At 45.6% G+C, this 144,179-nt stretch overlaps 1 protein-coding gene across 1 annotated transcript; it reads right to left on the reverse strand.

The window, feature by feature from the left end:
- Positions 1-50,868: 50,868 nt before the first annotated feature.
- On the reverse strand, positions 50,869-113,694 carry LOC146812537 (actin-binding Rho-activating protein-like). Its single transcript, XM_085619562.1, has 2 exons — positions 112,977-113,694; positions 50,869-51,964 (listed from the first exon to the last, which is right to left on the reverse strand). Exons 1-2 carry the CDS (start codon positions 113,418-113,420, stop codon positions 51,515-51,517), a joined length of 894 nt encoding a protein of 297 aa, XP_085475688.1. The 5' UTR covers positions 113,421-113,694; the 3' UTR covers positions 50,869-51,514.
- Positions 113,695-144,179: the final 30,485 nt, after the last annotated feature.

The following is a 144,179-nucleotide window of genomic DNA, read 5'->3' on the forward strand; positions in this document are numbered from 1 at the left end:
GAAAGTTCAAAATGTACAATGCCCATAGGGCAATCCAAAGTTCAAATCCAGGTGGGGGACACAGTGGGACGCGTGTCCCCTAGCTTGCCTGCACAGTCAGACTCCTTCGTCTTCCAGAGGGGGGGGGGCATCATGTGGGGGGGAAGGACCAGGCACCGCAGGGACATGAGGGCGAAGGGTAGGCGTCGTGGGTGCAGGGATGGAGGACTCCACCACAGGGGGTGGGGCAGCGCCAAAGGCGGAGGCCAGGATGTCGCTGCACATCTTAGCAAGGTCCTCCAGCGACTCCCCTGCACCCAAAGGAACCACAGGCCCCAAGGAGGGGGGGGAGCTCAGAGGGATGGGTCGCAGCACCACTGGGGGAGGGTGTGGACAGGGGGGGGGACTCAACCACCCTGACCGGGGACTCCCTTGACCGCTTGCGGGGTGGTGTCACTGTGGGGCTCAGGGACAGAGCGGCCATGAAGGAGTCTTTGCTGGATATGTGGCCAGGAGAGTTGAGGGGAGGGGATTTGGAGGGAGTGGATTTGGTGGAATGCGGACTCCCACTCTGGCTGCGTGTCTTACGTTTGCCCCCCGACCCAATTGGTGTGCCTACTTCACCCTGTGTGTGCGTGCCAGGAGGTGTGCGTTTGACCTTCCCTGCTGGTGTGGTGCCTGTGTCTGTTGTGGTGGGTGCATGCTGACGTCTGGGTGTACGTGGGACAGGCATGGGAGTGGGAAGTGTGGATGGGTCAGGGGTAGGGGGTTGGACGAAGCGCTGCAGGAGACCCACTGCTGCAGTCAGTGTCGAGTCAATGGACCTCAGCAAGTTGCGTTGGTCAGCCTGCGATGAGAAAATGCCCTCCAAGTATGCCTCCATGTAGTTCAGCACTTGGCTGTGGCCATGGAGGACATTAAGCATCGCAGCCTGACCAACCTGCAACTGCCGCTGGATGTCCACAGACTCGGCATTGGCGGCAGCAGTGGAGACAGGGGCAGGGGGTGGGGTGCCTGGCAGGAAGGAGACATGTGGTGACCGGGCATGCTGGGAAGGGACACAAGCAAGTGGGAGGTGGCTGATTGCAATGGAGGGGGCGGGGAGAGATGTTGTGCCGCAGTCAGCTGCCGGTGCAGCCTCCGCCCACTCGGAGAGCTCATCCTCGGACCCGTCAGCTTCATATTCTGTGGTGGCACTGGACAGGTCCTCGGCCTCACTCTCCTCCGCCTCAGTTCCACTCGATGTGCCAGCCAAGATGTCACCGCTGGCACTGGTGCTCGGTCCCTCCGCTCCGTCTGTGCTGATGTCTCCCTCCGTGTCCCCCGACGATGCTGTAGGCAAGGTGAAGAGACAGCAATTAATCATACACCTGTATACATATGTCACATGAGTCCATTCTACATAGGTTACAGTGCATAGCCTGAAAAGAAAGATGAGTAACATCTACAAAACAAGGTACATATGTAGGGCATGCAACACACAGTTGGTTGACCCACCATGCCACTGAAAAACAATGGAGAGCATGACACAATAGCAAATGACATGAAATGGATTTTGACAGAGGAGCCTGGCTCTGGGGACAATCCAGCACTGCATCTGCACCACACAGCGTTGCAGAAAATAGGGATGAGCAGGGACCATATCCATGAACTTGAGGCACATGCTGCATAGGTAATACTGAAAACATGCCCACCATGACTGGCTCACTGCACCTTGAGTGTATGTCCAGACAAACATCACACACTGGCCAGACCTAGCAAGGAGATATCAGGTTTTGACATGTAGGCTTTGCCCGCACCAACCACCCCCTACATGAGACAATTTGTTGAGACACAGGAAGCACTTACATCTCTTAGTCTGGGTGAAATACGCATGGGCTGGATAAATGCAAGATTGGACACAAAATACCCAAGGTGCGCCTGCACAAATAATCATGTACAAAAGTTCATCATCAGATGATTGTAACAAGACACACAGGCACTGGCCACCGTGAGTATGAACAAGGAAAATCAGGTCAGGCTGTACAGTGGACACTTGTACTACATTTTACGTCAATATACATGGTGCCAGGGGACAATGGCACAGAGCACAACCTATGCTGTAGACACTGAGAGTGTCCACATCTTGTGATGACACACATGACACCTAGGAAAATATGCCCCAGGGGACAGTAGTGGCCACACAACTCCATGGTCCTGAATGGGAATGACTGCAACACACGCCACCATCCCTGCACCATGCGTATCGCACACCCATGCACATCATGTCACAGGCCACAACATAGGACATGCGTGCTGTAAGACATGACACTTGAGAGACTAACTCCCATGTCTGGACTCAGCATCAGTGCCAACTGACATGGAACCCACAAGTACTGAACTGGACAGGGCACAGGCAAGGTCCCAAAACCTATAACACACCACCCCCACACATGATGCTACAGGCATTGTTCACGTGGATAAAGTGCCAGCCTAGATAACCTTGTGAAGGAGTGACTACACACAGACCAGGGAACACATTGCAAGGAGGGAAAGGGAGGCAAGAGAGCACCGCTATACTGTGGGTAACCGGATCTGCACAGCACCTTTAAACCCTGGCAGTGTATCCATGCAACTGTGCATGTACAAATGCTGGTGACACACAACAAACACACATGTACCTACCCCCTTCCTGCTGCTGCTTCTCCTGTAAGCGCCTGTCCAAGTTTGGAAAGACCACCACCAGCACACGCTTGTGGATGTGGGTCAGACGGCGCCCCCCGCGGTTCTTATGGGTCTCAGGTGAGTCCCCCAGCAGAACCCGTGCGATCCTCCGCGTCCAGCACCGGATATCATGCCAGCGTTTTCTCACCTGGGCCAGGCGCCGCTTGCGACCCTCCGTCCTCCTCTCGGCACTGACGGCGTTCATCCAGATCTGCTTCTTGGCAGAGGCACCTACCTGTGAGGATGAACAAGTGACACTACATCAATACACCTGGCACATGTCACAGAGACACATATTAGAACAAATTTGCTGTTTACAACAAGGCATAGTATGCATCCAACGCATTGCACCTTTGTCATAGGGACATGATCCTCTGGGGAAGGGCAAAAGCAGTACGTGCCATTGAAAGTACACAGGTGGAATGAGGGCAACGACACAATCAATGATCCAGGCTCACACTGTGCATCACAAGCTACACCAGGATTATGTGCAGCACCTCTAAGCAGTCACATGCCACAGGCCACTGACGCTACCTCAGCAGAGTACACAGACACACACAGGCACAGGACATTCACCTGCCATTGCCAAATGCAGCGACAAACCTCACTCTGCACATGTGCCACTAGACGGGGGGGCTCACAGGTGTGGGGCTGGCTCTGCACATCAGACACACAGCACTGCTCCCTGCTCACATCAGATGGGCAGGGTATATCCATCCCTCATGCAGCCCAGGTGCTACACTCCACATATGCACCCACCCACATGACAGGGGACTTACACACACACCGATGTCCAGGGTACGAACACATCATGTGGACACTCTCAGCACAGGTACACAGAACTAACACACATCTGTGGGTACAGTCACCTGTCACACTGGGCTGACCACATAATCACATGAGGACTGTAGAGGCTACATTCCCAGGAGGATAAGACAGGCAGAATGTGGCATGCACCATGCAGTGATTGTCACAGTAAACACAATGCAAGTGAGGACGGCAGACATGCACCACAGCATGCTCTGGCTGGGAGACATCAGGCATTCCCCCCCCTGAGACCCCCCCCTACAGTACATTGCATGTGTGTCACACCTGGACACAATGCCAGAAGTCACAGTCACAAAAAAGGGACACTGTCTGTGCTAGTAGACTCTGCACTCACCTGATACCCTGGTCGCCCATACAGCAGGGGGTACTGTGGGAGGATCACATCCAGCAATGCCAGGTTCTCCTCCAGGGTGAAAGGCTGTGCCCTCTCCACAGACCTTGACATGGTTCCAGGGAATCAGGAGCAGCAGCTGGGTCGTAGAATCCAAAGATGTGCAGGCAAGTGCTCCCTCATGGGACCTGGCTGCCTTATATCTGCCTTGCTGGCCTGTTTCATGCACAGGAGTACAGAGTGATTGGTCACTCACATTTGCATCCTATGTTTCCTCCAATCCCTTCAAACCTAGCACAGTCAGTGGGTTTTAATTGTTTTTTTTCTTGAGCATGATGTCAACTCCAGAACCACATTGCAACAAAGTATATTCATTCAAACTGACTTCTGCTGTGCACCTGCAGATAAAAATTCATACTTTAAATTTGGTCTCCATGACAACCAGCATGCATGTAGGCCTTTATACTTGTCCCTCATGTGTCCCCTATGTAATTTGGAGTTTCACACACAGGTACGGTGCGTTCCGGGGCCCTAGGGTACCCCAAATGCATAGCAACGGCCCGTACAGGCGTGTGTACGGTCCGTATCACTATGGGTACGCATACGCGAGCACACCCATAGTGATAGTGAGCGTACAGGCGTGTGTACGGTCCGTATCACTATGGGTGTGCTCGCGTATGCGTACCCATACGATGTTTGGTTCCTCTGCAGACATGTCGCATCACCATGGGACACATGACATGTAGCTGGGTACACCTGAATAGATGGTCAGACTTGTTGACAGTCATCTGTGATGGGATAGTGGATTGTGATGATGGCATCAATGTGTGTAACACTGCCCTCGGACACATACGGTTTGCATTGGCTTGACATGGTGTGGGACTTCCACATCAGAGGATCAATGGTGTATGGCAGCCTCTCCGTGAGCAGCAGGGGGTGTTTAGCTGTTAGCCGACACTTGCGTGCCAGTTCCATGGCTATCACGCATTTGTGCTGCAGAAGGGGGGTTCCAGTGTTGGACCCACATAATACTCCACATGACCTGTGTATGTGTACTCCGAGTTGCCTCTGCATTCCCGAATACATGAATAATAAAGGTGTCCCTATGCCTCTGTCCGTCTCCCTGTGTCTCCCTCCCTCTCTCTCCCCCTCTCCCTCCCTCTGTGTGTCACCCTCTGTCACCTCAGCCCAGCTTCCTAGGCACACACTTTTTGCAGATCTTTGAATGGCCCTTGGCTTGTTCATGTGGGTTTGTTTCTGATCTCCAGGAACCCATTGGGTGTAGTGTCTGTGTCTGCGCTGCTGCTGTGGTGGTGTGTGCTGCCACTCTTTCACAGTGTTGGCTGTTCATTAGCTGCTGTCATGTGCAAAAAGTGCCTTCACCCCCATGTATTGATGCAAGGTGTCCGCCATTTGCTGGCAAGTCTTTCCTGTGTGGGGACACACTGTTTGTCTGCCTGTGACCTAGGCCATATGGGCAGAGGGCATTGTTGTCTGCTTCTGAGTTGCACTATGTGATTTTTGGGGCCCACACTCCCGCCATCCGGCTTACCGTGTCTTGTGTTGGTGTTTTCTGTGGCCTGTGACTTGGCATTGTCCAGCTGGGTGCATGGGGCATGGTGGCGCTAGTGGCATGTGCGTGTTCATGGAGTGTGGTTGAGTCATGCGATAGCTTGGGGTGGTTGCGTGCCTGATTGTGACTTTGGTTGTGGATGACGTTCCCCCCATGTGAGGTGAGTTGTTTGTGTACTCACCCGGCTCTCGGAGTCCTTCTACTCCGTCCACTGACACCACCGGCAGTATGGCTATCACCCTCTCCTCCCAGGGATGGTATTGTACGGGTCTGCGGGGCGGCCCTCCTCCAGTTATGTTGGCCTGGTTGTGTTCGTCGGTCATTTTGGCTCGGACCCTCCTCCGCAGATCGTACCACCTGGCTTGGCATTCATGCCTGGTCCTTCTGGTGGACGCAACAGCATTCACAGCATCGACAATCCTCTGCCACATGGCTGTTTTTTCGGAAATGCTGGTCTGTTTGACCAATGTTCCAAAGAGGTGTGGCTCGACTCTGAGGATTTCGTCGACAAGGACCTCCAACGCTTGGCCAGTGAACTTTGGATTCTTGTTAGTGGGCATGGTGAGGGGTGTGGGTGTGGATGGTTGTGGGTTTGTGGGTGTGGTTGTGCAGGTGTCTGTGTGAATGTGATGAGGGGGTGTTTGTGAAGGTGGGTGTGTGAAGGTGTGCAAGTGTAAGGTGTAGTAAAGGTTCAAGTATGGTGCTGTAGGTTGTCTGTGGGGTCTGGCAGCAGTGAGTCTGTTGCAAAGGCTCATAGTTTGTGTCTGTGGGCCCTTTTTATTGGTCCATTGGTGGGTGTGGCTGTGTTTGAACTTTGGGTGGGTGTGTTATAAGGAGTGGTTGTGTTTTGGGCCTCTGTTTGGGATTTTGGCAGTTGCAGGTCAGTGAATGTGTTGTATTTGTGCTTGTTGGACATGTTTTGTGGGTTTGTGCCATTCGAATAGTGTATTCTTGTGTTGTTTTGCTTTGTCCTGGTTGTGTACGTGCGTTTTTAGCGTGTGTATGGTGTGTACTTCGGCAATTTTGTTGTACAGTGCTGTCCTTGTGTCTGGCTTGGTACGACTCGTACATGCGCGATGTTGGGTGAAGGTGCTGGTGTTGGGGCCTGGGGTGCGCTCCGTACTTAGAATGTTGGGGTGGGGGTACGCTCCATACGTACGCGGGTGAGGGTACGGGCCGTACATACACGGTTGGGGTGGGGGTATGGTCCGTACATACACTGTTGGGGTGGGGGTACGCTCCATACGTACGCGGGTGAGGGTACGGGTCATACATACACTGTTGGGGTGGGGGTACGCTCCATAAGTACGCGGGTGAGGGTACGGGTCGTACATACACTGTTGGGGTGGGGGTACGCTCCATACATACGCGGGTGAGGATACGGGCAGTACATACACGGTTGGGGTGGGGGTACGCTCCATACATTCGCGGGTGTGGGTACGGGCCGTACATACACGGTTGGGGTGGGGTACGGTCCGTACATACACTGTTGGGGTGGGCGTACGCTCCATACCTACGCGGGTGAGGGTACGGGTCGTACATACACTGTTGGGGTGGGGGTACGCTCCATACGTACGCGGGTGAAGGTACGGGTCGTACATACACTGTTGGGGTGGGGGTACGCTCCATACATACGCGGGTGTGGGTACGGGCCGTACATACACGTTGGGGTGGGGGTATGGTCCGTACATACACTGTTGGGGTGGGGGTACGCTCCATACGTACGCGGGTGAGGGCACGGGTCATACATACACTGTTGGGGGTACGCTCCATATGTACGCGGGTGGGGGTACGGGCCGTACGTACGGGGGTGTACATACACGGGTGGGGGTACGTCTCGTACATACACGGGTGTATATACACGGGTGTACATACACGAGTGTACATTAAGGGGTGGGGGTACGTCTCGTACATACACGGGTGTACATACACGGGTGTACATACACGGGTGTACATTCAGGGGTGGGGGTACGTCTCGTACATACACGGGTGTACATACACGGGTGGGGATTCGACTCGTACATAGGAGGGCTGGGGGGAGTGTTGGGCGCGTATGCGGGCACATGTCTACATGGTTGCTATGGGAGTTCGGTGCGGACAGTGTTTTTTCCATCCGGTTGTAACATCGGACGCACTGGATGGATCGTACTAGCGCGGTCGGACTTCACTTTTCACATTTGTACGGTAAATCGTCCGAGGATGTGTCGGACACATTTTCCGACCCGAGGACGTGTGGGGAATAATTCCCAATGCGATTCGTATGGACTTTTTCCCATGCGAATCGTACTTGGCAGTTTGTACGGCACTTGTACGATTCGTACGGTAAAAAGACCGGATACGAGTCGTACGTGGATTTTTTTTCCAGGATCGTAATCGGCACCTATATCTTTGGTTTTCGTTATTGAATTTTTCTCGTTTTGATGCGATTTTGTCATTAAAGTTTACTCTATTTTTGGTTGGGATTATTGTTGTGTTGTAATTTAAACTTTGTAACTCTTTCGGTACTTTTAAATGCTTTATACATTTACTCTAAGCTAAGCCTGTTTGATCTGTGCCATAGCTACCAGAGGTTGAGCTCAGGTTTATATTATTGAAGCCTTTGACTGAGTTCAACAAGTTGCTACTAATTACTAATAATTCACTTTCTCACAAGTATGATGACATTTGCGCTCATTCACTACGAGGCACAGAGTTGCTGGTAAACTCTGTACAGGCCTATGTAGCGGTGTCTCTGTGGAAGTAGAGCACTTTGACTAACTAATCCAGCTATCCTTACCAGCCTTTTAGAGGTATTGGCTTGAAAGGGAGAAATCTGATCTCCTTATTGAAAGATTTGAGGGTCCCAGAATGTTGCAATCACGCTACTGCCCTCCTTTTGCAATACCGGTGTTGCAAATGAGTAAGCTGATACCTTGGTAGATAGTCATGAAAATAGGTGTGCATGTCTCAGATAAAAAAAGAATGTCCCCATTCCATTCCAGAACCACTTCTTGAGCAGTTCATGTCTGGGAGAAAATGGCAGTCTCAGCATCCAAAGAAAGTACCTGAGTCCTGTTGGTTCCCTTTTATAACATGGGCCCAGGGATGCAGTGACATTAGTTGTGCAGGTCTTGAGTTGTGAGATGTTCTAGCACTGTGGTCCACACTCTCTTTCCTTCTTCCCTTTCATTCTCAGCTTCTCTGTCCCAAGTGTTCAGCCCCTTTCTCCATTCTCTGCCAAATTGTCTTTCCTCTCTTCATTTTTATGTGTTACTCATATCTCCCTCCCCTTCTGTCTTGCTCGCTTTGTCACAGCCTCTTGTTTCATTCTGTTTCTTGTTCCTTCCTGTTCTCCCATGTGCGCCTTTTATAGGCACAGAACTCGGATGCAACTTGCTGTACACCAATAACTACAATTAATTAATACAATTGTATAATGTAGTCTCCCAGTTGTCTGGCCTCTTGCCATTGATGACAGATGCTTATTATTATTACCCAAGTAAATCTTATTCATTGTATTCACAGAATAATGAAAGTCTGGGTGGAGTCACCCGTATTCACACCTGTCAATTTCAGCATACACACAGATCTCAACAATGAATGAATTTGTCCTTGGGGTCCTGTCCTGATTGTGTATATATATATATATATATATTTGGAGGCACTTGAAAAAAACCTCTAACGGTTTGTGTTTTCCTTAACCAACCTCCCCATATTCAAATTCTATCAGTGTATCATACTGTGGTCCTATAGACTCTTATAGACCGCTCTCGCTAATTAACACTGATGCAAAAATCTTGGCCAAAATCGTACAAATCATTTGCTCTTGCTCCTTCCAGATGGGATCCTCCTTGATCAGGCAGGCTTCATTCCCGGTAGATGAAAGCCTCACAATCTTAGCACACACTTTGCCTTACTGTTTCAGCTAAACCCCGATGAAGAGCCAGTGGCGGCATTATTAGACGCTACAAAGGTTTTTGATTCTTTAGCATGCTTCTCCCTATTCGCCATATTAACTCTTTAAGATTACCGGCAAGTTTTTAAATTAGGTACAGCTATTGTACATAAACCCCACAACAAGATTTAACCTTAACAGTTTGCTCTACGACCCATTTCCCATAGGGAGGGCTCCCATCAGGGGTGCCCACTGCCCCCTCAATTGTATGCCTTGAGATCAAAGCCTTTGGGCTCTGCTATCAGGCAATTGCACAGACACAAAGGCCGTGCCTTTAGACCTAAAAATATCATTGTATCACTTTACGCCGATGAAGTTACGCTCTATTCGTGCAATTCACTCCACAATATTGACCCGGTCTTGAGGGAAAGCATTGTCAGGTATAACAATCAACCGGAGTTAGTAGTCAACCATTTCCCTCTAACACAGGCCACGTGGACGCATGAGCTGGTCTTCTCACAGGCATGGTCTGCAAACTCTGTCAAATATTTAGGTATATGAATTAATAAGTATAAGACCACAGTAATTATGAAGAGTTATGGTTTTGCCATCGTGAAAGTAGGAAACCAAATACAAATATTGAAAACTCCTGATATCCCTAACGGGCAGGATTGTGGTGTTCAAAATGATCATACTTCCCAAATTACTATGCCTCTTTTACAATATTCTTATACCTTTAACTCAGTAGATATGTAGGGTCTCACTGTACTCGATATCTTCACGTATTTCCAACTTCGGGCTCTCTGTAAGGACCGATATCCAACATTCCCCCCAACACAGTAATTTCTCAGTCCCTAACATTATTGTTATCCATGCAATCTCCAAAATGCTTGGTCTATAGACTTTACTCGACGATGCAGACAGAAACCCCGGTGGTGGTACCTGGCGCTACAGCAAAATGGGAGGGTGGTCTGAAGGATCAGATCTCAAGCAAGAGCTGGTTACATTGCTGTACCTTGCCGCCTACGCCTCATACATTTCATATACATCCACCAGACATACCAAGCACTGTAAAAATGGTTTAATAATAAACTGAATGATAATTTCATCTGTGTGAGATGCAAAGTCCAGGACGCCAACTCCATACACCTAGCCTCTTGTGTATAGAGACCGTTGCACGGTATTTCAAGTTCTCTCCAACGTAATTGGTACGATGATTATGACGTCCTCAAGAATAGCATTCCTAATGGTCTAGGATATGGTCTCCCTGGAACGCATACCGTGGCTACATGTGTGCCCCACCAGACGATCGTGAAAGTGATAGTCCCCCCTCACCATAACTTCCTCCCTTCATCCTTGTTATCCTGTATGATTTGTCTCGCTGTGCTCTCTGTCAGTGATCTGGTGGAACTGTACCCATGTTGAATATATTGCATAAATTCAGTAAAAAGAGTTATAAAAAAAAAAAGAATAGCATTCCTAGGTTGTACAGGGGGGATACTTTGGATTGTGTGACCTCTCTCGTCAGTGGCACTGTTATTGGCCAAAAGATGAGTGATTTGTGTGCGGAGTAAAGATGGCACTCCTGTGGTAAAAAACCTGGTTTAATTATCTAATCTGTTCAGTGGTGGCTGGTGACATTTGAAAGTGGTGGTGCATTAAAGTTGGTTATGGCTTATGTGGCAAGCATGCTAAATAGACGAACGTCTGTTCAAGTTCAAGTTCTCCCCCTGAGAAAAAAATGAAAAAGATGGACAAACGGTGCATTCTTAAAGCAAACTTCAACAAAGAATTTAGTGTGAAAGACAGAAGGTTTATAAAGCAACCATCAATGTGTAGTTTCAAAACATTTAAACACATTAAAAACTGCCCCTTATCTTACTGCATTAATATGTTCAACATTTACTGTAGTGTGCAAATTGTACAGCGCAACAACTTCAGGCCTGTTAAAGTGCGTGCTTTCCCACTGTCTTGCACTCCATGTAGTATCGACTTAGGAAGAAAAGGCTCTAACCGGCTTCAGGAAGCACCCACAGCTGCTGGCTGCAACCAGTCATGCAGAAATATGTGCAGACAGGTCTTTAAGTGGGATGAAAAAAGTAAGGGTTCTCTCAAATGGAGTATGTAAAATACATTTCTGTTATTCCTATAGTGTGACACCTGGCCGATATGTTGGTTTCTCTCTGAGCTGTTACAGCATCCAAAATGTATAACACAAGTGACATATAAAACCTGCCAGGACTATTAGCTTTGTTATCTATTTCAGATAAAGGAGTAACAAAAATAATTTTTCGCAAATAATTAACACTGAAAATGTTTAAATTGTGATACTGTTAATTAAATATCATTGAGGCCTTTGGAAGGAGTATCAAGTATTCACTTATGTGTACTTTATGTTAGACATGTATGCCCTTTTCTTCTCCACATCTCATTCATCTGTACATCTTTAACCGCTTCTCTGTCCTCTTCCGCATCCTCTTTTCACTCTCCCGCGAATGCACTTCCTCGCATCTCTCTCACTTTTCCGCCCCCAAACATACACTGCACTCACACACATGTAAGCACTTTATTTTATTTGAATTTTGGCTTGTAAGTATTTTGACACTTGTCACCTTCACACACATTTACACTGAATTTTGATTGCAACTGGAACACTTCATCATTGCTCCATGTGCTCTGCAGAGAGGCCAACCCACATACAGGCACGGTCAGAAGCTTGCACTGCTTTCAGCCTCAGCACCAGAGCTCTCAACCGTGGCCCCTCGTGCACACCTGGCAAAACTCAAAGTATGCACTGTACAAGAGTTATAAGATGCACGGAAAAAACATAGGGGCATATTATCAAGCCAGGCGATAAAATTATCGCCGCTAAAACGGCGATAATGGGCTTGATAATATGCTCTATGGAATTCCAATTGAAGCCCATGTTAGATGTGAAGGACATCTAACCTGAGCTTCAATTGGAATTCCATAGAGCATATTATCAAGCCCATTATCGCCGTTTTAGAGGCAGTTTTCTGACGCTAAGGCGGCGATAATTTTCAAGGCCTGGCTTGATAATATGCGCCATAGAAACACAACATGATGGAAATAGTGAACACTCTTGAAGAACGCAGGATTAAGTAAAACGTGAAATTACAAAAGAACTAAATCGCGGGCATGCATTACCTTAACATTTTTAGCATTCATTGTTCGGAAAATCAATCCGTGTTTTTGGCAATAATGTTAATGGCGTGAAGATAGGGTCCGTTTTAAGGCCATATGACAGAGCCAGCTCTGCAGAATAATGCTCCAAAACACCAAACATGCTACAGCGTGTAACTGCCTTTACATCCAAACATGTCCACAGTGGGGATAAAGCAGTCTATAGTCAGTGCACCGAACAATCTAAATAAAAAAGGACCTTAATAGGCAGGAATTATGCTCCATATTCTAGGTATGCATATTCATAGCATTTAATGTTTTTTGACATTTTTCTGGTATTTCACAATCAGGTCACTACAAGCACATATTTCTCCCTTTCCACTTGACTCAGATATTTGGATCAGCTTTGCAAGGGAACTCAAGCCCTGCTGGTCTTTTGGATCAACTTTGCTTGGAAACGAACACATCAGCTCAACTTCTAAAGAAGGGACCAGCGACCTGCAGCCAGGGCCTGGGGTGTTACAGTGGGGGATGTCAGCGTGACCAGGCGTCTCACTTCAATACGCCTAATACAAGTTTACAACACTTACCAATACAGAGGACCACAAGGCACCAAATCTCACATGCCCACCAATACAGAGGACCACAAGGCACCAAATCTCACAGCGCTCGCACCCACTCCTGTGACGAATGGGAAGATGGGTGGGTATATGCCTGTGAATGAGGGATGTCTGGCCTCACGCAGGTGAAGCTGACACCATCACTAGCCTACAGTGGAGACCACCATAGACTACCATGGCACAGAAGGGCTTTAGAGAGGTAAACTCTGTTGTGTGTCACATTGCAGAAAGTTGATTTACTGCCTGGCTTCTGGCTCATTGTTCAGAGCGAGGCAGGGCAGCATCCTAGACTTAAATACATCAATTTGTTTAGAGATACCATTGTATATCTCAACTAATATTTTTTGCAATAAAAAAGCCCCAGAGATTTAAGGAAGAAACCGCCCCACTGCAACAAGCATTTAGAAATATATTATTCTACAGACCTACAGGCAAACCTACTTATAGACATATGGAGCCCTCTGCAATCCTACCTCCTATTCGTGATGGTCTCACCTGAGAAACCGCACAGTTACGGGAGGAGGAGTAAAGTTATATGCAATTGACACTATGCCATTATCAATTTATATGGTCTGAAGGTGAGCCGTCTTTAAACTTGACAAGGTTCCATAACACACACAGCAGATCCCATGGGTTTGCCTAATAGTGTCTGGTACAAGCATTTTCTGTGACAAAGAGATTGTGTGGCTAACACTGTTTCTCTGCAGGTAATTAATGATGACCTGGGTGGCCTTCATAACTGTATTTTGTCTGTATTTCTTTTTCTCTTGTGAAATAAAGAGAAATTAAATTAAAAAAATAGTAATCCTTCGCTTTGCTGATGATGCAGTGATTTATCCGGTGACGCAAAATGCTGCATTTGGATTGCTGGCTAATTTTGTAAAAATAATACAAAGATATAGATCTCCTAATCAATTCCACCTAAACTAAGATAATGGCGCTCAAACCGTTTCTCCCCTGTGGTTAGCGGGCACATTTTTGAGAGTGTACCAATGATCAACTATTTGGGCATACATTTTAAATACAAATTAAATTGGCGTGACCATATTGGCCAGGGTGCACTCACTCTCAGAAGAACAACTAATACTTTATTGCCTCTTAGAGATAAAATTGGCAACCAATCGTTGTGTGCACACTGCAGATGTATAGACAGAAACAGTCACTGCAGCAGTTTATGGAGCTGACCTCTGGGGCTCTACTAGGGCCAAGCATTCAGTAATCAATAGAAAATCAGCTTTCTCAGGGTGCTTCTAAAGCTTGGGCTTGGAACACAGCTAGTTCCTTTGTATCTGTAAACAGGTGTCAGACCCATATCTGATATCATTACATTATGCTTTGTCATGTACTGTCTCCGTCTGAACAGAAACCGGTACAGAGAGTATATCTAAGAACCTTAATTGAGGTATCCTCATATGGAAAGGTTTTTTGCAACCTATGGACATTACATGTCAAAAGAACCCTAATGGAACTGGACGTTTAAAGGTCTACGGAATGACCCTGTGGCAATCTCCCCTGATGCTGCTGTACAAGTAAAAGAAGCATGTTGGTCCCATAACTATAAGATTATGGCCAAGACTGCACACACACCACAACTGACTGCTAGCTTACTTCTAGTAAAACAATCCTATGGACTTTAGGGCTATTTTATCTACATCTTACTGTAGGCACATCAAACTTTATATCTCAAATTTAAATTTAGTGTTCTTCCCACTAAAGTATACTTGTTAAATTTTATTAGCGATCCAGCGATTAGTGAGTCTTGTGATTATGAAAATGGAGGTCATTGCACGATAATGCACAGTAGGATGGTGGGTCAGAAATAAGGCTTCGGAAGTTTACTTATGCGTTTTAAAATGTTGATTTATAGCATTATGCTGCTACAAAGGGCTATACCGGTTGTTAAAGGCTCTGAACCCATAACGAGGTGAGGGCCTTTAACAGCAGGTATAAACCTAGGCAGAAGAGCTATAAGGCTTTTAGAACATTCCACCCACTAAGGGTACAATGTTCTAAATTGAAAAGGGAGAAACATGAAGACAAACATTGGAATGTTAGAGCGCCGGGCTAATACCAGGCATTATGAACCCAGAGCTCCTCCATTGTCTTCATTGGAGCTCCCAACATTCCAATGTTCTAATATAGCCTTACAGCCCACAGTACCAGGCTGTACCGGCCATTAAGGCCCAGGCTGTTAACAAGGGAGCAGGCCTTAAATGGCCGTTATAGCTCAGCTATGGCAGGCTATAAGGCTATTGGAACATTCCGCCACAAGAGGGCAGAATATTCTAACACATAAAACAAAGGCCTCAGTGAACTCGAGGGGGTTTAAATCCCCTTGGGCTACCTGAGGCCTTTGTTCACAGCAACAATTGTGAACGACAAACATTGGAATGTTGGAGCTCCGGGCTTTTACCAGCCATTAAAGCCTGGAGTACTCCATTGTCTTCTATGGTGCTCCCAACATTCCAATGTTCTAATATTGATTAAAGTCTCTTGGACTAAAAAGCGTGCAGGAAACCCAAGGTTCTCTTCTTGGTCTCTAACAATGTCTTCTTCTTTTCTTCTTTGAGGTAGAGGCATTTCGGGGGCCATCAAAGGGTTCTCAGAAAAACAACCTTAAACCCAGGTAAGTGTTAAGTGAAACAAACAAACAAAAAAACTATAACTAACCCTCCCTTAAACTAAGACTAGTTCGATCTCAGGGAGGTTAGTCAATCATAGGCTTAGGATTCCCTCTTTCCCTTCCCTTATTCAGTGGTTGGGGAAAGTTTGTTGAGCATCTGGCTAAAGACTTTTTCAGGGAGGTTTTCCTGTTTTATGAGGGTCTCAAGTGACTCTCTCAAGATTATGCTCGCCTGCCTTTGAGCTGTCTCACATACATCTCTCAAACCCACTACTGGAGTTTGCCAGTTTAAGTTAGGATTTTATTAAGTTAACACATGTCAGGGCAATATGGTTATGTGTCGTTCCCTGTGTTCCTCTGGACCCGTTGGGTATCAGTTTTGTAAAATATTTTAAAAAATAAAGTGAAAACTGAAACCCAACCCTAACAACTCCTCTCCCATTCCCTTCACCCCCCCCCCCCCCCCACCTCTTCTTTGGCTATGCTCATTTACCCAGGTTTCCATAGCCCTCGAGAACTGTGGCGTGGTCTGAGACCTCTGTTGGTGACATCCGTCAGTCCTACGCCCACATCTCTTCACTCTCTTACCCTCGTCACTGAACTCACCTGCCTCATCAGTGTGGACGGCCTCAATATAATCCCTCGGGTGCTCTGCGATCTAGTCTCCTGTGTCACGCTCAGTGCTTAATTTGGGCCGGTGGTTTCCGGTGGGGGGAACCGGCACTTATTTTTGGGGGCCATCACTTATTTATCTGCATTAGACGGTTTACCGAAAGCAAAAGAGGGAAAAAATTCAAAAAGCGGAAAGACGGAGGAAGAGAAAGACATAAACACCGTCACAAACAGAGAAAGCAGAGACATGCAGAAGTGAGATTAAGGCGAATGTGGTGTCTGTTAGCGAATTAAAGATGAATGAGGTGGATTTAAGAATACAAAGCCATCGAATTCTCTGTGTGCACATTTAATTGTACCAGACACCTGTTTCAGAGCAGAGATATGAGCACAGGCTCCATTTCATTTACAAATTAAGCACTGGTTGCGCTCCTTTCCCAGCTGATGATCCTCCCTAGCGTCTCTGCATTTTCTCCCTGCTTCCTGCCACCCTCTCCTTGCTGCACATGGCAGTCCATTGTCCTCTTTTTCTGACAACCTGCACTAACGCCATAGCTGCCAGTTTTTCAGATTGCTTATGTGTGACATTTCCATAGTTTCAGTGTAATTATGAGTGACATTGAACGACCGATGTGTGACACTTAAGAGTGACACTTTCTCACAAGTGAATCCAAGAATGAGGTGGATGGAAATGGTTAAATATCAGAAATGTTTAATAATGAGAAGCTCTAACAATATCTTGAAATTGCTGCAAAACCCCTCAAATGGAAGGTTAACTCTTACTTTATAATGAACACTAAGATGCTTATTTACAAGTCAGTACGTCACTTTTTCCCATATTAAAAGTGACGCACTGGCGGCGCAAGGGGCTTGTAAATATGCCCTAAATCTCTACACATTTTGCTTTATTTATGTAACAATACAATCTTAAAGCAATGTGCATATTCCCAGTGCTTTCAGTCGCATACTGGGACCTCGTAGCAGTAATACAGAAGTCACAATCCAGCACAGCGCCAACTAGGACAAAGTTCAGTAATTGCAGCAAGCAATTGAAGGTTTTGTAACATTAATGTAAAAGAATGCATTTCCCATCTGTGTTGTTTCGCCGCTTGAGCTGTGTGTTCTTTGGGCAGGCTGGGTAGAATGAGCACAGACTGTAACTGAAGGGGTCAGTTGAAAGATGTGTCTGAGCCAAGATCAGACTGGCCTATGGAGCAGTCGGGCAGTGCCCAAAGGCCTGGTCTGCCAGGTCATTGAGTGCGCTGTTTGTGTGTTTTTTTGGGCTCTTTATGGGCCAGGTTTGTGGTCTGCCAGACCGGTTTTCACTGTTGATTCCTCTATTATTAAAACAAACATTGGCTGCAGTAAGCTGAAATTCAGACTCTCTTCAATTCCTTGCGAAACACTTACAAGTGGAAACCTGCCACAATTTGCAAGCATGGGTCTGGACACTTTTTTAGCTAACTTATTCACTAATAGGGGCACTCTTATCACTTTTATTTTGGTGCCCAGCCTATTCTCTGCCCCAGTCCAAAGCAGAAAGTAAAAAAGTTTCTTGCTTATGGAATAAGAATTTTCAAGTCTATTAAGTGCACGGAGGCTCCGATTATGCTTCTCTATCTTTACTGCACACATTTGACGGCAGCCAATTACAGTCAAGAAAACTTAAACTACATTTCCCATGAACAGTAACCACATCAACATCACATGTTCCAATCACCATGAAGTCAGTCCTTCAAGAGTCGACACCACCATTTTGGATCCTCTATCTTTATAACAGAAGAAACAACATTTTATAACAATAACCATACTGTTTTGAACTACGTCATGTCCAAAAGTCCCACAGGAGGGCTAACCGATCTTGACTATTGATAACTTTAACCTCCATGTGATCCTTGGCAGAACAGGCCCTTTTGAGAGTGGCTAACGCCATGTTGTGAAGGATAGGACCCATCCCTGGTTCATCATCGTCAATCCAAAATATACTCCGGGCCCGCTTTGATTCTATATATGGAAGACATAGGGCCAGGGGGAAAAAGCACAACAATATTGTTTTTAGTAAAGGGGTCCTACCTGCCTACATTTCTTTTCACAGAATAAATCCAACAGAACCAGACCACACTATGTATTTCCGTTAATATATGGCATGTTACTTTGCCATATTTTGTTGATTTAAATTTTTGTATACTTTTTTTCATTCTTGATAAAAAATCCATTATTTAGTATTTATTATAAAACAGATATATATATAATCATTTCTTCCTGACATACACAGAAATGTACATTTTTCAATTATATCATTTTACAAATCCATCTATAAAGTTAAAATGCTCACACCTCAAAACATCACTCCTACATTCGACCTCCTATGTCATACTGTCCGCTAAAATCCCAATCACACCAAAATTCATACACTCATCATACACCAATCCGTAAAAGCAGCAAAACGTCCAAAATACACCAACGGGATCGCTACAATTCTCTCTACCTGATGTAATGGCACCAGACTTAACACATGGACAGTCAACGCCCGTTTTGGTGGTATTTGGAATTATGTTACCACCTTCTTCAAGACTGAATTGTGATTGGATATATGTACAACACAACAGGAGGGCAAAAGGAATCGTTATCTCCTGTATTTCATCAAGAAGTGATACACTATTCCATGTATCGCAGGCGAAGAACAATTATTCAGTCATTCCCGAGGCCTTCTTCATACAGCTGTCGAAAGAGTCCTTCACCAAAGGTTCCACTGTGGTATTACTCCAGCTGGAAGAGGTAGTTATCTCTTGGTATTCTGCTCACATGTACAGCAAGAATGCATGCCTCACTGTGGATAACTACACAATGTTCTCCACCATTATAGGCACATTTTAAACGCCCGTAGTTTTTATTGGGCACATCTGGTTTAAGGCTGTCCCCGACCTAGCTCCTCTAGCAGACTCCTATCTACGCTTCCGTTCACCATCGGCCTCCCATTTGAAAGACTTTTAGGCAGGTAGAACCCCTTTTCTAAAAACCATAATCGTCAACCAGCAGGTGCCCGGAGTAATCCTGCTTCAGGTGCCCTTCTGCTCATTTACAGCAGATGAAGCAGAACAAGCCATAATCTCTGTTCACACAGAATATTTATACTGTAATCCATAAAAGAGGGTGGGCAATCATAACAATGCATTCACATTATGTATTCTTACAGTATGTACAATTACAATTACAATACATATACATACAATGCCAGGGAGGGATAATTCTGGCCTTCGTGTCCTTAATAAAATTGAAAGTTTTTATTGTGTAAGCTAGAATTTGTTTTAATTCCATGTAAAAACCAGAGGCTCCGATTATGCTTGTTTAAAGCTGTGCTACCACCCCTAACACAACATCCACAGTAGGCTTATAATAAAAGGTTTTGAAAGTGGAATCGGAGGACCAATCGACTGCTTTCATGATGTCATCCAGACGGGAACCCAAGGTGAATGACTTAGACGCCATCGCTCCCCTAGCTGAGTGAGCACCAAAAACAGAAGTATCTATACCTGTCTCGATCAAAAGCCAGCTCGTTCATCTGGCCAAGGTGGTCGCTGCCACAAGTTTAAAGGGTTTCTGTAAAGCGATCAACAGTTGGTTTCGAGGGCCCAATCTAAATTCACTGGTACATGCTTTGTAAACTTTGAGGCACTGAACAGCACACAATTTGCGTTATTCATAAAAGCTGGATATGAGACAGATTTGGAATGTGTCTTTCTTCATCTGGAAAGGGAAAAAGAAACACCTGGAGTAAAAACTCTACCAGAAAGATCAAGAGCTCGGACATCCGAAACTCTTTTGCATGAAATTAAGCAGAGCAACATAGTGAGTTTAGCAGAAAGTTGTTTGCGAGAAATACATTTATTATCTAGCTAATTGTCTAGGAAATTGATTACCACATTTACATTCCATAACACTGAGTACAGTGGTTGCAGAGGTTTAGACATTCAAATACCTTACATGAGTTTGCATACCAATGAATGCTCGCTGCCAGGCTTACCGTCAACCAGGAGATGACCCTCAGAAACTGCAGACCTGAAATTATCAATTGATCTGTACTCCAACCCAGAGGTCAGTAAGGAAGACAAGAAATTGATCACTAGGAAACAATCTTCTCCCATGCACCAACCACACCATCATCTCCATGTCGAAGCATATTGTTTGTAGGTCCTAGCAGACCATGTTTGTTTAATGTAGAAAGCAGCATGCTGCGAATGGCATGGCAAACTACATCTTTCCCTGAAACCTTCCATGCCATGTTCGTGAGATGCCCTGACAGGATAAATGGGTGAGGCTGGCCCACTGGGTCAAGCAACAGGCTTTGATGGAAAGTAATCCACAGCGGGAGAGCACACATCATTTCCAGAACCAACAGGAACTAAGGCTGAGCTTTCCAAAATGGAGTAACAAGAAGGATCTCCGCTTTCTGATGTTGTTCAAGAGAGCGAACTCTGGGGATCTTGAGGAACGGAGGGAATGCATCCCCAGGAATGGAGACCAATCCTGGAGAAAGGCATCCGTTGCATGAGCCTCTGGATCTGGGTGCCAGCTGAAGAAAATCGGGATCTGACATTTGAGGCCGAATGCAGACAAATCCACCTTGCATAGACCCCACAGATGATTGAGTGCGTAAAAAATCTTTGGGTGAAGTCTCCAATCGCTGTAATCCCTAAGAGAGCGAGATCGGAATTTATCACCGAAGCGTAGGCCCCCTGTGGAGATTGGGCACATCTCATACCCCAGCCCCATCTGCTGGCATCCGATTCCATATTGATCTCCATGGAAGAGCCGATGAATGCCTTCCCATTCCAACACTCTATGTGGTCGAGTCACAATGTCATCTCCGTGCTGGCCTCGTTCGCCAAGCGGACTTGTTCTGAATATGTCAGACCCTTCCGCAGGTGTTGCATCTTGAGTGTCTAGAGGGCCTTGTAATGAAGAGGGCCCGGTAAGATGACCTTTATTGAGGAGGCAAGAAGTTCTACAGTCCCTGCCACAGATCTTATAGAAATTGTATAGCTCATAGCAGACTTCAACCCCTTCTCTATTGCTTGGATCTTTTGAGGGGGAAGAACTAACTGACACTGAACAGAGCCTATCTGGAAGCTCACATACCGCAGGTGTTTGAGAGTGAAGAAGGATTAACTTATGCTCATGTATGATGGAACTTAGGTCTTGTAAATGTTGGATAGTCCATGTTAGGTGACAAATCAGTCTGACGGTTTTGGGCCATTTGGGATCATTGAGATAAATTATCAGGCAAACTCGTTTTGCATGCAAAGATTCCACCACTTTCCTCATCAGCTTGGTGAAGCACCAGGGGGCTGAGGACAAGTCAACAAGGAGGATCTTGAACTCAAAGCATCCACCCTACCAGATGACTTTTAGGAACCACCTGTGGGAGAGAAAAATGGTAATCAGCAAGTAAGTGTCTTTCAGATCCAAATGGACCATCCAATCGCCCTCTTGAAGAACGTCTCGAAGGAGATAAATCCCTTCCATTTTGAAATGCCTGTATATAATCCAGGCACTTAAGTCCTTCAATTTCAAGACAAAGGGTAAACCCACCACCCTTCTTCTCCACCAAGAAGATGGTACTGAGAAATCAGTGAGGGTCGGAAACGCAAATTGCATCTTATCACAAGAGTACTTGGATTTCTGAGGAGATGAAACTCTGTTAGTTTAGGGAAAAAATACATTTCTTGTGGAGGGCAGAGCTGATGAGGAGTTTTGTAGAATTCTAGCTGGTATCTCTGAACCTACACAAGGATCCACGTGTCCTGCATCAAAAGTTACCAATTGTGGAGAAATAAACAAGTACTGTCTCCCAAAACCACCTCGGAAAGGGGAATAACTCTCACCTGTAGCTCCAGGATCTTGACTGGCTCCTTGCACTTCCATGTGGTGCACTCTACGGAAAGGATTTCTGCCTCCGCTGAATCTAGAGGAGAAGAACGTGCTGCCAGAGGTGGGGCCATACCATCCTCCCTGACCACGGACGAATACTCTTGCAGGGAGACTTGATAGAATCCATGGCCTGACAAGTGCCCCCTGAATTAACCCGGTCCTGCCAAAAGGGGTCTGCGCCTTATCCAGAGTGATATAGGTGGACACAAGCTTGACCAGGTCCTTCACAAACGGCCACCCAAAGAGGAGACCTTGGGCCACTGGACCAGCCTCCGAAGAAGCAAAGTAATTTCATTTAGGGTCAATACTCATCAGAATTGATCGCCTGTGTTCTGTAGAAATCACACAGTTAATGTTCCCTAACTGCCAAATGACCCGTTAGGCCCAACTTACCAGGTCATCTCGGTCTGTGGGGGTAGAGGGGGCCTTTGCTTGATAAGCAACCTCAAGGATCTTTGTCAGGGGGCCAGACATACCTAGCAGTTTGTCCTGATAGTTACATCAAGCTCTGTCTAAACCCTTTTTGGGGTCCCTAGAATACTTTTTCATAAAAGTGACCATCACAGGGGCTCGGTGACTTTGCCTTGGAGATCTTGGACACTCAGCCCGGAAATGAGCTCTGACCTCCTTCTTGAAGCCTTGTCGAATGTGAACTTGAACGTAATCCACCACTTCTTGAAGGGGAATCCAACTAGACGACTAGGATGCACAATGTCACTGGGGTTCACTCAAGCGCTCATTTCTTTTTGCTTGGCATGGGCTCCTCCTCTTGAGTGCTGTCACTGGAATGCACTGTAGCCAAATCTGTGTCCACAAAGGAATCAGTCTTGTTGAGAAGGCCAGACGGAGAGGAAACACCCAATGGAGGGGCGCTGGAGCCATGATCACCCACCAAAGTGCCAGACAGCTTCTTCAAAGCTTTGGAATGAGGCCACCTGGAGGTTTTGGACTTAGCCTTACAGGGATTCTGAGGGGGATCAGCTTTATCCTTTGAAGGAGTGAGTGAAGGGACCCAGCCCTATTGACAGGCGTAGCCTCGTAGTAGATGAGTAAAAGGCCCCATAGTCCTTGCCAGGGCTCTATTCACAAATTGTTGGACTCTTGAATTCATGGGGGCTACGACGTCTTGCTCCAGGGAGCCCCCAGGCTCATCCTGATAGGAGTATTCAGCTTCAAATGGGTCATATTTGGGCTATTGCGCCAATCAATAAATGGAACAATCAATTTTCAATAAACAAAGTGGAAAACACAGTATCAAGCAACCAGGGGAGTGCCCAACCCTAGATAGGTGAATACAAACAAATAAATGAAGTGTCGCCTGTCAACCATACTCTAGGCTAAGCCTAATATAATTTTAATACCCTGAGTAGTCTCTGGTGCAGCAGGGACTCCCTGGGGAGCAATGAGGGCCAAAGTAAGAGTAGGCGCAAAACATGAGCCATTAAACGTGTCGAAAACTCGTAACCCCACTCTTCAGATTTCGCGGTTACTCAGTGCAGGCACACATATGGCACCTAAACATAAAAAGGGACTACACACATCTCAGGGACGGGCGTGTCCCGCTCCTGCTTCACAGAATCAAAGTCATGAACGGGAGGCAGGCTGCATTCCACCCGTAAGGGAAAAAGGTATCTCAAAAAACAAAAATCATGTGTGGTAAGCGTCCCCTCCTGACGGATTTACAGATGCGTTCCACACCTGATAAAGTGCAAGATGGGAAAAGTCCCCGCAGCAGGGTCGCCTAAGTCAATGCTTTACACCAATGAATAATATCTATTATCACAAATAGCACACATAGGATTTGCTAGTAGTGAAAAAGGTGCTTAACTGGCTGCGCAGCAGCAAAGAAAGAGGATCCAAAATGGTGGTATAGACTCTGAAAGGACTGGCTTCATGGTGATTGGAACATGTGATGTTGATGTGGTTACTGTTCATGGGAAATGTAGTTTAAGTTTTCTTGACTGTAATTGGCTGCTGTCAAATATATGGAGTAACGATAGAGAAGCATAATGACGTAGACTCACAGGTAGCATGATCTCTCCTCGCAGTGAAGTGTCAATTATCCAGCCTACGAAATCCAGTTTCTGCAGGCAGAGAAAGACAGTATGGAGTATATAAACCCCCAGGCTCATGTGTGCCCCCCAAAGCACACCTGCAGCAGCACAAGCTCATCTAAACAGTAGAAGAAACCAGAAACTGTTACACCCCTGACAGGAGAAGCTCCAGAGTAGCAAGAGCCCTGAACACACAGAAGGAAGCATAAGACGGGCATGGGCGGGATTATTGTCAAACAGATCAGGCGCTTTCATAAAAAGAATCAAGTCTATCAAAACATGCTTCCAGTGGCTCTGCGAACAGATACCTGGACTCACCAAGATCATTTCTGCTCCTTATTTTGATGGTTCTCTCTGCAATCTGGCTGTTGTCTCCACTGTATTCTACTCAGCATTTGCTTGCCTGCAACTCAACCAATCAAGCATGTGTTTGTAAATTGTAAATCCGGTATTTGTAAAGCACAAACTATTCACCCTTACGGGTCTCAAGGCACTGGGGGCCGTCGTGGAAATTAAGTGAGCTATTGCCCAGAGTCACATGGTGCTGAGCTGATCTGCCCCCAGAGCTGGGGATCGAACCAGGAGCCCTGTACTCTGAAGTCAGCTGCCCTGGCCGCTGCACCACACCACACCTCTCCACTACACCACAACTCTCCACCACACCTCTTGTAGAGCGCGACTACTCACCCGTGAGGGTCTCAAGGCACTGGGGAGGAGCACTCAAAATCACAGGGCTCTCCCTTGGAGGCAGTAAATAACATCCTGTGTCCTCCAGCGCTGCTTGCTCCAAACACTTGCATCGCCAATCAGTCACTTATCACACAATCCCCGTAGCAGCATGGTGCCACTTTTATGGGCAGGTGCAGCATGTTTGAGGGGAAAATATAGGGGCAGATTTACTACCCCCTTCCGCCACCCGTACGTCACTTTTCCCATGTTAAAAATGCCGCAAAAGTGGTGCAAGGGGCTTGTAAATAAGCCCATAATATCTCACTGCTGCGTACTCTTGCTACCGCCTGCACAAATGACCTGCAGCCATTGGGTCCTAAAACAGCAGAAGGCGCCGGATCCACATGAGAATGGACCCCAGGCCCACTGTTTATCTGATTTTTTTCTTTTTTTAAACGTTACTTCCCCTCACCTTAACTCCTGCACAACAATCCAGCCAGTATCACATGTCTGTGCATCTCCTGGAGAGACCGGGCCCCATCAGAGAGCACAATTTTGTTTGCGCGCAGCAGAGAAATAATGTATTAATTCAAAATGCTACGCCAGGATCACTATAGCAACACGTATGCCCACAGGTCAGCTGCAAATTGCCTGGGCAGGCAGAGTGCCACAGCAGTGTATAGCCAGCGCCGCGCACGGGCTGCTTTTATGCCGTGGTGTGCCCCAAGATCTCCAAAGTGCCGAGGAGGGCCATAAAAGCATGACTAATAGATTTAGTGCAGTGATGCGGCCACCAGCACTAAAATGTGTTAGTTTAACACCTGATGCGTGATACTTGGCAGGGCTGTTACACACTCGCACTTTGCTCATACATTTTGCGTTAGAACCGATTTCTCTATGGGGCAGATTTACAAGCCCCTTGCGCCACTTTTGCGTCACTTTTAACATGGGAAAAGTGGCGCAAAAGTGGCGCAAGGGGCTTGTAAATCTGCCCCTATATATTTATGTCCGTCGCAAGCTATACTTTGGCTGAATGTCTTACTCTGAGAAAAACTGTTTTGCACACCAGATTAGGATAGCTGAGGTTTGCTGGCTGCTAAAGATTTCTTGAATATTAATACCATGTTAACTGCATAAAATCCGTTTTTAGAGTAGCATTTTTTATTTTAAGGATATTGTTTTTTTTTTTTTTTTTTTTTTTTTTTTTTTTTTTGTTGAAACCGTTTATTGCAATCTCAAGTATATACAAGTATGGGCCTACAACCTTCCGGCCGGCCGCTAAAGTGACAGAAGCAAATGACATACATACAATAAGGCACCTGACTTTGCAGAGACGATAAAGAGGAGGTATCAACAACGTAGGCCACATGACTCTGAGCCCACAATACGGTTTCGTTTTATACAACACAACAACATAAAACCACACCCGCAAGGCAACCCGCGATCGAAAATGACGACACGTGCTCCTCCAGTGGGGGACCCCAACCATCCAAAGAAATCCAGAGAGGGGAAGGGAAACAGATCCGGGACTGGGAGAACAATGTGCCCGGGGCTGAGGGAGGGGGTCAACTAGGGGGATGGAGCTGGTGAAGTGGGAGGCAACGACGGCGGATCGCAAATACCCCCGCGGTAGGCGTTCCAGGGGCCCCATATCTTCACCCATGCCCCAGGCTTACCCCGCGCCACATACACCACCTTTTCTCGGAACATGCACCAATCCATGTGTTCTTTCCAGGCTGACACCGCCGGGGGCCTCTGGGATCCCCACAGTTGAGCAATGTCACGTTTAGCTATCATATATCCCAGAGTCACCCATCGCGTCTGCGGAACCGAGTAATCGGTCGGTTCCCACACATTCAGCAAGCATCTCCTCGCTTCAGGCAACAGCGCGACATGCGTAACCGCTCGCAGGACCTCATGCACACCACGCCAGAATCGCTCCACCCTCAGACATTCCCACAGAATGTGCAAAAAAGTCGCCAAAGCACCACACCCACGCTTACACAATCCATCCTCGGCATAGCCCATACGCAGAAGCCTTGGCCCCGTCATATACACCCGGTGGAGTATCTTAAGCTGGACGAAGCGAAGGCGAGCCGGGATGGCCACCTCCTTCGGAGAGGCCACCGCGGAAATCCAGTCCTCGTCGTCCAACTCCAGCCCATCAGCAACCCAAGCCTCGCGGAGGCCAGTCAGTAAGCCCGAGCGGTCATTTATCAATTTCTTGTAAATGAGGGAGATCGTACTGTCCGGAACGTGGCCATCTAGCACTCTATCCTCCAGGGGGGAGGACTCCGGGATGGAGGCCACGTCTGGGAAGACGGAACCCAGTGCGTGACGGACCTGCAGGTAGCGAAAGTATTCACTGCCCTGCAGCTGAAACTCCGCCTGCAGCGTCTCGAATGTTTTGAATCCTCCCCTCGTCCAGAGATCTCCCACTGTACTGATGCCTATCATGTCCCACCTCTCGAAGCCCTTCGAGGTCCACAAAGAGCCCAGCCTCTCCGACGCATACAACGGTGACGCACGGGTCAAACGGTCCTTCCATCCCATAGCTGCATTAGCCGCGTGCCATACTCGCACCATGACACGCGTGGGTCCCGTCAAGCGGGAATCGGGCACGCTAGTGTAGAGCGCTCGATTGTAGTCGCCACCGGGCAGGAGCATTTTGTCCATTTCAAATGCCGGGTTTAGGGCGGGCCCATAGAAACCGTGATTAATTGCAGCTAACTGGGAGGCCCAGTAATACCGCTTAATATCCGGGAGGGCAATCCCTCCGTCGTACCACGGGAGCGTCAATTTTGCCAGAGCTATACGCGGCCTCCCGTCCCAAAACAGACGGCGCTGCAAACTTTCCACCTCACGGAAGTAGCGCGCCGGGACCAAGTCCATAGTGTTCTGGAGAGCGTACAGAAAGCGCGGCAATGACATCATCTTGAACAATGCCGCCCGGCCGAGCGGCGAGAGCGGCAAGCGCCGCCAGCGCGCGACGTCCTCCTTCAAGCGCTGGAGGGGGGGAAGCAAATTTCGCTCGTAGCGGGCCACCGGGTCCAGCGTAATATAGACCCCCAGGTATCGAAATCCCTGCGAGGCAATCTGGATCGGACAACCCCGAGGGAGGACAGGAGCCTCCCCGGAAAGCACATAGACACAGGATTTAGCCCAGTTGATGACAAGGCCTGAATTACGGCCGAAGGAGCGCAAAACATCGACCAGGACAATCAGTGACTTGCGAGGGGAGGCTAAGTACAGAAGGATATCGTCAGCGTAGAGGGACACGCGGTCCTCATACTCGGGGGTCCAACGGAGACCACGGATAGAAGGGTGCCACCGCAGCCACTCCGCCAGGGGTTCCAAGGCCAGTGCAAAAAGGAGCGGCGACAGGGGACAACCCTGTCGCGTGCCCCGTCCCAGCCCGAATGGGGCCGAGACTCGACCATTCACCACCACCTGTGCCAATGGGTCCGAGTACAACAATTTGACCCAACTGATGAATCCCGGGCCAAATCCAAATTTCGCCAGCATCGCCCAGATGTAGGGCCATTCGAGCGTGTCGAACGCCATGGTGGCGTCTAAGGACGCCAAGATGGCCGGCTCCCGCACGAACGGAACACGCGCGAGCACCCCGTGCAAGCGCCGCAGATTAAGGGCCGTGTTGCGATGGGGAATAAAGCCGGACTGGTCTTGGTGGACCAAATCGCCCACCACGCCGACCAGCCGGTTGGCGAGCACCTTGGCGAGGATTTTAGGCTCCGCGTTCAAGAGCGAGATAGGCCGATAGGATGTGACCCGGTCTCGCGGTCTCCCCTCCTTGTGGATAACCACGATGGTAGCCAGACGCTGGTCCGGCGGGAGGGAGCCCCGCGAGTGGGCCGCCAGGAACATTGCGCGGAGATGGGGTGCAAGTACATCCGGTCGCAGTTTGTACAACTCGATAGGAATACCGTTCGGGCCCATGGCCTTGCCAGAAGCGACCGAGCGGATGGCGAGGGCAATTTCGTCCGAGGTGGGGGCGGCATCCATCAACTCCCTGTCTTCCATTGAGAGGGAGGGCAGCGCGATGTCACGCAGCAGGGCATGGGAATCCTCCTCCGGGCAGGGAGAAACCGGGGAATATACCTCGCGGAAATAATCCGCGAAGCAAGAGACAATGCCTTCCGGCTCAGTAACACGTACACCATCCATTCTCTCAATCAGCGGGACCACACGACTAGCTCTCTCCTTCTTATCCAACCACGCAATCAACTTGCCAGCCTTATCACCCACATCATACAATCGCCCCTGTTGCTCCCTGCTGAGGCCCCTGGCCGCCTCCGTGACGAGGGACCTATATGCCGCCTGCTTCAGGTGTAGAACGTGCAGCGCAGCGTCAGTCACCCCACTCCCCAGATCACCCTCCAGTTCAGTAATTTCGGCCTCCACCCGGGTCACCTCCTCCTGTGCGCGCCTCCGGGCATGGGAAATGAAGAAGAGGGCCTCCCCTCTAAGCACTGTCTTGAAAGCCTCCCACAGGGAGATGGCCGACGAGACAGACCCCACATTCTCCTCAAAATACCGTTGCAAGGATTTAATCAAGTCCGCACGAATAGTGGGGTCGCGCAGGTACCAGGCATTGATTGGAGCTACCCTGCCCTCCCCCCTCGGGAAGACATCAAAGTGCAACAGGAGTGGGGAATGATCTGAAATACCCCGCGCCAAATGGCGCACCTCCCCCACTCTCCCGGCATAGGCCGCAGGGACAAGGACATGATCAAGCCGCGAAAGGCTACCATGGGCCCCCGAATGGAAGGTGTATTGCAGCTGAGTGGGATGCTTTAGACGCCAACAGTCCACCAATCCCAGTGTGTCCAAAAGGCCAGACAGCCACGCTTGTGCCCGGGGGAGGTCCCTAGGGGGATAGCGATCCATAGTCCCAGAGGCCACCGCATTGAAGTCCCCCCCAACCACCAGAAGCCCCCCCGGAAGGTCAAGCAGGAGGCGTCCCAGGTCCGCAAAGGTGGTGGACTGTAACCCCGGTGGGACGTACACTGAGACAAAGACGACTACTTTGCCCTCCATTCTCCCCACCAAGACAGTGTAGCGTCCCCTCTCATCATGGCGCACCTCGTCTATTTCTAGCGGGAGCGAGGTCTTGACCATAATGCCCACCCCTCGTGAGCCAGATGTGAAGCCCGAGTGGGCCACCAAACGATAGCCACGCCGATTCATGGCACAAAAGGTGTTACCAATGAGGTGCGTCTCCTGCAAAAAGACCACATCAGGCGAAATCCGTTTCAGATATTGCAGGACCACACCCCGCTTAATCCTATCACCCAGTCCGTTAACGTTCCAGGACAACAAAGTCAGGTCCCTACCCCCCATCACATACAGAAGCCATCATTTGTCCCCCGGAGAGCATCTCAAAAACATCAATACAATGAAGGGTTTGCCTTGCGGTAGAAACGAACCACACCCCACCCCAACCCACCCATCCCAACAGAACTCCCCCCACCCTGCACCCCTGCATGAGCCCAAACAGCCCCCCCAAAGTGCAGTGTGCCTGTCGCCCCATAGAAAGAAAACTAACTAGTCCCCCAGAGGAGGAGGGAGATCCCCCAAGAGACCCCACACGACCTCCACAGGAGGGGAACTTACCCTAACAGTCAATGGTGACAATAACACAGTCCCGAGCAAGGCCTACCATTAGTCCCTCAGTCCTGCTCCTGCGGGCCCTCCCCACCAACCGCTCCCCCCCCACCCCCCCGGCCCCGATCTCCGGGCAAAGTGTCCAGCCAGTCCCCGGCCGCTTCGGGACGATCAAAAAAGTGCGTGCGGCCATCCACCTCCACCCTCAGCTTAGCCGGAAAAAGCATCGCATATTTGAGATTCAGGTCGCGCAGGCGACGTTTGACACCGAGAAAGCTCAGTCTCTGCTTTTGGACCGCCGGAGTAAAGTCAGGATAGAAATTTATATCCATATTATCAAGTCTGACCGGCCCTTGTAGCCTGGAAGTCTGCAGGATAGCGTCCCTGTCCCGAAAATTGAAAATCCGGGCGATGAGAGGCCTCGGAGGGGCTCCGGCCTTAGGCCTACCCCCGGGGACCCTGTGGGCACGTTCCACTGCAAAGAATTTACTCAGCCCCCGAGGCTGGAGATGGGTGAGGACCAAATCCTCCACAAACAGATCCGCTGCCTCTGCCTCGCGTCCTTCCGGCACCCCGATAATGCGGACGTTGTTTCTCCGGGCCCGACCCTCGGAATCCTCCAGTCGACGATGCATCAGGGCGCTCGCCTGGCCAAGCCTGCGCACCTCCTGTTGGAGGGCCGCCACGTCAGATGTGAGGCCCGAGGTAGAGTGGGCCAAAGAATCGACCCGGTCATTTGTTTTTGACAGATCGGCTCTCACGAGGCCCACGTCCACGAGGACCGAGTCGATCTTCTGCGCCAGAGTGTCGAAGCGCTGGTCCACCGAGGCCTTCATCTCGGCGATGGCGCCCATGACGTCTCGGAGGGTCAGGTCCGTGGGCAGAGCAGGAGCATCAGTCGGGCCCGTAGGGGACCTACGCAGCGCCTCTGGAGACCCCTTCTGGAGGGTGTAGCGATCCATGTTGTTGGATTGATGGGCCGCGCCACGACGGGTAGACTTCACTTTAGCCCGGTCGCCATCTTGTTTTGTGGCCATGGTCGCGGTCCCCAAATCGAGCCAATCTCCTCAAAAAGGGGGTAGACAATCCCGTTCAAGGGCTCTGGGGGGGGGGCGACCACCGCTCCGCAGGACGGACCGCAGCCGGCGGGCCGGCAGGGCACCCCAACGAGGCCACACCGCCGCACACCACTTCGCGACCCTACCTCGCCTGGCAGCAAGGAGGGCGCAAAAGCGAAAGTGAAAGTGCGGGGTGCGCGAGTCGCCCGGCCTTGCCCGCCGCTGTTATTCACTTTGTCGCCGGATCGCCCCACAACTCCAGTACGGGGGGCCGGTGTGGAGAAGGCCGCAAACCTTAATCGGTGCTCCCGCCGGTGTCCGAAGTCCGAATTGAAAACGGAAAACGGGCGTCACCTCAGTTCGGGTTCACAAACACAGTCCCCTCATCTAGGACAGGATTCGGTCAGGATTTATGCAGGAGGTCGCGGAGGTCCTCGGGAGCCTCGCACCTACGCGGCCATCTTGGGTGCGCGCTAGGCTCCTCCTCCGATATTGTTGAATTTATTTTGGGAAGGTTGTGGGCTTTCTTTTTTTCTTTCCTTTTTTACTATTCCTATTTTTTTTAACTCCATTTTATTCTTATTTAGCTTTTTAATGCATATTGCTAAAAAAAAACCATAAAGACGACTGGCTGACTTAATTTTGTATCGATTGTTTGTTGATTTCACATGCTCATCTCGAGGAAATTAAAGACAAATTTAATTACTTCCATTCATTTTGACAGAACATTGTCCGATTCTGTTCAATATACTTTTTAAAGCTTTTAAATGGTGTCTCCCAATCAATGTTTTCGAGTGTCATCCTCGCATTCTATTGTAGGTATTTTGAATGAAAATTCAAGAGAGAAAACTGCATTTTAATCGCAAAAAAGCATTAATAGACACCTACCACATGTAGTTAGTTACTACACATAATATACAATGCAAAGAATCTCAAAACATATATTGTTTAGACTGGGTTAAGCCAACCCGATGTTAATTTGTCAATTAATGAAGATCTTTTAATAAAGAAAGTCACAAAAATTTAAATTGTATAAAATCTGAACCAAATATCTATTATTGAGAAATCATGGCATACAGTTCGTCAATAATCATGAAAGAAGACTCCACATTAAATATGGGTATAAAGTTGGGGATCTTGTTGCCTGCTCAGAAGCGGTAAGTACAAATATTATATTTATGTAAGCGCTGGAACATCAAACACTGTAACTGAATTTAGAATGAGCTATTCAGTCATACGATCACGGAATATTTAAAGATGCTTTTGATTCTAGAATTTCAATGAAAGAAGTACAGATGCTAATAAATCTTTAGCAAGCATTGGTAAAGCCAATTGGTTTCGCCTTTTGGACCTATTGGTTTTGCCAATGGTTTTTAGCAATGCTGCACAGAATCCCTAAAGCTGTGCAGTATGGCTGAAGAGTAAACAACAAGAAATAAGGCACAATGACACGTCCACCTGCCTCGTTTTGTAGGCTCGCAAAACATGCATGTGCACACCTAAAAAATGACGTGGGCACTTTTATTCTCCTTTTTTTCTTTAAAGTGTTTGTTTCTTTTTTTAAAAGACTTTGAGAAGGCTGTGCGAGGAAGCAGCACAGATGATGCTGCTAGGGGGAAGCAACACAGAGGGCACACATGTGGAAGGAAGCAATACAGGGTGGAAAAAGCAACATGGGGGCAGAAGTAAAATGGAGGACGCGGCTGGGAAAGCAATACATAGGACAGGGAAGCGACACAGGCAAGAGCGGTGCATGGATAGTGGGTGTGAAGAGAAATACACAGGATAGAGAGAGGAATTTGATAGTGTTGGGGGAAGCACACAGGTGAAAAAGCAATGCGAGAAGAAAAAGCACACAGGTGAGCACAATATGGAGAGGGTTGGACGAGATGCACACAAGTGAGAGAACCACACAGAGCAAGGTGGAGGGTGGAAGAGCAGTAGACAAGGGAGATAGCTGGAAAACACATGCACTCTTGTCAAGTGCTGAACAAAAAAGAATAAAGTAGGAGTGAGCAGTGGAAGGACACAAGTAATGCGTCAATGCTCCAGGGGAGGGCCAAACACAAGAGGAAGTAAAACCCACACAAGCTGACAAATAAAAGCAAGCAAATGAGAGTAACAATAAATCTAACCAATGATAAGAAGCAGACAATAGTTATTTTCACCAACAGGCAGCTTGTTCTGTCTGGTAGGTGAGACCTAAAAATTTAACTCACTAGACCAAGATGAGCTTGCTACAAACTTTTATCAGCTCAGTAAAAACATGCTGCTACAATACTAATAGATGTTTTTGCATGGGTAACTCAAACCAAGAAAATGTATTTGTCTTTTCTCGATAATAAATTAAACTGAAATGAATTATGTAGTACTTGATTAAGATTGCGCCTAGGCCATGAATATATGTTTAATGTAATCCTGCACTTTATTAAGGCAAACCCTGACAGCAATATTGCTGCTTTGATTATTGAGAACAGAATAGTGTCCCTCTATGCACTTCACCAGCCCAAGGCTTAGTCTTGGGCCCTTAACTTTTCTCTCGGTACTCCTCTTCTCTGAGCGACTCAATATCCTATTTTGGCTTCTTCTATTACCCTATTGCTGATGAAACTGAAATCTTCTTTGTCCTCTTTAAGATCTCAGCTCCACACTTGAATCCCAAACTCTCTCACTGCTATGACTGAATTGCTCAATGGTCCCTCCCTCATGCTCGGCTCATTGAAAATGTTACTCATCTGTTTACTCACCTCCTCTAACATAACTTCCATTGTTTCTCCCTTGCAGTCCTCGCTCCTTCCCCATTCTGCCATGAATCTTGGAGTGACATTTGCAGGGGCAGCTTCTGCGCTATGGCGGAAGAGCGTCGCCCCACTGCTTTTAAGCGGTGAGAAACATAACATGATAATTACTTAGAGTTATTATCATTTTATGCTTCGTGTCCTGCTGCTTCGCAGCGGGCGGATGGGTGGGGCTGCTCTGCTCTCGGAGCAGGGGAGGAGTGGTTTTCCCACTCCTAAGTGCGCAATGACTGTTTGGTCGGCCCTCTCGGGCCGCTCAAACCAGTCATGCGCACTTTCCCTGTTCTCCATGCAGACTGCATTACAGGCTGCATGGAGAACATGACCACCCCTTCAGCCCCTTGCGAGCGCTGTATCACTGCACTCAGACCAATCACAATGCTGCATTGCAGTGTTCTGATTGGCTTAGGGGAGGGAGCCTGGTTGCCTTCTTCCTGTTCCTGTCAGAGTTGGAGGTAGGAACAGAGACGTGGGACCTGGCCTCAAGGTAAGCTTTTTTATTTTTTTATTCTGATCCCCCCCCCAGCGCAACCCACCCTCCCCCCGGGCATGCCACGCCACCAGGAGCCATGCCGGCCGCCACTGGACATTTGGTACAAAACACTCCTGCATTCCTTCATCTCCACTGCAGCTAAGGCTGATAGAACTCAGCTGCTGAATATCTGATAAACCCACTCCAGCCTCCATTCCGCAGGTTTGAGCCCCTCGTAAGCACAGTTGTCATGAGTGAACGTAACTACTGGAATTCCCTGCTTGTCTTTTCCCCAACAATACATTCTTCCCTTTCACAAAATCTTCAACCCGCGTGCCCTTCCATCTTCCTCAACCTGAGTCCATACCGTGCACTGCTGATAGGCCAGTTGGGTTTCCGCCAACAACAGAACTTGGTTCATGCTTCTTATCCTGGTTTTCAAAAGGACGATCGCCTCCTTCACAGGCGAAAACTCTCCCACCACTCACCTTCCTGAACCTCATATCACTCCACTAACTTTCACCGGATTACTGTTCCGAACAGCCAAGCGTGCAATATCGCTACAGCCCATTTCACCTTGTCTCCCAGTGTCAATGAATGTCCTTGTAAGAGAGTTTTAATTTAGTGGAAAATAATGACAAGGGGCCTGAAAATCAAATTTACCGATTCCTAATTTGTGCGCATACCGATTTGCAAAATAGGAAATGCTAAAGATGATTTATAAAGCTTTTCTTTAGGTAAATAGCTATTTGTTGCGATGCAGTATTTAAAAAAACTGAATTGGTAAATGCAACTTGATATGAATAGTCATTTGTGAATGTCGCACCTGGAGGGAATGAGGACTACTCCCAGTTCAGGAAGTGGATTTCCAGGGACCAGCAGAGCTCAGTCATTGTTTTGCTTCTATGCTAGAACTTTCAATATTGAAGATGCTTAGCCAAAAGCCACAGCAGGAAGGGGAGGAAGAGGAAATGGACATTTAATGATGCAGAGTATTCAGGTGGAAGACTGTGTGGAGAGCATGACAGACTCTTTGGATTTCCCTGTCTGTTCCTGAGTCTACAACAAAAAAGCATTTGCAATGCAATAGGTCTCGCTTTTACGCGAGTTTAAGCTATTGGCATTGTAAATGAAAATGCCTTTTATTTATGTTTTAAAAAACAAAAACAAAAATAAAAGGCATTGTTATTTGCAATGTCAATAGCTCAAACTCGCGTAAATGCGAGACCTATTGCATTGCAAATTCTTGTTAGTTTAGTGAGTAGAAATGCTCCCTTTCAGCCCGCACGGCAAATTAATTAAATAAACAAGCGTGTATGCTAAAGTGAAAGCGGACCGCGTGCAAATAAAAATAAAAATAGTGCTACTAACTTATGAAGGAGACCATGTAACGCCACAAGTAAAAGATCCAGTCCTCATGGGAGCTAACAAATGCCGACAGGGCGGTAACAAGGAGGGACTAACAAGCCTCATTATCAATCGGAAGCCAGCATTTACCAAGGACAATGACACCAGCCAATCAAAAATATGGGCGGAGAGAATGCGAGGCTTCCACAGCCTATTCGACTACTGCATGCCTTGCCAAGCATGCAGCGCATGCGCCTGCCGCTAGGCTCGACCTAAACAAATATAGACCTGGATAAAGGTCAAAATAAATGCTTTTGAAGTGACCAAAAGATCGGTGGAAGAAATACCAACGAGTTAGGACGACCTTCGCTCCCTTACCAAAGAGAAGCTAGCAAACCGAATAAAGGAGGCAGCAGCTTCCAGTGAAGGCAAGAGTAAAGAGCCAACACCAACCCCTTATGGAAGATACAATCGAATCTACCATGCAGCCAGAAGCTCTTGAGGATCTTCTAGTGTAACTTCCGCTAACAGGATTATGATCCCATAACTTATTTTCTGGACTTAACAGGAAGGCCCAGGCCAGTGTGGGGTGCGTGCTTACTTACTTCAAAAGCATAAAGGCTTTCTATCAAGCAGGAATTTTTGCAGAGGAGTGGGGAGACCAATTGGACTTTTTGTTGCTAAATTATAATTGCCCCTTAGAAAACTCTCTGCAAATAGTTTAAAGATCCGCAGTTTCTTTTAACTGAGTCGTTTTACAAACAGGATTTTATTTTATGTTATTTTATCAAGGAAAAACTGAAGATTTACTTTTTCTGAATGTGTTCTATGTTCTATGTTTTTATGTACATTGCCGAGATGAAGAAGTATTCACTGAGGTGCACAATAATGTCTCAGAAAAAGAGGTTTTAGAATCACTGCCGCTCGACCATGGGCTATGAAGAGTACTGTTCAACCAAGTGAGTCAACCATTGACTACTTTTTCTTTTTTTCTCTTTTTACTCTGACGTATATAAAGAGACTAACTCTCTTAGAGGAGACATTTTCCATTTGTATAACACTGCTTTGAACCATCTAACAGCAGACTGTGCCCATATCAAATAATCACGAGTCGCAAGATTAAGTTATCCCTAGAGTGGTATGGACTAGACATCCAACATGGCGGACCCCTTTAGTCCAGTCTCTAGGAGTTTGTAGCGTTTATGTTGTTTCGAGTTCATTCTCCCTTCAGAGGATATTATATAATGCTTGAATTGATATTTACTGGCTATGGGAATGTGTACTTATAACGGGGGCTATTTCTATGTACTGTATGTATTTAGTGTATTTGCACTTTTATGGTCATTTGACCAAAATAAAGTATTTTGATGATGATGATGAAACTTATGTCCCTGCATTGGATATTCAATGTTAGTTGGTTGATATTTTCATAATAAAATAGGTACCAACTTTTATAACTTATGCTTAATCGTTACAAAATAGAAATACCAAATATTTTGGTATGATTTCTATTTAATAAATGAACAGTATTACATTAGTCAAATTAAATTAATACAACATTGTTTGAAAAATACATATCAGCTTTTCATAGTTTCTATAAAATCATTGTGGGAAATGTAGTCTAGAGGGCCATAATAAAAACATTGCTATAGCAAATAGAAATTTGCCTTTCTAGGTTTATACATAAAATATAATAAACATCATTGATGTTGAAATGTACTTTTCCTGTAAAGAAAAATAAATAGTATCAATGTAAGCATTGATACTTTATATAAGTCAATAACATAACAGTTAATCAACGTCTTTCATTGTGTTACTTGCTACAGATCAACTTACTAATATTAACCCCTTTGCCGCGGCAGGAATTCCGCCGCGGCGCTGGGGGGGGGTTTGGGGGCAGCGCGGTGGCGCTGTGCTCGTGACGGAACCGCTCCGTCACGAGCCACGGTTGAGCTGTGCTCATGACGGAGTGGTTCCGTCACGTCTCCGCCCACTGCGCTAATCGCCCGCACAGGCGGAGAATTAGCGCCGCGTGGGCGGAGCGGAGGCCAACGGCCGCAGCATGGCGGAACCACTCCGTCATGAGCACACCGCAACCGTGGCTCATGACGGAGTGGTTCCGTCATGAGGGGGGAAGGGGTTAAACAAACTGAAACTGAGGATGGAGGAAAAACACCAACTCCCACTCAAGTTCAACTGGTAGAAACTGTAAATTACATTCCCACTGACACAGACAAAGCATTCCATCATTCCATCAGTACCTGTTGTGTATAGAGGAGAAAGGCCTGTGAGACCAACTGAGAGGTCTAGGAGGCAAGATATCCGTGAGTCATCGCCTACTTCTGCACAATTTTATGTATTGGAGCAATCTAGGCCGAAATACAACATAAGCAGTACAGAGCAACATCTGAATTATGCAGAAGCATAGGAAGATTAGAGAGAGGCATTAGAGAAGGCAATGAGCTGATGAGAACAGGCTGTGATGGCTTAACTATGGCTGTGAAAGATCTAGCCAATCAAATGGCAGAAGTCTCTGCTCCCACACGCGTCAACAGAGGCACAAGAACACGCGTCTACAACATTTGGATGTTCTTTGGAAAGATTTGGCTACAGTGACATCAACAATGTGTAGGCGAACAACTAACATGCAGGTTGAGTCCCAGTGGTGATGTTGCAAAGAGCCTTGCACAAATAACCAACACTCTTGAAGAAATGCAAATGACTAATGCAGAACAATGGCCCCAAAGGTCTGTGGGGGAAACTGAGGAGGGCTCAAGGGTGAGTGGTATATCCCTTGCTACATCTAGAAACACTACAAGCCAGAGTGTGGAAGGGCAAGGACGGCCCGACGAGCCTTCTCAATAAAGGCCAAACACTGGGCTTCAAAGCGTAGTGGGCGTAGTGAGGCTACGTGAAGCATTATGTAGTGGGGGCAAATCTACGCCCACCCGCACACTTCGCATAGCCCCACTACGCGCCGCCCACCTCTGCCCCTGCTGCTCCTACTTTGCGAAGCGCGAAGTAGGCAGCACTACGCACACTCCGCGGGTGGAGCGGAGCACTGCGCCCACCCTTAGTAAATAGTAACATAAACTTTGACAAGCCTTAAATTTCAATAATGCAGAATTCGTTTATTTCTTGGAAAGAACACATTTACGATGACAAATAAAAATGATGTTGAATATTTTGTCCATTTTCAACAGAATCTGTGAATAAACAAAATATGTTTTGATTAGCATTAACCACATTGTGAGCTAGGGGTTTCTTAATATTTGTATACAATTTATGTCTTTATTTACCTTTAAAATTGTTATTTGTAACATCCTCTTGAGGTGCATGTCCCTTTGAGCTCTTGCAGTGTCTGGTCCGAGAGGAGGCAAGCGAGTGGTGATTTCTTCATGCTAAATTGTGTAGCATAGCTCATATGGCCATAATCTTACAGCACACTGCAGCGTCATTCTCCAGGGCACCCATCGCTTTTATGGAGACATCTAAAGGTTCTCTCTAAAATGCAACTTGTTTGTCTGTGGGCAGCATCGTATCTCCTTTGTCTAGGGATTCCAGACTGTATGGCGTCATAAATCAATACCATGAGGAGTATGCACTCTCACTTGATAATTAACATAATTGGCCTATTAAATGTGAAAAAATAAGTAGACAGGTTAATAAGAATTACCTAACCACCATTTGTCTCGAAATTCTCCTCTGGATAGCTGCTCATACAGTCTGCAGTGTCTAAATATATAGGGCCTTAGTTATGGAGGCCTTACGCCGCCGTTGCAACACTTTTTGTGACGCCGCGGCAGTGTAAAAAATGCGCTACATTGCACCATATTTACAAAGTGACGCATCTAGGCAGATGCATCACTTTGTAAACCCCTGTGCTACATTATACCTGCGTCAGGTGTATTGTATGCAGGGTGGGCGTTCCTCCGTAAAAAAAGCCACTTCTAGGAGTTCACTGCATCAAATCCTTACAAGGACTGACCCAGGCCCTTTTACATGGGACACGCCCATATGTAATGACATATTGCTGGAGTTGCGTCTGTTTTGTGATGAACTCCAGCAATGTGTCATTACTGGGCCACCAGATACTTTAGGATTCCTGACGTATCTGGTCAATCCTTGAGTCATGGAGCGCCATACTGTAAATACAGCAAAACACACAAAATGATGGACGAAATGTTGCACATTGGCAAAACATTCACCCCCAGTCACAGATCTGGGTTTAATCCATCGTTATTTTGCTCACCACGCCACCCCAGTTCAGACATGGCCATATGCAAATCAGTCTTGACCCTGTGCCTCATGGGAACAGTCCAGCCCGAACTGCCAAGCCATGTCTTCCCTGGACCGGAATCAAGCATCCTAGGACCGGTTTTGGGGTTTCACCCCTCTTCAGCCAGGATAGCTTAACTCCAGTGGCATAGTGAGCAAGGAACCCACGTCTGGGCATACCCTTCCCGCATAGGGCGAACAGCAAAACACACAAAATGATGGACAGTATGTTGCACATTGGCATAACATTCACCCCCAGTCACAGATCTGGGTTTAATCCATCGTTATTTTGCCCACCACGCCACCCCAGTTCATGGCATGGTGAGCAACAAAATGATGGATTTAGGCCCAGATCTCTGTACTGGGGTGAATGTATGACATTGTTCTGCATTCTGTCCATCAACTGTTGTTTTTGCATTTGTCACCCGAGTGGGACGGGTATGCTCAGACCTGAGTCCCGTGCTCTCCATGCCACTAGAATCAAGATATCCTGGCTGAAGAGGGGTGAAACCCCGAACCGGTCCTAGGATGCGTGTTTCCAGTCCAGGGAGGACCTGACTTGGCAGTTTGGGCTGGACTGTTCCCATCAGGCACAGGGTCAAGACTGATTTGCATATGGCTGGGTCCAAACTGGAATGGCATGGCGAGCAAAAAAAATATGGATTTAGGCCCAGATCTCTGTACTGGGGTGAATGTATGACATTGTTCTGCATTCTGTCCATCAACTGTTGTTTTTGCATTTGTCACCCCGAGTGGGACGGGTATGCTCAGACGTGAGTCCCGTGCTCTCCATGCCACTGGAATCAAGCTATCCTGGCTGAAGAGGGGTGAAACCGGTCCTAGGATGCTTGTTTCCAGTCCAGGGAGGACCTGGCTTGACAGTTCGGGCTGGACTGTTCCCATGAGGCACAGGGTCAAGACTGATTTGCATATGGCTGGGTCCAAACTGGAATGGCATGGTGAGCAAAAACACAATGGATTTAGGCCCAGATCTCTGTACTGGGGTGAATGTGTGACATTGTTCTGCATTCTGTCCATCAACTGTTGTTTTTGCATACTGTAAATACGGCGCATCCAAGGGGTTGCCAGGAGGACGCAGTGAAAAGTGTTGCATCGCTGTTTTCAAACAGCGATGTGAAACTTTTCATAAGTGTGGTTCATAGGATTCACAAGTGCTCCCAGTTTATTGTGCAACTAGGTCTGTGATCAGAGGTTTTGCAATGCATACTACTTTTATGTTTAAAGAATGGTGGCTCTTGTTGTTATGATACACATACTCCTTGTCGGAGGGTTTAGAAATTCAAATATGTGTACCGTCTACATAACCAAGCACTTGTGGGAAATGTGCTATGGCATAGAATTGAATTTGGGAACTTTCCAACTCTGCAGGGGTGCTAAGTAGAGAAATGCAGGAATAAATTTGAGACAACATTGTGTGGTACTGTAAAAATCTGAACCGTGTAGGTGGCATGGTCCCACCATGCCAAGTTTGGTATCAGCGAACCGCACATGAGCAACGCGGTATGTATGAGTGTTTTCGTCATGTTTCACTGATGAATTCACCGTGTATACGATACTACATATTGTATCCATGGGTTCCATTTTACAGTAGTAGCCATTTTGTGGTAGCCCTCACATAGGCTGCGCACTAAGGCCATGCCTAGGCTTAAAGGACACACACACCCTCTGTGACTTCTCTCTGACCTGTGCAAGCCGACTCCGCTGCCCGAGGTCAATCCTGCCCGGCCGGTTCCTTTCTCGCGGCCTAACGTGATTAGCATCAGGGCTCGACCCATCATAAAGCCCCTGTTCGCACACGATCCCTGACTAAGCTGTTTTCACACCTGGCTCTGTTTCCTACTTTATGGCTTGTTTTACGAGCAAGAGGTGCCCGTTTTATTGGGGTCTGCTGTTATCTGATGAGGGTTCTGAGCCTTGCTGTGTACAATAACTGCATGCTTAATGAACTGAAATGTGGGATTGTCATTATGGCTCTGCTGTTCCTTTGAAACCAAAATATGTGAATGACCACTTGTAAAACAGGGGCGGTGTTGCCCCCAAAGCGTAATTTTGTGTATATAAGTAAAGACTGGTTTTTGGTTCGGGAGCAGTCTCCTGAGAACATACATCGTGTTGTACTTCTCGGATATCTGTGATTGGTCTGCAGCCAATAAAGACGTTCTTTGAATTCACCTAGAAGACTCTGTGTTTCTGTGGGTCTGAAACAGGAAGAATCCGAAGTCTTAGGGTGTGTTCCCCTGCACCGCTGGGTTCTAAAAACCCGGTACTTCAGTTGTCTCTGAAACAATTCCAGAAAACCCTACTTAAAGTACTTTGTGAACTGTCATCAGTAGCAACCACAGTGCATTGGTAAGTATCAGAAGGTAGCAGGTATAAACTACATGATACCTAAATATATATATTACTTCACTTCCAATCCGGTGACAATACTCCGCCGAACAAAACAGGACACAGACCCAAAGTAAGTGCTCAGATTAATTGTTTACTCCTTCTTCGCCATGACGCGTTTCAGCTCGTCAAAGCCTTGTTCACATGACATATATATATAAGTATTGCTGCATTGCACTGGGTAGGCCTGCTTACTACAGGGTCAAATTCATGAATTAAGCTCAAAATACCCTGCTTGGTAAACCAGTATCTGGCATAACACATGACATCCGTTTGTTCAAGCAAAGTCACCATTTGCCTGAAAATCCTTTCTCTCCTCCTTTTCCGCCGTTGATCTACCAAAATGTGTATCTACCTGACTACTGCATAATGTGCAGCCTTTCTGTAAGATTGCAGGGAATTTTGCCATCTTTTTTATATATTTTGTACCTAGCTGCCACCTGTTTCAAATCAATGATAATTTTCACGTGCAAAACACCGTGTTTTTACTAATTCACTAATTGCAAATGATTCGTAAATCAAAATAGCGACTTGCCATTAGGAAATCGCTTTTAGTGATTCGGTAATTTCTATCGCTGAATAAAGAAAAAGATATTTATTCATGTGGTGTGTACTTATAAGAAACACTAATTCAGAGAGCCATCGTAAATTGCAAACAGCATATTTAGTGTACGTTAACCAGTTTGTGACTGGTTGCCGGCTCGCAAACCGTTTGTAAATCAGGCTTTAATGTAGGTAAGCTTTAGTAATCATGTTTGGGCTGCAGCCTGTTTCACTGACAATCATTTATGTTTTGCAGAAAGAAAAGTGAATGTTTATTTTATGTGAACAAGCTTTCCACATAAATGTGTATTTTTCCATTTCAGAAATTCATTGAGATTACAGCAGAATCAATGGTCTCTTGGTCTAGCAAATGTATAATATTTGTTTTTCTCCAGTAGAAATAATGTTCAAGTACTTTATATTACAACTTATAAGGCTATTCTGCTGAAAATTTGGTATGGAATGTACCCTGTTTTGCACTCCACACTGTGCAGGAACGGGGGTGCAATTCCAGGGAGGCACAACATGTTTCCGCTGCATGCACCCCCAGGCCCAGAGGCGTCAGGGGCTGTTTTATTGCCCCCTTAGTTGCCTCACCACCACCCTTTTCATGGCAGGGTCAAAGCCATGGAAAGGGTGGTGGTTTGGTAACTCATAATATGCTCAGCTGTGCCACAGCGGCGCATGTGTGGCCGTAACTAATGAAGGGCGCATTGTCTAGCTTGATGTTGTTTCTGTCTTACCCTGAACCTCTTTTTGCTATGTAATCCCTTCTGTTTGCCACTTGTCTGGTTTTGTATTGTATAGCACATTTTTTGTTCTGAGCGTTTGTCTTAATTGTTTTACTATTTATAAATTGAATAAAATTGATATAATTTTCTAATTCCTTTTTATATGGGTTTTCTATTTTTCTATATCTTTGTTCTCCTTCTTTCTCTTCTTTAACAAATTCAATTTGTTGGTATTATTGATTGTTTGTAAAAATTGTATGTCTATGTAAGTAGTATCCTGAACTGCTGTTAGGATTAAACAGCGGCACCGCCAGCATATTACTATGCCTGACCGCCACTGCCATGGAGTGGGATCCCCTATCACGGCGGAGGCCACGGACCTGTGACGATCCGACCGCCACACTCCTAATGTGCCGCACGATGACACAGTGTGGCGTTGGTCAGTCCGCCGCTGCGAGTGCTCGTAATAAGGACCTTATTGCTCTGCCAATGTCTGCTCTGAGTGATCTTTGAACTTTGCCTTGAAGACAAACCTTTTATGAATCTTCTTGCTATTTCATTTGATTTAATAATTAACTACTTTGCTTCTATGTAATTACATTTTTAAATAAACACATGAGGTGATCATTTATGTTGTGTGCAGTTTATAAACAGCCTTGGAGTATGTCTAAGAGAGAATCAGACAGACCCATTCCCAGTACAGACCCTCTCAATTTGTGTGTCTACATCTATTAGACTTGTCTCAGGGCTTTAGGCACACTGAGGCCTTCAAATTCTCTGTCAAGTTTACCCCCTCGGCTGTGGCTCTCCCCTACACTGACATACATACCTAGCTTCATCTTGTTCTATTCTGTTCTATCTGGCTTCTTTAATTAGTCATGGTGTTGACACCCCTCACACTAGAATTATTAATGTATTCCAATGTATTAATTGGAAGCCATCAAGGCTGTATACAGAGACAACAGTGTCACCTAGGAACCAATGGAGAAGCATGCACAAAGAGCAATGTTACCTGAGAACTATCAAGGGCACTTACAGAGTGAACAATGTTAAGTGGGGTCCCCCTGGGGTGTAAAGAGAGAGAGTAGTATCACCAAGGACATTTATAGAGAGACCAACAGGAGCTCTGAACCACCTGGGAACCTTACTGGGCAAATAATGTTACCTGGGAACATTCAATCATGCATGCAGAGAGAACAGGGTTACTTGGGAACCACCAAGGCACATATAGGGCGAAAAGTGTAACTTGGGATCAAGAAGGTGCAAATACAGAGAGAGAACAATGCTACTTTGGAATCATCAGGGACACATACAGAGAGAATATTGTTATCTGGGAATATTCAGACATGCATATAAAGAGAACAATTGTACCTGGAAACTGCCACGGGTACATAAAGAGGAAATGGTGTTGCCTGGGAACAGCTAGGAGTTCAAACAGAGAGAACAATATAACCTGGGAGCCATGAGGGGCCCTCACAGAGAGAAGAGTTTCACCTGCAATCCACCAGAGTAGCGTGCACAGAGAATATTGTCACCAAGGAACCGGGAGGGCACTTACAGAGAGACAAGAGACAGTGTTATCTGGGAACCAGTGGCGGGTGCTCCACTATGGCAGAGGAGCGTCACCCTCCCCCTGCCAGCAGCCTCAAAAGTTAAAAAATAAAATGATAATAAAACTGGTTTATTATCATATTATTTTTCAAGTTCATTGGACCAGGTCTTGGGGGCGGGGCTATGGGGATGACAGTCATGGAGGAGGAGAGGTTGCACTGGTGTCAGTGCGCATGTGGGTTGCCGTATGTCTTAAGAAGGCCAAACTGACACGCGTGTTGAGCTGTCTCCAACCCAAGCTGCATTGCCAGGTTGGAAACAGCAGGCTCGGGCTCCCAGTCCCTCTAAGAGCGTACATCCAGGCCGCTGAGGCCAATCCTGATGCTTCTCTCATGCATGAAAGCAGCGTCAGGATTGGCCGTAGGGGAATCTGGGAGCCCTGCGTGTGCCACATACCTGTGCCTGGTCCTCCGAACAGGCCTGGCCCTAGCAGACTCAGTTCCAATGCTGTCTGGGGCTCCCAGCCTCGATCTCCTGCATCCTTATTCCTCTTGATCTTTCTTGCATTCTCTCTCAAACTCTCAGTGACTGCTTTCCTCTTGCTCTTACTCTCTCACTCTATGCTCTGCTTTTTGTGCTGCACTATGACAACTTTCCACTCACTCTTAGCTCTCTCACACTCTGCTTTTGTCTTGCTTTATGATCGCTTTCCTCTCACTGTTTCCTCTCACTGTCTGCTCTTGTCTTGCTTTGTGACCACTTTCCTCTCACTTATTGTTCTGCTTTTCTCACCCGATTCGTTTCCTCTCAACCTTGCATACTCACTTCTCTTTAATTCTCAGCCACTCTTGCGGTTTCTTGGTTTTAGTGACATTTACCCTGTTTCTTTGCCTTCTCTTTGCCTTTTTCTTCTTTTTGTGCCTATTTCTGCCAGAAGTAATATGGACCTCCGAGCTCCTACCCCACCAACAACAATAACACAATGACCTCTTTCGATCTATCTCCAACTACAGCGATGGATGACCTCCTACAACAACACCCTGGTCCTGCTCCAGACCACCACTACCACCAGGAACAGGCTGCAACGTGTTGGCATACAGAAGAACTTAGACTCACAAAACGCTATTGCGAACAACTCCAATGAAGAAGGGGACAAAAGCAAGATGATACCGATTATAGTACCAACAAACCAGCCCTCAGGTTTTACCATCAGAATACCATAGCCTCCAAGCAATTAGCACTCACTGAACGCATAGAAAACTATACAAACAGCCCCAAGCAAATATTTGCCAGCATAGAAGATTTCACCTCTCCTGTGGCTGCCGCCACAGCTATTACCCATTCACAAGACCTCTGCACTCATCCCACCAACTTTTTCAGCAACCAGATCACAAGCATCTACAACAACTTCGACCCCCAGCTGGACCCATCCACCTATGCAGCTTCTAGAATTCAACCACAACCACCTGGCCCACCATCACCACATCGGAAACTGCAGCAACCATGCACTCCATCCACTCAGGAGCACAATCAGACTACTGCCCGCACCACATCTTCAATAAAGGTCTGGACCTCATCAGTTTACTGCTAACCCCAATACTGAACAACTCCATCCACACAGCCACTTTACCAGATGCCTGGAAACATGCCATGATACTTCCCCTCCTGTAGAAACCCTCAGTAGACCCAAAGATGCTGGTCAATTACTGGCCGGTCTCCTTGCTGCCCTACCTTGCTAAAGTCCTGGAGATAATCACAAACAAGCGAATAGCCATCCACCTGCTCTACCGCCCCAATAGTGGATACACGCCTAACCACACCACAGAGACCACCCTCATTGTCATCACAGACAACATCTGACTGATCACAGACAGAGAAGCCCCCATCCTACCCAACTTATCAGCTGCTTTCGACACTGCCTCCCACCCTATGCACATTTGACACCTCCACAAAGCCAGCATACAAGGACCAGCAATCCAGAGGATCTGCTCCTTTCTCACCAGCTGTAACAAGTCAGTCATCCTGGCTCCCTACACGTCAACCACCATCAACCTCATCTGAGGAGTACCACAAGGATCATCACTCAGCCCCATGCTGTTCAATCTACATAACACCTTTCCCAAACATTATCTGATCCCATGGAATCAACATCATCTCCTAGGCCAACGTCACCCATCTTATATTCGCCCTCTCTGACAAACAAAACACCCACTATCCGACCAACTTCACCTTCTGCATGTCCAAAGTCACCAGCTGGCTGAAAAGCACCAGTTTCAAACTCAACAAAGACAAAATTAAAATAGTACTCCTCAGAAGAGACACCTCGCTTTAGAAATCCTCCTGGTGGCCAGTAGATCTCGGCCCAACTCTCTGCACAACCAAGACAAGTACCTAGGAATGGGGTAGACAATCAGCTTGCAATGACCAGCCAAGTTGATGCAGTCACCACCTCCTGTTTCCATACCCTCAAGACCCTCAAAACAAAAAAACTTCAAATGACTTCCAATCAACACACGCAGACCATTTCCCAAACCCTCATCACCAGCAAGATGGACTAGGGCAATGCACTCTATACCGGCATCACCACCCCACTGACCAGATCATACAAAAAAGCAGTGCCTCGACTGACACTCGGGCTCCCACCCCGCACTCACATCACCCCGAACCGCAGATACCTGCACTGGGTCGTGGTTCACAAACGTTCACTCTTCAAGCTCCTCACACACACATACAACGTTCCACATAATCAACGCACTTCTACCTCAACCTTAAGATTAGCTTCAACACACCAACCAGAACACAGCACTCAGCCAGCTTCCTCCTCGCACGCATTACATTTTACACAGAGCCGGATGTCGTACCTTCTCATACGACACTCTAAAAGCCTGGAACAACCTCCCCCTACTCATGAAAGCTGCCTCCGTCCTTGAATTCCACAAGAAACTGAGGATATGGCTGTTTCCTTATGCTCCAGACTCTTACAGCTCAGTCCCCGCTTATTAGTGCAAGGATACCCTCCCTAGTGAGTGATGCGCTCTACAAGTGCTCATAACATAACAACAGAAAGAACCGTGTTACCTGAAAACTTCCACAGGTGCGCACAAAAAGAAAAGTTTTACCTGGGAGGCTGGGAGCCATCAAGCGCACCTACAGAGAGCACAGTGTTACCTGAGAACTATCGGTAGTGCATACAGAATGAACAATGTTACCTGGGAACCACCAGAGTAACGAGTGCAGAGAACAGTGTTACATGGGAGCCATCAAGATCACCTGCAGAGAGAAAGCGTTACCTGGAATCCGCCAGAGTAACATGCACAGAGAATGGTGTTACCTGGGACCCATCAAGGGCACTTACAGAGAGCACAGTGTTACCTGGGAGCCATCAAGAGCACCTGCAGAGAGAAAGCGTTACCTGGAATCCGCCAGACTAACATGCACAGAGAACGGTGTTACCTGGGACCCATCAAGGGCACTTATAGAGCGCACAGTGTTACCTGGGAACCATCAAGAGCACCTACAGAGGGAAAGCGTTACCTGGAATCCGCCAGAGTAACATGCACAGAGAACGGTGTTACCTGGGACCCATCAAGGGCACTTACAGAGAGCACAGTGTTACCTGGGAGCCATCAAGAGCACCTGCAGAGAGAAAGCGTTACCTGGAATCCGCCAGAGTAACATGCACAGAGAACGGTGTTACCTGGGACCCATCAAGGGCACTTACAGAGAGCACAGTGTTACCTGGGAGCCATCAAGAGTACCTGCAGAGAGAAAGCGTTACCTGGAATCCGCCAGAGTAACATGCACAGAGAATGGTGTTACCTGGGACCCATCAAGGGCACTTACAGAGAGCACAGTGTTACCTGGGAGCCATCAAGAGCACCTGCAGAGAGAAAGCGTTACCTGGAATCCGCCAAAGTAACATGCACAGAGAATGGTGTTACCTGGGACCCATCAAGGGCACTTACAGAGAGCACAGTGTTACCTGGGAGCCATCAAGAGCACCTGCAGAGAGAAAGCGTTACCTGGAATCCACCAGACTAACATGCACAGCGAACGGTGTTACCTGGGACCCCTCAAGGGCACTTACAGAGAGCACAGTGTTACCTGGGAGCCATCAAGAGCACCTGCAGAGAGAAAGCGTTACCTGGAATCCGCCAGAGTAACATGCACAGAGAACGGTGTTACCTGGGACCCATCAAGTGCACTTACAGAGAGCACAGTGATACCTGGGAGCCATCAAGAGCACCTGCAGAGAGAAAGCGTTACCTGGAATACTCCAGAGTAACATGCACAGAGAACGGTGTTACCTGGGACCCATCAAGGGCACTTACAGAGAGCACAGTGTTACCTGGGAGCCATCAAGAGCACCTGCAGAGAGAAAGCATTACCTGGAATCCACCAGAGTAACATGCACAGAGAACGGTGATACCTGGGACCCATCAAGGGCACTTACAGAGAGCACAGTGTTACCTGGGAACCATCAAGAGCACCTGCAGAGAGAAAGCGTTACCTGGAAGCGTTACCTGGAATCCACCAGAGTAACCTGCACAGAGAACGGTGTTACCTGGGACCCATCAAGGGCACTTATAGAGAGCACAGTGTTACCTGGGAACCATCAAGAGCACCTACAGAGAGAATAAGCTTACCAAGGAACCACCAAAGTAACAAGCACAAAGAACAGTGACACCTACACTTACAGAGAGACAGTGTTACCTGGAGTCCACCAGAGTAGCATGCACAGAGAACAGTGTTACCTGGCAATCACCAAGAGCATATGTAGAGAGAACACTGCTGCCCTGGAATTGTCCAGGGGCCTAGAGAGACAGCAGTGTTACCTGGGAACCAATAGGGACAAAACACAGGGTTGCTGGTGCATTCAGAGACAGCAGTGTTCCATGGGAACCCCCGGGTACCCATACAAAGGGAACAGCTCGAGAATTCAAGAGTACCTGGGCGCCAGCAGAAGCACATGGAGAGGTCAAGCTTACCTGGCAACATCAAAAGCACAGAGATCGAAAGGCCTTACAGTGGGAAATTCACAGCATGTGTCTTACGTGCAGCCTCAGCGCGATAAGCGTCAATCACCTCTGCTAACTCATGTAATGAAGAAAGACATATTTTATCATGTGCATTTATTTTGGGGAAACAAGATGATAACCTTTTATCTTTGCCCAGGCCTGATCACTGTGGCTGTTCCGTGCAAGTGAATTCAGTAAGCAGCAGCGTCCGGGACTTCCAATGTGGGATGGAAGTGCGCTAACTGTGGTATAGTCCAAGCCAAGGTAAAGCCGAATGCTCAGCACTGCCCACATCACCTTGTTCGCTAGGTTGGGACCTGCTTGACTGGTTCTCACATTGTCCTGTATTCAACTCTGTTATGAGGGATTTTGTTAAATTGTTGCTTCTGCGCTCCCTTCCTCCAATCTTAGGCCATTAGTTGCACTCTAGCACCCTCTTTTGGGCATTTGTGGTAACAACGTAAGGCAGGTAGCTGGCAACCTTAATTCAGCCTTCCCTATGGTTGACATGTCCTCACCACTCCCGCCTGCTAGAATACTGGACTGGTAGAAACAGATGCAGTCCAGCAGATGGGGTCCTTCCATTAAGAGGGCTCGTTCATTCCTCTCCTCCACTGCCCTATCAATGGCATGATAGAAGCTTAGTAAGTCCTATACAAACTTTCCAAGATTTAAACCCGCCTTGTTTCTGAGCTCGACAAATGAGTGCCACTGAATACGGCAGCAGTGCGTCTCCCAGGCTACTAAGTCATTTTATCATCCAGCAGAGTGATCAAGATGTGATCGTGCACCCCCTGCCACAGCATCTCCCCCTCAAAGTCCAGCATGCCATGCTTCCGGGCCCGCAGCAGGATGCCCACCACCTTGTCCGAGACCCTTACATAGTGCTCGAAAAGTCTGCCAAAGGTGACCCGACGGAGCCCGTCCCGGCCCTGCACACCCATGTCCCTGATGACGAGGCACAGCTCCTCCATCTCCCTGCGCACGTGCCGGTGCGCCCTCTGGCCTCTCTTTTCGGTAGTGCTGCCCTCTTTAGGCCGGCCGTAGCCCTTGTCCCCTTTCTTCAGGCAGACGGACATGGAGTGCGCATGGTCGAATTCGTCACTGAAGGGGTTCCTTCGCTGGCTCTCCAGGTGCTCCTCAGACCGGCGCTGCCAGGACATCCTCACGTCCGCCATTGTGGTGATCTTCACCTGGGCAACCGGGGAAATGAAGGGCAATGGATTATGGTCACATTCACCACGATGTATCAGACAAGACTATAAACAAAATGGCCACTGACTACTCAATATGGCCGTGAACATGCTCTGTGAGGTCAGTTGTCAAGGGGCTAAAAGTAAATATTTGTGTGGTGGCAGAATCAGACTGGAGACAGGATAACATGATGCTTTCAATTACCCAACACTTAGTATTTTTAAACTACAATTTTTGATGAATAGCTCTTTTTTTAACCACACATTCTTAGATTTTGTTGCGTGATCCTCTGCTGAGAAGCAACAGAGAGCAGATCCTTGAGTAGGAACATCCGGTGACATAGATTGGTTGCCATCCTGTGTAGGGATAGGGGTGAATGTTACCCAACCAGGGAGCATGTGAAGGCATTTGCAGAAAATGCAGGGAAGGTTGCCCAAATGTGGTATTCTTACACCTCTAGCCTTGAAACAAAAATATGTGTGTGTGTATATTATGTATACATATACTGTCGCTGGTGTTGAGGGAGCTCTATACAGGAGCTGCTTTCCACCTAAACTTGAGAACTACCCTGAGTTCTCTGCTTCTTTTTTGATTGATATCTCAAAAACTACTGAACGGATTTAGACCAAATCACAAAAAGCATGCCATCTGGACCAACATCTAGCTTTCTGCCATATTTGGTGTAATTCCGTTCAGCAGTTCGGGCTGTAGTCATATTCAAAAAATGAAAAATCCCCATAGACTTAACATGGGGAAAACGAGTTTTGGGACCCTCCTTTTTTGTAAGTCCCAGATCACCCCTAAACTTGACAAGTGTGGTGCTAACTGAGGTCGTTGACTTGAGTCAAATGTTTCTTTGTTCCGGGAACATTTACCCCGGCCTTCTCAGGGTCTCACTAACTCTCCCGTCAGCATCCTACACACGAATGGACCAGTATGGAGACTACCCTAGTCCTGTCAGAGATTCCACAGGGTAAATTTATATAGATATGATCCCCCACTTCATGCTGAGAAGTCAAATTCAATCAGAATTATATATTGTACACATATTTATTTGACATTATCTCAGATCATAACAGTTGTGAGGCCAGTAAAGTAAAAATTAACAGAGGTGATTATTATAAATGTGGAAAGATAGTAAATGCTTAATATTTTATTAAGAGCTAACAAAAGTCTAGATGCTATTCTTGCCAATTTTCTATAAGTGTAAACTTAATTCTCTTATGCTCTTCTTAGGTCAGTGATGGTGAGTGATGGTGAATCTTCCATACAGCAGTTCTTGGGCAGGGCACTCACCTGACTGGCAGAGTGTGCACTGGAATCTAAAACTTCCTCCTGAGGGTCTAAAACCATGGAATTTTATACATTGTTTCCCCTTTCGAGATGTGAGAATTGTCCTTGTCACTTCCCTCCGCAAAGATTTTCACATAATATCACTGAACATTCCCACTAGCAAGCGTCAATAATGGTGACTCTATTTTCATGTATCATGCGTGAAGCAATGCAGAGCCACAATGAACCCACAAAAACTTTCTTAATATCAATGCAATGGTACACAACTGTTTGATGTTATCATTCCAGGAGTAAGGATCGCAGGTTATTGGTCATAAATGGTGAGAAATGTTCATGTTTATGACAATATTCTCCTCAGTATAATGTTGACATAAAGTAGACTGATGAAGGTGCATGTATTTAAGTGAGTTACGCGGCACCCCTTTGTGGAGCTCACCATGAGGCAGCCTTGGTACCAGTGAAAGCCTGTGCATCAGAATAAGTAAAAAAGGGAAGACAAAATGGATCATAAATAAAAGTGTTTGAAACCCATAACTTATGTTCTGGACTTAACATATATACAGTGCAAAGGCTTTGATGCTGAGTTTGGCGGTCCAACCGACGGACAGCCATTGCGACGGTCGGGAGTACATCAGCAAGCAGGCGGCACCCCAAAGCCGCATTACCAGTAAACCATTGGGCTGGTGGTGTTGCGACGGCGGTGCCACGGCGACGGCATCCTTCAGCTCATAGAGAGCCTGCAGCACATGCCACCGCCATGGCACCACCTCTTGCACGTCGGTGCACTGTGTACCAAGCACCATGTCCTGCATGGCACACAGTGCATGCATGACAGTGCGATATGAGGGAGGCACAGCATGTGCCCCCATGCACACACCCCATGGGCTACAACACCCTCGGGTCCTGTTTGGGCCACCTCCCTGCCTTTTTGACAACCTTTTCATGGCGGGGTCCCACCATCGGGGTAAGGGAGTTCATAATCGCCAAAGCGGTGCAGGCATTGGAATCACCTCCATAGCCTGCTGTTTTCCTGACCGCCACCGCAGGATCCAAGATCCTGGCGGTTGCGGCGGTCTTGTGGCGGTCTGACCGCCCTTCTCGTAATCAGGCAGTCGGACCAACGAGGAGGTGGTGGTTGGACCGCCACCGACAGTACAGCGGTCTCAAGACCGCTGTACTCATAATAAGGCCCTAAGTATGACAAAAGAGAACCACGCTAAAATTAGTGATCATGATTAAATAGTAATGTTGGTATCTGGTGAAGGAGTAAGGTATATCAGATCAAAAGGGGGAGGAAGAAGAAGCTGTGATCAATTCGGCTTCCTTCCTGTAATCTATTATCAATGGGGAATGGATCACTTGTACCTGTGTAACCAGGGTCAGGTATTTCTGCCGTCTTTAAAAACCCTCATTCACTTACATAGGCAATCGGGAGGTATATCTTGATTCTCCGCCTAATTATAAACGTTACAGCATCATCATTGGGTTTCTTTTGGTACGCTATCCTTCACCTGCAGGAAGATCCACTGGTTATAGCAGTAGTGATCAGTGATAAAAAAGTGCTCAAGTGAAGTGAGTTAAAATTACTTGCATTGCCAGAACTATAACTTTATTCAGTTCGGAATGGAGGAAAGTAAAAACAGTGTGGTGCGTAAGAAGACAAGTTACCAGTCTAACGCACCGAGTGGTTCTACAGCACTGAGTGGGTTAGACTGGTAACTTGTCTTCTTACGCCCACTTCTGCCCACTGCACTTACAATTGCATACTTCTAAGCACTCGTGATGAACAATTAACATTTACACCTTATAGGTAATCTTGTATGGATAGCTATGAGGCGTAAATGAAAAACATTACGGCTGTAAATTATTTTGTAAATTGGGCCCAATGAGTTTGTGCTTGGGCAGTATCAACACCTCTGGCACATATCACTACTATCGACAAGCAAGACTTAAATATATACAATGTATATTTGAGCGAGGGATATGGATTGGCGACAGGAAAATCCTGCCCAAAGACTGTCATCGACGCTTGCAGTGGCACCCTGTTGAGATGTGGAATCGCAATAGATCTCCCATTGAATCAATTTGTACTCAGTATTAGATGATGTGAAATTGGGGACATCCTTGACGATTAGGAATCACTAGCATTGGGAGTCTGTCTGTTAAAATGGAGGAGCTATATTGACAAGTTTGTGCAATCTATGTACCCATCTGGTTCCACACATACAAACAAGTGCAATCTGCATTCAAGAAATTGGAGGGTGCTCATGTCATGATGAAGCATTCCAAGCACCTAGGGAGGCTCTGGACAAGGAGAGTCCAATGACCACTTTTCAACCAAGAGCTGATAGGAGACACGAGTCTTTCTTGATTTGTGGCAGTACTGCTATAAAAAGATCTTCATGGCCAAATAGCTCAAGTCACAAAAGCCATTTGTCAGTACTACCTTTGTAGTGCTGGCTCTAGTGGCTCAGTGGACTGGTGCATCCACTTCAGGGATCTGTGTTTCACTTCATGGCTGCAAGTTTGAATCTCAGTGGGTCCACACAGGAAATGGCCTTTAACAACGCAGGCATTACCATGCAATGCCTTTATCGCCCATCGTTTATCATGCATTGCCTTTACAACACAATTTCTTACCAAGCATGCCTTGACCGTACACATGCCTTTACCACACATACCTTTACAATGAAATGGTAAGTATATATCAGGAAAGTGTATACGTGTGTGTGTGTGTGTATATATATATATATGTGTGTGTATATATAGATATATATATATTTCCCCTGGTTTCGGTGTGTTGCCCTCGGGCTGCCAGACTGCTGGCGGTGCTCGTTGTCAGCTTTACCCCGCGTGATGATATTTGTTTCAAACTGAGCAGCGTCCTTTCTCACTCACTGTGCAGCTGTGGTTTCCCAATATTAATCCAACACACAGACTGATAACATCAATGTGTTTCGGTGCTCCCAGGAACCTCCAGACTTTACAGACACCGCAGCCAGACTTGTCCTTGGCATCCCCAGACACGAACACATCAGCCAACACCTACGAAGACTCCACTGAATCCCCGTGGAGAAAAGAGTCACCTTCAAAATCCTCACTCATGCCTACAAATGCCTACACAAAAATGGACCCAAATACCTCAATGACAGAATCAACTTCCACGTACCCAAAAGAAACCTCCGATCTTCCAACCTCGCAGTGGCCGAAACCTTGCGCAACCACAGTGTCAGAGCAGGCGGAAGATCGTTCTCCAACATTGCAGCCAAGACCTAGAACGAGCTACCGGCAGACATCAGACGCGCCTCCTCCCTGAACACCTTCAGGTAGACCCCCGACCCCCCTCAGCGCCTTGAGACCCTCACGGGTGATTAGCGCGCATACAATTCCCCTGATTGATTGATGTATATATATGCTACTGTAGAATAAAAATTTCAGCAAACCTGATCGAGTGGGCTCGTGGATCTGCTTCTTTTCGTATCCCGTGTGGAATATATATATATATATATATATATATATATATATATATATTATCTACTGGCGGTCGCCAGTAGATAGTTATAGTTAGGACCGTGTTTCCATAGGAAATCTCAAAATTCTATTTTGAATAACTGGTGCCGGTTGACGAATCTTCGCGAAATTTTCAAAACTAATGAGGCGCTCCGCTCAGCTCCTACCCTGAAAGTCTCGGGGGGATTCGTCAAGCGGGGGCCGAGAAAAAAGGGGGGTCCCAAAACGCATTTTCCCCATGCATTTTCCCATAGGACCTTTAGTCGAAGGTACAGCCCGAACGGCTGAACAGAATTACTTGAAATTTGGCAGAGAGGTAGTCCTCAGGTCAGGGATGTGCCTTTTGCATATATGGAGTCAATCTGTTCAGTAGTTCCTGAGAAAAGTGCAGTTAAAAGCACATACATATCTATAGCCGCGCACCGTGCGCGCACCGTGCGTGCACCCTTACGTGCGCGAGCGTAATTCTGATTGGTTGTTACATGTCAGTCAACGTTCGAATCGGTCGAAATCAGGAAGTGTCGGCCGCCATTTTGTTTGTTTTCAGTGCGAGAGTGGAAAAGGAAGGTGGCGAACGTGAAAAGGGGGCAGGGTAGAGAGTTCCTGACCCCCTAGCCTTGGTCAGGGGGTCCCTGAAGGACCCCGAAGGCAGAAAAAACATTTAATTTTTTTTTTTTTAAATCGCGGAGGTGCGCGCACGGTGAAAAACCATTAAAAAAATAAATAAATGTAGTACGTAGTTTCTTGAAAAAAATATATATAAAAAAAATTATAATACATACATAACTTAGCATTTTAAAAACCGTACAAATTCACTGAAAAAAACATAGGTTTCACACTTGTTATAGTTAGGAATTAGCATTTAAAAAACCTTGCAAATTCACTTAAAAAACCATAGGTTTCACACATGTTATAGTTAGGTGGATATTTCACTCGTAAAAAACCAATGAAATTCCCCCGTTATAGTTAGTTGAGATAACTATAACTCGCGCGACCGCCACTCTATCACAAGGATGATGTCATCAGTGATGTCATGAGTGATGCCACTGACCATGTCATGAGTGATGTAATATGTGACGTCATGAGCAGAGGATTGCGGGCGCGCGAGTTATAGTTATCTCAACTAACTATAACGGGGGAATTTCATTGGTTTTTTACGAGTGATATATCCACCTAACTATAACATGTGTGAAACCTATGGTTTTTTAAGTGAATATATGTGAATATAAATATATATATATATATATATATACATATACATATATATATATATATAAATATATATATACACATCCATACATATATATATACACATACATATACAACACACACACATATATATATATATATTATATATATATATATATATATATATATATATATATATATATATATATATATATATATATATATATATATATATATATATATATATATATATATATATATATGTGTGTTTATCTTCAACAAAAGACTTCACAAATGTTCTCGGCCCCGAGAAGCAAATGCGTGTCCAGGTTTGGACCTCCATTAAAATGCAAAAGAATACTTGTCCAAAGGATTCGGGACAAAAATACACACACTCCGAACACGTAGTTGCAGAATCAGTTTAATAGAATCAGTTTAATAGAGCAGCAAGCTATATAAATATATATATATATATATATGCTACTAGCGGTTGCCAGTATGTAGTTTTAGCTAGGGCCGAGTTCCCATGGGAAAAGCGTTTTTTGTTTTGCCAATATCTTTGGCACCGTTTCATGAATCCTCATGAAATTGTCAAAAGAAATTTGCCACTCCTTCATAGCCAATAGGTCTCACTTTTGGGACCTTATAAGTATTTAGTTATGCAGCACAATATCCTTGGTGCAACAACATCAACTGTTGCATGAGTAAACACTTATAAGGTCCCAAAGGCGAGACCTATTGGCTATGCTAATGCTTGTTTTCTATTTGATGGAAAGGTTTAGGTCTTCAAACAACACCAGTTAGTGGTGTGCTGCACAAAGGGCCGAGGGCAGCGATGAGGCTAGGACAAGGAGGCTGTGCCCGAGACTTGCCTATTGCTTGTAACATGGAAAGGGTTCAGAATATCTGCATTCATCTGTATTTTATTAATCCCACCAAAACATCAGCATGAAGAATCCCAATAAACATCTGCATCAACTCACATACCTCAACCACACCCCCACCCCACTAATGTTAACACCCAACTGCTATTTATTTCATCTACCCCAAGGACTACCCTGAGTCCACCTTCGGAGCACTTAATAAAAAAACATATTTCGGAGGGGTATTCTTACGTGCCAATCGGCCAACATACATACTGTGAGGTTAAAACAAAATGCACACGGATACATAAGAACATGTGGCGTCAGCAGCAAATAACATTATTTAAATAAAAGCAGCACGCATTTAAAAGTAAATACAAATCATGTGGCATTTAGGGGAGATTTCGACATGCCATCCCTGTGTTCTCAGGTGGCTCTGTGTCACCTCACGGTCAAAATAGTACTTCCGAAACATCAGGAATTGTGGCACAAAAGGGGGAAAAGGAACACCCACATCCTTCCATGAAACTTGCACTTGCATATATACATACATACACACATATACACATACATATACACTTAGAAATATAATTTGTAAAAGAATAAGTGCCAGGGCTCTCGGTAGGTGTCCACTGCAGCTTGCAGCACATATTGCCCCTGCCATGCTGCCAAGGACAGTAACAACACAACTACTAACGATCACGCTCTTACAAGTGTGACAATCAGACTATTACATGCCCCTAAAGCTATAAGAATGACTGGGGCAGCAGATAACAGTCATTTTTAAAGTATATTTAATTAGTAATTAACTGCTGCTGTGGGCATCTGTAAATTATATATATATATCTACATATATATATATATATATACACACACACACACACACAAATACACACGCTTACTAGTGTTGCTCATAACTTATCATAAGCTTCTGTCCTTACATATTACCTGCAGTCGTGTCAATTTCTAGGTGTTCACCACAGCTCCAAAAATATAATTTGCTACTGAAAGCAGAGAGGGGCAGTTTCTTCTCAGCCCAATGTCCTGCATCTCTGCTCTGAAAAAAGAGTCTTCCACAAACAGTTGTGAAGCATCGTCACTACTTTCCTGCAAATAATATATAATTTTTTGTGAGTAATTCTTATATTTATAAATAATGACCGAGTCTATTGCCTCCGCACTGGGAGGGGTGGATGTGGTCTGGTGGGGCCAGTGCCCCAGCTGTAATTGCCCTGCCCCCCAACCCCCTGGTGCCGGACCACCAAGTGAGAGCTTTGGCACGCAAAAACGTACACTATCCTCTCATCCTGGGTAAAGCGATGTTCTTCTTGTTTGCATTATACATTTTATTTTCTCTTGAAATCCCTTAAAAAGTATTTGATTTTTCCAAGATGCCTTTCTCTAGGATTTTCATGTAACATGTTGTTCGAGTATAGTGCGCTGTGAAAGGAGTTGTTTCTAGATGTTTGTGTGAGTTCTCAGTGTGAACTTCTCACAATGCACGTCAGTGGGTCATAAAGGGGTTCAAAATAAATGCTCATCCAATCATTGGCACCTCTACAGAGTGCATAGCGCAATAGTCATTTGTGGTAATTGTAAATGTGATGGTATACAAAAGGGTGTGAATAATGTATGCATCTGTCGAAATATTGACACAGCGAAAGTTAAAAAACAGGCGGTACTTACAGGTGAGTTGATAAGTTGTGCGTGGGGAAGGAGCTGCAAGGACATGTGTGCAGGAGAGAGTGAAGGTGTGTGCCAAAGAGGAGAGAGATCAGATGTGAGTTATGCAAATGTAGGGATTAAGAAAGATATCTGAAGAAAAAAGAGCCAAGTGTCTGATCGAGGGACTGCAGAAGAAAATGTGTGGTGACCGAGACAATCGGAAGACCACTACCACTTCCACATACCTCAGGAAGTTTTAATTCATAGTCTGCTTCAAAAGTTTAAAAGACTATATGTGCTTTTGTTTGTGAGAAGAAATATATTTATTTCTCATATGCACATAATAATCACGATTTTCAGTTGTTGGTGCCCCCACCACTTAGGTGTGGCCCCTTGTTTGCCCTATAAATAATAATCCCCCTTAAAGATGCGACTGACTGTGGCCAAAAAAAGATAGAATTTTCCGTGGCGCACACATTCATAAGAAGATGGCAAAAGTGAAAGCAGGGATGCGTGACCGCGCGACGGCAAACACGCGAGCGGCAAAAGTGAAAGTAATTCAGAGTCCAGATGGCGCCTCAGGCGCTGAAAGCTGACGGCTGCGCGCACTTGTGCGTGTAACAGCAAGTTGGTGGCCGGCTGGCGCTGGGTAGCACTTCCAAAACCAGCTTACTAAATGTCTCGCTTGAGACAACGCATGCGCTTGCTCAGGCGAGACCTAAAAACACACACACACAACAAAATTGGCGCATGAAAGAAAAGGATTCAGGTGTAGAGTGAGACGAAGAGAGAGAGAGGAAGAGGAGACAACAACAGGCAGAAGAATTAGCTCGTCAGCAAAAACAAAACAACTAATGTCAACCACAGGGATGTGGGACGAAGGCCAAAAATACAAACCTCGAGAATCTCCTACTACTAAGGCTTGGATAATAGCCCTGGGGTGAGATAAGCGTTTTAGAAACAGTAAACACGAATATGCGTTGCACATGAGGCATCAGGTGTAATGTGGGTGGTAGTTGTGAGGTGCATGATGACTGTGTATTAAGAGTTATGTGGGTGATGTGGTTTGCAATTGTGAAGATTGTAATTGTGATGTTTTGTTAGTGGATAATTATGTGAGAGGTGTGACGGAGTCTGCAGTTGTGATGATGAATGCAAGCTGTAAGGTGGGTAGATATTTCATATTGCTGCAGCTAGGTATGGTGTGGATGTGTTGGTCGGTATTTATAGGTGCAGGTGTGATGTTAGTGGGGTGGTTCATATGTGAAAGTTGTGATGTTGGTATCATTGCTTGAAGGTGTGATGTGATCATAGTTCATTTGTAAGAGGTATGAAGTGGGTGTGGGTGTTGTAGTTCATATATGAGAGCTGTCTTGGTGTTTGTAGTTGTGATTGGGGTACCGTGTAAATAGTGGGTGAGATTTCCTATAGCTGCCTCGAGAGATGTGATGTGAGTGCTATTGTTTGAAGGTGGGATGTCGTTGGGAGGTGTGAGATAAATGTATTTTAGAAGGTCCCCTGTAGTAGAGAGTGGTGATATGAGCTGATTGGATTATAAGTCTGTTACATTACATTTTATTGTGACAAAGGAGGTTATATGAGTTGACAAGAGGGGATTTTCTCAGTGTTTTTTTCGTGGGTGCCTATGGTGTTGTGTCTGCTGAATTAGTGGATGCTGTGGGTTTTATTGATTAAGTGGTATGATGTAGTATGATGACCTAACATTACCAATGGTAATAGATATGTTCACAGAGTATTCTGCAGGAGGATGTCTTGATATTTTAAGTATAGTTAAGGATCTTACAAGTGGTGTGGCAGGAGTGTGCAGACCAGTGACCTGCTGGGGATACTTTGTGGTATATATAGATGAAGTGGAAATGTATTGTGATACGGCTGTGTTGACGCTGTGGCATGGGATTGGAGCCATGGGCACGAACGTGAGCATGGAAAATGGGCCCATTGTTGGCTAGTAGAAACTCAAATGATTGGGGTGCAGAGGGGCCCTCAAAGCCCTGGGCCCAGGTGCAACTGCACCTACTTCACAATTGAAAAGTTACACCCCTCTGATGGTAGACAGTATGTTGTGGAGTTTGCATATCAGGTGTGTATGTGTTAAGTGAAATGCGAGTGGGAGATGTGGAATATGAGAGGTGGGTGAGATGTGTTTGGTTGAAAGTAGAGTTGAATGTGAAATGTTGTCGATGTACATGGTGTCATTTGGCTTCAGTGGATGAAATGTAGGCGTTATTTGCAGACCATTTTAGATGAATACTAAGCACATCAGGTGTGTTGTATGTAATATAATATGGGTTCTATGAGTCGGAGCTGTAAGTGGGTCCCTGAGAAGGGTAGGTGTCATGTCAGTGACAGCCTGAATTTGGTAGGTGTTTTGTGGCTGCTTCTACAAGGACAGTTTTTCAGTGTGAGTGGTGTGATGTTGGCTGCTGTAAATCAATGGTTTTCTTGCAGGTTATGTGAGCATAGACGAGGCAAAAATAAAACAAGTCTTGTCAAAGCCCATAGGTCTGGCTCTTAAGTGAAAGTACCTAGATGCTTCCATCCATGCATCCAATCACTCATGATAAATGTACTGAGTCACTTATCCTGGCACTTAAGTATCTATTCACCCCATCCCTCCATTGACCCATGTTTGCATTCACTAGCTGGCCCATCAACCTACCCACACACACTCACCGATCAAGAAAGAGGCACTTTCAGTTATCAGCCATAAAAAAAATGGCCTTGATTCCTTCCAGTTTGTGTGAGGTGTGAGACTGTTGTCAAGGTCTGACAAAGAGGAGTGCTCCTGTTTGTGTCTGGCTGCTAGTCTATGATGGGTGTGAGAGTACTGTCAGTAGTATCAGACTGCTACTAAGTAAGGGATGGGTATACTGGTGGAATTGTGTGTGGCTATGACACATCTTTTAGTGTGTGATTGCTACTCTGATGGTTGAGTGAGCGCTGTCTGAAGGACAAGACTGCTAGTATGTGAGGAGTGTAGGGATGCTTCTGCTACTGTGTGGCTGCTACTCTGTGAGAGGTATACGTGTGCTTGCTGCTGGGAATGACAGCTTCCCTGTGAGGGATATCAGAGTGCTCTCAGGGTTTAGAGTGTTTTGCTTCATAGGGGTTTGAACTGTTCCCCCTCAGGGTTTTGTTGCGGCCACAGCTGAAGATGAGCTCTGTACATATTTAATGGTGGATATGTCCTACTCTTGAAGCAACACACATTACTAAGTGGCGTCATCTTCCTCCACTTGTGAGCCTTGACAGTGTGCTTTCTCCAAAGAGGCTGACAATATATTGGGAGTAGGGAGTGTTAATGACCCAGGCTGTTCATTTATTCTCTTTTGAAAACCCTTGTCCAGTGACTATTGGCAGGACACCCCAACCTACCAAGTCTCCCACAAGGATCACTGACTTGGTAGGTTTTAATGTTAAAAGTAAAGCGCGGGTGCCGTGATTATAGCAAATGTAAAGAAATAGATGTTTTTTTCTATTTCTTTACTTTTGGTATAATCGCGGCACCCGCGCTTTACTTATAACATCAAAAGTAAAGCGCGGGTGCTGCGATTATACCAAAAGTAAACAAAACAAGCATTGAAAGCATGCGTCATCGCGATTGCGATCGCTCTGAAAGCGAAAGTGATCGCGATGAGGCACGAGTTTTCAAAGTGCTGCTGAAGGCTAGCGGTTCGCGCGTGCACGGTCGTGAGGAAATATGAATTTTTATGATCGATTGTGTCCCCTATCTTAGACCCCAACGGCTCCATGTACATGCTACAAGTACATGTATGTTCCCTCCACTTCCAGCTATGAAGACGCAAATACATATGCGTCCAACGTTAACATGTCCTCTTTCAGATCCACCATGAATGGATCGAATATTCCGTTCCTAAGTATGCCTTGCCACCGTCTTTATATGGTATACTTTTCACGTTTTTCAGTTCTGGCAAGGTAGGCCCTGAATTCTGCCATCGAGCCTTTTCCTGCTTTCTGCCTCTGAATGCTCCAGCCTGGACCTGCATCTGTATCCATGACTTTTGTCTTACTTCCTGCGCGGCTAACGGTGCCTGGCCCGGCCTGTTGCCTGCCAAGACTGTATTCAGCCTTCAAGTTATCTGCTCCGCTCCTCGAGAAATACATTCCTGTCTAGTAGTTTAGGTAAACATCCTTCCAGCTACAGAGCAAAGGGCCCGGCCTTACTGTCTCCGTGCAAGTAACTCATGGCTCCTGTTGCCATGGTAGGCCCATGCCCCCTCGCATCTCATGTAGACACGTAGACGCTTATACACGCACTAGTAGTCAGTATAGGATAGCCTCTGCCTGAGAGACCTTTCCTTCCAGATAATACAGTTCCTTAAACACAAGATATTAGATACGATTTGGGATTAGGTTGTTCTGACATCCCAGACTTCTGTCTCCTCATGTAGGGCTAAATGTCAAGTCCCCTTCACCCTCCAGTTACACGTCAAACACACGTCATGCTACTGCGCGCACATCTCTGCCAAGTATTTCTGCTGACTTTGCAGGATTCACTTATGGATCCACCCACCTGTGTCAACATCAGAATGACGTTTCTAGTACACGCCCTTATGCACGCCTATTGTAACGCTTTTTTTTCATTACGTATGTGTATTCTTATCTCTCTTCTCAGCTGTTACGCCTTCTGCATATGTCTTCACTGTAATGCATTTACTATAAATATGACAACTTGTCAATAAACTATGGCCTCTATCCCTTCCCGAACCTTAGTGGTGACAGAATACGATTGCCTGGTTCGAACCAATTCCTTTGTAAGGAATAAACCCATTTTAAAACCTCAAATACCACGGATTCTGCCTCTTATTTTTACTGAGCTATTCTTATTGAATTTTACCGCATAAATTAAGTCTAGGTAATTAAATTTACCACAGTCGCGTGAACGCAAGCGCTAGGCCAGCCAGCAGCACTTTGAAAACTCACATACAAAATGTCTCACCGAGCCAGTGCATGCGCTGGGCTCAGCGAGATCTAAAAATAATATATACGCGTGTGTGTGTGTATTGATCTGAAAAAATGCAACTTTAAGTATATATACATACACACACACACACACACACACACATATATATAGATATAGATATATATATACTTAAAGTTTCACTTTTTTTGCTCACAGCCATGGACCTCGCAGTGCCAGAATGCAAAATGCTGTGTTGGTTATACAGTGCTGATTTTCTGGAGATAAAGCACAGAACATGTGATCACTTGATGTTATGTCCTGTCCGACCTCTATAGGAGGTGTGACTGTATTGTTTCTCTGCACTCAGTGCTCTTCAGCCTTCTCTTTGGGGATCAGTGATTTGATAATGTGCTGTGTGTGCGCATCAATGGCAATGTTATGTCCGCCGAATGGCCCTTTCTCTTGCCTGTTACATACAGCCAGTGCCGTCTTTCTGGATGGCAGCTTTCTGCTTCGTAAGTATGGGCCACAAAGTCCCACAATGCAAAACTCAACTATTTAAAACATGAGGACAGGCTGAGATATAAGCAGGCCACTGTATCTATGCAACACTGCATGTGCAGTGTTTTCCATGTGATTAAGAATTTAATGTGCCTCCTACCTAATACATGTTCTGCATAAATTGCAGATTTCAACAAAAATATTATTTTCTTTCTAGCTCAAAAGTTTTTGATTGATGCATTCAGATTGTTACCCTTGCACTAATGCGGCCAATCTGTTTTAAATGTGTTTTAAAATTACAAAATAGCAAAAGAAATACAAGAATAGAATGTGCCACATCATGCAGTATAATGTCAATTCCCATGGATATAACACAAGGGAGTAGCCCGAAATATAAAATGGACCCCACTTTGAACTACAGGCTCCTGAGAAAACATTGAAAAAAGATCGGCAAACGAACTTAGTGAGAAAGCAAGGCTTATAAAGCAGTGGGAACATTTAGTCTTGAAATAATAAACACATTAAAAACTACTCCATATCTTACTGCATTAATATGCTCGACAGTTCCTGTAATGTGCAAATTGTACAGCACAACAACTTTAGGCCTGTTAAAGTGTGAGCTTCCTCAGTATCTTGCACTGCATGAGTAACAACTTTGGGTGAAAATGCTCTAACTAGGCTTAAAACCCACATCTGATGGCTGCAATCTGTCATATAGAAACATGTGCAGACAGGGCTTTACATATGATGAAAAAAGTGGGGGCTCTCTAAAAAAGACCATGTAAAATACATTTCTGTGATTCCAATAGTGTGCCAGCCAACCAGTATTTTGGTTTCTCTCTGCGATGTTATTGCATCCAGATATGTAACACAACAACTGATTTACACCTAAAACCTGCCCGTACTATTGGCTTTGTCAATGGTTGTTAGCTGGTTAAGATAAATAAGGAATAACAATGATTTGTTATAAATTTTTAACATTGGAATTATCTCAATTCTTAAATTGTGAGACAGTGAATTAAATATTATCGAGGCCTGTAGAAGGAGTATTTGCCTTCCGTTATGTGCGCTTTATGTTGAATATGTATGCCCTTTTTCTCTGCACCTCTTGTCCATGTGCACATTTTCAACCTCATTTCTTTCCTCTTCAACACCCTTTTTTCACTCTCCCCCGAATGCACTTCCTCGCATCTCCCTCACTTCACAACTCTCAAACATACACTGCACTCACTCACATTTAAGCACTAAATATTTTGACGTCTGTGTACCCCATTCACACACATTTACACAGAATTTAAATTACAACTGGATTACATGACCATTGTTATCTGTGCTCTGCTGAGAGGTCAACCCACTGACAGGCACTTTGCTTTGCCTTCAGCCTTAGTGCCAGAGCTCTCAATCAAAGCACCTCAAAAACACCTGGAATGACTCAAAGTATGTACTATACAAGAGTAATAAGATGCACAAAAAAATTACACAGCTACGCAAATCATTTGTTGTTGCAGCACTTTTCACTTGGCTTGGCTTAGCAGTTCGGGCTGGACTGTTCCCATGAGGAGCAGGATCAAGACTGATTTGCATATGGCTGGTTCGAAACTGGGGTGGCATAGTGACCAAAAGAACGATGGATTTAACCCAAATCTCTTGACTGTGGGTGAAAGTTTGATTCATTCAGCATTCCATCCATCATTTGTTGTTGCAGCACAAAAAAATTACAGAGGCACATGATGAAATAACTAACACTCTTGGGGAATGCAAGATTAAGTAAAATATGTGAAATAAAATAGGTACTAAATCTCTGACATGCATTACCTTAACATTTTTAACATCCATGATTCGTAAATCTATCCATGTTTTTGGCATTAATGTTAAGGGCATGAAGATAGGGACAGTTTTAACACTATACAGATTGTAACTTTCTTTACCATAAGCACATATTTCTCCCTTTGCGCTTGACTCAGATATTTGGATCAACTTCGCAAGAAACAAAAACCCCTGCTCGTCTTTTGGATCAATTTCGCAGGGGGAAATATATCAGTTCCACTTCTAAAGGGGCCAGTGTGCTGCAGCCAGGGTTTGGGGTGTCACAGTGGAGGAGGTTAGTGTGACAATGGGGTTCACCACAATATACATAACACAAAATTAGCATTATAACGCTTACTGTTAATGAGGACAAGGCTTCAAATCACATGTGCAGGCATCCAGTCCTACCATTTGACGAATGGGAAAGGGTGGGATCTATGCCTGTGAATGACGGACGTCTGGACTCACGCAGGGATGCAGACTCTGATGCCCGAAACTGTGACACTGATAGCATCATTGGCCATCACAGGATACCATCATAGACTACAATGATAATGAAGGGCTATAGAAAGGTATGCACTACGTTGTGCATCATATTGCAGAAAGTGCGTCAAGCGAGGTGGGGGCGGGTCGGCAGCCTAGAACATATAGCCCAGACTTAAAAACATCAATATGTTTAGAGATACGATCATATCTCTAAATAAACTGATCTACTAAAAAAACAATTAGAGGTGTGCCTGTAGTAATTTCAGAGAGGCGCAGCCCCAGAGCTCTGATGGAGAAAATGCCCCTGATGTGTGTTCCCAATCATTTCAAGGAAGTTCTCCAGGAACTGTTCCTTCAAGGAAAGTTTTCTTTCTTTCCTTTCCGTTCCTTTTCTCTTTTCTCCTTTCCATTTTTCTTTTCTGCTTTCCATTTTTCTTTCATTCGTTACAACCTATTTTCTCTCCTCACTTATTTTCTTCCTTTTTTGTTTCCTAATTTGCTTTCCTTTTTTCTGCCTTCTTCCTTACTCTCACTATTCTTTGCCCCTTACATAGATTTCCTTTGCGCCTTTCCTCATTCCTCTTTCTATATGCAGCCATGTCTGATTCCATTACTACCTGTTGCCCCACACCCACAACTGCCTCATGTTATCACCTTTCTGTTATTTATTAGCTTCAGCTTTTGTCTTGTGACCTCTGGAATCACAGTTCAAAGTTCTGGAGAGTCATACAGTTCAAGTTAATCTGTTGAGCTGGCACCGCTGCTCAAGCTGGTGTAAGCTGCTTGACTATGCCCTTGCTATAGGATAAAACAGAGGACTTCAAACTGTGGGGCGTGCCACCCTGGGGGGCGTGGATGGGTTTCCAGGGGGGCGCTGATGCCTCTGAAAGTACACGTAACAATGTTAATTTGCTACATTTCCCGGCTGTCTTCATTTCCATGGGGCGGAGGTCAGTGAGGGTGCTGCTATGGGCATGGCTGGGCAGTGTCTGGAGTCTTATGTCTGGCACGCCAGAGTTTTTCACGGGTCTTTAAAGACCATTTGCATATTTACATACCTTTTGAAACTGGTTACCAAGGCTTGTTTTTTTTTCTAGTTCCAGTACCTCCTGTGCCCCACTCTGCCTATTCCTCACATTTGTGTTTTACAATTACTGCTGTAGTGTGAAAATGCATTTAATGAAAAGGAATATAAAGTAGGGTTGCCAATAGAAAAATGCCAGCCATGTGTTGTTTAAAGAGCCTGCAAAGACCTTGTCTTGACACTAAATAGGGTTATAAATAAAAAAGTATGTATTCATTTGTAATGTGACTTTTCTGTCTTTGTTCTCTTTAATTATCAGTCATGAATCATTCAGGCTGCCCTAGAACACAATTAAAGTGCTTTCTATTTATATTTGCTGTTCGAAGTACGCACAGATAAGTGCTGAAAATACGGTTTAGGTGACTGTTTATTTTTGTACCGTCTGCAACATCAAGATAATGAGCTGACAATCCTAAACATAAGACTGGAAGTTTGTTGCAGGATCAGCACATTATTTCTTTCTTTCACCCTCGATCCCTGATTAATGACATATTAGCAATGGTTTAACTTATATCTGAAACCCTACGCCACCGTCAAAAATGCTCATTTACTTCAAGCGATGGGAATGCACCCTGCATTCAGACAACTCACTCCTCATTCTTACCCTTCACTTTCAAACTCATCCTGCACTCACAGCCCATAGTTATGGATTTTCCGCATTTGCCACATAATCCATCATCTGCTGCATAATTTGCAGATTGAAAAATAACTTGTTTCTAGCTCAAACGGTTCAAAAGTTACTAAAAATGCAGCAACACGTGTTACCTCGCAGTGGAAGGCCCTTTCTAGAGGTTGACTGGTCACCTTTCTGTTGCTTTTGCTCTATGTGGATGTTAATGTGGCACTTATGGGGGAAATAAAGTCCAGGACAGTGTTATAAAATTTAAAAATTGCACCTAATGCAGTAATGCTATTACAAAATATGCAGAATTATGCAGCATAATTCGTCTTTGCTTGCTGCAGAATTTAGTCAACCATGCTGCATAATTTGGCCTTCTCCTGCCGCATAATTCCAGTGGCCCTGTTTATAGTGCTATGAGATCCCCGCCTGTGGCAGAAAGCACTGTGAATATGTAAGTCACAGTATTTACATACTCTATGCTAGGCTGCTGCAAAATGATGCAGTGCTTGAGATAAAACAAGTTCTTACAAAATATACTTTTTAGTAATAAGTAATCAAACTGTATCTAATGCAGACATTTTTGTAAGTTTTTCCACTTTTCCAGATCTCAGCTGATAACACCCTCACATTACATCTCAAAAAGAATAAATCTTTGCCACCATGAAGCTTTAAGCAGAGCCACTACAATTATTCAGCAGAAGAGGACCACCTCATGCAGCAGGTTTGACTAAATTATGCGGCAAGAAAACGTCAATTATGTAGCACAATGCGCCACATTTTGTGGTTAGCATTTCTTCATTATTTTGTCATTTTAATTCAAGGTAACGCTGTCAGGGGAACTATTTCACCTCATTAGTACCAGTTTAACACCCAAATATAGCAGTAAGCAACTACAAGATTACCAGTCAATCTTTGCAAAGGGCCTTCCACTGCTCTGGAACAGTTTGTCTTGCTTTAAGTAACTTTTGTCCCGTTTGAACTAGAATCAAGATCTTTTGTTTAAATCTGCAGATTATGTGGCAAATGCAGTAAACTGATAATTATGTGGAAAACACTGCTGCTGAGGAAACTCCTAATTCCAGTGGCCCTAGCTTTAAGTGACTCAATCAATTAATGGCTGGTAAGAAGGCTGGTTTCTTTTTTAACTTTCTGCACTACCACCACACCCTTCGATTTCAGGCAGAGACACCTCAAAGTCAGTAATAACCATTTGGGCAGTTTTTTTGTAAACGCTGAGTCCATGGGGTGGCAGGTAGAAGGCCAGCAGGGTTGCATTCAGATCCAGAGCCCTAATCCTCTCGATCCTTGGGGCCTCACAGTAATGGTCTAGGAGACAGAAGAAAGGAGCAAGGTTCATAGATATTGTCAAAGAGAAGGCCCAGAATAGGGAGCACTGTATGGGCACTCATTTTTATGTTTACAAATGGCCAGAGACAGCTTCTTCAGAGAGATACCCCAAAGAAGGGGACAATATAAGTGTTTTTTTTTTAAAGGGACATTCATTAGTGATGCTGCTTCTGCTGCCAAGTGTGTAAGTGGCCACTGCTGGTTATCATTAAGGAAGCAGATGCAGCAGGACTGGGGCCCAGGGATTTGAGAGGCCCACTGCATCACAGTTATGACTGTCTACCTTTAAAAAAGCGGCATTGGAGCTTATTTTTCATTCAAGCATTAGTACCAAGGTGAGGATCCGTCAAGGTGGGGAAGAGGTTAAAGATGCAGGGGAGATATCCTGCTATTCAGGACTGCAGTTATCATTAGTGCAGCAGGTGTAGTTGCATTGGGGTCAAAAAGTGTGAGGGGCTCACAACACCCCAATTATGAGGAGCAGTTTGTTTGGGATAATATGTTTTTGTTTGATGCATTTGCTGTTTTATAAGTCTCATATTTAGTGTGGTTCATAAGCTACAGAAAAAGTATTCCTGAAATCATCTCATAAGCCCTGCTCCCTGCACACAGCCATGTCCCTCCAGCTCCCCCAATCCTTGCCATAAAGTTTTGGAGGGGGGCCCGACCTCAAAACATTTTGCTTAGGGGGGGCTCAGAGTAAAAAAGTTTGAAGACCTCTGGGATAAAACATGGCAAGCAGCCACCTGGCAGCTCTTCTTGGGCATTATCAAATTTTTATGTCTATCGCGCTGTTCTTGCTGGGATCAGTAAGGATGTGTGAAGTGCTACTGTGTTTGAGGAGCCAGCTGGTGCTGTTCAGCTCGCTCGTGTGACTCCTTAAAAAGTTTAAAGTGCTGTTGTGCTGAGTGTGTATAGTTGGTGCTCACCTCCCGTGTGTGGGAGCCGGTAAACTGGGCTGAGTGTGGACAGTGGGCACCTGATGATGTGCTGCGCCTGTGTACTCGGTGGCGGCTGTGAAGTGATGCTGTGATGGGGGTGTACAGGGGGTGCTGTACCGACGCTCTGTCAGCTTTCTGGGGTGTCAGTGAAGTCATGTCCACTGAATGTGTTAAGCTGACCCCGTGCTGCTCTCCGGAGATGCCCTGTGTTGTGTTGGCTGTGCAGTTCTGGAGCTCTGCTAGTTGTGTGTAGCTGGCACTGTGCAGCCTCTCTGGGTGGGATACAAGTTACTGACAGATTCTATACACCTGGGACCAGATGTACGAAGCATGGGTCGTTTGTGACCGGCAAAATGCATTTTTCCATGTACAGAAAGCAAAATGTGACTAGGTAACTTGTTACTGAATCGCATTTTGCTTTTGCGATTCGGTATTAGGAAGGGGCGTGCTTAGGGCACCCCTTCCTAATACCAAATAACAGTGGTATGTATGAGTGTTTTGCAACCGGGAATGTTTGTGGTAACCCATTCCTTTTTTAATGTGGGCGCCAACATTTTTAAAGAGCAGGTAGTGAGTGGAAAATGGATTGCATTACAAAAACTAAATATTGCGTTATTTAAAAAGCAACCACAGACATGGTGGTCTGCTGACCCCAGCAGGGCACCATCCCTGTGATCGTAGCCATTTGCAATGGGTCGCAAATTGCGATCTTTCTTATAAATATTGGTGAGGCAGGTCCATTTGCGACCCACTGCAAATCGCTAACAGTGTCAAACACACTGTTGTACATCGCAGTTTGTGATTTCCTAACAGCTAATTGCTAAAATCGCTATTAGGAAATCGCAAGCATGCTATTTCATACATCTGGCACCTGGTGTTTTTATCCTGCCTTCTATGATGGGTGTTTGAAGTGTGTCTCTGCTGGTCGAGTCCACTGGTGCTACACTGCATTCTCTGGTGGTTGTCTGTAAAATGCTGCTGATTGGCTGTACACACGTGATGCTAGTCTGCTTTCTTTGAGGTTACCTTTGATGTGCTGGTAGTGCCCTGACAACGCTCTGCTGCCTTCCCTTCATTACTTTGACTCAACAATGGTTCATTACGTACAATGGGGTAGTTGTGCAATTTCTAAGGGGGTCCGCTACAGGTGCTTAATTTGTGCCTGTGCGTTGAGGGTGGTGTATACTGGCATTCGTTTGCGGTGCTAGGAATTATTTTGCATCAACAGAACCAGATCAACTGAAACAACCATTGGCAAGGCCAATAGGTCAAGCTTGCACTTTGCGTCTCAATGAAAATATTTTCAAAAAGCCTGCTACAGTGAAAATGCAAAAAAAGTTTGCTATATGTAAACAATGCATCTATGAGATAAAGAATTTAAAGTGTGACTAGTCTGTATATTTTTAAGATGTGAAATAGCTCAACGTGAATTGCAAAAGTAATTCTCCTAAATCATACATCGAACAACAATCAGCCCAAGGTGAGAGAGTAATACTTCTCCAGGTAGAACCAAAGTCCACTAGGTACATATTGGAGAATTGATAATAATAGGTCTTGTAGAAAACCCTAAAAAGGAAGATAAGAAATATTGGAAAACAATGACAAAGGAAAACAGCAGGGGTGAAAATGATCCTGCAGGAGTGAGCTAAACAGATCGGAAGTGTGGGGTGTTGGAAGAAAGAGGGATGAGGTGGAATGATGCAAAAAGAACAATTGATGAATGGAATGCAGAAACAATGTCAAACATTCACCCCCCGTACAGAGATCTGGACCTAACTCCATCGTTTTTTTGCTCTCCATGCCATTCCAGTTTAGACCCAGCCATATTAAAAATAAGTCTTGACCCCGCTCCTCATGGGAACAGTCCAGCCCGAACTTCCAGGCCGTCCCTGGACCAGAAACAAGTATCCTGGGGCCGGTTTCAGGGTAACACCCCTCATCAGTCAGGCTAGCTTGACTCCAGTGGCAAAGAGAGCACGGGACCTGTCATCCTTGGTATTTGGCAGCCATGTCATTCGGCAGCACCAGCAGTGGGATCCTCAGAGAGACTTTGGGCCCTGCACTTGCATTTTAACATGGTAAGCACTGTCCTGCAACGTGTCGCTATGGTGTGTGTACGCTACAGGTGGTGTTGAGGTGCTCTTTGAGGGTCGCTGGTGCTCGTTGTAAAAAAGTTTGGGTTTCAGAGGTCGTTCAAGGTCATTTGGGGGATTCAGGAACTGGAATGGAAGAGATTTCTTTTGAAGATGGTTCTTAAGAGTTATGGAAGTGCAGCAGACTGATCAGAAGGCACTCTTAGGAAGAATGCACACCAAGCAAGTGGCCATTTTTGACCCGGTATGTGGCCTACATTCTTGCACAGAGAACTGACCCTGAAGTGTTGCTGGACGAGGGCTTTAGGGGGAAATGGTCCTGCAGGTGCTCAGCTCTGGCAGTAATTAAGAGCAGAAATTGAAACAGATCCCTTCCCAGACCTCTATTTATCCCCTTAACTTTAAAAGTAAAACAAATTCTCTCAACAAGGTGTGCCAGAACACATAAACCATTCAAGTCAGCAATGCAGTATCTGTTATATTTTTTTGCATTTCCCTTCATGTTGCATGATGTATATGTCCCTATTTCCTAGGAGTATTTCATTGTCCCAGAAATGTTTCTGAAGTTTTGTTTCTCATACAACAAATGAGTCTCATATAGTGCATACTGCAAACTTGGCTTCGGGTGTCTGGACGGGGTCAAGGTGTGTATGGGGTGTTTATTACGGGCACAATTGAGAGCCATGCAGGTGAGGCTGAAAGTGGTGCAAGTTATTCACAGTGCTTTCATTGTGCCAAAAAGGTATTTAGACTGCATGTTCATCCTGTTCTTGGCCTCTCTGCAGGGAGTGCAGAGTGATTGTCAAATATGTGCCAATTGTTTTTGCGGTTCCGTGAGAGAGTGTGTGAAGTAGGTATACAGCTATCGAAATATTGACAGTGCCAAAGGAAAATAAAAATAAATCCACTGTGTTAGAGTGAACAAAAGGAGATAGTTAAGTGGAGGAGATGAAATAAAATACACGCAGGAAAGGACAAAAAGAGGGTGAGGGAGACAAAGGAAATTAAGTGTGCTGAAGGAGGGAATTCGAATAGATCGATGTGGAGAAAAAAGGCAACATTGACAAACTCAGAGGGAGAGTGCAGATGAAAGTGATGTGAAATGAGCAATGGTAGTTGTTATTTATCTGACACTGAACAAAACTGAGCACTAACAAGCAATGGTAAGGCAAATAGGTCTTGCTGTTTTAGGTGTATGTGTTTGTTGCTGTGGTGTGATCCATTTGGATGCACTAACAGGAAACACGCATAGAACCACATAAATTCTAGTAAACTGGTTAGTTCTGCCCAGGACAGAGTTTTTAGGCCACTCTCATAATTACAAAGGCCATACCTCTTAAAGGTTTCTGAGTTATGCTTTTTTTGGCCACTGCCATTTTAGAACACCTCTTTACTTGTTTCATTCCACTTAAAACAGTGTGGCCCAGCTTTAGGTGCCTGCCACACAATGCAGGCCAGCACCAATAGTTGCTGCACTCTATTACGTGAGAGGTAGAGAGCAGAAAAGTGCCATATCTACAGAGAAATTGCACTCTCCTCCCCTCTCTCCAGCCGCAATTCAGAATTTTGCTGCCACGCGCAACACAACTTTTGTGCCATAATGCAAAGGTGTCTGCATGAGTCTAGCATAGGTTTTGTACTGGAAGGGTGCCCTTCCAGTACACAATCCTATGCTTAGATTACATTTAAAACGTCCTACTTTGTAAGTGTGCTGTACAGTGCAGCACATGCAAAATGAGAAAAGAAAGGTGAAATGAAAGCGTTTTTCCTTTTAACGTCTGTTTCAAGTGGTGCTAATTTTGGGGACAAACCCCTGTCTACTATCATTAGTAGATAGAGTTTTTGCATCAAACACCATGGCTGGTAGCAGGGGAACTCTTGGGTAGCACAGGAACTCCTGGGTACCACCCAATGGAAGCCCTCTTTACACAGAGTAACGTAAAGCAGTGTATTACGTTAGTTGGTGTTACTTTTTCTTACACACTAACAGAAATGCCAATTTGCATTGGCTGGTAAATCCCCCAAAAGATTTTGCATCGGGTCTGCGTTAAAAAAAGTAACACAAACCCGACGCACAACCTTTCTACCTCTGGGGCCTGTGTGTGATGCAGGTGGCAAATCAACAAACAACAGCATGGTCATCACATCAATATATGGAACAGGAACTGGTGCTCAAGCAAGGCGCTCCACGAGATCACACTATATAAAATTGTAAAAACAAAAACAAGAAAACATTTAAGATGTCCTGAGTTTTCTGGAATGCCATTAAATGATGCTGCATGGTACGACATGTCATCTTTAGACAGGAGGTGGCGCTGTTGATCTTCTGAACAGAGCTAGAAAACCGAGGCAGCACAAAAGAAAGATTGTAGCAGAAAAAGAATGCCTTACCGCAACAAAGCAGCAAATGATGGACTAACCCACACAGGAAAATGATATTATTCCTGCAGCAGGACAGGGTTCGCCAGTTCTGGAATTGGAAACAATGACTCCAGGAACCAATAAATTGGGGGTCAAGGTGTGGCACAGGAAATGGGGTTGGAGTCAGGAAGGGTGAAGTTTAAAAAGCAGAGTCTGACAGTCAATTTATGACTTAAAAAAAATCTGCTGCAATGAAATTGGCAACAAGGATGAATGTGACACAGTAAATCTGTTCTAGTTTACTTATTTGGTTGCTGAGAGGTCACATTTTATAATATCTTACAGGGTTAAGGCACCTGCTTCAGAGATCTTTGTGTATCCAGCAAGTCTGAGGGGATTATAATACCAGTAAGATAACTCTGGCGGTTAATGCAATTCTGGGAAAGTTCTGTGTTTTGTCCAGTCACAGTTTTGACTAATAAAGTATCATTGAGGGTAAATGTTCCTGCTGCAAACCGTGTAACATGCAGATCACAGAACTGTATTTTATGTAGATAGTTAAGTGGGTTACTGCTTTTGACTCTGAGATAATTTTGCTATATATAGGTCATAAGTTGCAATCCTTTAAATATATCACAGTGATTTATTTACCGGCATGCAAACTGCGAGTCATGGGTTTAGATCGTTATTGTTCTTTTCTCAATCTGTTGTTATTCCGAGATTGCAATGAAGGGTTCCTATGGAAAGTAATAAAGTCTTGTTAGTACAGACAACCTCAATCACTGTGTTAAACGTTTTATTTCCAGATTTTGTATTTCTCCCAATGATTCACTCTTAACATATAATGTCTGCAGGAATGGGCAATAGGGGATTCCTACACCTTATAACCCTCCTTGTCTCATGTCACATTTTCTCTACATTGATTTACACACTTCTATGATTTGTTTGTGCCTGTATGTGATGTAAAGCTCCCTGAAACCCTTCTCTGTGATGAGTAGTGCTATAAAAGTATTAAATAAAAAAACTTAGTACATGCCATGTAAATCATTGTTTGTGCAACTACTCATACTCACAGATACATCTGGCATGCTTACGGTGCATGCAAATCCCTTAAACAAGGGTTTGAACAGAGTGAAAATCCTGCTTCCAAGCCTTTGATAAGTGCCTTGAGAAGTGATAAGCGGTGTGCCTTTGTTTCCTTCCATTTCCATAGTGTTTAGGTGTTAGGCTTAGGATGGCTCCCAGTCAGGATGATACTTCACCAAAAGAAGGGCTGATGGCCCTTTACATCAGGCCTTTGTTTTAGGCCCTGCTGGAAGTGAAAAGAAGAAAGCCCCTTCACCAGGGGCGGCTGCTCCATTAGGGCGGAGGAGCATCGCCCCACTGCTTTCTCGCAGTGCGAGAAGCAGAAACATAAAATGGCATTTTAAATACCATTTTATGTTTCTGCTTATCGCACTGCGAGAATTAGAAGGCAGAGTATGCCTGGTTGGGGGTGGGCGGTGAGCGGGTCGGGTCGGAGTGGCTTGCCCACTATTGTGGGCCCTGACTGTTTGGTCGGCCCTCTGGGGTTGGCCAAACCAGTCATGCGCACGATACATTTTCTCTATGTAGGCTGCATGCAGCCTACATAGAGAAAATGGCCTTCCTACAGGCGCCCGGCTGGGCACTGTCTGCACCAATCACAATGCTGCCATTGCAGCGTTGTGATTGGCTTACAGGAGGGGAGGGAGCATGCCTGTTCCTGTTCAGGAGCAGGAAATCACCCATGCAGAACCCGGCCCAGGAGAGGCGGCGCGGAACCCGGTCAGGTAAGTTTGATTTTTTTTTTATTTTAAGCCCGCGCGAACCCCCGCGCGAACCCCCGCGTGCCCCCCCCCACTCACAAGTACTGCGAGCCGCGACTGCCCTTCGCCACCTGCAAGTTGCTGCTCAGAACAAACAGAAAACAGACAACGTACGGGCACTGCTGAGTTGTGTCTTGGTGTCAGAAAATTCCAACAGGCCCAATTCAGCACATTTCCCTTGGTCAGCCCAATCCCAGATCAGGCCTGGAAATAGCTGCTGAACCAGTAACCAACAGGAACCCCCTACTTTCAAGCACTGGATCTCACAATGGTGTAAAGGTGTGTACAGACATGCACACAAGGTTAGATGCCATGTTTAATATTTACTAGGAACAGCAAACGTTTTGCTGACATCTGAACAATTTCATTTTTTATTCTTTATGATCAGGGTCCGCACATGAGCGGACTCTAAACCACACTTTGTAAATTGCAGAAACAGTAACTGTGACCCAATGTACCTGTCCTAGAAATAAAGTAAAAAGGCATAACTTTTACAGGAGTTGCATAACTTCTAAACAAGTTGCATAACAGTGGAACAGAGAGGAGAAATGGGATAAAGAGAGATATATGGCTCAGAGCTGTGGGGGGGGGGGGGGGGGGCTTTCTTTCGAATTTAATTGTGGGGGAAAATAAGTTTTTGATTCTGTGAATCTAATAAAGATGCTAATGATGATAAAGATAAAGAGAGATATATTGAGAACTGGGAACAATGGTCTGGTACAAAGGAGAGGCTCCTCACAGTTATCTGTGGAGAAAGGCATCTGCAGCGAAATGTATAAACATAATAGGTGCAAGGACCCACAGTGAATGAAACTGTGCTACAACGCGTGAGATTGACGCACACTGAGGCTGTGCCCCATCGCAGTCTCTCTGTCCCTTCTGCCTATGCTTAATTTGTAAATATATAAATGAAAGTGTCTTGAGTTTTTCTTAGGCGTCCACTATCACCTCTGCCAAATGCCTGGGTTAATGAATGCCACGGCTGCCTAGTCTTGGTTCCACTTCATGTTTTTTTCTTTCACTGCCCTACACTTCCTGTCTTTTTATCTCATTCTTGCCAGTTCTTCTTCTAATAACATTTCTCTCTCTCTGTGTCACTGTGTCCTGTATTTCTCTTTCTCCTACTTTCTCCCTTTTCTTCATTTCTCTCTCTTGCTTTGGGTTCAAATTGTGATGATGTAAATTCACACTTCCCACAAATGATTGCTGGTGCCATCCATTGTCACCACAAATTAAGGACTGCTCTGGGACACAAGGAAGGCGGGGGTGCAGACACCGCTTTCATGTTCTTAACTGGATGTTACATAGGAACCCACAAAGGGCCCAATTCACAAAGGTAAACTTAGACCTTAAGTATAAGTTTAGACCTTAAGTCTAAGGGCCCAATTCACAAAGGTAAACTTAGACCTGAAGTCTAGGTTTAGAGCTGAATTCTAAGGGCCTGATTTACAAGGGTAACTTAGACTTCAGTTCACAAAGGTAAATTTAAGTCTAAGTTTACCTTTGTGAATTGGGCCCATAGTGAGAAACTGAGGGGGTTGTAGGCGTTACATATTTCAGACTTACAATGACGCCAGTAGGAGCAGCAATGCACCAACAATGGGCGAGCTGCACTCGCCACTGGATTTATGGCATCACTGGGATGAGTGTTTCAAGGCCCAGCTTGAAGGGTTGAGAGCGACCATCACCCGGGCAGATGGTCTAAGGGATGGCAGGGATTCCACTGTCTGTAACCAACTTTTAGGGGGTGGGTGGTGAGGGATCTCTCTGGGTAACTTGGATGCTTTTGCCAAAATCTTTACGAGGAGGCCGTCCAAGAATTTTATTTATTTTATTTATCTCTGTCTGATCTTCTCAGTTTATAGGCCTGCTAATTTCATTCTCTGTAGCTCAACACCTCTGTCCCAATTTAGGGCCTGGTTAGGAGTGGGTCATTGTTTTCTGACCCTGCATAACACCCAGTTTGAGCAGTGGCCGGACTTCCGAGTTTGATTGTATTTAATACATCTGATAATTATCGGCTGCATGAAATAACTCAGCCTTCGAAACTGACGAAATGTAATAAGGGAAAAGCATACAGTATTTACAGTATCAGGCAGATTTGGGTGCATTAAACACCAAAATCCATGTTATTCCCCAGAAACTCGTAATAGGTGCTATTTATTGCACCATATAAATAACCTACCATTGTATTTTTATTTATCAGGTGCGATGAAGAGCACCTATACTTGCAATCAGGACCTTAGTCATAAACACACAACACACTGACACACACACACACACAAATACATACCACTGCCCCAATGCCTCTGATTTTTCTCTTGTGAATGTCGCCCTTTGTGTCACAACACGCTTAGGAAGGTTTGCAATGTGGTGAGATTCGGAGATGCAACCAGAGCTTGATTTGGAAGCAACGGGCATCTAGTGGGGTGTTGGAATTGGGGGTACCCAAGAAAATGTGTTGAATGGAGGAAGTGGCCATAGTCTTTCATGATCTATGCTTGTGTTCATAGACTGTGCCTATACTCAATGTCCTGCATAGAGCTTATTGATTGGAACAGTCAGGGTGCCTTTCTGAGCGTGCTTTGGACAGAAAGACCATCTGCTTCAAGGATACATTTGTTTCTGGTCCTCTGCTGAACCATGGGTTCCATCTTCCAGTTCCCTGCAATCCTAACTATGTGAGTAGAAGGTTTATCGCACTTGGCCATACTTTTTTTAGTGGCTGAGCTGGAAAGCTCAACTCTCATGAGAAGAGTGATACATAGCAAACAAAAAGAGATGATGGACAGAGCTCCGAAACTTTTCAGACACTCACCCCCAGTCACAGATCTGGGTTGAATTCATCATCGTTCTTTAGCTCACTTCGCCACCCCAGTTCAGACACAGTTTCAGCACTCCATCCATCATCTCCTTGTGTTTTCCAAGAGTGATACATAGCCTTTAACGACCACGCTGCAAGCCTAACCTGCTGAAAAAAGAGGCTTCTGGTGGCCATTAGTGCAGAAGATGCTAGTGGGATGAGAGATTATGAGGATCGAGGGCATCCAGGGATGTGAGATGAGATAGTGGATAACTCAGTAGGTTGACCGGGTTATCAGAGATAGGTTGGCTATCATCCGGATGGAGAAATACGTACTATAGAGGTTTTTGGACATAGAGATGGATAACAATTGGATATCGGTTGGAAGCATGTGGTGGAGATATAGGGATGAGAAGATATAAGGTGGAGGGGTGTGGTGGGTGAGGGTGGAGAGACAGAGGAAGTTGGAATAGAGAGTGATGTAAAGCAAATGGTATAATTGGGGGGGATGGATAGACAATGGCCTGCCTGCTTTGGGTTTCTAAAAGCTATCTCCCAGAAAGGGACCAATTTTCAACTAAAACCTGTTCTTTATACTACAGAGCACTGCATTGTCCAAGCAGAAAGTTTTTAGGGTCTTTTGGTGCTAGTCTTTCTAGTTACTTAGAACAAAGGGGTCTTCAAGCTTTTTAAGACAGTAAATGAGTCATTTGAAAAACAATTACTAAAGAGAGTTCCAGGTAGTTGTCTACAACAATTAGAAGGATCTTCCACCCGTAGAGGTGAGTGTGAATGCGGCACAGCTGGTAAACGCATGTCTTTACTGCACAGATTGCCAAGAGCTCTGCAGTGCTGAGTCCCACTACGAAGATAAACTGGAGCCAATCTTTTAAGACATTGAAAGTTACTGCAAGCCATCTTAAACCAGAATGCATCTCCCACAGAGAGGCAATATAATGTGCTGCCATCGTGTGCGGCATGAACACTTTTTCACTCTCAAATTTAGACGGACAGATAGTTTAAGACTGGGTTTTAAAATCTCAGCTGTCAAGCAGACCGATTACCAACAATGTAGACAATATAGGTCTTTTTCAACCAGTGGTTTTCTCTGACCAACCTTTTTCAGCCATTGGCTGGAGTCTTTGTCAGTCATGGCAGTGCTCAGCACAGTGGGGTATTCATCCCTCAATTAATGCTGATGGCTGTTTGGGTGTATACTTCCGCCTTCTTGCACTGAACTGCAAGAGGTTGTAATTTATAATGATAGCACTCTCTGTTGCACTTCTGCGTCTCCCTTCTGTGTATCTGTCTGTTATTCCGTAACACAGCTTGCGTTAGCACATTAAGCCCAGGCCTATTAGCTTTGCCAATGGTTGTATGACTTGAGGTTTTGTTTGATGTTAAACCAGCGTATAAGGCTGTTCATTAGTGGTAGCAGGTAGTATTGCTGATCTGATTTCTAAAGCCTGATGGTGGTGAGGACCACAATTTACAAATAGTTTCTCCAGTGGGAACAATTGCTCATTCCTAAGATGACCTGTGGAATCAAGGAATCATCAGAGTCAAAAGACATTCTTGAGGTTTTGTTTGATTCTGTTGGACATCAGCATGGTGTGGACGAATAATTCAGTCAATGTAAGTGCTACGAGGGAAGAGTTCCCTTTACAGCAAAGATGATGATTTCTATCTTTGAATTTTTGAAGAGAAGACAGGTAGGTTTCATCCAGGTTCACATTTTGAAGACTGTATATTGTAAAAATAAAAAATACGCGTAAAGACTAGTCTGAATTTGATATCTACCTGGGTCGTATATATGTGCAGCTCATTCTTAAGGGGAGAGGGACAGTGAGGTGGGGGTGAGGATCAGGGGATGGTGAGGCAGAGCCATGTCCTAGGGCAAGGAGGGCTTATAGATGGCGCATGCTAGATGGTTGTATGACCAAACCACTTATGGCTTTTCCACGCATGATTTTACAAGTCAGTTACAGCAAATGGGTCTTTACCACAAATGTCTGTACCACAATTTTTCCTTCCTCACAAACGGCTTTTCCACGAATGCCTTTATCACAAAAATGATGTGTGCATATGTATGTGTAGGTATGCATGGTAAAGGCATATGTGTGGTAAACATATTAAAGGTAAGTATAAAGCATATATATATATATATATATTCACTGAAAAAACCATAGGTTTCACACACGTTATAGTTAGGAATTAGCATTTAAAAAACCTTGCAAATTCACTGAAAAAACCATAGGTTTCACACATGTTATAGTTAGCTGGACATTTTACTGATAAAAAACCTATGAAATTCCCCCGTTATAGTTAGTGCAGGCAACTATAACTCACGCAACCGCAATCCTCTGCTGATGCTAATACTGTATTTAGACACTTATTTGCCCATGTCTTCTTCCATTAAATTTTAGCTATACATATATTACAAATATTTTTTTTTCATAAAGACACATATGTCATCAGCAGAGGATTGCGGTTGCGTGAGTTATAGTTGCCTGCACTAACTATAATGGGGGAATTTCATAGGTTTTTTATCAGTAAAATGTCCAGCTAACTATAACATGTGTGAAACCTATGGTTTTTTCAGTGAATTTGCAAGCTTTTTTAAATGCTAATTCCTAACTATAACGTGTGTGAAACCTATGGTTTTTTCAGTGAATTTTTACGGTTTTTTAAATGCTAAGTTACTTTACGCCATTCGTGGCGTGCGCGCCCACTTAACGCAGTTCGTTCCGTGCGCGCACGGTGCGCTACGCGCACCGTGCGCGCACAGTGAGCACGCGGTGCGCTTCGCGCACCGCGCGCCCACTTTACGCAGTTAGTGCCGTGCACGCACGGTGGGCACGCGGTGCGCTACGCGCACCGCGTACCCACGTTACGCTGGATGGGCCATGTACGCACGATGCGCTTCGCGCACCGTGCGCACATGGAGGGCATATTATGCGCTTCATTGTGCAAGGTAAACTTTTACATTTTCATTGCTTATATATGCCATGCACAAATGGTGACCTTCGGGCGTCATTTGCACACGGGGTGGGGAGAGTATGTTTAATTTTTTTTTTTTAAATATTTTTTACCGTACGCGTACGGTAAGCGTAATCGGCGATTTTTCGAAAAAAAAAATTTGGGATTTTTTGCCCTTGGGGGTTCTTTGGGGATACCTTCATCAAGGCTAGGTGGTTAGGAGCTGTCTAAACAGCCCCTTTACATGTTTTTTCCCTTTGTTTTTCCTCCCCCTTCAGAGTGCGAGAGAGAAAATGGCGGCCGCCGCTTCCTGGTTTCGACCGATTCGAATGTTTACTAAGATCTAACAGCCAATCAGAATCGCGCTCGCGCACGTCACCGGACGCGTACAGTAAGCTTACCGTAAGCGCACGGTAAGCGCACCGTAAGCTGCCACAGATATATATATTGATTTAAATGCTATTTTCTCAGGAACTACTGAACAGATTAACACCAGACCTACAAAAGGCACTTCCTTGACCTGAGGACTACCTCTCTGCCAAATTTCCAGTAACTCTGTTCAGCCGTTCGGGCTGTAGCTGTGTCTAAAGGTCCTATGGAAAAATGCATGGGAAAAATGCGTTTTGAGACCCCCCTTTTTTCTCAGCCCCCGCTTGACGAATCCCCCCGAGACTTTCAGGGTAGGAGCGGAGCGTAGCGCCCCACCTATTTTGAAAATTTCGCAAGGATTCGTCGACCGGCGCCAAAGTTATTCCAAATAGAATGTTGCGGATTTCCTATGGAAACAGGGTCCTAACTATAACTACCTACTGGCGACCGCCAGTAGGTAATATATATATATATATATATATATATATATATATATATATATATATATATATATATATATATATATATATATATATATACATATATATATATATAAATATGTGTGTGTGTGTACAAAATATATATATATATATAGTTATGTATATGTGTATATTTCTTGCCTTATTAGCCCATCAACCCCAAAACCCTAAAAATACCCTTGCCACCCAAAAACCCATACCCACCCTAAACCCTAAAAATGTCCTTCCTGCTGAAAACCCATACACACCCTGAACCTTTAAAATTATCTTAATACCCAAAACCCCATACCCACCCTAAACACTAAAAATACCCTTGCCACCTAAAAACCCACACCCACCCCAATCCCTAAAAATACCCTTGCAACCCAAAAACCAATCTCATCCTAAATCTTAAAACTACCCTTCCACCCAGTGATGTCACTGACCATGTCATGAGTGATGCTATATATGAGGTCATACGCAGTGCATTGCGAGAGCATACATTCTAGTTAGCTCAGATAACTGTAACAGCCAAATTTCACTGCTTTTGTACGAGTGAAATATGAGCCTAACTATAACGTTCCTGTAAACTTTGTTTTTTTATTGAATTTCTAATGTTTTTTCAAATGTTATTTCCTAACTGTAACTTGTAACCTTTGAAAGTGAGTGTGTGAGTGCATGAGTTTCTCAGTGGGTGTGTGAGTGAGTGTGTGAGTCTCACTGGTTGTGTGAGTGGGTGTGTGAGTGTCTGAGTGGGTCTGTGAGTGGGTGCATGAGTGTCTGAGTGGGTGCATAAATGTCTGAGTGGCTATGAGAGTGTCTGAGTGGGTTTGTGAGTGCGTCAATCAGTCTGTGAGTGACTGCATGAGTGTCTGAGTGGGTCTGCGCGTGGGTGCACGAGTCTCTGAGTGGGTCTGTGAGTCGGGCATGAGTCTCTGATAGGGCTTAATTTGTGGAAAAAAGTGCTGGTGCCCTTGTCAGTATGTACAGAACTGCTAACCATCACACTGCTACAAGTGTGACAATTCAGACTGTTCGAGGCCGCCAAAACTTTAAGAATGGCTTGGGTGGCTAGTATTAGTTGTTTTTAATGTAAATGGAATTAACAAGCAACTGTTTTTTGCTCATCTTTAAATAACAAAAACAGCGCCACCATGTGGCAGTTGTCGTAAGTGCTGGTTTCAGCAAGTGTGTGCCACAGGTCTCTGAGTAGATCTCTGAGCGGGTGAGAGAGAGTATGAGTGATTCAGTAAGTGGGTGCATAAGTGCCTGACTGGGTCTGTGAGTGGGTGTGAGAGTGTCTGAGTTGTTCTGTGAGTGGGTGCATGAGTGCCTGAGTGGATTCTGCTCGGTTTCTGCCTTTTCTGCTCACTTCTGACCTTTATTTTGCCTCTTTCTGCTCGTTTCTGGCCTTTATTTTGCCTCTTTCTGCTCGTTGCTGACCACTATTTTGCCTCTTTCTGCTAGTTTCTGACCTCTATTTTACCTCTTTCTGCTAGTTTCTGACCTTTATTCTGCCTCTTCCTGCTCTTTGCTGGCCTTTATTTTGCCTCTTTCTGCTCGTTTCTGACCACTATTTTGCCTCTTTCTGCTAGTTTCTGACCTCTATTTTACCTCTTTCTGCTAGTTTCTGACCTCATTCTGTCTCTTCCTGCTCTTTGCTGGCCTTTATTTTGCCTCTTTCGGCTCGTTTCTAACATTTATTTTGCCTCTTTCTGCTTGTTACTGAACTCTATTTTGCCTCTTTCTGCTAGTTTCTGATCTCTATTTTGCCTCTTTTTGTGCTCGTTGCTACCTTTATATTGCCTTTTTCTGCTAATTCCTGACCTTTATTCAGCCTCTTTCTGCTTGTTTCTGACTTTTATTCGGCCTCTTGCTGCTCGTTCCTGACCTCTATTTTGCCTGTTTCTGCTCGTTGCTGACTTTATTTAGGCCTGGGTGGTAAACTCTGTTCCGCAGGTGGTGTATGCAGAGTTTTTGCTGCTCCACAATCTGCTTGGAGAAAGGAGTTCGACAAATGTCCACCAACCACCGGGTGAGAGGAGTTTACCAGCACACGCACCCTTATTGGGTATGTACATACCTGTTTTCACCCACTGGCAGCACACATAGCCCTGGCACGCCCTCTCCCCCGTCGTATTCCTATTGGTCGCAGTGGGCGCTCTCACGCTTGTGATTTGCCAGCTATGGCACCTTGCTTGGTTCTATGTCCTTCAATGTGAGCCAAGGGTCTTTAAGCTGAGGCAGCCTCAGAGGGCAGTGAAAGAGCTGTGAAGCCGGCACCACGGACTGTGCTGCCACAGTGCTGCTCACCCTTGTCCTGGCTTTGCTCTTCAAGATGCTCCTGCCGCAGTGGAGAGCACCTGTCGCTGTGCCCTGCGTCTGAGGCTGGATCCCCTGGTTCGACTTCAGAGCTGCTTTCGAGCTGAGCAAAGCTCGCTTGGAGTTTAACTAGCGGGCAAGAATCAGTGTAACACACAAACGAACTACATAAATGCCATGCAGGAGCTGCATTATGTGCACGGGAATTTAACATGCATTCCAGTACACTGTAAGTCATGATAAAAATGTGTGCACCTGGGATCCGAAGATACGAGGAAAAATAATGTAAAGCGCCTCTCAGTAGTGCTGGTGAATGTACCGCCTCCTGTACCCCAACAGAGGAAGAAGCATCTTTACCTTCAGAGGTAAATATAGGTAAACAAACTGAAACCACTGCCTCCCGCGCATACCCTACAAAGGATGATTATTATAGCCTTATAGCCCGCCGTAGCGGGCTATACCGGCTGTTAAAGGCCCGCTGCAGCGTTAAAGGCCCGAGCCGAAGGCGAGGGACTTTAACAAAGCAGAGGGACTTTAAAAGCCGGTATAGCCCTGCTACGAAGGGCTATAAGGCTATTAGAACATTCTGCCACTAGAGGGCAGAATGTTCTAACAAAACGAAGCCTTCAGGGAGCGCGAGGGGATTCAAATCCCCTCCGGCTCCCTGAAGTCTTTGTTCACAGCCAGAGCTGTGAACAAAGACAGATTGGAATGTTGGTGCTCCGGGCTTATACCAGCCATTATAAGCCCGGAGCACTCCATTGTTTTCAATGGAGCTCCCAACATTCCAATGTTCTAATACTGTATAATGCCTGCAGAACACTCTACCCCGCCCCCGCTCAGCAGACAGCTATAGAAAGCACCTGCACAGATTCGGTGTAATGTAATCGGGCGTCTGAGGCCCGCAGGTCCACCACATGCTAATTTCATTTGGGAGCCGGTGCTTTCGACAAGCCTGTCGCTGCAGCCGACCCTCCTCATTCTGCGTTACATATGTAAAAGCCTCATCGAAGCTGACATGTCAAATCCAGGCCACCCTTAATAATACTGTTTCTTTTCCCTCAAATGAGACATGAATGCATGTAAAATGGGAAAGTATATTTAAGCCCTCACATCAGGCAGATGTCTTGCCGGAGGCTGATTTGGCTAATTGACTTCTGTTCTGAAGTGTTTTAACATGCGGGCTCTGCTCCCTGCTCAGAATGAAGCAACGATTCTCTACACCATGCCAACAGAACTGCTGTAAAATTTGTACCTATATTGCTACAAAAAATGCTGCAAATTATATTTTAAGATAGAGAGCGAATGCATTAACTCTCGCAGTGTGGGCTGCTGAAATGAAGTAAATTTTATTTAGCAAGGTAAACAGGGATGTGACTTGTAGATGGCAGCATTTATTTTTTTCTCTTTAGAAGTAATATACTCACAACTTGGCTATCGGATAGATTTTTTGATTGTTGAATAATCTCCCCAAAAGTGTGTAATTAGTGCTGCGGTTCTCATTTGAGGAGTTTTAGCGACACAGGCGTGCTCATCGAGTTACTGCTATGTTGAATTTGTGTTACGGGATAATCCGCCTGCTTGTGTAACCGCATATGTTCACTGAATTTCTCAGTAACTTCACAGAATCCCGCGGAGTGAAACTACGTGAGCTCTGCCTACCCTTACCTTTATTCTGCCTCTTTCTGCTCGTTTCTCACCTTTACCTTGCCTCTTTCTGCTCGTTGCTAACCTTTATTCTGCCTCTTTCTGCTTGTTTCTCACCTTTATTTCATTTCTTTCTGTTCTTTTGCCCCCTAGACCGCAGGGGCCTCAAGGCCCCTGCAGATCCAGCCTGCTCCCCAACTCCTGCAGGAGCCGCCATCGCTCTTGCACAAAGGGAGCGGCTGAGAATGCAGCTCCCTGCATGCAAGAGCAATCTGATTCATTTCTTTCCCTGCCCACATGTCTGTGGGCAGGGAAAGAGATGAAACCTCTGCTTTCAGCGGGAGGGGGCAATTTGATAGATCCTGCCCGCTGGAAGCGAAGTGTTTGCCTTCGCTTGGCAGGAACTGTCAAAGCTCCCTCCAGGCAAAAGCAAACAGCTATGTCCTGGGGAGGGCACCCCGGGACATAGCAGGAGCCGGCCCTGGCGGGTGGTGGACCATGTATGGTTCCAGGAGGGGGGCCACGCAGCCCCCCTCCTTCTATTTCCATGGGCCGCCCCGGGGAGGTGGTGGTCCACGAGGCCGAACATGGCCAGGGATGAGGGCCGCATGCCCTCCTTATAAAACAAGAAAGCCCCGGGGAGGTGGTAGTCCCTGCGGCGGGGGTCTCTGCACCCCCCTGCACCATATTCACATCAGTCCCAGGGAGTTGATGGTGCCCAGGGTGGGCTCCGCGGCCCGTACCATTTTTATAATTAAAACCCCGGGGAGGTGGTGGTCCCAGCGGGGTCTACATGGCCCCCCAACAAGACATAAATAAGCCACGGGGAGGTGGCGGTACCCCGGGCATAAAAATGCCCTAAAGGTGGGCGCCATGTGCCTCCTCCTTTATTTTATAAAATGTATGCACATGCCCAAGGGACCTGGCCCACTCTGTAACTTTTTTTTTTTAGCATAAACGAGCGCCGAAACCCGTGCATATTTTTTTTCCCCAAGTTTGCAGCAAATTCATGAATTTTGCAAATTTGCAGCATTTGTTTTTTTTAATGCTTTTTTGCCCTGCCGGGATCCCTCTAGTACCCTAAAACCAAGGCTTGGGTGTCAGGGTATTCCTACCCTGCCCCCTTTTTTGTAAGTTTTCTTTTTTCTCGGCTGAAACCGAGTCCCAAGATGACTGCCAACACTTCCCGTTTCAAGTGTTGGCAGCCAATCAGAGCTCTGCACCAGCTCATCATTATCTGCCAATAAGCCACGATCGCAGATATCCTGATTTGGATTTCCTCAAATTTCTGCGATCTGTGTAACCAAATGTACCTTTCTGCCAAATTCGGTGTAATTCCATCCAGCGGTTCTGGCTGTAGTCGTGTTAAAAACTCCTATGGGAAACAAACTTTTTTTTAACTCCCCACCCCTTTTTCTAGGCTCCCACGTGACGGCTCACCCCACAACCCATACACAACTAGAATCACCGGCACACTTTTTGGGGATAATTTCGTGAAGATTCATCAAACGCGCCAAAGATATAGGCAGGAGAAAAAATGCTTTTCCTATGGAAACATGATCCTAACTATAACTACCTACCGGCGACCGCCAGTATGTAATATATATATTATATATATGTGTGTGTTTGTGTAGACAGATGCACATAACATTTGCCTGCGAAATACATTTTCATTGTAAAGTCATGCGTGGTAAAGGCATATTCATTTTAAAATAGTTCATTGTAATTGACTCTTTGCAAAGGCTAAGCGTGGTTCCGGCCTTGTTGGATGGTGTGAAGTATGAATAGGTAGAAAGGGAGAGGGTAAGGTGTACAAGTTAGTAGGGAGTGGTGGAGGATGGAGAGCTTGGTGGCATGGGATGGAAAGAAGAAAGCTAAACAACAGTGTGAGGTGAGATAGGGGATAGATTCATAGTGGATGAAGGAAAAGGAGATGTAGGGACCGAGGATGGTGGAAGGGGCTATTGGATAAGGAACAGAGAGAGGTGGCAGTGGCATAGGGGGTTGAGGGTTAATACATGATATGATAAGGAGTGGTGGGATAGGGGATGGATTACTAGGCTGTGGAGGGACGGAGAATGGACATCTAGGGATAAGGGGACAGTGGAATGGAGATATGTTCATAAGTTCTGGTGGAGGTATGGGGAGTGTTGGACAGGTTAATAGGAAGGGCAAGAAGAATTGGTGGGGAATGGAGGGCTCGAGAATGAGGGAATAGGAAACGGTGGGTCAGAGGGCAATGGGGATGGTGAACGGGTGGGTGATCTATGGAGGGAACGATCAGTAGAGCAGGCAATGAAGGGCTGGTGAATAGAGAGATGGGGTAGTGGGCTAGGGGAAGGCGCAATATGGACTACGGGGTTTGGTTCAGCAAGATAGGGTGTGGATGAAAAGGGGAGTGAGAAATAGGGGAGGAGAGATTGGTTAGTAAGCAATGGTGTTGGTGAACTGGCAGGGGTAATGGGGAGGGCATGAGGGGACTGAGGCATGGAGGGAGAGGAGCTAGATGGATAGTGAGAAAGGAATGGTGGGATGGAAAGGAGTGGCTTAATTGATGAAGGGATAAGTGATGCTGTGATAAAGTAGGAGTGGTGGGTGAGGTAATGGAGATGGAGGGTCAGTGACTAATGGATAGAGGATGTACAACACAGGGACAGGCAAAGGGTGATAGAGAATGGATGGATAGGAGACGTGTGTACAAGGGGCAAAGGAACAGGAAACTGAGGGATACAGGAGGGAAGGATATGGACATATTATAGGTTAATAAGGGATGGTGGGGGAAGGAGAGTTAGGGGATTGAGGGATGGAGGGGAAAAGCGATGGAAATATGGAGGATGGATGGATGAAGAACGAGACATGAGGTAGGGATAGGATAAGGAAGCATAAGGGATTGAGGAACAAGGGATTGATTCTAGAAGGATATGGGAAGGTGCTGCAGTGGAAGGGCTTGTGGTTTGAGAGACATGGGATAGCAAGAAAAGTTGATCTGGTATTGTGGGGAGGTGGCAATCTGAGATGGAGGTGTAATAATAAAAAAATAGATATTAACTTGTTTTAGATAGTTTTACCATTTCTAAGTACAGTAAATAACAGTGGTTACCCTAACTCAATATAATGCGTTTATCTACTTTGGTGGAAGAAACGCTGTGTTGACCCTGTTGTGATTGGTATTCGTGACATGGAGTTCACACACAGATTTCAGAAGCACGTCTTATAGCGCTATGCCATTTTCTCAAGAAGTGGCTGAATGTATAAATTAAGAAAGGATGATGGAGAGAAAAGGGTGTGATGAAAGTGGTGCTGGGGTTATAGGGTGATAGAAGGGTTAAGAGACAGGAGCAGGTTGTCTGGAAATGGAGGGATAGTTGTGGTAGATGATGGTGGAATGTGGGATGGAAAGATAAAGATGGTGGAATGGGGGATGGAGGGATGGACTCCTGGGATAGAGCATGAATAATGGAACTGATTGTAGGAGAAGGAAGGTTTGTGAGGTAGTTGTAGCTAACATGGGGGTCGTGAGATAAAGAGAGGAGAAATGAAAGGATGGTATGGAGGGGTGTAAGGTGGGATTGTGGATAGAACTGGGATGGTTGGAAGGGGTTTGTTAGAGTAGAGTAATGGATATAGTGGGATCAAGGGAGTAGCAAAAACATTAAAATACCCCCCACCCACTTTGAACCACAACTCTGATGGCATCACAAAAGTGAAGGAAGTGAGCCCAAACCTCCTTGGAAGAGCTCCCTACTCTCTTCCATTCAATTATATATCCACTCATCCTTTCACCTTACCATTCACCCCCTTATATCTACCATTTCACCTTTAAATTCTATTATTCAATCTTTCTTAATTCCATCCATCCATTCATACATTCACCATCTATTTATGCATCCATCCATATATCCACCCTCCTATATTCATCCTTTGACTTACAACTCCTTCAATAAAGTTTTTCATCCATCAGTGGATTCTTTTTGCCATCCATCCACTAAGATTTCCTTTCACTTTGCCATCCTTTTACCCATCTATCCATCACTCACTCAGATTTCCATTTCCTCTGCCATTCTTTCACCCGTCCATCCACCTATGCAATCCTGCTTCCAGCCACCCACTCATTGATCAAACCACTCATCCATCCTATCACCTTTCCTACCTTTCACCCTTACTTACGCTCACCTATATTCCTTTCAGCCTTCCTTCCTTCTTTCTCTTTTCTACTAACTCGTGTATCTTTCTTCCTAAAGTGTTAATTGTAAGTTTTTGTTTGCCTGGTTGTTTGCCAAGTTAAAGACAGAAGAGGCCCATAAAGAACGCCACCCGGGCTGTAGCTGCTAAGGCGGGGGTTCACAATGCCGGAGTGGGATGGAGGATGAATAGGGGCTTGTGGTCTAGGGAACAGAGATATAGTGAATGGAGGAAGGAATAGGAGCTGATGGAAGAGGGCAGGGAAGGTAAGGCTGTTGGATTGGGGAATGAAGCTGTAGGCAGTCGGGGTTATAGGGTGAAGAGACAGAGGAAAGGAGATAGAGATGGAAAAACATTAGGTGAATAGATATAGATATTGACAGCAAAAAAGATGGATGCATGTGTTAATTAGTGATGATGGGGTGGCAAGCTAGATGGCAATAATGGAAGAGAGGTGTAAACTCTGCCTCCCTGTTACAACTTGAGTAACAAGTGTGGACTGTGGCAGCCGCATGCCCTATATTTACAGCTTCACATGCTTAGAAGGTGCCCATAACTCACAGGCGCTATAGCTGGAATCCTGACACCTTGTGCTTGCCTGTGATGAGTGACTCTCTCCTGCACTCAGCAGAAGCCGCTCTCAAGCACATGTCTGTTAGCAGCAGCAGCCCGTCCGTCCGTATGGGCTGAGGGGTCATGCCCCCATCTTTTTCCTGGCAAGAAGAGTGTCTGTCAGGCTGAACAAAGTATAGCCTGGCAGATTCTCTTCTTGTTCAGGTCAGGCAGCCAGGAGCTAGACATGTGCTTAAATGACAGGCTACTGTTGCCTGAGCTGAACTTTGCCAGGCCGAGTATTTCACAGCCCTGTGGGTGTGACCTCCTCAGCCTGGCAAAGTGCCTCGAGGCCCTCCCCCCGTGTCAAGGGGGAGCATCACTGATTGCCTCGGACATGGGCACTTCAGCTTAAGCCCTGAAGTGCCCTGGGCCGAGTGTCAATAAGTGACATGTCATCACAGAATCAGCAAGTCTCACTGACCCCATCCCACTCTCTGACGAGTGTGGGACTGCTGCCTTCCCTCATTGGCTGACGTAAGGTCAGTCAATGAGAGAAGGCAGCAGTCCCAACCCTCCTGTTACCTCCAACGCTTCCTCTGTACGGCAGGTACATTTTATGTTTTTGAATGTTTGGTGCATGTATGTATAAATGTGTGAATTTCTTGTGAGTGAATGTTGTGAATGTGTGTGTGAATGCATGGGTGTGAGTATGTAAGTGTGACCCCCCAGCCCCCTCCCTGGTAAAATTACCTGCTGCCACTGCTGATTAGTGCTAAAGTGCAGTGTATCTCAGCCTGTGCTAGAGATGGGCAAGCCAACAAATTAACAGTGAGAGGTGAGCCAGAGCCGAGCCAGAGTCCGGCTTGGATCTTAGAGACCATGCACGAGCCGAGGCCTGAAAATATACAACAAATATGACGTAAAATATCATAAAATCTCTTCAAAATTAAAAAAGTATATTTCTTTAACTTGTGTAAACTGTGACATTAATAGGACACATTATAGCACCGCACTGGGAAATACATATTAAAAGTGATAGTTTTGTACAACTGGAAGTCTGAACTCACATATTTGAATGAGCTTTCATACACGATACTGCAGAAAAAGGATTTTTAGTGAAATAAAACACTTGCCTACGATAACACACCTTAAGCAGGGAAAGCCGATTTACCTAGGTTTTCTGGTTCCACTTTGTACAAATCAGAGGGTAAATGCGTATATGTAAATGTATTTGTACTTATATAGCGCACTTCTACCCAGAGGTCTCATAGCGCTGTATTCATACCGCTGTGGAACCCTTCCTGGTTTTCCTGTGAGATGTCCACTCCTGAGCACCCCCCAAGGTGAAGCCAGGCATCCTAGCACTGTGGGGGCCATTGTGGAAATTAAGCAAGCTATTGCCCAGAGTTGCACCCATGATTAGAATAGGCACCAAGGCAAGAATTATCAGGTCTGGGGAAATTGAATCCAAGAGCCGCCGAGGCGGGAATTGAACCCTGGTCCCGGGCCAGACCTCTGCATCAGGGTCTGCCGTTCTAACCATTGAGCCACACTTCTCCACGTTTGTTCTTCCTTTTGTTAAGGCTTTGTTTTTACCTCTTAGTCCTTTTTTCTGAAGTTTTTAAAATATAGCGCAAACTCGACCCAAAGGTATTGCAGCGCTTTACATGAGCACCAGTTACATTACACAAGGTCACATGGATTGTTTATAAGCATGGGTAGATTAAGTGATTTGCTCAGATTCACAGGACGTTGAGCTGATCCTGAGACTCAAACCTGGTTCCCAAGTTCTTAAGCCAACAGCTCGGACAGTAATGCCACATCCTAGGTCGAGGGAGGCAGGCAGGCACAAGCCAGATGAAAGCTCGGCTCTTTATGGGCTCAAGGTTCCAACAAGACCTCAAGCTCAGCCAGACTTAGGGTTCAGGCTGGAGTCTGGCTTGAGTTTTCAGTGGCTCTCCACCTCTAGCCTATATCATTGCAATGAATTACTTCAGGAGTCTCAAACCCAGTTGTTAATTTGTAAAAAAATTAATGCCGGGGCTGTCGTTAGGAGACACCATGCACCATACCATTTCTCCTGTAACCCCGCCCAAAACTGAGCCAACTACTAACCAGGAAGTGGGGAGAGGATGTAGCATATGGCCAGAGCTGCTGACTTTGGAGCTGGGGAACCAGGTTTGAGTCTGCACCAGCGCAACATCCTGTAATTCAAGGCAAATCACTTAATCTCCCAGTGCCTACCAAAAATGAGTGTGTCCTTAACTGGTGCGCATCAAACTATATCGCCGATGTTGATGATTAAGTTCCGGTGCTGAGCGCCGGAAACCACCGGCTCAAATTAAAGCACTGCTCAAACTAGTTCCATGTGTAAAGGAGAATTTGCATTTCACTTGATTATTTTCCTATCTGTTGCTCGTAGGGTTGCCACCTTTTCCAGAACAATATCGGCCATTTGTTAATCTTCTTTGATTCTACAAAAGCCTGGACATGATCTTCGAGTTAGATTTTATATAAGATGTTCCGTATTAATTTTTAACATGTTTTTTCTGTCTTGATTAACTTTATTTATGAGTCGGGGATCATTAATACAGCTCAAGAACACATTTGAAAGCGCCTTCTGTTTGCTGTTTTAAGTAAGTAATGCTAAGAGGACAAAAATACTGGCTTCAGGTGATTTTCCTAATTTTTGTGCGCGCCGGGATATTAAAATACCATTTATGCTGGCAAAAAAAAAAAAGTGGCATCGCTAGTGGCACGGGTCTATAAACTACGATGGGCATTCTTTTCCGACTAGGTTCTCATCTTTCGTGGGTCAACGGCTGCGAATGTGAGCTGAGGCAGAGAGGCGTGGTTAGTTTGCACATTGTTTCTAGAGGATAGGGTCTCCTTCAATCCCAACCACGAACACTGTCCTTGGCACGCGGCCTTCAGTTGTCCTTCCCTTGATTTCTCTGCGGGGCTGATGCTTCGAGGAAAACTTTCCTGTGCGGATTGGCTTACAGGCTTCCCAGGAGACAGCTCAGTGTATTTTTGTACTCCTTCCTTACAGGGGTGGGAGTTGTCTCGGGGGTTTCAAAATCCATTACAGCATTACCGGTGGGGGAGACTACATGGAAAATGCAAAAAATCCAATTGGGAAAAGTGTCATAGCTGGTGGTTTTTGCGACTATATTTTGCATATATAAATTTTTGGTTTGTGGCTGCTTGATTTTTTGCAAATTGGACTTGTGCTTCAATCGGTTTTGCTTACGAAACATTGCCCTTGGTTTGCATTGTAGACAGCAGCTGTCAGCAGGCCTGGTGCTGGCCCCAGAGTCTAGCTGCATGTGTGTTTTGCCGTTGTGTGGACAGGGCCGGGTGAGGTGATGTTGGACTGTTCTTGTACCACTCTACTTTTTTTCTCCTGAAGGTGCCTCACTTCCATTTTGTTGCAGGATCTTGCATCACCCTGGTGGCTTTTGTTGTTAGTGGGCCAGACTTCCCAATGAGGGGACATTTTTGTTTCTGCAAGCATAAGTCTTTCATACAATTACAGCACACATTGGTATTAGTTGTAGTGTATAAAAAGTGTGCTACTGTATCTACATGTCAGAGTATAAATGTGAAGTAGGAACAGCAAGTCCGCCCCTACTCTCAGGGTCCAAGCGAGAGTTCTCTGGTGGTCGTTGCCAGGTAGAGGTTTGCATTGGGGTTTGCTTGTCTATGCCTAAGACAAACGACACTAAGAGGCATATTTACAAGCCCCTAGCACCACCGGAGCGACACTTTTTTTGACGCTCTGGTGGCGCTGTGTTCTGGCCCATATTTACAAGGCCACACTGCCTGGCTTTTCATGGCCGTGTAAATACGGCCCCTTTTCACGCATCACATTGCGTGAAAGGGGGCGTACAATAGGTGCTGCTCTGGATGTTCCACCGCAACACTTATTGCTTTTTGATGCCGCCCCAGAATTACAAGGATCTGTAAATCTGAGGCAGCGCAAAAACTAACGCCATTGAAAAGCAGGCAATAGAATGGCACAGCGACGAGAAATACTTGTATTTCTCTTTGTTGTTAGCACACGTAGAAAGAGCAAATCACCTTTAAAGATTATTTATGTGCAGGAAGGTGTCCCTTCTTGCACATAAACAATCATCCCTGCAACGAAGGCACCCCTTGCACCAGGCGCAAGGGTGTCTGCGTTGGTGCTAGGCAGCTTTTTTTAGCCCCGGTCAAGGGAAAACACAGGGGTGCGCCATATTCTTGTGAATACGGTGCACCCCTGCGTTCTTTAAATGATGCAGTTTGGCACTGCTAAATTGCTTGCAGCGCCGAATTGCGTCATTTTCTTGTACATACGCCCCTAAAAGTGCTTGGAATCTACACCTGCTTGTGACTTAGTCCAGGAAGAGTTGAAGTTGTGTTAGTGTGTACACCTGTGCGCGTACCATTGAAAAGCATATGGAGCATTCAGCGTGCTTGAAAGAGGTGCTGTCAGCCATGGCACTCAGGAGAGACTCGGTGAGAGGTGAATGGTGCCTGCAAGAGACAGGGAGCAAGTGCGGGCGGGCGTGTGTGCGTGTGATGATGATCAAAACTGATAATGTGTGTGTGCATTTATATATGTGTGCGATATATATACATATAGCACGCGTATATCACTTCTATATATAAGGGTATTGTTTTGATTGAGTATATATATATATATATATATATTTATATATATATATATATACATATATACACATATATATATATATATATGATTGCCATAATTCTGTGAGCAATCCAGCCATTCCATCCATGCAAAAAAGTGCCAGCGTGAAAGTGCTCAGTTTAAAAAATAAATGTATTCATAAATACAAAGCAGCATTTAGCAGATGTCCCTAATATTTTCTCATATTCTAGTATCTAGAAACAGTTGGCAGTTGTATATTTCAATAGAAAATCCCCTTAATCAAACATCATTATAAATGTAATGCATTAAAGAAAGTAAACACTCCAAACATTAACAACCCAATTAGTTCATATTAACAGCAATAAGATGGAAATTTATGAAATGTTAGTTTTAGTGTCCCAACTTACTTAATAAAACTGGTGTCGCACCGCTAAAAACCGGCAAGAGCTCCATAAAACTCAGTAAAATCAAGGGAACCTCAGATAAAACTAAGTAAAATCAAGATCCAACCAGATAAAAGCATCGCAACACCAGATTATAGGTTTCATCATTCAAAATAAAAGATACATAAATATAGCAGCCTCCAGATCACAGTACATATACATTGATATTGGTGCAATGTCTAAATATAATAAATAAAATCCAGGAGCTCAAAAACCGGTGATATCCTCCACTAAAACCAGTTAAAACCTAGGAAAACCCAGACTAAAACCCGGCTGAAGTAAGAGTAAAAACCAGTTAAAAAAGCAAACCTGAAAATCATCGTCATATCCAATATCGCTGGCCCCAACATTATTTATAAAAAGTTATGCAAATCATCACTATTGTTGAGACCATTCTGTATTTTAGTATCAAGTAACATGATGAACTCTGATTCCAGTTGCCTCAATCTTTTTTCTCTGTTTCCCCTTCTGCTATTTTTAGTTACTGAACGTATAACGTAATATCTGAGGTCATTGAGATTATTATTGTGTACCAGTTTTAGATGCCGCGCCAAAGGGTATTTAGGATCTGAATTTACCACTGCTCTAAGGTGTTAAAGAATCCTGTTCAAAACCTGCAATTTGGTACTACCTACATACATTAAATGACAGGTGCACTCTAAAATGTATACGTTCTACGAGTATAATGCCCTTGTATTTTCATAGGTTCAGGACTAAAGGCAGTGATATATATATATATCAAAACAATACCCTTTTTCAGCCTTAGAGAGCTGAATAATTTATGGGAATAAGGAAGCAAGGAACTCAGGATAAATCCTAAGATTAGGTGGAGAGCAGCTCCTATAGAGAACACCCTACAACTATGCCTGGGCGATAAATTCCGTTCCGCTCGCGGATTTTGCATAATTTGGGTAATTTCACGTTCCGCAGAGAACGCGGAATTGGCCAAAATTCTGCGTTCCGAGGCTTCGCGGAATTTTTTGCTTGTTCGCGTTCTCAAAATGCGTGTTCGCAAGATTTTTCTCCCCGAGCACACAAACAGCGTTCGCAAACAGGAAAGAAGCATTGCGAACAAGCAATTACGCGTGTTTGCGGAATTTCTGCGTGCTCGTCGAGATTTTTTACCGTTTCGCAGAGCTTTGCGTAGCGCGACTACGCAAATTCCGCCCACCCCTACTTACAACACCAGCAAACCTCTGAAACTTCTCACCTCAAATGTCTGTATTTCTAGAAAAGTGTTTAGGCATACGATTAGAGCAGGGCCATCCACGCCGAGCTAGAAAGTGATAAAATCTCTTGCCATTTTACAGCAAAGTTTTTAAGCATAGGATTAGCTAGTGCCAACCATGCTCAGCTGAAAATTACAAAAGCCTTTTACAAAAGCCTTTTACCACTCCAGGCACAGTATTACAGCTTTGGGTTGATAAAATACCATTCAAGCCAACCTGGAATGAATAAAAGCAACCACTGACACATGTTTTGCTCTTCTTATGAGCTCTTCAGAAAGATATCGCTTTGCCCATACACAAGGGAGCACCCAGTGCAACACAATACCCTTTGGGGCTTAGAGTGGTAAACATCTTTTCTCATTTTATGTTTCAGCTCAGCATGGATTGCACTGGCTAATCCTGTGCTTAAAGACTAATGTGGAATTACTTAAATTACTCTGATTACTCCGGCGTAATTGAAATTCCACCCAGGCCTACCTCAAAGTGGATCCACCTTGCCATAGGCAGTCAGTGTGGATGGGAAGTGTTGGAAAGGCGTTCGCCGGAGGGGGGTTCGATGCACGTCTTGCTTGCCCAGGAGGCAGTCTACGGGCTGGGATGTTCGGACGGCTACCTTCAATTCTCCGGAGACTCCTCCCCACTCGAAAGGCACCAGAGCCATCTGGCAGAGGCTCTCGGAATTGTCGGAGGATATGACCGGACAGAGGGCACCGGGTAGGATCTGGTCTTCAGAGATTAGGTTGCGGTGGACCGCGGTGACACTTGCCCCGGTATCGCGGAGGCCCTCGACTCGGTGGCCGTTGATGGTCACCTGCTGTCGGTACTTCTTCGTGTTGGCGGGCAAGGGTGTCCCGGGGACCATTTCTCGATCACCAAGGGAGACCAGGGCCATGGCAGCTGGTTCCCACTCTTCGGAGTCCTCGATCTCTTCCCCTAGGGCCACGGAGGCCATCTGCCGGGCCGGGGGGTTGGTCGTTGCGGGTTGTTGATACTGGGGACACTGGGGGTCATTGGAGTAGTGTCCGGGCTGTTGGCAGCGGAAGCAGGTGATCCTGGTTCGTGGCCCTAGCCGCCCCGGGGCTCCAGTGCTGGCTGGGGACAGGGCTGGACCTGCCGCTGGTGGGCTGCTGGGAGGGCTGTGCGGGGGCCCCCCTGGGAAGTCTCTCGGTCGGCCGTGGTTTCCTCCGCCCCTCTGGCGGGGGGGTCCTTGACTGTGGCGACCGTAGTCTCCCACGGGGCCTCGGGTGGCCCGGGTGTTCACCCAACGGTCAGCCTCGGCGGCCAGCTTTCGAGGGTCGGTGAGTTTACTGTCCAGGAGATGTTGGCGCAGTTCTACAAAGCAATTGGCCGCTAAATGTTCCCAGGCGATCAGATCAAACAGCTCTTCGAAGGTGGAGACCTTGCTACCCTTGATCCACCCGTCCAAGGCCCGGCTGTAAAAGTTCACGTATTCTACCCAAGTGGTGCCCGGTATCTTTTTGTAATCTCGGAACCGTTGCCGGTACATCTCGGGGGTGAGTCCATACCGGCCCACGAGGGCTTCTTTCATGTGGCTGTTGGAGTTCATGACCGTGGAGGGCAGATCCAGCAGGGTATCTCTTCCTTCGCTTAAGAACCGGCCCCATAGCCCAGCCCCCCAATCCTTCTGCGGGACTCGGTGAGAGGTCATGGCGACTTCGTAGGCCTTAAACCACTGCTGGATATCGTCATTTTTGTAATACTCCTTTACCACATCCTTGGGGATGTGGACTTTGGCTTCCACGGTGGGAGCGGATGGTAGATTCCCGGAAGGTCGTGACTCTTCGCTTTTAGCCCTCAACTCGATCTCTTTCAGGCTGCGTTCATGTTCCAGCTGGAGTTTCTTTTCGTCGTGCTCTCTTTGGCGTCTCTTTTCCTCGAGTTCCCCTTGTAGCTGTAACTGCTCGACGGCTAACTTTTTCTCGGCCAGTTTTAGTTCTCCCTCGATTTTCAGCTTGGCCAGTTCAAGTTCGTGGTTGCGGCCTCTCTCTCGGTTTGCTAGTTCCTCGGGGGACAGGTTCCCCTCTGGCCCACTGTTTCTCACCGGGATGCTTTGTGGTTCATGGGCGGAGTCTCCTTCCGTTTGGGTCGAGGGCGCCCCCGTCTCGACCCAGGTCTTCAATACTTTTTGGAAGTCTTCCTTTGTGCTTAATCCGGTGGTAGCGATTCCAAGGTCTTTGCAAAATTGTTTTAATTCTCTATGCGTATAATAGTCCAATTGATCCTCTCGGAACGTTGAGCTCATTTCGGTACCTGCGGCACCCAGGGAGGTTTCTCCTTCCATCTCTGTTTGGTAGTGCGTCAGTCGTTCACTGCACGCTCTCTTTCGGTGTCGGCTCGGATCCCGTCGTCTGCCACCAAATGTTGGAAAGGCATTCGCCGGAGGGGGGTTCGATGCACGTCTTGCCCACCCCTTTGACCCACCTCTCCCAAGTAGGCCGAACCAGGCGCGCACACCCTGAGCTTACACTACGAACAGAGTGACACCACACGTATTCTTTGTAGGACGATAGGTTCTTTTATCGAAGGTTTCAAGGGATCTTTATGATCCAAGGTGTAAGGAGAACATCAGCGGCACAAGAGTCTACAATTCGGTGGTAGGGGAATGGGGGTAGCGGGACAGTCTTGGAAGGTAGTGTCTCTGCAAAGTACCCGGCGGATAGCTCACAATCCTCGAGCTGGAGGGTGTCGTTTCTCTGGGCGATCTCTTGCCAATTCGTCCTCGAGGGGAGAGCCGCGAGTCACTCAGCAGGCACAGGTAGTCGGAATTCGGGAGCCGCGATCTTGTCAGCAGGGCTCAGATGGTTCAATGGCTGGGGGGCCGCGAGTCACTCAGCAGGCCCAGGTGGTTCGGAGTTCGGGAGCCGCGATCTCGTCAGCAGGGCTCAGATGGTTCAATGGCTGGGGGCCGCGAGTCACTCAGCAGGCCCAGGTGGTTCGGTATTCGGGAGCCGCGACAGCGTCAGCAGGCTTCGATGGTTCCAGGTCTTCTCTGCCATACGTTCCTCCGGCACCCCTTATTATACTCCCCCTGCCCTTTGAAGTCCGGAGTCCTCGCAGAGAGGGGCCTTGGGTGACTGAGGGGGTTCGGCCGGATTTCCTGCCGCTCGTTTCTTTGGTCCTTTCAGGTGGGTCTGGGAGGGACCCCAGACACTCGGCAGGCGAGGCGCCTGCTCCCCAGGGGCCTGGTGGCCGATCGAGTCCTCCCGGGGGAAGGCGACCCGAGGTGTGATTGGGCTGGCGCCTCTTGGTCTGGCTCGGGGGTTCCCGCTCCCTCGGTCGGACATGTGTGGTAGGGTGTCGAGTCTGTCGGGGGCTCTGGCCGGCCCTCGGGTCTGTGTGGCTGGGGCGGCCGGAGTCGGAGATGCCGCGTCTTGGGGGTGGTTGCAGGTTGGCTGGATGATCGGGAGGGCATACGCCGTGAGGCCGGTCTCACAGGAAGCATAGGAGAAACATGATAAAAATGGTATTAGTAGGGCTTCAATGAGAACCCTAGCTTTGATGTATATGTGATAACTACCCCCATATTTGCAAAAGGTATATGTGTTTGTCAATGACCAGTACAGGAACGAGCTCCCATCCTGCTCCAGTGTGCAACGTTTAGTTCAGAGAATTATGTGAACATTCTTGGTTTCCTTCCCTCTGGTCAGTAGGATCCAGGAACCCTCAAGGTGAGCCTCGCACGAACTCGACGCCACCACCACCACCACCTGAATCTCCTTCATGATAGGCTTGGGTACCACCTCCCTGTATGACAATAGTTTCTCAAAAGTCCTGTATACCTAGTTTGCGGCAGTAGCATATTCAATTGTGAAGAAACAATAAAAATGTGTGAAGAGGTGAAGAGGTGAACAGCCCCGGCCCGTGCAGGTAAGAGCGGTGGGCTGGGGGATTTCAACAGACAACGATGAGAAAAAATTATTTATTTATTTAGTTTTCCCTCATGGTCGTCTGTCGCATCCCGCTCCCAACCCGGCCCACCGCTCTTACCTGCACGGGCCGTGGCTGGGTGTGAAGTCAGTCTGACCTAAGTCCACCTGTGTCTACCTAGACAATTAGCTATCATGTGAATTGCCGGCTGGAAAGCAGGAGGCTTGTGCCATAGTTGTGCGCAAGGCAGTGAAATTGCATCCCACCCATTGCCTGCCCGCCTGGACTGGTACCCGTACAGTGGTGACTCGCAGTTTGTTGCAGACTTAATCCCTACACAGAAATCAGCAGAAAAAACTCAGGAAAGAGTACTCTATTTTGATGTGGCTGTGAAACAGACCTTTTCACACCGAGAACTGCATCGCCGTTTCATACTTCTATAACAGTTTATTTTATTGTGAAGTATTTTGTCATTCTTTAACTACATATAGTTATATAAAAAGATCAGTCGGTCTCAGTTGCTCTGAACGAACCCTGCTGAAATGCATGTTTCAGCCTGATCTTCCAGACCTTCTTCAGGGTTTCACAGGTGTGCATAATGTTAACGGACCAAGTTGCGCCCCATCCTTATAAGCTATTTTAAAAAGCCAGTGGTTAAATGCTAAGGAATTATTTAATACAAAAACCTTTTATGATCCATTTACTTATGCTCTTCAGTGTATTTATTTCCAAAATGAATAAGACGCCTAGCAGGCAAATAGAACAAGAAACATTTCTCACTTACACATAAGTCTTACCGTGTCTGGGTTCTAGTAAATCCTTTCCATCCTCTGCTCATTGCTCAGTGTCAGAAGAGATACTCATCATGTCCACAAGGGGAGTCTCAGGGGTGCGCCCCGTCACTCTCACTGGCTCTTTCACACTGGGATCTTTTATGCTTGCTGCTGCATGGGCTGGGGTTGGCCGCAGGGCTTTAAGTAGGATAAAAAAACTGTGGGGAGGGGGTTCTCAAATGGGCATGGTCGATGTAATTAAGGGTGTGGCTTAAAAACACATAAACTAAAAAACTGTGCTTAATATAGTGTGCCGCCCGACTGGTATTTTGCTGCTTCTGTTATTGCATCCAGATGTATAATACAACAATTAACATTACACCTACAACCAACCATGACTATTGGCTTTGTCCATGGTTGTTAGTTACATAAGATAAATAAGACCAACAACTATGGTTTCCTCATATATAATATTGAAAATGCTTCTGTTCTGAAATGATGCAACTGTGAAAGAACTACAACGAGTCTGTTTGAAGTTACATCAAAGGCAATGAAGGGTGGCACCGCAGCAGGGTTAAGAATTATTTTTCACCCTGACGGTGAGGGCAAAAATGGAGAGCCTGACAGAGACCCGTCTCAGAACCTGCTTTTTAGAACTGCTGGTGTGAGCACCGGCAGGACCCAGCCCACTTAAAGCCCTGGTTGGCAGGGCCACAGAGCAAAACCAAAGGGGATGATGGACGGAGTGTTGAACATTGCAAGCACTCACTCCCAGTCAACTGATCTGGGTTTAATCCATCACCGTTCTTTAGCTCACTGCACCACCCCAGTTCAGACATGGCCATATGCAAATCAGTCTGACCCTGTGCCTCATGGGAACAGTCCAGCCCGAACTGCCAAGCCATGTCTTCCCTGGACCGGAAACAAGCATCCTGGGACCGGTTTCGGGTTCATAACCCTCATCAGCCAGGCTATCTTGAATCCAGGGGAAGTAATCAACCCTCCGCTTTAGCTGCCTGAGACAAGGTGGGTGTCACTGGGTAGTTCTGTGAAACATGAAATATTTATAATTAATTAATTCCAGATTTGTAAGGCGCGACTCATCACCCCTAAGAGTCTCTAGGTGCTGGAGGCCGCAGAGGAGATTAAGTGCGCTATTGCCTAGCGTCACATGATGGTGAGCTGCCACCAGCGATCGAAACACGAGCGCAGTGCCCTGGGGTCAGCCACTCTGGCCACTGCACCACACCTCTTCCTCTTGGTATATATGGCACCTTTGACTTTGATCAGAGACTTTAGTCTCCAAGAATCTCGTAAATATGGCCTCTTGCACTGGAAGGAAGGAAGGAAGGGAGAGAGGGAGGGAGGTTTGAAGATAAAGAGGGATGGAGAGAAGTGTGGAGCGAGGATGAATACGGAGATATCTGAAGAGGGGGATGGGTGGAGAGATGGATGGTCGGACAGGAAGATAAAGGGATGAAAAGGGATGGATGGAGAGAAAAGTGAAATAAGGGTGGTTGGAAAGGGTAATGAATAAGAGAAGGATGAACGGATGGAGAGAAAAGATATGGTTGGATGGAAGGAAATAAGGATATGGTGAGATGGATGGGTGAGAGAAGGATGGATAGCAAGAAGGAAGGCTTGGTGATGGATGAAAATGCAAAGAAGGAAAAAGACAAAGAAGGTTAGAGAGAAGGAAGGATCATTAAAAAATTTGGAGAGAAGGAAGAATGTAAAAGACAAAAAGAAGGGTGAATGGTTAAAAGAAATACATAAAGGATGGAAATATGGAAGAATAGCAAGATGGAAAAAGACTAAGGACGGAAAGAAGGAAGGAAATGTAAGAATTCCCTTAGGTGGACCAATCTCCTGAACAACCGCTGGACTTGCTTGCTTCACTAGCTCGCCAAGAACTATTTGGGACACCGTTTGAAAGTGGAGGGAGTGCTACTCCATGGTTCCATTGATGCGGGTCTTCCAAACGGGACCCTGGGTATTGCCCATGCTTTTCCACCCAGAACTATTTTCAAGAATAAATTATCTTTTTTAAATCTTTTCTCAAAGTAAGATCTAAGAGGCCTCTATGCATGGCCTACAACTCTCAAATGTAAGTGGCTGCGGAGGAAGTGCAATGTGTTCACGTGCTGGCTGGACCAACCTGTGACATCATGGGGCTCAGTTTTCAAACTCAGAACAGAAGATCAGCCAACTGGCATGGCGCCGCCTTGTGTCACACGATATCAACTCACTTCACTGTACCCTTGTGAAGAGCAGATATCACGTGGTGTGAATACAGTGACCGCAAATACCTTGCAGAGGGCAGGTTTCCAGCTTCCTTTGTGAAGGCTTTGCTCAGCAGACATCCAACAGCGTTTTTGCAACTTTCCAGGACGTCAGCAAGCTTTACAAACCACTGTAGTCTATTTTTTTTAGAGGAGGCGTCTTCTCAGACCATGCAGAGCTTTTCGCCTGTCCCCTTGGTGTAGCGTGGTGGGCATTAGGCCCTCATGTTGGTAAATGCCTGTCACAGACACTGGTATATATATGGAAAATACAACAGGCCCCAGACACGTGCGTCCGGCCCCTTTTATTATCAGGCTCACGTCACTCGTGATATCTGTGTTGGATGGGTGTGGGGTGTGGGCTAATGATCTGCCCTCAAGGAGTGGCGGGTAACACAGTACTCGGCAAAACAATCAAACCAGTCCAGCAGGACTCTACACTCGGCCCCTGTCTATTGTTGGCAGGTAGGGAAGGGCCCAAAGCTCCTCCGCATACCGAACCCTGTCCCTAATCCCACACCAGGGCCGAACTGGCCATACCTGGGATCAGGCATTTCCCCGGGAGGCTGGAAGGGTGAGGGCCGGTTTTGTTACTGGGGTGGGTTTTGCAGCGGTGCAGCAATATCGACCCCAGAAACGAAAGCAGCAGTGCTACGCCCCCTCCTCCTTCACCTTCTTCCCCCACCCCCTCCCCCGGGTGCTGGTCCGACAAAATTACCAGGGCCACTTTGAGTTCCCAGTCCAGCCTTGGTCCCCACCACGCCCTCCTTACACAGTAAAAGTAATTTTAAAGTTGGCAGGTTGACACAGTGAGTTTCTTTAAATGTCTCCAAGGTGGACAAATTAAGTCCCCTTCATTTGGACTTCACTAAGCACTAGTTATAAACGTCACTGTACAAGGATCAGAAGAATCTACATTGTTCGGACCCTGTGGCACTATTAATAACCCTGCAAATACAGAAGCCCTAAACGTGTATGCTCTGACATTACAATGCTGTTGCATGGTGTGACCTTGAGACATGCAGGCAGTAGGCAGCACTACTGGTGACAGGGACCAAAACCCTCAGAAATGGACAAAGAAAAACACGAATGACCTCGACTCAGTCTGTGTACCTTAGGGAGCACAAATGGATGGCATCAAATTACCACATCTGCCTCCCTCTCCAGTTTCCAAATTACAAAATTACTGGATATTCTTTGGACTCTCAACAGGCAGCGTGTTAATGTAGCGGTAAAGGAGTGATGCCGTGAAAGTCGTAAAAATCGTGGGGCTTATTTACAAGCCTCTTGCGGCAGTTTTGAGTCATTTTTCCCCTGTTAAAAATGACGCAAAAGTGGCGCAAGGGGCTTGTAAATCTATGTGTAAAGAAAACATAAACTGCGTACAACACACACTACTCAACCAACAACGCAGAAAGCCTCGAAACGATAACACAATGCGAGTGGAAAGAAAATGTAACCACAATTGCCAAGCTTGGTTTACACTACCATTGAAATTAAAAGTCTAATTATTGCTTTTGGAAGACTTGAAAAATAATGTAAGACTTCCACGGGGTGGCGCTGCTGCCTCACGAATTCAAGACAGCATGAATTGGCTATTGCAAAATCCCGCTATTTTATTCAGATGTACACTCATTTAGACCTCACCTCCGGCTGCACAAGAACATTGATGCGCTTACCAAATATTTACAAGGGGCCTATAGCCATACATGCACTCATTGTACAACAGGAAAGTGTGAGATTTCGAAAACGAGATCGGGGGAATATGTTTTTCCCCATTGAGTCAGAGGCAATTTTAGGGGGGAGATAGATAAACTAAAGCCGGTTTTGGCTTTAAAATCGGAAGTCTCCCTCTTGAATCAGGTCTGTTGGCATGTATGCTATACAGGGCCACTGAAATTATGCGGCAAGAGAGGGCCAAATTATGCGGCAGGATTGAGTAAATTATGCAGCAAGAAAAACTAATTATGTGGCATAATGCGACACATTTTGCTACTTCATTGTTTGATAATTTTTTTACTTGGTAACACTTTCTGGACCTTAGTTGCATTACATTAGAACCATTTTAACACTGAAATATATTAATAAGCAGTAAAAAGGTGACCAGTCCAGATTTGCAAAGGTCATTCCACTGCGCGGCAACATATGTTGTCGTATTTTTAGTAACTTTCGAACCGTTTGAGCCAGAAATAAAATTTTGGGGGGGTTAAAATCTGCAAATTTTGCAGCAGATGATGGATTATGTAGCAAAATCGGCAAAACCATAATTATGCGAAAATCGCTGCACAATCGCATATATGTTCAGTGGCCCTGGTTACAGCCCACCCATTGCTTTCAATTCTTTGGCTTTCCTGTTGCTCTCATTTGCATGTTACTCATTTCATGGTTTGCCTTCCTCTTCTTGAGTTTGTCCCCCCTTTTACCTTCCCTTTCATATTTTTGGTAAAGCACAGCATGAGAGTAGATATGTTTCCCAGCTCTCTCCCTCAGTTGCTTCTCCTCACACTTCATGTTGCCCTCCCCTCTTATACACTCTCTCTGTCATATGCTTCTCCCTCTACCAAACTTCACTGCCCCGTGCTCTGTGTTGCTCTGTCCTCATGTGCTTCTCTTCCCCTACCTCCATTTCGCTCTCTCCCTCGAGTGTTGCTTTCCCTTCCTCCCCACACCCAGCTAAAATCTTATTTTATCAGCCCTGCCCACTCCCTGTTGTTTTCCCCACCCGCTCCACCAACCACTTCTCTTTTGCCTCCTGCCCTCCCCCATGCAGACCTTTTATATATTTTTTATTTTTGCTGCTGGCCTCTCTACCGATTCATCTAGGATCAGGATATATAAAAAGTTGATGCCTATGTCACATGGGCACACATCATCACACATGCACACTCCTACAAAATGGCACGGTGAGTGGCACTGTGTCTTCGCTCTTTTATGTATATTTTTTTATTTTGGCAATGATGCACAACATTAGCATAAAATACTATCAAAAGTACACTGAATCATCACACATAACATTATTCATTTCATAAATGCATTGTATACAAAATGCAGCCTTTTTTTTTACAGCTGCAGGCTTTTTCAGGAGGCAGAGTGCAATCCGGGCATATTGGCTTTGCCAATGCTTGCTCAGAAGAGATGAAGATATATCCCTGGTTTTCTCTTGAAGTTTCACTGGTTTGGGTACATAAATACATATCATTGGAGGGCAGACAAGACCACCAAATCGTTTAGTCAGCACATTTCCATATCCTTTGCAGTACCTGGAGAGTCTTTCTGCCCACTGCATATCTGAGCACAATTCACCACCTGAGCTATCTTCTTGTCTCCTGAATGGTGCAAAACACAAACACGCTTAGGTGCCAGTGAGTTACCATCAGGTCCCTGCCCAGTGCCGGACTGGCCATAGCGGGCATCGGGCAATCCCCCGGGGCGCCGCACGGGTGGGGACCGGTTTTGGGCCCCTGGGGGCTGTTTTTGTTACAGGGCCGTTTTTGCAGCATAGCTGCAAAATCGGCCCGTAACAAAATCGACCGAAAACCAGCCCTCGCAAAGAGCTCGGCGGCACCCCCAAGCCCCGAGGGGCCGGCCGAGCACTTTGCCAGGGCCGGTTTTGGTTCCCAGTCCGGCCCTGTCCCTGCCTCTTGCTTCACCCAGAGCCAGCTCTAGAGCGGTGCGATCGGTACCACAGCACCGGGCGCTGACTTCTGGGGCGCTGTGTTGTCAAAATATATAGTGGATTTACAAGCACCTGCTGCAGAGTTCCTGGCCGCCAGCAATTTTCAAGCAACAATACAAATGTCAAGATAACTCTGGTGATTAATGGACCTTCTGGAGAGCGACAGAGTGTTTTCTAGTGGAAGTTTTGACGCATCATAAAGTAGCCCAGAGGGTTAAAGTGTCTGCTGCAAAGCACGTGTACCATGCAGATCACAGAAGTGCATATAATGTAAATAGTTTAGTGGGGTACTGCTATTGTGGGATATATCCTTTTGTTAGTTGCAATTTAGAAATTAAAATCCTAATATAGAACAGAAAGCTATTAACTGTCATCAAAGAGCTGCGTGGAAACTGCAAGGTATAGGTTAGAGCGTTATGATTTTTTTCCCAGTGTTTCATCATCCTAATGTTACAAAAAGCTTTCATTTAGGTAGAAATCAATTGCTATTAGTAAAGACAACCCCCAACCATGGTGGTACGCTTTAAATTCTGAGTTTGTGCTTCTCCAGATCATGCACTCTTAATTTATATTGCCTACCAGTATGGATGACATCGGACGCCTATGCTTTGCAGTCCTCTTTCTTATGCAACATTTCCTATACACTGATTTATATTGATGTGACTTACTGTCTCTGTGTAACTTTTGTGTAATGTAAAGTGCTCTGACACCCTATAGTGGTATGAGTAGCGCTATAAAACAAAAGAAAAGCATGCAAGAGAGAATGGTTACGGGGGCTTGAGGGGCACTGTTAAAGGGTGCTAGTGAGGGAATCCGTGGAGAAGGAGGTCATTGGAGGCGCCAACAAACATAGTCGCACTAGTCACCACCAGAGCTAAAGCCCGCCTTGGTCCCATCTGGGGGGCACCCTTTAAATATGATGCAGTGAGGCTAGAGTGTAGAGCAAGGGTGCCTCCTAGTAACGTGGCTGTGTAGACTTGTCCATGACCAACCCAGGGTTTTCACCCATCTTCTATCCCCTTCAAGTTTTCAGGCACCGGTAAGACTGAGCCCTCTACTCATGGCATGAGGGCACAGGGCTCGGGAATTGCGCCCTGTATTGTATGGGTATTCTCGAAGCCCAGGCCAGCCTCACTGAATTAGGATGTTTTTCTCCTATTATTTGGACAAGTACTGTTTTTACCACTATTGTTTGTTTTCATGCTGTACCTAGGGGCATAGATTCATCCAAAATCATGATTTAGAAATGACTGGGATAGAGTCAGAGGAGTAATGCGTGTGGGAGCAAAGCCGTGGCTCGCGAGCCTGGCACCGATACCTATGTATTGAGCTTATGAATCCCAAAGACATCTCCATGGTGAAGGAGGTGAGTCAAAAGACAAGTATGGTCACTTTGGCTCATAAAATGTTTACTGTGCCAACACGTCACTGGGTCGGCCTCAAGGTGCTACAAGCACCTCTGTTTCCCCAGTGGTGAAACCAGAGAAACTGACGACACACAAAACTTTGGAGGCTTAATGCAGATTGTAATTATGTGATAGTGTTCCCCAATACCTTGTGCATTTCCACAAAGTGTCTCGAAGGGGGCAAATTGTTGCACAGGTGTTCCCTGACCCAGGCAGCTCTGCCCCAACATTCTGTTCTTTGTTCTCGAATTGTTGTGTAACCTCTTATGTTTGGTTCACGTGCACGGGCAGGGTGGACAAAGCCTGTTAGTGACCCCATGGACCTTGTGAATAGGCATAGAACCTAAGATTACCCATAACAATGACCTTATGCATGTTGGGTTTGGTGAAGAGCCAGAGTGAGAGATGCCATGGCAGACCAGTGGCACTGGAAGGCTGGTAGAGGTGGGGCAGAGTGAGTCAAAAGGTGGGCTGTCTACTGACATTCCTCATCTTGCCCACATCTGACTCAATAATTAGAAGTGAACTATATATATTCTGTCCTGGCATACTCTGGATGTTATGACATACATCGAGGTTTGGTGATGGACCCAAAGCTGGAATGTAAGTCACTGGGGCATCAAGTGAGGTGTGGAGTGAGGGAAGTGCTCAAGGAAAAGGATGGAGTCATGACAGCGCTCAGTGGAGGTATGGGCTGACACCCCCATGAGTTGCACTTTAAATACAAGCCCTGTGCCCGCAGTGTACAATCCCTTCTTTCTTGGTAATGGCGCGTCGCGGACCTTACCTTGGACAGAAGGATCTTCCTCCTCCTGGCGGCCTCTTGTTCTACTTCATCTTTGGAAGAAGGACCGGTTCCATCTTCCTCTTCCCTAACAGGCCCATCACGTTGGCAGGCATGTTCCTCACATCTGCCCATGACCAGTTCACTGACCGAGCTTGGAATTGTCTTTCCTGGTGTCAGGGACCCTTGGTTATCCATACGCTCTTGACCTGATTGGTTTAAAGTGCAGGATTTCACTTGGGGACCCATTGCTTGGCCGATGACGTCAGTTCTTGAACCGCTGCTAGGCTGAATCAAGTCCTTCCTTCCACTTGCACAGCAGCCCTGAGAACTTTCAGTTTCATTTTTGTGGACACTCCTGGGCATGTCTCTTTGATGGCTGTCTTGATTGGTTGACAGGGTCTCTGTGTCCAATCCTCTCCCTTGCCCGTGCACCTGGGAAGGCATTACTTGACCAATCCTTGTACAGCTGGCGCGGTCTCTGTGCCTCACCCCTTAGAGAGCTCTGGTGAGTGGAAAGGCAGCAGATTACAAGACACTCACCAACATCTGGCTTCAAGGGTACCAGGTACCTGGGACCACGGGAAGGCTGGTGTTCACTCCCAGGGCACCGGTGCTTCGAGTCTGCTGCTGGTGACAATCCAAGGGCAGAGCTTGGAGCTTTACCGTGGCTTGAACCCAGAGCCCCACTGAGGCCAGAGCTCTCTGTGCTCCGGTGAGTGCAGCCCCAGGGCTCTTTATACCACTCAGCTCGGCAGGATCAGCTGTCCTGGGAATGCCAGGCATGTGGCCTTTATGGGCCCTGCAGCAAGTAAAACCTGCAGGAGAAAGAGGCCCTGGGCAGCGACCAGTGGGGAAGGAGGGTGGAAGGATGGGAGACGGTGGAGAGCGCAGGGATGGGGTGGCAAGCGGTGGAAAATATAGTCGACGGTGGGACAGTGGATGAGTGGGGGGGTAATTGAATAGGTAAAGGAGGATGTGGAGAAATGAGGTGGTTGGAGATGTGAGATGAGTGTTTGGTGGCACAATTGAGAGATTGGTGGAGTGATCAGTGGGAGACTAGGCTGCTTTAATGGGAGAAGGAGGGAGGGGGGTGTGGGGGAGGGGATGGAGGGAGGGGAATGTGGAAGATGGGCAGTGAGGAGGAGGGTGGCGGGATAACCTATTAGAAGGATGTGAAGGATATGAAAATGGATGGGGCGCGGTTATTGTGGTTGGTGAGATCTTCAAGGAACCATAGGCTCCTCACCCACGCACACAAAGCGCTCCACGACATGGGCCCCGAATACCTCAACAGCCGCCTCTCGTTCTACACCCCCACCCGCCAGCTCCACTCCGCCAACCTCGCCCTCGCCACCGTCCCACGGATACGCAGAACCACCACCGGAGGAAGATCGTTCTCCTACCTGGCAGCCAAAACATGGAACTCCCTCCCCGCACACCTACGACTGACACAGGACCATCTCACCTTCAGGAAACACCTCAAGACCTGGCTATTCGAGAAGTAGCAGCACCCCGCACCCCAGCGCCTTGAGACCCTCGCGGCTGCGTAGCGCGCTATATAAATGTACTGATTGATTGATTGACTGATTGATTGATTGATTGATTGATTGGTGGGGTGAGGAATGGAAGGGGGGCAAAGGGAATTGGGACTCTGAGGCAGGGTGGAGAGATGAGCTGAAGAATGGTGGGACTTTGACCATGAAATGGGGATTGTGGAATCAGGTGTTGTGGGGTGGTGTGGTGGGATGGTGTGGGGTGTTGGAGGTAAGGCCTGTGTGACAGAGAGAGATAACGAGAGAGAGGGAGCAAGAGAGTGAAAGGGGGAAGAGGAAAGGAGGCGATAGGATGTGAGATGCCAAGTGTGGGGTAGGGGTGGGCGGGTGGTACAGGATGTTGGGATCGGGTGAGGGGTATTGAGATGGTAGGAGGGATGATTTTGGATACTGGGGTAGGGTGTGTGTGTGTGTGTGTGTATGTGTAAAAGGGGATGTATTCTGGGGTCACGTATAAAGGGACAGGCGACAGGGTGGTATGATAGCAGCATGCACCGGGGATGGTGGCCAGAAGGATAAGGGTGGGAAGGGTGTGTGTGTGTGTGCACACATGTGTGTTCATTTTTAAAAGGGGATAGTAAGGGAGGATCATGGATAATGGGATGGATGACGGCGCAGAATGAGAGTCTTGAGTGGTGGGGATGGTGGAAGGGAGGATATGGGCCAGGAAGTAAGTAAGTGTGTGTGTGTGTGTGCGTGCGTGCGTGTGTGTGAGAGAGCGAGAGAGACAGAGTGGATGGGATGTGGTACAGAAAATGTGGGCTGAGGTGTGTGATGGGGATGGTGGGGTGGCATGTGGTGGCAGATGGTATGATAGTAGTGTGGGATCGGGGACAGTGAGGTAAGGGATGCAGGGTGTGGCTTAGGCCATGTTGAGATGAGAAGGAAGGTTAGGGGGGAGATGTGTGTAGCTGCCCCTGTCTGTGAATGTCTGACGCTGTATATCTGTTCGTCTGTGACTCTACCCGCCCGCCAGTGCTGGGTGACAGCATCTCGTGGTCATTTGCTTGCTGCACCGTCTATATTAGTTAATGAGCCTCTCTCTCGTGGCCTTGCTGTCGCACGTGCCTATATTATTTACACCCTTGCTCCTGCGCTCAGTCGCTGTATTTTTAGTTTATAGCCTGGTCCAGTAGCTGTGGTGACGGTCACGGGTGGCCTCTCTGCCAGTGAGCAGCACGAGCCCTGCGTGGGGCTCACCCGCAGCCTGCCCTGTATTTATAGCTCTGCGTGCCGAGGGCGCGCCCGTGACTCCAAGGCGCTTGACTGGAATCCTGGCTGCCGAGGTATTTTTGTCCTCGGTGAGTGACGCTCCTGCGCCCAGGCGGAGCCGCTCTTACGCCTACGTCTAGACTGAGCTAAAGTGGACCTAACTGGGCACGTGCCATTGTTTTGAGGGGCTCGCGCCAGTGTTTCAGACTGTCACCTGTGTGAAGCACGTGCCGAGACAGTGCTGTGTGTTTCACATTCCCTCTCTCAAAGACTGCTAATCAGGGGGGTAACCAGGGCTTTAGGTGGGCCGGGTCTTGCCGTTGCTCAGCACCAGCAGTTCTTAAAAGCAGGTGCCGAAACGGGTCCCTATCGGGCTCTCCATTTTAACACTCGGGTGGGGGGAAAGAAAAAACACAACTCTGCCCTAGTATCACCTGTCACTGCTTTTGATGTAACTTCAAAGTGACTCGTTTTTCAGTTGTATATCGAGCTTGCTTTATGAGGCTCGAAAGTTGGTAGCTCTAGCCTTATGCCACAACCTCACTTACAAGAAGTGAACCATTCTTAATATTATGTACAACAAAGTTATAGGTGTTGCTAATTTGTACGTGTAATGTTACTTGTTGTATTATATATATATTTCTGGATGAATGGACAGAAGCAGCAAAATACCTTGTCAGGCGGCACAGATTTTAAGCATAAGTGTTTTAAGCCACACCCTTATTACATTGGCCACGCCCCTATCGGAGACACCTAGTTTTTTCATCCCACTTTAAGCCCTGGGTGTAACCAAGCCCTGGCAGGTCCCACGGCGCAGGAGTGGGGGATTCCTCTTCAGGTGACTCCTATTCAGGCCTGGCACAAAGAATATCTGTGAAATATAGGACACTCAGATTCCTCCGTACGTCTTGCAGGGTCCACATCATTTTGCGCTAGGCCACTGCTGCGCATGACAGTGATTGGCTGAGAGACGTGGTTAGCATGCACCTTGTTTTTAGGGCAAAGTGTCTCCTTATGCCTTTCTCTGGGCTTTTTTAATACATTTTTTTTAGAGTCATATAGCGCGAACTAGACCTGAGACATCGGGTATCAGAGCGCTTTACACGAGCACCAGTTTCGTTACAGAAGGACACATTCATTTTTGTCAGGCACAGGGAGGTTAAGTGATTTGCCCAGAATCACAGGATGTTGAGCGTCGTTGCCGAGACGCGAACCTGGTTCCACCGCTCCGAGGTCGACCGATCTAGCCGTAAGGCTACATCCTCTCCCCATGGCTTTGCCATTGGTCCATTTTTTTGCATTGTAGCATTTGCATAGCTCTTACTAAAAGTGTTAAGCCCTGAAGCGCTTACCCGCATGGATAGCAAGGATGTGAGGAAGGAAGAGTATTCTTTTTGTATTGAGCTAATGTGTCAAGTGTTTTTATGTCTTGCGTGATGACCACTGAGGTGCAGCTAGCATGCTATGGGGGCTCATGGGTGAGGTTATGTGAGCGATAGATCCACGGTTAATAACTGTAAAAAGAACTAAAATATATGTCAACTCCCGGCCTAGCTCTTGGGGCACCGGGAAACTGCCTGCATGTGCATCAAAAAGGGGGTCATGAGAGAGGGACAATAATCCAGAGGGCAGCATGCGCCAGGCAGAGATGCTGTTGAATGAGTAAAAGAATGCCACAAGAATGGAAATTGGTGACATGAGCAATACCCGTGCGTCCATTAATTTTATTTTTATCATTTTTAAAGGCAGAACTACTTCTTATTGCTGCCAAATTGCACGCTATGCAGTGCCGGTTTATACCCTGTGGAGGCCTCAAGGCAGTTGAAATTTCAGGGGCCCCCTCACAAATTATCTCCTAATACCCAATGCACTGGATTTTTGTACAAACTGACAGCTGCCAGAAGATGAGCTTTTAAGAGACAAACTGTTATGTGACTCTGATGTCTCTGGTTTATGTACTTTAAGTTGTTAATGGGTACATTACATTAATACAGTATTTTCTCTATAGAGTCTTTAATGTAAAGTTTTCGTTTCTTTGAGTTGATTCTTTTTTTCTATCTTTCGGAAACAATATTTAAGCAAGCTTGATTGTAATTTTCTTTCAACATCAAATCAATATAATTTTGATCCCTTGTCGCGGAGCCCCTAAAAGGGGTGGGTACCCATAGGCCAGTGCCTATTTGACTATTTGGTAATTCAGAACTGACACCATGTAGAAGGTTGACTACCGGCAACCTAAGCAGAAACTGCACAATCTTTAAAAGGCCCAGATCCCACATATTCCTGCTAGGCTGAAGGAAGTAAAAGTTTTGAGCAGGGTCTCAAGTTCCAAGCCCCAGAGGCTCCCAAGGGCAGACAAGCACCAGCTGGGCAAGCCCTAGCCAGGATTAAGTTTTTCTTAACTCTTCACTTGCAGCGGGCAGTGTGCATTGGGGTTACGTACTACAATAACGATCAATCGCTTGAAACACAGACTGACTCCTGTTTTGGGGGCTTTAACAATGGAGTGCATCTATCGGCAGTGCTCGCAACTATTCGTCAGGGTGCCGATTGAAAAATCTGCCTACTCCAGAGACTTAAAACCGATTACGCAGCCCATCACACCTGGGTTGTTGTCACGAAATACATGCATTTAAGGCACATGGTTATACTTAGTGGCCAAACCAATGCTGCAAAGTATTGGCAAGAAGTAAAGGAATGAATGGTTCTATACATTAGATGCTAGCACGCTTCTGCATCTTTTTTTTAGGATTGTTCATACTACTTCGAGGGATAGACTTAGTGATGCATAGACTAGCCTTGTTTAGAGTGATAGTATTCTTTTAGGATTAGGTCTGATCTTCAAAGGTCTATTATTCTCAGAATGCATTTACACAGTGCCATCTAACTGTTATTTCAGAGGTGTCGTCCACCTTGCCATTGCACCCGAAGAGGGACTACTGATTCTGTACTTTTTCTACTACCATGAGGTCAGCGCATGGTCTTTTCCATGTTGCTGTTTTTATCATGAACAGGTTGTTTCCTATTTTAGTTGATTGTTGCAGGAGTGTCCGACTGAATATTGCTATATTGGTTTGACACTGGCAAACGTTCCTCTTTCAGAGCGGTGCCTCCCGTCCTGAGCAATGTATGATGATACAACGCGTACCATCACAACGCGGTATGTTACATCAACGCAAGTCGTTACATCGACTTGCGTTGGAGGGTGCTAGATTTAGGAATAGTGTGAATTACTATTCAAACTCCAGTCTACGTACAGTAGGGAAGGTGTTGGAATAGTAATTCACACTATTCCTTAGTCTAGAACGCTCTCCAGTGCAAGTCGGTGTAACGACTTGCGTTGTCAAAACCACGATGTAACCATACTGCGTTGTAATGGTTGCGTGGTAAAGGACGTTTCCCTGCCTGAGCTGTTGCCAGGCTGAGGTGAGGCTTCTTACTCGTAATCAACGGGTAAGATTAATTTTTATGTTCTTGAATACAGCACTTTGAAGGCAGACTTTGTGATTAGTACATAAGACTCCCATATCTTTGTTTACACTTATATGTTCTTAGAAACATGCATTTAATTTGTCTTGTCACTTTTGTCTTCCACAGGTAAAACCAGTAAATCGTGGTCACCACAGTGGGATTACTGGTGTTGTATTTGTATCTACTTTTACTTAACTTACACAAAGATTGTTTTTTCACTTCTTTCCACTTGGTCAAACGCAGTAGCACAACAATTCTGAAGAAGGCTGCGACACCTTCTGGGGTCGAGTAGGCCAAAACATATAGATCTGTTTCATATGTCACATGCAGTAAATATTTTTTCATACTGCAGGTCCACTCTTTTTAATCCAGTCACTAGGAGTGAGCAAATAAAGTTTCTTTCACTCTTAGTTGTCAGTTTTAGCTTCACACACTCCACTTGTTCATTCATTATTTTCTTGCACTGCACACATTACCCAGTTTAATGTTTCACATCCTGAGGATCTTAGAACATCCTTTGTAGAGTAGGAGTAAAACATCCCAGACCTCCTCTCTCACAGTGAGGGGGTCGTAGACCTTGGCGGGGTTAGGTGACTCCGCCAAGAGGATAATCCCAGATGATGAAGCATGCCACTTTGGTGGGTGATGGGATTTTTTCCTAAATAAAGGACTCTTCCACTAGTGACTGGATATCTGTGCTTTTGTCTTGTTTGTTGCTTTTCAAGCATGTTAGACCTGAGGACTCTTTGTATTGTGTTCAGGCCCCAGCCAGACTGGCACCCTCTACACGCAAGGGCGAGTGATGAAGGCAGGGTCGGATTGGTAAGGCGGGCACTTGGGCAATGGGTGATGGGCCGGTATCTGAGCTTCAGCTGTGGGCCACTTTTGTGGGCAACGTGGTGGACAATTTGGGATGTGCCTGTGCTGTTCAGATGCCGCTAGTGGCCCAGTGGGGCTGAGGCAGCCTTTCTGGAGGCTCATGGGCCTCTGTTACCTCCCTTTTACCAAGGGGGGGGGGGGGGAGGCACCATTCCCAGTCTCTCGCTTGCTCGGCTCAATAATGTTTGCAGATTGAGCAGGGGCGGGGGGCCTGAACAGAAGTGGCCTCACTTATATTCAGGTGCGGTTCACCATGGTGAACTAATCCGTGCACAAAGAGTCCTGGCAACACTTGCATTATTTTGTATCTCAGTGAAGTTAAGGAAATATGACTCTTTTAGAGAACGCCCCCTCATTTTCATAATACTTAAAGCACTAAACCAGTGTTTTGCGAAAAAGCGCAATCTGCAAATATGGGCCACTTTTTTTGGGGTGCCCGGTCCAATTGTAGATCCCAATCCAACCTTGGAAGAAGGAAGCGCTTTTGTAATGTTTTTTTTTTTTCCGGAACTGGTGAGTCCTAATGCTGTTCCTTTTCTTCAGTTGTTTGAAGAAGACTATTCTCTTTTTGTGTGAGTTAGATTTTTATTTATTTTTTTGTTTTGCATTTAACGTATGTCATTGATATGTAGAACCAGGGCAGTTTAAACTGCTCTGCCAGCCTCCAGTGGTGGGCTGAGAGTCGCGTTTTACTTTGTCCCACTTATTCTGGCACAATAAGTGCTGAAATTCACAAGGGACCTTAAATTACAGGTCCTAGGTACGTTGGGTACCATATAATAGGGACTTACATGTAAGTTAACTCATGGAAATTGGTCATAAGCCAATCAAACACACACTTTTGAGGGTCAGAGCACTGACACAGGGTCCAGTTTGCAGGCCTTAGTGCACTTTCAGAGCCAAGAAACCAGTAGCATCAGTCCAAAACTTTGGGGATGATCAATCAAAAAGAGGCATTCCCTTCCCGGCATAAAAGAGGTGGTTGTGTCATTGCGCATTAAAAAAAATGTGTTGATGTTCTACAGCATCTGGAAGAAGCATATTGCTTTCTGCCCTGATGCTTGTACTACATCGCTAAATGGCATTGGCAAAGCCAATAGGTCACAAAGGTGTGACTTATTAGATTTGTCAGTGCCTGTTTAGGTTTGGCATTAGCCACAACCTCTTGATTTGATTAAAATGTATATGAAATATGCATACCTTTATGGGCTTCAGCCAGCCCTCTTCATCCATTGGCCTGCTGTTGTGTTATTCCGATTTTTCTTCCACCCACTACAGCATCCATCATGTAGCAGTGGGTTAGCCCACTTCAGCTGTTGACTAGTTTCACTTTGAGGGCCAGCATGTAGTTCTATCAGAAAGTAGTTCCTGATGCAAAGTGTGCTTGGTGTAGCTCACCCAGTATTTTTGCTTTTAGTTAATGCTTATTGTTTATATTGTCGGGCCGACAGCTCCTCGAAAATAAAATTTCACAAAAACCATGGCAAAACAAAACAAACATTGACATAGTTAAGAGGCAGGCAGCCAACACCAGATCTATTGCTTTTGTAAATTGTTCTTGTTTATTTGCAGGATGCAATCTGGTGCTAACTCTGCTCCTACAAATGTGTAAAATGCATGCAAAACCAATAGTAGTGTAATGGAATAGTGGGTGGAGGAATGGGGAAAGTGAAATAGGTGAGGAAGGATGTGGAGAGATAGGTTACTGTTGGATATGGGAAGACAAGTGGCAGGTGGTGTTGGATCCCCGCAAGCACCGGGAATCTGGCAAGCGTGCATCAGTTGAAGGAGGTGCTACTATTGCCTCTGATCATTGTATTCATTGTTATGTTATGTTATGTTAAAAGTTTTCGTAAAGCGCACGTACAACACAACGGTTTCATGGCGCTATAGGAAAAGATGCAGCAGAAGTATACTGAACCAGATGTTTACAGATAAGCCTGTGTGAATAAGAGAGTTTTAAGAAGAGTTCTGAACTGAGGAAAGGAAGTCTCAAGTCTAAGCTCAAGAGGGAAAGAATTCCAAAGCTGGGGAGCAAGGAACGAAAAACTCAGACCACCGTGTTTTTTCCGTTTAAAAGGGGGAATGACAAGAAAGTGAGAGGAACGGAGAACACGAGAGGGTTCATTAAACTTAACTAATTTCACTGATCAGTCTACCCACATCAGAGCTGGTCTCCGATGTGTGCGTCGTCCTCCCCACTTGTCCTTCGTTGCTATTCCCGGACCCCAAAGTCGGGTAGGCAAGCAGCTAGACTGCTGACGTCCTCTGCGGTGAAGCATCTGGAGATATTATATCTCCTCCCATTTTAACATCTGTTACATCATGGATGTCATGTAGGGGTCACAAGGGTGACCCCCTGGCTTGACCCTTGCTACCCTTGGCACTGCCTTTGCGACCCCTGGCCTCAGCGGTGGCAACATCAGTGCCTGGAACATAGGAGCTGCTCATCCTAATGGACGTCGTTTGCAGCTCCATTTTCCTGGTCTTCTGTCAAATTTTTTATTACACAAATGGTGAATAATATTATTCACTAGTAGTGTAATAAAAACTGGAGTATAATTAGCTGGAATATGACACAATCTGACAGCTAAGATATGTAAAAAGTGATTTTAAATGTATGTTGTATGCATGCTTTGCAAGTGAGTGTGTTTATCTGAGAGGGAGTGCGTGAATGTGTGTGTATGTTTAAGCATGTATGTTTGAGTCAAAGTAAAGGCCAAATGGTGTGTGATGTCCTTTCCTCTACCCCAGGCATTTTGGTGAACTGACGCCCATGTGTTACATCTCTTCAAATAGTCAAGTTGGCTTTCTGTGATTTCCCTTCGAGGTACGTCATGTCTGGCTCATACGTCAGAGGGATGTAGCTCCTGTGTGAGTTATTTTTCACACATCCTCTCTGCGACCAGTGTTGTGCAGTTGTCCTCTCCCTCAAGCGGTTGATGATAGGGTCTGCCGTGTGATATGTTACGAGTTATTGTCGCCATTCTTGGCGGTCACCATGGTTCTTTTCCTTCTAACCACTCACAGAGGGCAGAGTTCATAATTCGTGTTGGTCTTCCAAGTTTATTGCTGTTTCACCGATGTCCAGTTTTCTCTCTGGATGTCCGATAACTTTGCCATGTCTTCGGGAATCTGCATCTCTCTTCCATTCTCTTTTTTGCCTCTCCAACCCGAGCACATATCTCGGTTGCTGACCTGTGCACTTGGTCCTGGCCAAGGGTTCCATTTTGGTACTCTTTGTTTTTTGTCCACATGAATCGCTTGACTTTGCCAGTGGCTCAGGCTAAAGTGGTGAAATTTACTTGCGCTTCAAGTCTAGGTGCGTGGTGAAATCAGTGAACACATGTCAATTAAACGGAGGTCCATTATCGGTTTTGACCATTTCTGGAATGCCACATTCTGTAGATATTTTATTCAGCTTTTGCAGACCTGCCAACTTCAACAAAAACCTCACCATGTGAGGAGGGGGTGGGACCTTGGAGGGGGCGGGGCCTCGTGCCGAGTAGTACCTAGGAGGCAGTTTTGCCCCAACCCGGCCCCAAGCACCTTCCTCTAAAAAAAAAAGTAAAAGCTTGCAGAGATTTTTTCAGATGTTTTCGCACCCATTAATGGACATTGGCAGTTAAAAGCCTCCAAAAACGATCTGAAAACCACTGTTTACACTGTAAACAGTGGTTTACAGCTTGTTTCCTTGCTACCGTTTAATACCGGCTCCTCACTGGGTGACCGTGTGATGGGAGCCGAAATCGTGTGTCACACGGTGGCACCGTGTGAGTTGGCAGGCTGCTTTTGGATTACTGCTTTCACACTTGTGGACAAGATCTGCTTTACAGTGGAAAATCATGAGTATTCGTGCATCACCACAGTCACGAAATTCCCTGATTGCAGTGGACCAAATAAGTCAACTGCAATGTTGTTCCAGATGTCTTCCAGTAGTAGATATAGATGATGGAGCACTTTGACTCACTACAAAGTTTACGTATTCTTCTGCTGACTATGATGTTCTCCTCTTGATGGTGAGTGGGTATCGGAGCATGTAGTTTTCTGGGTTATTGATTTCCTGGTTTGTGCAGAGAATTTCCCATCGCTCAGTCCTTGGTGGCATTTGTTTTCTGGGATACCCAAAGATTGCCTTGAGTGCCTGAAGGTCGGTTACTATGTTAAAGTGTTTACCAAATATAAGGCTGTGGTAGTGCTCAGGCTCCCACACAAATGTAGGCTTTCTTTCTCTCCTTGAGAGTACAATATTTCAGTGTCTGACAGGCTGCGGCTGAAATAAGATACAACTCAGCGGCGTTCCTAATAGGGTTACAGTTGTGCTAGAATGGCCCCCAACCCTACTGGACTAGCATCCACAGTGAGTTCATTGAGCCACGTTGGGTTTAAAATTGGCCACATTTGTGGCACTGCTGACTCTCTTTTTGAATTATTGGATTTCTTGTTCACACCCCATTGTCCATCCAAACGTGTGTCCTTGCTTTGTTAGTTCTCACAAAGCAGTTCTAATGGTCACATAGTCTTTTATGTGTTGATCACGGTTACTAGCCATCCCTTGAAACGATTAGGTGTCCCTACATCGTTGGGAGCTGGTGTCTCATTTAAGGATTTGATCTTGGCCTGGACTCTAAGGTGTAAAATTTCAGTTGTTTTTTGTGAAATTTGAACTTGGCTGGGTTTAAACTTAGGTTCACCTTTCAAAGTTCTCTGCATACCTGTTCGAGAGGGTCGCCATTTTATTCTGTTGAGGTTCTAAATACTATAATGTCATCATTGCAATTTAATGTGTGCACAATTGGACTGATGACCCTTCAAACGTGTTGCTGAAAAATTTCCTCCTCGACACCCAGAAACGGAGTAATTTGTAGCAATATCAGCCCAGATGGTTGGTAAAAGTTGTGATGTATCTCAAGATTTCATGTACTTTTAGCTGGTGGTATCCATTGTTTGTATCTAATTTGAAGAATACTCATGCTCCATTGAGTAACACAAAGTACAAAGCAGATAGGGTTGTTTCCCATTCTGAGTTGTAGATGTGGCTATTTCTTCTTCCTACGTCATCATGGGCACCCCTGGGCAGATATTTGTCACTTGCTATGAAATAGGAGGATGCTGAGCTATCAGTCGAGGACCTGGGCAGTGATCTCCTCGCCCTCATTGTTGTCTATGAGGTCCCTCGAAGCCTGGATTAGCAGATGCTTTTGTCTCTTATGGCACATGGATGGTGTTGTGCCACATGTTCTTTGGCGTTTAGGTGTTTGCCTTGGTGTGCCCTTGTACGCATCCTTTTGAAATGGTTGTACTTTCATCATCTGTGATATTGTTTTCTCATTGTGGGACACATGCCTTCATAGGGATATGCCTGGCCATAGTGATAGCATTCCTTTTTCTTGTCCATAGTATGTAAAATTTCCTTTGTCGATGACAGTCCTGTTACCTTTAGTTTCAGGGATAGCTTTTGTGAGACTTCTTCTGGGTATGATTGTGTACCTAATAGGCTTGTTTTCTAATTTCTATGTTCCGAGCTCTGATTTGTTTTATTTGAGCATCGGTTTGGCCATTTACACTTGTTAGTTCCTCAAGATATTTTTGGGTGTAGCTCTTCCGTAGGAGTCGACTTCGTAGCGATTCAGATGGACAGCCCTCTACAATGCATGTCTTCATCTGGGAACTTGCTGAATTCACAGTGTTTGATTAAATGACGCAGTTTCATGATGAACTCGCCTACGGGCTGTGTCTTGGGATGCTAGGTTGAACATATATCATTCATAGTCTGTGTTCCTTTTTGGTAAGAATTTTGCATCAAGGGCTTCTTGTACTTTGGTTTAGGTCGCTGCTTGATCTGTTGATACTTCCTAGATACATTTGCAAACTTCTTTCCCTGTGAGATTCTTCATTGTGGATAATATTGGCTTTTCTTTTCCCCCCGATGCTTCAATTAAGTTGTCAAAGTTATCCACTACTCCAGTCAATTTGGCCCCATGGTGCTTCCTGAGGATAGAGGTAGGTGATCTGGATGTGGGAGACATGATGCTCTTTGTTTTCTATTTCTTATTTTTGAAGAGCTTTTTGTTATTTGCTCATATACTATCAATGGATCACCTGACTTCAAGATGGCAGCTTGCATGCACTCAATACAAATATGCCTGACCTTAAAATGGTGGTTGCTTTTAGTTGTTGTTCCCATTTTCTTATGCTGCCTGGGTGAGCCTGTGTATGCTTCTGCACTTGTTCTGGCCTCTCAATTCCTCAATGGGAGAGCTTACTCCTTGGACACGCTCTCCACACTGCTGCCTGTTTCAGGTGGGTCGCTGTGCGTGATGACTGCTGATGTGGTGTTCATGTTGCTGCGAGGGTCCTGTGTTGTTACCTTCGTCACCAGCTGTTGTATCCTCTGTAGGTGAGCAGGCATCAATTGAAGGAAACTCTGTTTTTTGCTCAGATAATTTTATTAATTATGCTTAATTATATTCATAGGCCTACTCTTCTATGCGTGTGTCCTCTCCTCAGTCGTCTTCTCTCCTACAGACTTCTTGACCCCACCCCGGTCAGGGAAGTCGGGTCGCCAAGTAGCTGCACTGCTGATTTCCTCTGCTGTTCAGCTAGCTTTGGACAACATTACTTGTGGAATAGATGGCCGAAGTGTGGTGGTGTTTGGTAGGGGTTCAGGGGACGTGGGACTGCAAATGAAGGAATAGGCATGTGGGGGGGTGATACATGTGCACCTTTAAATGCAAATATACATGCAGAACCACTACTTATGCACGTTATTCCCCAATTAATACTAAATTTGATGTAATATCATGGTTACCAGTTATGGTAATACAGTTACCAAATTGTGTTATTACCAAGACTGTGTCGACAGACTCTTTTTTTTTTTTTTTTGATAATTTTATTGAGATCAGGACAGGAGACCGGGACAACATATAATAATTAAAGTTACAGACAATTAAACAAATAGATCGAATCAAACAGACAAATCAGAGAAGGGCATGTACATACAGATCAGCAATCGTATCAGCTTTGTCCAAATCAGCTCAGTGACAAAAAAAAAAAAGACAAAAAAAAAAAAGAAACATTTATGTGTACATCAATCTTTACTTAGAGTTGAGGCGCCCCAAATTCTATTAGTTTTTTGAAGCAATTTGTGACCTCTGATCTTAGCTAGAGAAGTTTCCATAGTGTGGATTTCTTTGACAAGAAGCCACCACTCCATCACGTGTGGAGGGTTACATGAGATCCAAGTCCTAGCAATAGTGAGTCTGGCACAACCAATCAAAATATTAATAAGATCAGTTTGTGAGGCTAAAGATGAATGATTCAGCAGGGGGATGCCGAGCAATACATTAGCCAAGCTTATTGTAATTGGTTGTGTCAAAATCTGCGTGATACCCTGGCTAACTTTAGACCAAAATTCAGTAAGTCGGGGACACGTGAACATCATGTGTTCAAGATTGGCGGCTAGCAGGTCGCATTTGGGGCACCTTGTCCGTTCACTACTAGAACTATTACTAGACCATTTTGAGATTTTTTCTGGGGTATAATATAGCTGAAATATCGTTTTATATTGTTGTAAACGTAAGCTGGAAGACTGGACCAAGCGATTAAAGCTACTTAGCGAAGATGATATCTGATTAGCTGAGATATTCAAACCCAAACGGGAACTCCATTTGTCCGCAATATTCCCACAGTCGTCCAGTTTAAGCGAGGTAAAAACTTTATAGCCTAAACTAATGAGTGATCTAACCTTAGCAGGATAGAAGCAATTCCATATATCTGAATTTTCAATTTTAAGTAGCTTTATTTTACGTATTAAGTAATCATGTATCTGAATATATTTAAACTGTGCGGCTGAGGGTAGTTTGAAGATTATTCTTAGTGTCTCAAAGGCCAATAATCCATCATTACCGTAGAGATCTCCAAGTGTTTCAATTCCGGCATCTTTCCACTTGTAAAATATACCATCATGAAATATGTCCGGAAGACCGGGGTTAACCCATAAAGGCAGTTGAGGATGGAACAAAGACGTATTGCACTTGGCTAAAATAAGTTGCCAAATTTTAACAGTGTCTCTAATCGTCTTAAATTTTACCCGTTTAAAATAGTTTGGGTCATTAGTTTTGGCTAGAAACATATTGGAGTCCTCGCCTAGGGCGAATTGATAACAATACAGCGCTTGTGTGTTGCGGACAAACAGGCCACGGAGACGACTCAGGAAAGCAGAAAAATAGTATGCTCTAAAGTCGGGAAAGGTCAAGCCACCTTGATTAAGAGGTAGTTTAAGAAGATTAATTGACCTGCGAGCCTTCTTGTATCCCCAGATGTAACTGCTAAAGATCCCATCGAGCCGTTTAAAGTATGCGTTATTGACGAGAAGAGGTATGGACCTAAATAAATATAAGAATTTAGGTAGTATGTTCATTTTGATTAAATTGATCCTACCAACCATGCTTAAGGGGACCTTGTGCCATTTTTTAAGAGTTGTAGCAGTTTCTTTAAGAAGAGTCTCATAATTGAGTTTAATTATCTCATTAGTATCTGAAGAAATTTTAATACCAAGGTAAGTGGCTGTTCTGCAAGTCCCTACTATTTGAGTCGTTGTTTTGAAGTTCAGAATAACTTGAGTTTTATGTGAGTTGAATTTTTAACCGGAGACTAACCCAAATTTGTTAGCCTCCTCGGTGATTCCCAGTATAGCTGACGGTATATTGGTTGAATAAACCGCGATATCATCGGCATACGCCGTTATTTTTAGTTGTTTCTGACCGTGTATAAAAGGAGTAATATTAGGATTTGCTTGTAGTGCGACAAGAAAAGGTTCGAGCGATAATGCAAAAAGCAAGGGTGATAATGGACACCCTTGCCGAGTGCCGCGAGAAATTAAGAAGCTGGCAGAGGTTAGCCCATCATAGCAGAGCCTAGCTGTAGGGCGATCATATAGAGCCTGAAGCCATTTGAGGAATTGACCATGGAAACCCATAGTGATCATTGTTGACCAGAGAAATTCCCACCCCACTCGGTCGAAGGCTTTTTCAGCGTCCAAGAGAATCATACCGAGTGGGGTGGGTCCAAGCCTGGCAACGTCGAATGCGGTAGTGGCCATATTAATATGAGCGGTAGTATCTCTTCCCATGACAAAACCATGTTGGTGAGGGGACACCAGATGAGGGATAAGTGGAGCTAGTCGGGAAGCAAGTACCTTGGCGAAGATTTTAGCATCTGTATTGATTAGTGAAATGGGTCGATAGGACCCACATTGATCCGCCGGTTTGCCCTTTTTTAGAAAAAAGACCATCCTGGTTGTATTCCAGGATTTAGGAGCCTCCCCATTTATCCCAAAATTACTAATCACATCAGTAAGTAATGGCAGAATTTCCTCCGAGCATTTTTGGTAGATGTCTAATGGGATTGTATCCTCTCCAGCAGCTTTACCTAAGGGTAGTGAAGCAATTGCTTTTCTGATCTCTTGCTCAGTAATATTTTCAGAGAGCAAATCCATATTTTCAATCTGTTTGCCTTTAGTTATATTGGTGTCTAAATATTCTTGAATCTTATTCAACTCAGGTTGCTCCTCTGGAGTATATAATGTACTATAAAATGCAACGAATTGCTGGAGAATCTGTTCGGGTTGAGTGTAAACCAAATTGTTTGGGCCCTTAATTTCTTTTATAAATGTTTTAGATTTATCATCGGCAATTTTATATGCTAAAATTTTGCCAACCTTATCCCCACTCTCATATTGAGATATATGGAATTTTTGTAAACTGTTTAAATTTTTCTCCATAAGTCTAGTTTTAATATTGAGCTTAGATGAAGCTAGCTTTTGACATATGTCAGATAAGTTTGGCACGCCCTGTATCAAAGCCTGTGACAGCTGTTTTTCAAGCGTAGTTATGGTGTTACTCAAAACCGCCCAACCACGTCTATATAGGGAGTTTTGATTGAAAACAAACTGTTGTGTGAACCCACGGATGCTGGCTTTAACCGTATCCCAAACTATGCTTGGAGAAGCAGAATTAATATTTATAGCAGTAAATTCACGTAAGTGGGCTTTGAGTTGTGTTATATAATCAGTGTTAGATAGTAAATGTCTGGGAAATGTAAATGTCCTAAGTTTCCGGTTGGTCCGTGGTAGACTAAATGATAATATGATTGGATTGTGATCCGAGGCAACTCTTGGACACAACCTGATGGAGCTGTTCTTTATGATATTATCTGATGCCCAGACCATATCAATTCTTGAGCAAAGTTGGTGGGGGGCAGAGTAGTATGTAAAGCCGGCAGTAGAGGGGTATATTGTTCGCCAGACATCTTTTAAATTGTGGATACGTCCAAGTTCGATAAGTGCAGCTCGTGAGCGACGCATCCTCTGAAATGCTCGTTGTCGAGTAGTATCAATATTGTAATCCATAATAAGGTTGAAGTCCTCCATACTGCTGTCCAATAGTTCAATATTTAACCTGTCTATAGTAGACGGGTCATCAATATTCGGCCCATAAAATACACAGAAGGTAAAAATATTGTCATCCCAGAGCACTTGAGCAATAGCCCAACGGCCAGCTTTATCAACCTTAGTTTTAGTCAATTCTATATTTAATCTTTTCTGTGCCAAAATAGCAACACCTCTAGTTGGTATACTGCATTCTGAACACACATACACGTCGTATCCTAACTGCCCCAGAAGCTTACGGTCAGAATAGATGATATGTGTTTCAGTGAGCAAGGCGATCTGGGGTTTATACAAATTAAGCTCTTCAGAGACAAGCCGTCTCTTATTCCTGCCATTGAGTCCCGCTACATTCCAGGCCAAACATCTGATTCTGTGTGTCATTTCGATCTGTTAAAGCGCTTTGCCTGTTTTTGATTTTGATTTTTCGTACTGCATTGCAACGACAAAAAAAATTATAATAACAAATAACCTTCCCCTCCAGCCTGATCATTTTAACATTTTTATCCCCCCCAAACCCACCCCCAAAGAACCACCCTCGGAGGTTCAAATAGGAACCCCTATCCCAAAGAGGAGGAAAACCTCTTATATCCAGCTGCCGGTTGCTGGGCAGCGCAAAAGAGAAGCAGCAGAGGAGGTCAACCTACTAGGCAAATATTGGATCTCTCTTTGGATAGAGTTTAATTGCAATTAGTATACTATAGTTGTGTGAATGTATAGATGTGTGAGTGCACCTATCCCCCTTTTTTTTTTTTTGTATTTTTTTTTTTATTTTAGATTTACCCCCTGACTATATATTGAGAAATTGGAATGTAGTTCTCGCTCAGCTCTAAGGTGTTAAGGTGTTAGTTTCGTTAGAACCTGTTCTGCCTCTTTTTCGTCTATAAATGTATATGTCCGCCCACCATGGATGACTTTTAGACGAGCAGGCTCCTGCAAGAAGGCCTGCCCACCCAGAGCCTTAAATTGATCAATGAGCTGACGTAGCCTCCAGCGTCTATCCATAGTAGTTTTGCTAAGATCTGATCTTACGAAGAAGGTGATAGAATCAATCGTGACAGGCGAGTTAGGCCTAGCTTTGAGTAAGACGGCCTGCCTGAGGAGGAAATTCCCAAAATAAATCAGAAAGGGACGAGGAAATCTATTCGCCTAATTTACTGTAAAAGAGGGGAGTCTGTGAACTCTCTGGAGCTGACTCTAAGTGACCAGATTATATTTCATCACTGGAAGAGCTGCACATCTTGTAGACATTTTGAACATGCACAGTTTGCTAAAATTACTGTAACTAGCTTTCCCCTTTGGGCTTCCTCCAAGCTCCCTTTCCTTCCCATTGACATATTCGGATGAGCCACGTGTGTGTAAAAGGACTGCAGTTTACATAATGTTATAATAATTCTCAAGTGGCTAAAAGTCCAAGGTTGAGAGAATTTCTTAGAGCCCTGTAGATCAACATTGGTGCCCTGTCATTCTGTTGGCTTGGCCCCACCCTTGTGATGTTCAATGTATGTGTTTAAGGTAGTAGGTTCCTGTTTTCTAAATGGCTTTGCTCGTGAAATGGCAGTGTTCTCGTAATCTATCTGAACCTGTTTACTGGATTGCAGTAAGTGTATGTATCTAATATTGCAGCAGAAAGGACATAGGCCTGAGGCAGAATCAGTCATGCTTCCTTAATGCGTTTGTGTTGGGGCGTTGATAGTTTGTTATACTTTCATATTTTAATGGAAATCCAAGAAGGTGTGTACTTTCTCCAGCAGGAGAAAGGCTGGCAGGCTGAGACATCAGCCACTGACTCATAATGAGCATTCAGAGGCCCTCTAGGCTGCCTCCCGCAAAGGTAAGCCTGTTTGGTGTGGAAAGTAATAATTTCACACTCCAGGTGCCCCATTGTGGCAGGAATGCACGCACACGCGCCCACTCGCACAAACGCAATTTAGGTAGGTGTATTCAAGGGAAGTAATCCAAGTAACACCCAGAAACCTAGCGGGCTATTTCCAAGAAAATGCCAGAGCGTGGTCTAACGCCAAATGTGGCACTGCCGCGCTCCGACATTTTTAAATCACAGCGATGCACCGTATTTACAATAAAACGGCACACCCCTGCATTTCCGCTGGTGCTCAAAAAGCTGCCTAGCGCCAGCGTACGCACCCTGCCACCATGTTGTAAGGGTGCCTGCGCTGCAGGGGCAAATTGTTCATGTGCAGGAAGGGACACCTTCCTGCACATAAACAATCTTTAATGGCCATGTGCTCTTTCTATGTGTGCTGCAAAATGAAGCACACATAGAAAGAGCACAAAATGAGAAGAAATTAATAATTTCTCCTCGTTTCACCTTTCTGGCCTTAGTTGTTAGTGCTGCCCCAGCCTTGTAAACCTGGGGCAGCATAAAAAAACAATGGGTGGTGCAGTGGAACGCCCACAGCAACTCCCATTGCCTTCCCCTTTGACACAGCGGACTGCTACAGAAAGAGGCATATTTACAAGGTTCCGTTAATCCATGTTAAGTGGTTAACGTGGCACAGCACCACCTTGTAAATATGGGGTATAGCACAACACCACCGGGGCATCAAAAAAAGTGACACTCTGGTGGCCTTAGGGGCTTGTAAATATGTCCCCTAATGTTATGCAAATGAGTTTTCTTTTTCCTAGACCACAGGCTTGCAGTCGCTGCTTACACAGGCAAGGCTGTGCTATTCTTTCCTTCTTGCTCCTTGGTGTCAGTATGTGGTCATGTGTGTAAGGGTCCAACCAAACCCTTGCTTCTGAAAGTGGGTCACCAAACGCCTCTTTTTTTCCTGTTATAGGTTCTGAATTTGGTTTGATTGCCAGGTTGCTAATTCTTTTCTACAGGTTGAGGTGAAGAGCACATAGCATGTTCAATTTATTCCATGTATATCATGTTTTCCTCAAAGGTGCCCCCTTGACTTCTATCCTAGGTGCCAAGAAACATCAGGTCTCTGGAGTCCAGTTCCTGGGTAATGAACACCAGATACCTTTATTTATTTTCCTGTTTAGGATCAGAGGCCAGCCTGAAAAGCAACCATGGCAGCCTATGTGGATTTCCTCTTCAATTCTTTGGACCTCAGGTCAGTTAAACACTGTGGGCCTCATTTACAAGGCCATTGCGCTGCAGGTGTGTCACTTTTTTGATGCATCAGCGGCACAATGGGCTTGCCCATATTTACATGGACGTGTAAAATCATACTGCGTGACTTTTCATGGCCTTATAAATAGGGGCCACTTTCACGCATTACTCTGAGTGAAAGGGGCGTTCCATGGGTGTTGCTGTGGGTGTTCCAATGCAACATCCATGAAACCTGACACATTCCCAGATTTACAACGTTTCGTAAAGTTGAGAATGGGTCAGAATCCTACGCCTCCCCAGGGGAGGCAGAGGAGTGGCGCAACGAGGAGAAATACTTTTATTTCTCCTCGTTTTTTTTCCTTCTATGTGTGATGCATTCTGAATCATATATAGAAAGAGGAAAATGCCATCAAAGATTGTTTTGTGCAGAAAGGTGTCCCTTCCTGCACAAAAACAATTATCCCTGCAATGCAGGCACCTTTGCAACATGACGCAAGGGTACCTGTGCTGGTGCATGACAGCCAATTGTGCGCTAGCACAGGGGAATAGACACAGATGCGTAGAATTGTTGTTAATACCATGCATATCTGTGCTTTTAAAATGAGGCAGCTCGGCGCAACAAAACGGCTTGCAGCGTCACGCTGCATCATTTTGTAGTAAATGAGGCCCTGTATGCGCCACAATGTCCACAGGGGCCCTAGAAAGGGATCTCTAGTTAGCACCAAGCCATAAAGCAAAAAATAAAACCTGAACTGAAGTAGTATGGGTGCTGCCGACAGGAGTCCTTGGTGGACTAGTAAGTTGGTGATGGAGAGGATAGAGGTGAAGAGAAGCAAAAGTGGGGGTTGGTATAAGGCAATAAAACACAGTGAATAAATGAATGGGTGCAGAAACTGGGCAAATGAAAATATGTTGTAGCAGAACAGCAAGATGGAGAAGTATGAGGTTGACTTGGAAACCCCGGGTTCATTTGTGCCGGTGTTTACCAGCTTCTAATTCTTAGAACTGCCACTTTTTATGATAGTCTACCACATGGTGGTGGTGTTTGCCTATTTTCAGCATAACACATTAGTTTAGCAAATTAATATACACTAAAAAGAATAATAGCAGTATGTCCAGGCCACTGGTACTGGCCTTTGGCAGCACTGGCAGTGGGTGGGGCAAGCAGCCGTGACCTCCTAAGTGATATCTTGGGCCCTGGCACTTATATTTTTACCAGTTAGGCACTGCTTGGAACAGGGACAAGGATATGAAATATAACGTGCCAGGGCCAACAGAGCACAATGGAGAACTGCAGCAGGTTAGGGGCGAAAAACAAGATGGAGTTTGGGCTGCTGGGCAGGAGAGGGAGACAAGTATAAATGGGAACGTTCTGGTGCAGGAGGACATAGACGAAGAGCATGGAACTGCTGCAGGAAGTAAAACAGAACCAAAAAATATGTGGGTGCATAGGGACGGGGAACTTGATGAATTTAAGACAGTTGCTCTGAAAGAAGTAAACCAAGATGGTCAAATATGGGGGTGCAGAAAATAAAAAAAGATAAATAAGCGAAATTTGGGGGTGATGAGGCATAGAGGTGATACTAACTAATTATGATAAAGCACCACCACTTCTCTTCCTGGTGTATCAAATAACCCCACTATTTGCGGTACCAGAAAACAAAATGTTTACTTTTTCCAAACAAGGACCTACTTGCAACACTCTTATAGAGGTCCTACCATCATCAGTTTAAGCCAAAACATGATTCTGGCTCCTTAAAATGCCCTTTTCAAAAATGTAGATCATCTACAAAGCACTATTGAGGGATCTCAGATCCTATCCAAACTCATAATCTAAGTGTATTTTCCTTTCTGAGACCTTCCTCAGCTAAGGAGATCAAACAGGAATCAATCTCCGAATCCCGCCAGACTTTTCCATCCGCGCCTAGACCGAGTGGATGAAAGAGGTGGTGGGGTAGCCGTCATACACAGAGAGCCTGAGCCACATGATGAGAAGTCTCATTGCGGAGATTCCACCTCGAGAGCGGAGACTTCCCCACGATTGCGGGCCTCCACCATGAGCACGGAGACCCTTTGCGAATCAAGCCCAGAGAGTCCAACCTAACTCAAAAGTTTTGAAGTTGCCAGTTACCCTGCGTTGCAATGGGCTGATGCAACTTTGTATGGTTCCCACACCCCGGAAGGAATCTATTCTCAAACTCCTTACTTAAAAACACAGGACGTTAAGGACAAAACCCTGATATCTTTTTCACTCATTGAAAATAGTGGCTAATGTCCTGGGAAAAAGACCAAAGTAATGGGTCAGAAAGATTAAACATTTCAATATCTTAATTCTATCATTCTACATATTTTTTCAATTACAACGCCCGAACAAGGAATTAAAGATTACCCCAAAAATAGCCACTGCAACAAAACCTTAAAGGAAATTGTGAACAAAACAGTCCCTTTGAAATAAAAAAGTCAGAAAACAAAGCAATCACCATATAGGTACTCTAGATATCTGAATGATTGGGAAAATGCTCATGGCACCAAAATGCGCTAACTGTGAACTTGATCGCTGCATGCGAAAAATGTATACAAATAGCATTTTCAAAGCAAAGGCCTCTTTTCTCAGAGCTAAATTTGACCAAGCCATACATCGGTCCATAAAATGATTTTCATTGTGAAACAACATAGTATATCTCTACCTTTCTTTAAATGTCAAAAATCCAAAATAAGTGTGTGAGAAGTTGGCCTGGTATATGCTGTCCACTAATTAAAGTGGGCACCTTGTACCAGTCCAAACAACCCTTATTAATGATTAGGTTAAAGACAACCTTTATAGAAAGCTATCCTAGTGGTAGCTATGGAGAGCAGCCTTCAGGCTAAGTCTCGAAGGAATGTAAAGCAGCTTGTTTTACCAGATCAGAACCGCCTGAATGACCAAATGAAAGGAGAACCACACAAGTGTTATATAAAATATATGTTTTTGTTACTAAACACTCTCTACTAACCTCTTTATGAGATTCGAGCCCAAGATACCCAATACTGAATTAATAGACCGATAGTAAATAGCACAATACACAGCGGGCTCCAGGGGGAGACCGAACCATATACTAAAAAAATGGAATAACAACAGCAACTTCACTAGACACAGTGCCTAGAGCACGTAGAATCGCTGGGACCCCAAGGAACCACCCCAAGGAGTGAAACAGGGAACCCACGGAGGACGGGTGCATTGCAAGAACACAGACGCGAGCTCCATACAACTCTATGAGAAAGTCGCGGTTGGAAAATTACAGTTTAAGGACACTTCAGAGAGGACTTCAAGCAAACCCTTTGGAACATAGAAGGTTTTAAGGCCAGCACCCTTGTGAGTACCGAGGTACCTGTGTTACCTATCCCAGAGGAGCCGGGTGCATAGGGATCAAGTGGTGTCGGAAACCCTCGTCGTTTTCAATGGCGTGATGCAAAGAAGTGCTGCTGCTGGGAAGATGAAAAGTGTACAGTGGAATCCAAAACTGGATCCGAGGTAAGAAGAACCTGAAAGCAGAGGAGACAGAGTCTGTGTCACTTGGGCTCGGTAGACGAATGCCCACCGATGTCGGGTGCTTCAGGTGAGAAGATTGCATGCTTGACTCTGCAGCCACGGGGACCAGGAGGCATCGACGATGACCAAAGTCCAGAGGTGAGCTGTTCCACAAAGGATGTCGAGTGCTGGGGGGTCAGTGTCCGGATTGAACACCAACAAGCCTTGGCAAATGCAACCCATGCGGTCAAAGAAAACAAGTTAGGGTGAGGACCAGCAAGGTTCTGGGGACTCTCCAAGCAATGGAGAGTCAGGGCACGTCTGGAGCAACCAGGGAAGCCCAAGGAAAGTCAAAGTTACCTTCACAGAGACCCACAGGCCAACGGACCAGGGAACGTGAAGGGACCTCAAGCTGAATTGCGAAATACCAGCCCACGGAACACTCGTGGAGTGTAGGCCGGAAATCTTCAGTGGAAATACTGCTTGTGGTCAGGACTACACGTAGCCCAAAGCACAGCCTCAGGGATTGCCAAAAAGCATATGCTGCTGCAAAAGTACACGGTGCACAGGTGTTTGGGTTGCACGGTCCCCACGAGGGATACTGGCCTCAGAATTGCTGAGAGGTCAGATCAACCTCAGGGATGCTCCGGAACCTACCTCCTGTGTTGCAGAAATCTTCGGAGTCCTCAGGAGCTCGGGAGATGCAAACCGGTCTGATGCGTTAAGGTGCCTGCTGCTGCAGAGGACTAACTCCTTTACTCCAAGGGAGATTCTTCTATCGTCCAGCGAAGTGTAGACCGTCGAACTATGTGGTTTCTGCTTGCAGAGTTTAGTCCAGGTAAAATCTAAGCTCCTGTAGTCAGGGTTCCTACTTTATACCCAAGGAAGGGGTTGGACAAACTCTGGGGACCCACCTATGGGAGGGTCAGGACAGAGGGGTGGTTACAACCATGTCCTTTGTCCAGTTTCTCTCCAGAGCAGGAGCAAATGGCTCCTGCAACCGGTTTGAGCTGGACTGCACAGGGACACCAAATGTGCCCCCAGTGCAGACTTTCAGGCACTCTCAGAGTGCACCCACCCAGCCCCAATACACTAAATCCTGTCTGGGAGGTGGTCACACCTCCCTGTGACAGGAAACCTATTGTCAAGCCTTCCCCTGCTCGAGCTCAGCTCAGCAGCAGGAGGGCAGACTCGTGTCTGTGGCTGGCAGAATGCATTTTGTGATGCCCAGGTCGAGAAAGCTGGTACCGGGTGTACCGGTGTTGCACATAAGTCCCTTTAGAAGGGTGTAATCATACCAGTTACTGGCAGGGGGGTATGATTCCAAGGTGTTTGACACCATCCACAACATGTTTTTAAGCAGCCATTTTAAAGTTAGCATTTACCGCAAGGTTATAATGTACGTAAATATATATGGTTGACCGCATCACAGACAACCCCAAAAAATAGTTTCTGAAGCTTGCAGAGGGGCTCTGCTCATGCAGGGGGACCCTCTCACATAAAACCCAGCACCCTGCCTTCAGGATTGATAAGGCCTGCCATAGGAGTGACTGATAGGTTTCAATGTGCAGTGATTTAGAATAGATATAGGTAACTTAAATCTAAGTAAGGGGTGCATGCACCACCTTACACAGGCTGCAGTAGCAGACCTGTGGTGCCATTTTGAATGGTCTCTCAGGGGTGGCACAATACATGCTGCAGCCCCTGGGAGACCTCTGGGGTACCTATGCCCTGGGTACATGGTTTACCATATACTAGGGACTGATAAGGGTACCCCAGTATGTAACAGTGTTACATCAGCAAAAAGTGGGGGTAACCATAAGAAGCAGATCCTACTCTCCAACAAAGAGTTTATTTGCTTATTCTTGGATCACGTTAAAAGGTTTGCGAATATGCTACAAAGACCTTTGGTAATTGAATACATGTTGGAATATGTGTTCGACATCTGTGTGGTTTCTTCCACAGAGAGGACTTGCGCAGACCCTGGTACTGAGGTAAATGTTATATAAATGAGTGCCCATGAACTGTTGTTTTTCTTACTGTGTATAACATGGGCACACAACACGGAAACAAGATGGCCGCTTTATTACACATCATGGTGTTGGCAATGTTTATACGTCTACTCAGACCACAAACTAATCTACCACTTTTAGTAAAACTCTTCCATCCCAGACCAATTAGCAGCATTCGGTACTCTAAGCCAGAACACTGAACTGTAAATACTAAAGGGAAGAATGGATCTAAATGGCACAGTACTGAATTGCCTATCATCATGCCTGGAAAACAATCCCAACAAAAAAGCAAGCATTGGCAAAACCAAAGGTCTTGCCTTTGGGATTTACTGGCTTTGTCAATGCCTTTTGGTGATGCTCTACAGCATCAGGCTTTTTATTGATGTTGCGCAGCATATTTGAAAAAAACTGCATTAATTAAAAAGGTGGGATTGTGCCACTGCTGCTGGCAGTCACATCATTTCACTCGTGCGCACATGCATAATGGCGTATGCGTGCGCATGCATCGGAATGCATGCGCGCACCAATAGATTGGCGTAGGTGTCATTTGCTTTAATTTTTTATTTACCGATTGAAGATTGCGGATGCCACTTGGATCAGTAAATAAAAAAATTAGGATTTATTTACTGTGAATGTGCAATTTTTTTATTAAAAAAGGACTGTGGGTCTAGGTAAGGGACAAGCAAATAGGGGTCGGGTGGGGGAAAGGAGAGGGAAACCATGCAAAAATGAGAGAGCAACACAGGGGGAAATGGGTGAACCATACATGGAAAGAAGAACTGCGAGTGCGGGGGAGGTGAGAGAAGAGCACAGAACGCAGGGTGGTGACGGAGAGAAGCACACAGGAGAGCGAGAAGCACATGAAAGTGAAAGCAATATGAGGAGCGGGGGAGAAGCACACAATGATGAGAACACAGAGCTGGAGCAGGGATGGGTCAGGAGTACACCAGAGGGAAACGTGGAGCACAGGCAATTAGCCCCTGGAGAGCACTGGAAAACACATGCTTTCTCATGAAGTGCTTAACCAAAAAGAAAACAAAGTTCCTTCAAATTGAGCAGTAGAAGGATAGATGCCAACCAACCAGAGAGATGGTAAAGAGGCTATACTCTAGGGGAAGGACAAACACAAGATGGACTATCTGGGGCAAGGAAAGCCATTGAATAAGAAGCATGCAAATGAGAGTGACAGTAAAGCCAAAACACGGTAAGCAATCGGCAGGCTGTAAGACCGTGTAAGTTATAGTAGGCCCCAAATAGTTATTTTGCAACCAGACAGCTTGTGCTGTCTGATAGGCTCGACCTAAGTATGCGCGGTCATTTCTTAAACCCTTTACCTCTATGCGAGGGAGTGCCAAGAAGTTCTGTTCTATCTCCAACTCTGTGTGATCTACACATGAAACCTCTGTCCAGGCTTTTCAAACCTGCAGGTGCCGCACATCATCTCTATGAAGATGACTTGCAGGCATGCCTAAAGGTTTTCTTCACAGAGGATGTTAATATTTGTTTTAGGGCAGACTCTGGAAACCATTTATTCTGGAATGTATTTTCACCACCTGAATTGACCCCTACTCAATGCCAAATTAATTCTCCTCTCCCTGCTACAGAGCTCTCTATTGGTTCAGTGATGAATAACCTAAGTAAATGCAGTGGTCGAAGTGGGTGGGATCGGCGAGGCACAGCGTGCCCCTACTTCTTTAATTTCATAGAGTCCGTTCCCCTACTTTCTTATTTTATACATGCCTCCTGGACGGCAGAAATCGCCAGGGCAGATAGTTAAGGCTCGGCTTTTGGGGACGGGCGGAATGGGCAGAGAAGGAAAAGGACTCTGTCTTTTCTTTTGTGCCCAGAGAAGACATGGACAGTGTCCAGTTCTCCTGCCACTGGCAGCTGCCCCCCCCCCCTCTTTCCTCTCTTTCTGTCTCGCTCCTCCTCATGTAGTGAAAACTGAGCCTTCAAGAAACAGGTATTACCTTCTCTTTCCTCCTTTCGTTTATTTGCTCCCCCGTGAAATGGATCCAAAATAGAAAAACACTTTTACTGGAAACGTCGGCTTCTTCTGACATTTTTCAAAAATTCTAATTGCAGCCACGGGGTGAAGAGAAATAAAAAATAAAAAATATGAAAGATAACTAACTAACTAAAGCAAGACAGAGTGGTTGCAAGGTGGCCAGATTGACTTATTCACACCTAAATATATTAGCGACCACTTTACAGTGTTTGCCAATGAAGTGCTACTTTTGTTTTCTGGCTCTTTGAACAACATTGTTTTCCCTGTGTGGGAAAGTGTACTAGTCCTGGAGGTACTGAAATACCTGCCTGATGGGTGAATTGGGAAACAAAATTCATACTGTGGCTCTGTATTCACAAACGTGGTCTTTTTCAACCATACTGCTTACGTTTTGTAAGGATATAAGCAATGGGCATTGAAGCGGGTCCCTTCTGGGCCCTGTAGTCATGGCCTTAAATTTTCAGGCAAAAGCACTCACTAATTTCTGAATAATGAGTGTAAAAAGAAAAAGGTAACCATGTTGTTCCTGCTTACATTTCACATGCTTTACTTAATCTTGCATTCCCTATGAGTGTTTGCTTTTTCTGGGATGTTGTTAATTTTTTTTTACGCAGCACTCTTGTCTAGTGCGTAATTTGAATTGAGTCACATCCAGGTGTATGTAGCGGGTCAGTGCAGTGCAAGTTTCTCTCAGTGGGGCAGTATGGAGTTCAGTGGGGGAGAAGATGTTGCACTATGGTCAGAGCTGAGGAATTTGGAACTGGTGAACCAGGTTCAGCCTTCATGACCAGTCCACCAGACCACTCCCCCTGAGGGAGCACATCCCATGCTAGACCTTAGAAGGCCCCGCAAGATCTTAAAAGCGCTGGTGTCTTAGCACCAGCAGGTGGACCCTAGCAGTGGCAAGTGTGGGTTAACCTTGAAGGCCTGTCCGCCACATTTCATTCTGAAGTTCACCTCCAGTCTTGCAGGCAGGCCTATGAAGCAGCACACCATAGAGTGACAGTGTCAGTCACTGAGGTCACAGGACCCTTGAGCAGGGTGGCTCTAGGTCAGTGCGACCGCACCAGGCACTCACCAGCCGCGGTCCGTGCAGGTAACAGGAGTGGGGCAGAGGGGCCGAGTAAAGAGGGATTTCGAGGGACGATGCAGAGGGAAAATTAAGTCAATAACTAATCGTCCCTCGAAATCTCCCATTAGCCGGCCCCACCGCTGTTACCTGCATGGACCGAGGCTGGCACTGACCTTAGGTGGGGGCGTCATGTTTTCAAGTATAATATGGTTTTAAGAGCACTTGCTGCCTCCTTCCTGGCCTCCAACAATTTTCTGCAACAATAAAAATGTCATGATAACTCCAGTGATTAATGTTCTTAGTAGAGAGAGATGGTGTTTTGTCTAGTGGACGATTTGACTCATGGAAAGGAAGCACAGAGGGTTAATGTGTCTGCTGCTAAGAGCATGTACCATGCAGATCAAAAAGTGCACATAATGTAAATAGGTCAGTGGGTTACTGCTTTTGTCAGACAGACCCTCTTGTTAGTTGCAGTTAATAAGTTAAAATCCTAACATAGAACAGTGAGCTCTTAACTGTCATGTAAGAGCTGCATGCAAACTGCAAGGTATAAATTAAAGCGTTATGGTTTTTTCCCCAGTCTTTGATTATCCTAATGTTGCAGAAAAAGGTTTCATTTGGGTAGGAATCAATTCTGATTATTAAAGAGAACCACCAACCATTTTAAATTCTGAGTTTGTGTTTCTCCAGAGTCCAGACCAATCACTATTAAACTATGCTGCCTACTAGTATAGTTGTCATGTGACTCCTACACCTTGTAGTCCTTTGTCTTATGTAACATTTCCTATACAGTGATTTACACACGTATGATTGATTGTCTCTGTGTAATATGTGTGCTGTAATGTGCTCCTACACTGGTATTAGTGGTGCTGTAAATTTTCTGATACATTATTATTTTGACAATTTTTACACATGCTAACAGTCTCTGCAAAGATGTTTCCTTATTAGTACCAGTGGAACATACAACTGCAGCAGTGAGAAAGGTGACCAGTCAACCTTTGCAAAGGGCCCTCCACTTCACAGCAGCACAAGTCACATTTTTTAGGAACATTTGATCCGTTTGAGCTATAAACAATTTACTAGTTCAAATAGTCAGATTATGCAGCAGATGATGTATTATGTGGCAAATATGGCAGAGCCATAATTATGTGGAAAACATTTGCAAACTAGGATATTTTGCAATTCATGTTTGAACTGCTCTTGTGGAAAAGGGCAGGAGACGTGTTGATGACAGAAACTTCATGGCTGGGAGACAAATGGCTTGCGAGTCCACTTTTAAGGATATTTGGGAAATTCTGGGTTTGGAAACATATCCCACTTTGTGAATGTATTTTAATGTCAATAACTCATAATAAACCTTAAATAAGCATGTGTATCCATTGGTTAAATTAAAAAACGTAATAATTTTTAACCGGTTAGTGAAATGGGAAAAAAAAAAAAAAATTGGGATATTTTGCTCTTTCTGGCAAACCTCTGACTCCGCCCACTGACCCAATCCACGGGTTATTCCCGCCCTCTGATTTTACCCCCACAGTTCCCCTACTTTTTTCCCCCACTTCGACTACCGAGTAAATGTATTTTACTGCAAACATGTTCATGCTCACATAAATGCTGTAAGAAAAGGAAACTCAGCTTCAACATAAACCTCTTCTAAAGATTAAATCGTTCATACCAGAAACAGGCTTCAATCTGGTAGTGCTCCAAGCCTTGGCCTTGTCAAGACTTGACTACACAAATGTTTGACTCACAGGTATACCTGTCTCATTGAAGGCAGCCCAGCAAGTGACAGCAAAATTAGGGTTTCAGGAATAAAATACTTCGATGACATCACTCCAGTCCTTATGAATCAAATAACTACCTATGGAAGCATGGAGCATCTTTAATATTGCCGGTATCACACACAAAGCCAGGCATCGGCACACCCCAAAAAACCTGTCTAAAAAATTATCCACTTCAGGA

The sequence above is a fragment of the Triturus cristatus genome, chromosome 7 (assembly GCF_964204655.1).
Source record: "Triturus cristatus chromosome 7, aTriCri1.1, whole genome shotgun sequence".
NCBI classification, from domain to species: Eukaryota; Metazoa; Chordata; class Amphibia; order Caudata; family Salamandridae; genus Triturus; species Triturus cristatus.

Bases quoted from the DNA above. Each gene is read 5' to 3' on its own strand.
- LOC146812537 (XM_085619562.1), bottom strand. From the start codon at position 113,420: ATGCCTTCCCAGGTGCACGGGCAAGGGAGAGGATTGGACACAGAGACC. The intron at 51,965-112,976 runs GTAAGGTCCGCG...CCGGTTGCCCAG, and splicing joins GGAAGATCCTTCTGTCCAAG to GTGAAGATCACCACAATGGC.